Source organism: Barbatula barbatula (assembly GCF_947034865.1).
Source record: "Barbatula barbatula genome assembly, chromosome: 13".
In the NCBI taxonomy this organism is placed as follows: domain Eukaryota; kingdom Metazoa; phylum Chordata; class Actinopteri; order Cypriniformes; family Nemacheilidae; genus Barbatula; species Barbatula barbatula.
The window spans coordinates 19,702,998-19,840,681 of NC_136776.1; the positions used below are offsets into that span (position 1 = coordinate 19,702,998).

The 137,684-nt window shown below is 39.8% G+C and overlaps 7 protein-coding genes across 13 annotated transcripts; 3 read left to right on the plus strand and 4 right to left on the minus strand.

The window, feature by feature from the left end:
• The first annotated feature begins 20,222 nt into the window (after positions 1-20,222).
• On the plus strand, positions 20,223-22,955 carry s1pr1 (sphingosine-1-phosphate receptor 1). The gene is made up of 2 exons (XM_079470743.1): positions 20,223-20,360; positions 20,814-22,955. The coding sequence occupies exon 2, from the start codon at positions 21,016-21,018 to the stop codon at positions 22,102-22,104; it is 1,089 nt and encodes a 362-aa protein (XP_079326869.1). The 5' UTR covers positions 20,223-20,360; positions 20,814-21,015; the 3' UTR covers positions 22,105-22,955.
• A 1,649-nt stretch (positions 22,956-24,604) lies between these two features.
• zbtb37 (zinc finger and BTB domain containing 37) lies at positions 24,605-29,383 on the plus strand. 2 transcript variants are annotated; one of them, XM_079472167.1, is made up of 4 exons: positions 24,605-25,126; positions 26,472-27,448; positions 27,930-28,029; positions 28,626-29,383. In XM_079472167.1, exons 2-4 carry the CDS (start codon positions 26,502-26,504, stop codon positions 29,145-29,147), a joined length of 1,569 nt encoding a protein of 522 aa, XP_079328293.1. In that variant the 5' UTR covers positions 24,605-25,126; positions 26,472-26,501; the 3' UTR covers positions 29,148-29,383. The 2 variants fall into 2 exon arrangements, with proteins under 2 accessions (XP_079328293.1, XP_079328294.1); XM_079472168.1 differs by lacking the exon at positions 24,605-25,126 and adding an exon at positions 25,434-25,595.
• Positions 29,384-32,641: 3,258 nt separating this feature from the next.
• Positions 32,642-37,065, minus strand: serpinc1 (serpin peptidase inhibitor, clade C (antithrombin), member 1). Its single transcript, XM_079472169.1, has 9 exons — positions 36,938-37,065; positions 36,309-36,433; positions 35,224-35,587; positions 34,938-35,153; positions 34,724-34,861; positions 34,434-34,652; positions 34,178-34,352; positions 34,034-34,098; positions 32,642-33,931 (listed from the first exon to the last, which is right to left on the minus strand). The coding sequence occupies exons 3-9, from the start codon at positions 35,584-35,586 to the stop codon at positions 33,752-33,754; spliced, it is 1,356 nt and encodes a 451-aa protein (XP_079328295.1). The 5' UTR covers position 35,587; positions 36,309-36,433; positions 36,938-37,065; the 3' UTR covers positions 32,642-33,751.
• Positions 36,625-52,342, minus strand: rc3h1a (ring finger and CCCH-type domains 1a). Its single transcript, XM_079472166.1, has 20 exons — positions 52,205-52,342; positions 47,912-48,342; positions 46,296-46,416; positions 45,892-46,131; positions 45,636-45,811; positions 45,329-45,529; positions 44,791-44,923; positions 44,584-44,702; positions 44,396-44,508; positions 44,036-44,314; positions 43,800-43,966; positions 43,359-43,714; positions 43,117-43,278; positions 42,892-43,029; positions 42,197-42,398; positions 42,016-42,100; positions 41,831-41,930; positions 41,204-41,317; positions 40,877-40,968; positions 36,625-40,711 (listed from the first exon to the last, which is right to left on the minus strand). Exons 2-20 carry the CDS (start codon positions 48,140-48,142, stop codon positions 40,561-40,563), a joined length of 3,180 nt encoding a protein of 1,059 aa, XP_079328292.1. The 5' UTR covers positions 48,143-48,342; positions 52,205-52,342; the 3' UTR covers positions 36,625-40,560.
• Positions 52,343-52,579: 237 nt separating this feature from the next.
• On the minus strand, positions 52,580-60,518 carry stil (STIL centriolar assembly protein). Its single transcript, XM_079472170.1, has 17 exons — positions 60,219-60,518; positions 59,901-59,987; positions 59,704-59,811; positions 59,511-59,626; positions 58,827-59,008; positions 58,237-58,478; positions 58,049-58,132; positions 57,820-57,906; positions 57,155-57,302; positions 56,678-56,787; positions 56,386-56,515; positions 55,253-56,266; positions 55,052-55,175; positions 54,778-54,967; positions 54,542-54,680; positions 54,036-54,322; positions 52,580-53,952 (listed from the first exon to the last, which is right to left on the minus strand). Exons 2-17 carry the CDS (start codon positions 59,984-59,986, stop codon positions 53,229-53,231), a joined length of 3,771 nt encoding a protein of 1,256 aa, XP_079328296.1. The 5' UTR covers position 59,987; positions 60,219-60,518; the 3' UTR covers positions 52,580-53,228.
• A 1,016-nt stretch (positions 60,519-61,534) lies between these two features.
• Positions 61,535-77,923, plus strand: eps15l1a (epidermal growth factor receptor pathway substrate 15-like 1a). 6 transcript variants are annotated; one of them, XM_079471299.1, is made up of 28 exons: positions 61,696-61,739; positions 62,723-62,764; positions 62,915-63,004; positions 63,087-63,134; positions 63,217-63,312; positions 63,396-63,461; positions 63,556-63,681; positions 63,752-63,811; positions 64,175-64,417; positions 64,625-64,782; positions 64,891-65,047; positions 65,434-65,496; positions 65,779-65,799; positions 66,077-66,162; positions 66,630-66,662; positions 66,793-66,865; positions 67,154-67,315; positions 67,414-67,611; positions 68,036-68,200; positions 68,709-68,814; positions 68,909-68,959; positions 69,895-70,031; positions 70,106-70,166; positions 70,919-71,001; positions 71,150-71,240; positions 73,433-73,591; positions 76,307-76,323; positions 76,982-77,923. In XM_079471299.1, exons 1-28 carry the CDS (start codon positions 61,713-61,715, stop codon positions 77,126-77,128), a joined length of 2,766 nt encoding a protein of 921 aa, XP_079327425.1. In that variant the 5' UTR covers positions 61,696-61,712; the 3' UTR covers positions 77,129-77,923. The 6 variants fall into 6 exon arrangements, with proteins under 6 accessions (XP_079327426.1, XP_079327424.1, XP_079327428.1 ...); XM_079471300.1 differs by lacking the exon at positions 65,779-65,799 and having other exon boundaries at positions 61,535-61,739; XM_079471297.1 differs by lacking the exon at positions 76,307-76,323 and having other exon boundaries at positions 73,433-73,638.
• A 5,274-nt stretch (positions 77,924-83,197) lies between these two features.
• klf2a (Kruppel like factor 2a) lies at positions 83,198-85,624 on the minus strand. Its single transcript, XM_079471323.1, has 3 exons — positions 85,224-85,624; positions 84,180-85,086; positions 83,198-84,073 (listed from the first exon to the last, which is right to left on the minus strand). Exons 1-3 carry the CDS (start codon positions 85,293-85,295, stop codon positions 83,898-83,900), a joined length of 1,155 nt encoding a protein of 384 aa, XP_079327449.1. The 5' UTR covers positions 85,296-85,624; the 3' UTR covers positions 83,198-83,897.
• Positions 85,625-137,684: the final 52,060 nt, after the last annotated feature.

A 137,684-nucleotide genomic window follows, 5' to 3' on the forward strand; every position in this document is an offset into this window, starting at 1 on the left:
AAATAATATATAAAATGCTGCTCATGCCCAATTGGGGAACAGCTCGTCTTCCTTATAAGCATTCACACTTTTCATCAATGAATCCAACTGATTTAAAAAATGAAAGATTATGTAATGTCCCGTGTATGAGGGGCATTCAGCTCTCCACTCGCTAAGGAACAATGCCAGCTTCCACCGGGATCCCCCCTTTGTGCCCCGACCCTCTTTTCCCCAGTTTTGTTTTAGCCCAGTCAGCCAGTAGCAAATTGTCCCAGCATCGAGAGCCAATCTGGTCAGACCCGCAGCGGGAGAGAAAGACCCTACAGCAAAATGAACTGTTTATCGCTGCCAGGATCCTCTTTAGCACCTTTGCACCCGTTCAGAGCATCTGGCGCTGGAGGAGAAGTAGAGGAGAGGTTGAGCGTGTAGGGGTGGGAAGGGGACTTCTTTTGGACCAATAAACAAGAGCATTGCTGTGACTCTTATAAAGGTCTTGGTAGACGCTAACTGGGAAAATGTCATGAAAACCTGTTCGGGTCATATTTCACCTCATAAACAAAAACAAACATAATGGCATTATTTTTATGACAAGTAACCCCCCAAAAATTCTTATTATTAATTATCAATAGTCTAAAATAACTGTTAAACAGTTATTTTGTGCTTAATTATACATTTACAAAGAATAATAAAATAATAATAATGAAATAATAATAATGATAACCGTAATAAGAATAGGAATTTGCAATATTAATTTAATAAAATAATAATAAAACATATAATGATACTTTAATTGTAGCAAAATTAATGGTCCTTATTTGTTTAATAATAATTATAAATTTCAGTTGACTAAAATTAATATTAATACAATTATTTCATAAAGTAATTTTATATGGTATGCAAAGTATTTACTTATTTTGATTTTGTGGTGAATTATTATTCATAACAATTTTTTCCACAGGTTTGTAAAATAGTTTTTATAATTTTATAATATCTATTTTAATCTAATGACCTTAATAATAATCATAAATTAAGTTAATTTTCTTATTTCTTGTTTAGAAATCATATGTTTTCTAGGTTATTATGTTTAAACCAATACAGACTCACTTTATTAAGCCCCCTTCCCATATAAACAACAGCACAAACAATAAATATCTGATAAATGTCAAGATCAGTTAAAATAAACCAACAACAGGAAGGCCGCCCCACGTTTCCTATTCTTGTGCTTTGGGTATGAATGTTTCCCCGGTGACCCCCGGCTTGTCCCACAATTCTCTGTGGGAAGTCTCTGGTTTCTTGCATACATTGTCGCTGCGAGACAGATGTGTCAGGGGAATATTGAAGAATGTCTTTTCTGGGAGTCTGTTATGTTTTCAATCCCCACCTTTTGGATTCTCCTAGGTTTTGCATAGTTGACAGCATTGAGCTCTTAATAGCCCTAATAGCCAGTGGGATCAAAATACCAGGAAATTACAGGAAGTGAAAAATTGTAGTATACTTTACAATGGTTGTAAACATGCACGGGTGTTGTGTGTAGGTCATGTGACATGACACGTTTAGGTCAAGCGTTGCTGGGATTTCGAAGTTGTAATTTCGATATGGTGCGTGTTAAAGTAATTCTGATTGGAAAACATACGATCGCAATTTCATGTAACTTTGAGTTTTTTTTATTCCACTAGGGGTGTCACTATATACCAAAGATTAACAATAACAACAAATGTGAATCATATCGAAACTCTTGAACAAGTACTAAGCACGCATTAGGAAAATTCTCAAAGTATAAACAATATAAGGGCACACTGGAAAACGGCAAACTTGAGGTGACCAGGAAAAGCATTTCAGAATGCCGTCTGCTTCCAGTCAAGAGATGCACCAGACAGAATTAGTCACTTCCCCAGTCGACCTTTGTCCCGCCAAACGTGACCTACGAATGCCAATGATATCAACACATCCTTTCAGCAAAACCCAGAAGATTGGAAGCAAAAGTGAGTTGGCTGATGTTTCGGATGTGCGAAGGCATTAAAACAATCTAAACAACAAAGAGACACCTTCATTACCAGGCCAAGTGTATACTTGAGCTGTCAGGTGCAGAATGCTGGTTCAGCATTATTGGAAAGTCCCACGGCACAGTTTTTCGCACTGAATTCTCGGAGGAAATAGCGAATGGGGTACATTTGCATCTTTTATTTTGGAAGTGACGGTAAAACAAATCCCAAAATGCCATTGAGAAACGGGACTTAGCGGCACCACAGCTACGCTATGAATGTGTGTGTATGTGTGACTATGCGTGTTTCCTGGCACTGAGGACTCCTCTTAACATTCTGTGTAGTCTTCGTTTCCCATGCAAAGCCCTAGTGTTCGCGTCCATGCCTCCTGAATGAGCTCCTTTTGTGCTGTAATTGGAGATCGTTCTGTGCGGTTAACAAAGAGTTGCTGGGCCTCTCTCGTCTCTCTTCTCTTCTCTGCCCAGCTTTCTCTCTGGTCTCCTCATTACGCCCCGGTCTCTTATCTTTTGTGTAACGCGCTGTATGAAGATATGCATGTGTGCGAGTTCAAAGTGGGGCGTTTTGTGTTTTCAAGAAGCGATTTTCGAGCATTGATCCGTTTTTGTGGCATTGATTTCCTTTGCTTTAATCGATGGGCTTCTACTATTTCAATTGAAGCGCCTACCATCCCAGAATTCCAGCTGGCTAAACACTGGGATGTAGAAGAATCTGGTTCGAATCATACTCAGGTTCCTCTCGAACCCACATTGTGTTTGTGTTACGGACCTCATGTGGAGGTGAAGCGGGGTAGCAGACGTTGAGGTTTCTATCATGACAATATGTCGCCGTTTCGGTTCTGATTGGAATTCGCAAAATACTCTCTAAAGATTTGTTTAAATATATAAACGCACGATGTGATAGCTGAGGACGTACGAGCAATGACGTGAGACTTTAAGTCAGGACTATAATGTAAACACAACGAAGCTGCATAAATCATGTAAACAAACAATGCATCTTATAAAATTATTATTTTGGATCTTTATCAGATCATAATGATCGGAAAAAGCATTGAAAGTAAAAAATGGCATCCTTTATTGGCATAGTTCATATAATATCTAGTATACATACACACACACACATTTTATTATACATTTATTATACATTTTATTAGTATATATTTTATATTATTTATTTACTTTTTAATAGCATAACATCGTTTTTTGTATCACTAGATTTTATCTATTAAATTATTATAATAGAACTATTTTCTAAATAGTATTATTATTATATATGATTTTGTTAATATTGTAAATAACATTATATTATTTTATTAGTTGTATTATATTGTGATATAATGTATAGTGATTACATGAGTTATTCACTTGTTAATAGCATAACATTTATAAATTATTTTATAATATTTTAAATTATTTTATAATATTTTAAATTAGATTATAATATATATTATTATGTATTAATACTTTTATTAATAATTATATGTTTAGCATAATATGTTTTGTAACATTTACTAACACAAATTATTATTATTATTATTTCATAATATTGTCCATTTTAATTGTTTTATTAACATTTTTAACGAAAAGTGAAAAGTGGATCAGGATCTCACAAAGGCTATTCAAGGTGAATGAACAAGACGATGACGTCACAGTTTCAGTTTTGATCTGATACTCTGCATTCCTCTTAGTCACAGATGCTCGAATCATTAACCCAGACCAGCGACCATCTCACAACCCCTCTGAACCTTTACAATGACTCATTACAGTGAGTCATTTAAGAATCGAGCCTCTCACAGTAACATACTGTTCCTCTTGATCAGTATACGGGGCAGTTACCCCGGCATGCTGCTTTGTCTTCAAAAGTGCCACCTGTTGCCATGCTGCTTGTGTTTGGCCACATATTTTTCGTCCTTGTCTGTGCAGATAACATCACAGCAACGTAGAAAAGTCTCAGCGAAACTGATAAGTGACTGCTACCGTCAGACTTTATCATCAAACCGTACAAAAATGTCACCGCTAGATACATAATGATTAAAAATGATTGTTTATTTATTCGTAGTGTATTGAAACAATATGATTTATTTTGAGCATGTTCTTCTTTATAACTGTTTTGTTTGTTTGTTTGCTTTTGTGTGGGAGGTCAGAGTACCAGGCGTCCTAAATGACTCCAGGGTTTCCTGAATTTCAGCACAATCTGCTCAAAGGAAATAAGAAAAGTGCATTGCAAACAAACATGTATGCCTCAAATACGTTGTATACTTCATATTGCAGTATGCTTTAAAATGTCATTTTCTCTCTCTCGCTCGCTCTCTCTCTCTCTCCATTGTGTTTCTAGACTTATGATTTATATTACATAAAGCACAAAATGACATCTGACCCGTCTGTGATTCGGTCTTGGGTGTGCTGCTGATATGCAGTCTGGGGTCACTGCCACCCCACCCTAACACAAACACTTACACACGGCTGATGTCTGCTACAGCTAACTGTGAATAATAAATGATGCATTACTGCAATCTTAAAATCCCACAGAGCTCACAGTATCACTGAGTTAATGCTTCTTCGTGTGTAGCATGATACAGCTTATTATGCACTTAAAGGAGCGGGGGGCTTCTAATGTCCTGTCTGGTACTGTGTAGCTTATGTTGGGACTTGGGGAACCAGGAAACCCACCACAGTGAGTGAGCACACATCGGTGCTCGACAAATATCTGCACGTCTCCATCTTATTTGTGTTTGATGGGACACCAACCACCAACCCGATGACCGATAGTTAACAAAGGCAAAGGGCAATTTCCTTAAAAATACATCTATTCCAAAAAAGAAATACAACATTGATTATGGACACAACAATGGATTATGACATTAATGTGTTGACTCAACAGAGCATTAAAGGAAGCCAACATGATAGCATGTAGAATGTTCTAGACTTGACATTTGTTTATACCACCAGTCAAGTGTCAGGTTTTTTTCACTTCAAAGACTTTTCGTTATGACTTAGAATCATATTTTAACGTAATGCATTTTTATTTATGACTTAAACAACTTTAATGTAGAGTCTGCTTGTATTGACTGAGTGTACATTGTATGCTAAAAAAGAGAACATGTTACAGGAAATGATAATACGCCAAACTATGCTTTGAAGTTTTTATCTGATGTACAGAATAGCGGCCCATTCTAAATATCTTCACTTTTCTCAAAGCACTTCATAAAAAGCCACCATTCGACCTACCCAAACCAAACCCAAGTTCTTAAAGAAACAGTTCACCCCAAAAATACTCAGTATCTATTCACCCTTATGTTGTGCAAAACCTGTGCTTTTCTTTCTTTGCACAACACGAAAGAAGATATTTTAAAGAGTGTTGGTACCCAAACAACATCCAACCCATTGACTTCCATTGTATGGACACAAAACCACAGACACATTCCTCAAAATATCTTCTTATGTGTTACAGAACAAAAAGCCATAAATAGGTTTTCAACAATGTGAGGGTGAATAAATCACAACTCTCTGAGAGTTTTTATTGTACATACACAACGGATCTCACTTGATAGCATATTCTCCTGTTCTGGTTTCAAAGTCTTGTCAGCTCTGTCAATTTATGTCGCATCTGGGATGGACACGGTTCTGTTTTATAAATTATAAGTGTTAAGTGCTTCATGTTACAAACCTCTTTTGCTGTCTCATCATTTCGTGATTTTTAAAGTGGAACATGAGCACTATTACAAGAGTACTCCAAGTGACCATGCTCCCCCACTATGAATAACACATTAAAGCATATACATTAGCGGATTTCAACAGACCACGGTCAGCAAAGTAGACTTGCATCAACTGTTCCATAATGCACATATACTGTAATTGTCTTGCAACTTCAAGGTGTTGTGAATAATATCAAGTATATAAAATCTTGCTTGTTAAATTAAATGAGATTTATAAACCATTTGCAAATTATTTTGATACTTGTCCAGTGTCGTTCAATATCTGGGGCATTATAAGAAAACAGCGTTTCCTTATTTGACCTTAACGTCCGGTCTGTAGAGCAAGGCACTTACGCTTTGTTTAAGTACAGTTTCGCTCTCTTTTGTGTTTGTTTGTCTGAGAGATTGCACAAACTCCAGGCAGTCTAACATAAACACAAAGATTCACACACATAGACATCGGATGGACATATCCAAACTGATACACACAAAGCATAATTCAATTCACTTTCGAGTCCTTGGTCCTGGTTTGTTTTATGTTTTCCTTTTAAATTTCTCCTTTTCCAGAAGCCGCAACAGTCACTTATATGGGGAATCCCATCTTGGAATAGCTTTCCAATTACATTCTTTTACTTCATCGTTTCTCAAGAATTCTGATACTGCGGTTTAGCTTATGACTATTTTTTGATCATTGGTTAAACGCGATATATAAAATGTTGAATTCAGCGACATTCTCTATAGTGTTTATTTAAGGAGACCCTGTTTAATGTGGCATGCAAGAAAAAATTAAAGATAAAATCTCTTCCTGAAACATTAATGACTCGGCTTAAATTGCCTGATTGTTTCCCCCTCACAATTCCTCAGTTTGGGAGAAAACACTTTATTATTTATTTTCACTCTCCAAATACAGTGTCATTGGTTCACCTTAAGTTAATAATTTTTTTCTATAATAATAAATTAAATTAACAATTTTTTATTTTATTGAAGGATCAACTCAAATGTTTCTCTAAAAATTGCTTAGGAGAAATATAAATAGAAGCAAAGGTGACAATTCTTTAAAAAGTGTAGAGGTATAATCTTGATTTGGGTCCATTTGATGAGAAATGTTTGAGTTCATATGGAGATCTTCAATAATATCGATTTTTGTTTTCAGACTTTCATATTTGAGAGATTCTGTCTCTTTTTCTAAGGACAAATATATGTCTGATGCCAAGACTCAAGCAAAATTTCAAAACCTCATTGATGTCTATGAGAAATAATTGAGATCTGTGATTTTTCATTCCTAAGGAAATTCACAGCTAATATAAACTGCGATAAAAAAAGGAAACACACTTCAAAAAACGTAAACCAAAATGACACTCTATAGTCCATCTAAATAGCTTAAAATCAAAGACATTGGCCAGAGATTTTTATCTGAATGAAATTACCCTGATAAAATGAGTTCATAACTATATGATCTCAATGGAATAACCCTGATAAAATGAATTAATAATAATCATATACCGAACAATGGTGGTTTTGTGACATAATGGACTTAAAACCATGAGTCAGAGTTCCTGACACGATCACATGGTCTTTTGAAGTGATACTTGTACTTGGAAGTGAGATTACCGTCTTGAAGAAAAACAAGCGTATGACATCAGATGCTAAAGAGGCATTTCAACCTAATGCTGTACTCAAAGTCTCTCACGCTCACTCACTGTCTATGAGCTCTCAAAAGTCCACATTCTTAACGCACTCTTTGGAGTGGCCTGTGTGTGAGGCCAACAGGAAATGACCATATACGGCCATAACTACAGCCAAGTCATTTTTCCTCAGTTAACCGGGACCCATTCCACTGACTATCTATAGATGACTTCAGACCCGAGACGCACGTCAGGACTCGTCCTTCAATGCTTGTGCCTACAAGGCACATACATGTACCGCCTGCCAAACCTGAACCCATGAATCAAATTCCCAGGAAAAGACATCCCTGCTGTGAACGATCTCTTCTGCATTACGATTACCAGATGCCAACCCTCTCGTACCCGTGCGGACAGCTCAGCTTATTAGTAAATTACAGGCTGTGGATCTGAGCGGGGAGGGAGTCTACTCCCGACGGGTGTGCTTTGCTCCCTCCAAAAATCTCATTCTTTCAGCACGCTTGGTTGGATCGCTTAGAACGCCACCCAGTAACAACACCCCCATAACCGCACACCCTCAGTTTTCCATAAAGGAGCCTCAATCCAAGCACCCTGTTACTAACAATACAAGTTACAGTGACTACATCACTGTTTGGTTATCTCTAAAGTTAACATCCGTTTGTTTTTGGCGAGGTAGAACAGCTTTGGTTTTGAACGCAGATAAAGCACACATTCACATGCATGCACACTTGGAAAGACGGAGGGCACGGAACGAAGTTCAGAATCCCATCTTCCCTTTTTTTACTTTCTTTCTCTCTGTTTGTTCCCCCCTAGAGAATATGAGCTGTATTAATAGACCCGCTGGCTGTTGTGTTATACAGCTGCAGGACTACTCAACGACATAAGGGTTTGAAGCCAACTTAAAGAGACAGTTCACCTAAAAATGAAAATTCGTCCTCCTTTACTCATCATCATGCCAAACCAGTACGACTTTCTTCCTTCTGCAGAACACAAAAGAAGATATTTTGAAGAATGTTGGTAACCACACAACGTTGGCCCCCATTGACTTCCATTGTATAGACACAAAACTACAAAGACGGTTCTCAAAATATTTTCTTTTGTGTTGCACAAATCTTTAAAGCAAGCTTCGATGGTCGGATCAGACTGTCAATGTGCACCGAAGATGACAGACTGCTGGGATTCAGTGATGTTGGTACAGATGACGGTATTATACATCTGGCCGTCTGCCTGCTTCCATTTGCAGTCTGGCTGATTCGATTTAACCATCATTGATTAATCAGTGATTTAATTTATATTTATAATGAACCCAAATAGCTTTGTGAGGGACGGGCTGGAAGTAAACAAATATGTTTGTTTAGTGGTCAGATTTGAAATGATGAGGTCTGGGAAAAAGAATGTTTTTAATTGTTTAGCACGAAACAGATAAGTTTGCAAGAACATAAATTGATCAAATGTTAAAGTTGCTGTATAATGCCTCAGCTGGGTTTCTTTGTTTACAAAACGCCGAGATTCTCCTATGTGCTCCCCTGGAGCACCCTCCGTTCGCCCTGTACCAAAACACGACTTGTTCTCTTTTTCCATCAGATCTAAATGAAAGGTTGATGGCTGTATAGATGATTTATGCTCCCTTCATAGGCAGCATATGTGTTTTGTAAACCCTGACATATTTGCTTCGAGTTAAAGCGTTTTGTGACGAGTTCGGTCTTTCATATTATAATTCGCTTTCCCTTCAAACGAATGTCAAAAATATGCAAATGGTCTCAGCTATAAATGAGTATTATGGGTCGAGAGGTACTGTATCGTTGCCCACCGGCATCCGATTCATTACGTACACATTTATCAAAACATGACGTTTGTGAGGTAATTAAGATTGGACGCCGTTTTATTTATCAAGAGACAGAAAATGTTAGGAAATGGTCTCTGTTTATGCTTGATCGCAAATATAAATGGAAATGATTCAATACAAACTGGAAAATGTTTTCATTCTGCGGTTCAGTGAAGGGAACCCAAACGGTTTTGGTTTCATAAGCGTTTCATTAGAGAAACGGGGAGATTTATAGAGCCAACACAATGGGCTTTGTGCACACTGGGGTGAAAAATCACCCGTGTTCCTCTTTTTACTGCTGGTTGATGGGACACCAGGTGGCAGATGCTTCCCCAAAAATTAAGCCATGTGGAATAAATTTACCTGGACTGTCCTTACAAAAAGAAGCTCATTCAGGCGTGCTACTTAAAAATTAAATGCAGATTTCTTTTCTCCTGTTTATGCACTTCTCCAAATAGACTCAATCTGTCCTTAACCCAACGCATCTCATTGTCTATACATTTCTACTTTTAACTCAACCTTGTGTTATCCCTTTTGTTAATATATCACAAAATAAACACAAAATGGTCATGATTTGTTAGAAAAACACATTATATGTTCAAATTAGGGCTGTCAAACGCATTTTTTATTTGTTTACATAATATATGTCTTTGCACTGTGCGTATTCATTTTGTATTTATAAACATTTACCATTAATTAAAATGATTTATAAATGGTTATACATTTTTATAATTTTCTTAAATATCGAATGTTTGTGTTTTGTAAATGCTATATTAATATACACAGTACACACATATTATGTAAACATAAACTTTTATTCTGGATGCGATTAATCGCGATTAAAGTGCCATATAAAAGTGTTATTTTTTACACTCTCTTTTCAAAGTGTACTCTTTTAAGTAGGCTAAAGTAGGCTTTTAAGTAGTTGATCAAAAGATGAAGTACTTGTAGATGCGTTTATATAAAAATAAGTACTAATAAATAAATTTTCACTACTTTCACTAGCTTTCTAAGTGTATACTTTAAAGTGTACTTTAATTTGCTAAGATCTATTATAAAGCTGGAGTACAAACAAAAAACTGGTTTAGTTTATTGCTGTTATAGTAAACTTTTATAAACTGAAAAAGAGTTACAACGTACATTGATATTATTATACTTGCTACACAAAGTATACTTTAAATTATACTTGCACTCTACATAAAGCATACTTAATAAAATGACTTTGAAGTGTACTTATTTTTGTACGGGTACTGCTCCCATCAACGTTTATCAACAATATTGACATTACGCAATTACTTAAAAAAAAAATTCTTTTCAGCATCTCAACTAAAATTGGATGCTGTAGAGCATGGTCAAAGGTTCGAATCCCAAGAAAAACACAAATGTGTGCACTATAACTTGCCAAACTAGCCACAATTTTGTTGATTCTCTAAATATACTAAAAACATACGCATCTTATGCGTATATAATTTTCAGCAGCTTCTAGTTAGAGGAGTTTTCTTATGTGAACGCTACTCCTCCTTGTATACAGTAGCACAAGCCACATGATTACAGGTCACACCCCAGGGGCTGATGGGATTGTCTTTTGTGTTAGACATGCGCTCCTCTCAGCCTGCATGTACCAAAGGAACCAAGTGTAGGAAATGGGATCGGAAAATACGAGCGAATCCCTCAACAAGACAGTCATTACTGCTGTGAGTAATAATGCAGTGATCTACTCACATCCTGGAACGTGAAACCTTTAATGTGCGAAACTCAGGAATTCGGTTTTGTTGGATAATGGCGTTTTAGTATATAAATGGACGTTGATGATGTAAAGTCTGTTTTTGACCAATGTTAAATTAGATTAGGAAGTGTATCAGTATAACAGTGTAAATGGAGATGTGACTAAAGGAACGCAGGAGGCTTATTATCTGAGCAGTATATATGCCGGAGGAAATTAGACAATTGGTTGGAATTGTGCCTTTTTTGGCCTTTAAGCTTTTATGAGTTTTATAAACAGTATAAATTTAATCACGTTTTTTTACCCAATAGATCAGAGATTTGGGGATTACGAGATTTTACAGCTGGATACAATGATAACTCGAACTCAAACTCGTCCGACAGGAGACGTAATGTTTCCCAGCTTCCTTTTGGCAGCCTTGACAACTCAATGTGAATCAGAGCTAGTGATAGATTGGACGTTTTTGTTTGTACTATCTCCTGCAATATCGACATCGAGGCAGATAATTGTGAGAATTTAGTCAGTGGAAAGGGAAACGGTGGAAGCAGCATGGGACCTTCGGAAGATTACTGTAAAGCTTGTGTGTGTGCGGAAGGGGCGTGTTTTACACGTTGTCATATGGATTACATTTCTGAAACTTGTGTTGGCAAACAGGGTGGGCTGTGTGAAGCACCACTGAACATGAAGCACCACACCAAAACACACTCTGAACGCTTGAGCAACCGCATGGCAACGTTCTGGCAACCATAGATTGTTTATATATAGATTCCTCATTAGTGTCTGTGTTACTGTGGGCTGCTATACGTAAGTCGTCCACCAATGCCAACGTTTTTACCGTAAGTGATGACGACAACTGAAATGTCAATAAGTTTCATGTTGTGCCATTAAATGTAGCGTCTGTGTGAACATATTATTGATTGTGACAAGCAAAAACACACATTGATTTTGCACTCTTAAGACCCACTGGTATTTTCGTCTGAAATCATCAAATGATTCAGTTCTATGCAGTCAAACTATATAAAGACACCCAAAAACCAGTGACTCCATCTTTTGAGGAACCATAGGAGATCTCAGAAAGAAGCAGGAAAGAATAGAGTGTATTGTAGACTTCGCATACTTCTCCCTGCGCCATGGCAACCAGTCTATAGACTACAGCGCTGAGATCTCTGAGCTCCACTGTGCGTCTCTGTGTCATCCTGACCCCATCGATCCCAGAGGGGATACTTTAAGGATACGGCTGTTCACCTATATGCCGGTTCCAGAACAGCATTTTCGGAATCACCGCTGGTATCTACAAAAAGCCGTATTGCATTATAGGAAATGTCATGACACACATACCGTAATGCTGGTACAATCAAATCCCTCATTTGCCTTCTGCATTTACAATACGTTCACTTTTTGTTTGCTTGGTATTATCGTCAACCGCATTGGAAGCAGTCATTGTGAATGAAGGGTTTTGTCAGCTGTCTTGAAAGCCATTTTGAGATTAGCTAAAGTCACTTCTGATTGTCATCAAACTATTTAGCTCTGTTTACAATTTAGCTTAGCATTTGCTTTGATAAAAGGTTGCAAGATGTTTTACGAAAAGATGCACCACAGCTGTCACGTACATAGTTCTGACAATAATTTATGTTTTTTCGGCAACCAAACATTTTTGGCAACTTTTTAAAATGGCATCCACCTAAAATATGAACATTCTCATAAAATGTCCCTTTAAAGCATACGAAGAGTCAAAGAAAAAAATCATGTTTTTGTATTGTCCAATTAATATCGATTAAACTGCAGTTGGTTTGATTTGACTTGAGCCATAATAACACAAGAAAACACGATAACAATAAAAATCATTATTATTGAAAGAGTTTTCTCATTCTGGAACCTAACTCTTCGTATATAATATGCAAATAGTATTGTAATATGAAAACATGCAACATAGTTAAAGTATATCAAACAACATTTTCTCAAAACAATTTAAATAAGACTCATAACTTTATGTTTTTTGTTTGTATTGGAGATAGGAAATGAAAGAAATACATGATTATAAAGATGCACTTAAAATCCAGAGTTGTCTTTCAGTATCACTGTCAAAACAGTCATAATCAGAATGGGTCTTTTTTTCGACTGTTGACATGGTTGTCCTTGGTTTAATAACATGTCTTGTTGAGAAACTGAACTGAGATCAGTTTTGAAACTTAAGATGACGATGAAAACCACTCTATGTGGCTTTTTTACTGTACAGTGACTGTGGTCCAATATCTCCTTATATAACATTTGCCGAATCATGTGTGTGTGTGTGTGTTGTGTGCTGTGTATAAAACACAAAGTCCATTGTTCTGATATCTGCAAAGCTTTTCTAATAAACAGGACCGGCAAAAGGCTTATGCTGAGCTGAGTCATGCTGGGGTTGGATTTAGCCTGAACAACAAAGACTAGGCGGGTGTCTCTAGACTCCGGTCGCCACGCTTGTTTCACTTTTTCCCCGGCCCACATTGCTACGGATGTGTTTGGGTGATAGCCATGAAGCGACACAAGTGTGATTTTACATGCTTTTCATCCCTGAGGTTTCAATGGAGCCATAAGATATATATATATTTCCAGATATTTTCTTCAGTTTGATTTTAGAATTATGTGGATGACATTGCCGGAAACACGTCCATCTCGCTTTTAACCTACATTTCTTTTTTGTGTTAATTCTCATTGAATTCTCATTAATTATAGGAATATAATTGTTTTAATATTAATAGTAGCAGTAATTTTTGTGATGTATAAAATTGAAAATATGCATGCATTGTTTTTTCTATATTTTAAACGTTATTACTTATTTATTTATTTTTATTTATTTATTGTTCAATTAATTATTATAATTTACATCTTTATGTTAATGTTTTTTTAGTGTTACAGAAATAAGTATGGGGCAAAATTCTATTTTATTATTTTATTTATTGCATTTATTAATCATTTTATCTATGTAAAATTAATAATTTTACCATAGAATGCTTGATTCTGATTGGCCAGTCGCGAGATTTGCAGGTTTCATTATTCCCACATAACAACCTCTCAAAACTATAACACACTGTGACCCAGATGCAGCAAATCATTTGACAGTTTTTTGGACAATTTAAATATAAATGTGTCTTTGAATATTACATATGACTTATTATTTACAAATGATTGAACCAAATTGTCTGTTCATGACGTCCTTTCTTACCTTAAACCCGAAGGTAAACGGCATTTCCTCGCCAAAGGTTGGCATTCTGTAAAAATTAGCCATCAAAATATTTCTAATTCACATTTCATGTCCAGTTTTTTCTCATGTGGCAATAAGCGGATAATGTACAAGCAACCGGCATTTATAGTGAAATATCTGCCGGTTCGGGTCGGATCTTACCCTGTCAGGGCTTATTTCTGTGATAACAACCGGCTGCCTGTACATTATCCCCTACATGTTTAAGTTTATAAACTGTCGTGAACGTGGAGGGAGAACCCAAGTGCAGGCAGACACGGGGATGAAGGGGTTAAACAGGTTTTAATAAATAAACACAAAGCAAACACCCGCGATGGGGGGAAAACACTGACAAACTAAAATCCAACACTGAAAACAAATACTTCCCACATGGGGGGCAAAAACAAACTACTAGAAAAACAAACTACTAGAAATACAAACAAGGAACTTGAACTAAACATACACGATACAGAAACCAGGAACTTGAACTACACACACTAGCAGGGACCATGTACAGGGATTACAAGTATACAGGTACAATCAACCAGCACAAGACAATGGACAAGAGGGTATTATATAGGGAGACTAACAAAGGAGATAACGATGGGCAGGAGTGGGTAATGCGACACAGGAGGAAAGCTATACTAGGAACGAGAGGGGCGGGGCCAAATGACGAGACAGGAGAGAACGCATATTATGTCCTGATTGACAATAATATGTTTCTCTCCACATAAAACACGTGGGTCTGTCATGATTCTGCCCCTAGACCAGAAAATCAAGACAAGAGCAGGCAGAATCATGACAGAACCCCCCCCCTTAATGAACGCCCCCTGGCGTTCACCAAGGGAGCAGACTAACGAGACAAGACCGACTGGGAAACAGACAACATCCAACAAAACATGGTAAACACAATTAGGGGCATACAAGAATACATGATAAAAGGGTTAGGGTGACATACTAAAAATAACAAACAAGGGAGGGGGGGAGGGGGAACAACAAAGTTCATGGGGGGAACACATGAGTCCATGGGGGGAAGTCCAAAGGGGTTGGGATAAGGGGGAACAGTTTTTGTCCCTGGCGCTCGGAAGCGCGGAGTCCCAGGGGACTTGGGGGACACCCTGGGGGGCGGCGCTCGAGAGCGCGAAGTCCCAGGGGCTCTAGGAGTCCCCGGCTGAGGAACATAGCTTGAGGCCGGCTGGAAGGCCGGCTGAGGAACATGGCTTGAGGCCGGCTGGAAAGCCGGCTGAGGAACATGGCTTGAGGCCGGCCGGAAGGCCGGCTGAGGAACAGGGCTTGAGGCCGGCCGGAAGGCCGGCTGAGGAACAGGGCTTGAGGCCGGCAGGAAGGCCGGCTGAGGAACAGGGCTTGAGGCCGGCAGGAAGGCCGGCTGAGGAACAGGACTTGAGGCCGGCTGGAAGGCCGGCTGAGGAACAGGACTTGAGGCCGGCTGGAAGGCCGGCTGAGGAACAGGACTGGGCGCCTGCGGGACCACCGGACACGACGGGACCACCGGACACGACGGGACCACCGGACACGACGGGACCACCGGACACGACGGGACCACCGGACTTGACGGGACCACCGGACTTGACGGGACCACCGGACTTGACGGGACCACCGGACTTGGGACCGCCCTCCGTTGCCTCTTCTTCTTCAGCCGAGCCACCCGTCTGGTGGGCGGCTGAAGGAATGACGAGAAGGGCACGGGCGGCTCGGGATTGGAGGCCTCGGACGAGGACCCCCAGGATTCCCGTCTCCCACGCTTGCCACCAAAGCTGACTGCGGGTGAGGAGGCTGTAGGTGGTGGAGCAGATGGTGTGGTGATGCCCATAACCCCGATCTGCAGGGCACGACCCTCTGGAACTGCGGCCAGCGGAGATGAATAGCCAAGTTGGCCTGAGATCCTGAGCTCAGAGCGTGCGACGGCGCACCTCCACACATCCTCAAACTCCAACGGCTTCAGCGATCTCATCTCCCCTGGCGAAAGAGGGTCCCTCAGACCGGCGTTAAAAAGCACCGCCAGCTCCTCCTCACCACGGACCATCTCCTCTGCGACATCCAGGAACCTGCCCAAATAACTTTCCAAGTCAGTATTCCCTTGTTGGACGCCGCAGAGAAGACGAGGCTTCCGGGCCCGTGTGGTCATTGCTGCCTGCTGGGTTCAGTAATGGCTGGTTGATTCTGTCGTGAACGTGGAGGGAGAACCCAAGTGCAGGCAGACACGGGGATGAAGGGGTTAAACAGGTTTTAATAAATAAACACAAAGCAAACACCCGCGATGGGGGGAAAACACTGACAAACTAAAATCCAACACTGAAAACAAATACTTCCCACATGGGGGGCAAAAACAAACTACTAGAAAAACAAACTACTAGAAATACAAACAAGGAACTTGAACTAAACATACACGATACAGAAACCAGGAACTTGAACTACACACACTAGCAGGGACCATGTACAGGGATTACAAGTATACAGGTACAATCAACCAGCACAAGACAATGGACAAGAGGGTATTATATAGGGAGACTAACAAAGGAGATAACGATGGGCAGGAGTGGGTAATGCGACACAGGAGGAAAGCTATACTAGGAACGAGAGGGGCGGGGCCAAATGACGAGACAGGAGAGAACGCATATTATGTCCTGATTGACAATAATATGTTTCTCTCCACATAAAACACGTGGGTCTGTCATGATTCTGCCCCTAGACCAGAAAATCAAGACAAGAGCAGGCAGAATCATGACAATAAACAACATAACAGTTCGCACTTCACCTGACACCCATTAAACATCATTCATTCTACAAATATCTTGTCACCTAGTAATTGTTTTTAAAAAGGCCATTACCTGTCATCTTGTCAATGACCCTCAACGACATCAAATAAGAAATGTCATTATTTGGGGAAAGTATCGTCAAATTCCATTGCTGGTCCAGCTGGGCATGTGGAACTATTTACAGTGGAGGAATTTACACAGCAAGTGAAACCAAGAACATGTGTTCAGTGTCAGAGAGCATGTATGACTTGCTGTAGCAGTAGTGCTAACGTTATTACTGCCGTCTTCCTGTCTGAGGCTTAATGGATGGAACCTGAGGTTCATTTGGCGCCGGCGAAGCAAACAATCACGTCCAGCAGTCAAATATCGACTGCTGTTCATTGACTGCTGATGACTTAATAATGGAAGTGGATGAATGGACATTACGTTGGTATTGCATGTGCTAACATTGTTTACGCCAATATGCTAGCTAGTTTGATGGTGGGATCAATTTGTACTAACCCAAAAGGTCTCAAGATTTTGTGAAGCTGTTTTATTTCTCCTTCTGTCAGGAACATCATATCTCTTTACCAGTCTCTTTGTTGTATTCAATCATATAAGCCCACGGTATGTAAACCCCAGGACCACCTTGTAAAATCCGCAGCGCGTCACGTGTTGTAGGCTGTCAAAAAACGTGTTGTTGCCTTCCTGAGATCGTTTTCCCGAGCAAAGATTTACGAGGGCAGTTTAATGTAGTGAGGGGCATTTTTATAACTCTCGTCTGAAGGTACACCAGATCTTTACACTTTTTATATATTTTATATGTCTTTATAAAGTTTTGCAAGTGGCTTAGCCTACACCTGGGTTCAATGAATGATCTTGCCATTTATTGTGTGCTGTTGGAGAAATTGACTTTAGTAATCTAACAAAAGTAATCGTGCTGGTAGAAACGTTTGGAACATTTCTGATATCTGTCAGGTCAAACATTCTTTAGATGCAAATGTCATCTGGCACCAATTGTAAAGCTTTGTGAAAAAAGACAAACCAAATGCACAGCTGTAGGAAACTTCATGTGAAATACCTCACACAAATTTACAAATTTAGTGTCGATTGACTTGAGAGCGAATCGTGCAGGATGTTTTGGAAGTTTTCCACCGCTTGTTTCCCTAATAGTCTGTTTTATTGCCTGAAAATCATCCCGGGTTTTGTTGGCATGGGAACGAATGGGCTGAAGAGTTGAGAGGAAACACATGGCACGTTACTGTAGGTGCGGGCTGGGAAATGGAAGGAACGTGAGAGAAAGAACGCCTGGCATGACACAAAAGTCACGACCTCGACGTGAAACATTGTGTAACCTCAATGCAAACATCACATTTTATGCAAATGCCTCGATATTTACGCTTTGCGGAACTGTATTTTGAAAAACTTGCCTAGAAGACACAGAAATGTTTTGCCCCTATGGGAATATCGCCTTTCCAGAGCTGTAAAACTGTAACATAGGTGAGATTGTTTCAAATACTGTGGCATGTTCAACTTTGTCCCCCTTGTCCCCGTCAACTTTGCCTCAAAACACAAATATATGCATCTGCCGGGTTTCTCACACTCGCCCCTCGGAGCGCGGGGTGTGTGACCTTTGACCATTGCAACCTTGACCTCTAATTCAGACCTTTGAAGAAGTGAATCCGATATTAGTGGCTTTTGTGGAAAGGCCGCATTTCTTTCTTTTTGCAGAAAAACTGATCTCTGACTGAAAGTCAGGAAGAATGTGATAATAGGACCATCAAGAACACCCTAACAACCATAAGGGGACACCCTAGCAACCGACCAGAATATCAAAGCATGACATACGAAGATCAAACTCCCTGAATATGTTGGAAAATGCTAAAAATCAAGTTATGCTCGTGAGGTTCCAATTTGTGGTTTTTATTTTCTTAACCTCTGTTTGGACTGCCACACATTTGACCGACTGCTGTAAAGCAAGTGAGAGTGAACGGAGGGTTTTATGGATGGATGGACCACTTCAAAGTAGTGAGGGTCAAAAAAGATACAACAAACAAGAACCAAAACATCAGCCAAAATAGAGGCCGTTTAATACACAAATGTTTTTCTTGAAAAGCATCTTTGAAAGTTGACTACAACTCTTTAGAACATTTTTTTTGAGGCCACCTTATGTTCAAAATATTGACATCATAGATCCCTTATGTATCTAGGAGCACAGACACAGGGACATCTACAATTTCACCATATTCCTGGTGGGGGACACGGGATCATGTTTGCCCTCTGAACCTGCTATAAGGGTTTAGGGGTCTGGTCCATTGAGGCCAGCAGACCTGAACAGAGTGAATAGCATATGTGATTAATGCTGGAGAGAAATTAGGGCAAATGGGGGGTAGAGGAGCGGTCATGCTTGCCCTGCCCACCCAGTTCAGGATGTAGTGTTTGGGGTGAGTCTGCAGCTGGGACATTCCCACAGGAAAAGACAAAGGAAACGGGATTATGGGGTTAATCTGAATTGAACATAATGTGATTTGACATAGTACAAATTCTACATTTGTAACAATATCAATGGTGATTATTATTCTTTTTTATTCGATATATTATTTAAACGTTCACTTCTGTTCAAAAGTTTAGCCTCACGTGACTGAAAAAGCTTTCGGAAGTCATGTGGCTGATTGTTTGAAACAAGCCAACCTTTATTTCATTTATTACAAATCCAAACATATATATTCATTTTATTGAGCTTTTCATATGCGTAATACAAATTATAGATACGGAAATGGATTTAAATACTTTTAAGTATTATCATTTATGCATTTTTTTACTTACTTTGATTTAATGACATTGAAGTTTTTATTTATTTTGGATTCGTCTTAATCACAATATAATTCTCATTGTTACATTTGTGTCTTTTCATAGTTTTGATAGTAAAAAAAACTATTCAATATAAAAAAGTATTATTCTAAAATAACAAAACATGAATAATTAGTAAAATGACTAAAGTGCTGAGCAGTGGTGTTTATCAATTCTAACCTATGATATTACATATATGTTATTCATATTTAATATTTTGTTTGATAATTTGTATATGTGTATATAATAAATATTCTTGTTTGTTATAATGACAATCCCTTAAAAAAGTGTTGTGTGTTGTGTGTTACTTGTAGTACATACATCTGTAGGCTATATAATGAACAGCATATTCATTGTGTGTGGGAAACGTCAAAACTCTGATCTGTGTCCACCACATTGTTTCGGAATGTCTTGGATGCTGTGGAATAATAAGAGGATAACGAGAGTGTGTAAAGGGGAAGGGCTATCAAATTGGGGGGCTGAACTGAACAGGGGGGGAATTGGCCAGGCTCGATCTCTCTAGTCTCTCTACAGTCAGAGAAAAATTACCCTACAATCCGAGACACGAGACTCGAGCGGGATGTGATAAATACTACACCTTTGATATATATCCACACAGCAGCAATATCGAGGGATTATACGTTTAAGACGCGATAACCGGAGTTTAAAGGTAAGAGCGACTCTTGTTCTCCGATTTTTGTAAGTTTCCGTATGTCAAGCGTCAGTGATCTTGACCGCTGTGAGTGCAAGTTTAACTTTTTATTTATCAAAATCACATTTATCACAAGTACTTGTTAAAATATTGATCATATTTTTGGCATGTCCTTTAAAATTGTAGTGGTGAAATTCATATTGATAAAATTCATATTTATCGGCGTGTGACGTTATTATTTAACTTACATTTAACTTTTTTTATTGTAAACGTTTTTAATATAGCTCCCTGTTTCTTTATATTACATATTTTGTGTTATTCATATTTTTTTTCAATACTGTATCGTGTTTGTTGGTACGGTTAAACTAGTTTCAAACGCTTAAATAATCCCTGTTCCTTATTTTCAGATCAAACCATTGCAAATCTGACGTTAACTTTCGCTCATTGATGTTTTTATTTTGTTTATTCTAGTGTTTTCATGATGCAGTTATCGGATTCTCTCACAGCATTCATCCTCAGCAAGGATTTTTACCTGACTTGAGAAAACGTTGGTTGAATGACATCATACTAAACGGAGAACTGGATACTCACCTCCTCAAGCCCACCAGCATCCCCCTGTGGCCTTGTGGTGGATTGCACGTTGGATTAAAAACTTCCCAAGACGGTGTGAACCATGGATGACCTAATAGCCAGACACTACAACTTCACCGGGAAATTTCGCAAGGTCGTCGGCGACCGCGGCCTCCGAGCCGACTCCGTCGTGTTCATCATCGTGTGCTGCTTCATCATTCTGGAAAACGTTTTGGTCCTCCTCACCATCTGGAGGACCAAGAAGTTTCACAAGCCCATGTATTACTTCATTGGGAACTTGGCTTTGTCAGATCTGCTAGCCGGTGTGGTTTACACGGCAAACATCTTGCTGTCAGGAGCCAACACTTATAAACTCACCCCCAACCAGTGGTTCTCCCGAGAAGGAAGTATGTTTGTGGCTTTGGCCGCTTCGGTGTTCAGTCTTTTGGCCATCGCTATCGAGCGACACCTGACCATGCTAAAAATGAAGCTTCACAATAATGGCAAAACGTGCCGTGTGTTCATGCTCATCAGCACCGTGTGGTTCATCGCCGCCATCCTGGGCGGCCTTCCCATCATGGGCTGGAACTGCATCGACAGCATGAACAACTGCTCCACGGTGTTGCCTCTTTATCACAAGACCTACATCCTCTTCTGCACCACCGTGTTCAGCGTCATCCTCATGGCCATCGTCATCTTGTACGCCCGCATCTACGCCCTGGTTCGCACGCGGAGCCGCAAGCTGGTCTTCCGCAAGGTGGCCAATGGCCGCGGCTGCAACAAGAGCTCGGAGAAGTCCTTGGCGCTTTTGAAGACCGTCATCATCGTGCTCAGCTGTTTCATAGCGTGTTGGGCGCCGCTCTTCATCTTATTGCTGCTCGACGTGGCCTGTCAGATCCGCACCTGCCCCATACTCTACAAAGCCGAGTGGTTCCTGGCATTGGCCGTGCTCAACTCTGCAATGAATCCTCTTATTTACACCCTGACCAGCAACGAGATGCGCCGGGCGTTCATCAAAATGCTCAACTGCGGGATCTGCAGTCAACCGGCCGGGAAGTTTTCAAGGCCCATCATGGGCGCCGAATTCAGCCGGAGCAAGTCTGACAACTCATCCCATCCCAATAAAGAAGAGCCTGAATATTCGCCCAGGGAAACCATAGTGTCCACGGGGAATATCACTTCTTCTTCATAAAACCAAGAGACTTTAGAGGAACTACTGTGTATTTTTTCGTCTTGATTCACAGCGAATGTGCGTGTGGACGGTTGTGTTAGTATTCAAGATTTCATCACACTTTTACCCTTCAGTATCAGAACAAACATAGGGAAGCACTTAACTAATAATTATTCAGTGTTATTCGTCCATTTTGTATCCCTGTCGAGTGGAAACGATCAGTTTAGAGCACTTTTTGTGGACTTCCTAAAACGGATTGAAGTGAAACATACTAGTTCGTCGTGGTCCATACTACGTTGTCGAAATTAAGAAATACGATTGCGAGGTACTTGTGTTACTTCGACTTAACACTACGGTATTAGGATGATCTTTTGCCCCTGAGAATGTCATTTGTAAACGTATTCCTTCGTCTTTCAACAAATAAACTGTTGTAGAAGCTCAGCGTGCATGTACATTAGCTGTCAATATTAATTTATCTTGGAAGCAGTTCAAATACATTTGAAACTTGGAGAGGAATGGAGAAAATTGTAAATATGTTATTATTTTACTTTTACAATAGCGTGTCATGTATTATACAGCAATATAGACTTTACATTTAATTACTGTCAGGGGCAGGTTTGTCTCTACGCTGTAGCGTGATGGCTCGCATCTATCAAAGTTAATGTCAGTGCATGGGATCTGAGATTATGCATCACGCATTTCAAAACACACAATAATGCTGATCTGGTTTATCAAGTTGTGTTTTATCTTCCATGTTCTTTAGAAATTCAGTTCAATCATGAGCCAGTTTTGTTCTTCTTCACTGTTGCACATTGTAACATCTAGTCTGTGTTTTGTTGTTTTAGTTGTTAATAAATATCAATGATAAATCTATCAAACGTGTCATTAATAACATATTTTGTTGTTGCTCTTTCAGTGGCCTTGAAGCGAATGCTACATTATTTTTATCTGATAATATAGACCATCAACGTCATATGTATAATACTGTACTCATGGACGTATCCCATTTTTGTCCAATACAATGCTAGAATAAGAATGTTCCCGCTCCTAAAACTACCTCATGTAGTAAAATTCAAAAGAATATACTAGTAATATTATACAATGTAAGATGGCACATCATGGATTTGATAAGATGTGGTGTAACCTAAATGCTATTGGCCAAAAAGGACATATCTTTCCAATAAAAATACATCATATTTATTATATACATATGTTGTGTTACTTAATGTTACAATAAATGTACCTGTCAATTCTAATTAAATACCTTACTTATAATGACACTACAAGACTATTTAATAATACCTCTGAAGAGCACGCAGGACAATGAAACTATTTGGATTCATTCGCACTTGGAAAATAGTGTCCTCATATATGCTCCGAGAGCACTACCTAGTGGACAACTCCTGCAATTGCGTCTTTCTGAGTGTCACTTTACTGAGTGATGTTTAACATGTAAACAAATAAATATCTACGCAGTATGAAATGCAGAACATTATTTCTTCTTAAGAACACATTTAACACAACGATTAAGACCGTGTGGAAAAAAGACGGACATAAAGTGAATACAAATAATAATAATTAGGCAAATGTAAAATGATCACAAAATAGGATTATACAAATACAAGTGGATTTGCATCGAATAGGGAAAAGCAGTAGGGTTAATATTGAAACAAACAAAAATAAAACATTCATATATTTAAATAGGGGATGTGACACTTCAAAATTCTGACGCACATTAAATGCTTCATTTATCTTTTAACGTGCCATTTGCTTGGGAAATATAGGGAAGCTTACATTGTTGCATAATCATTTTTTTACATACAAAAGGTACATCACGTACAATATATTCTATATTATCACTAAGACAAAAGAACCCGAACCTGTTTTTGTTTAAACATCCCTGGGCGTGAACCAACTCCTCAATGTCTGAAATACAAGAACACAATTAAAACGATGCAAGGTGCAAGAAAACAACGTTTCACAATTGCTGAAATTTTAATTGATTTATTTTTATTCAAAACATTATTATTCAAACGTTATATTAAGCGTGACCGTAAAGCAAATCTCTCCAACGATATGAATAACGCATCACTATGCAAATCAAGATTTTGCTTTATTTAAGACACGTGACTAATGATGTATATTCTTCACGGGTTCAGTGGGTTCATTTTATTGATGTCACGGTATGCACCCTGCGACAAGACTTTACACAAAACGCCCGTTTCTTGTACATTTCCGTTTATTTTGTATGAAAAGTGAAGCCTGTTCGTGTTTACGGTGTCGCAAAGTCGATATTTGTCACTGTGGCGTCGTCTTGCGGTCCCTACCGACTCGCACGAACACAACAGTAGGCGAAACTGTTACCAAAATATGCAACCAAACTCTTCACCCACTTTCACGGCGATGGCGCGCGCAATGCATCACGGGAACGCGAGTCCCGTTTGCCAAAGCTCCGTATCGCCATTCGTTCCCTCTGCGACGCCGCGGCACTACAACTCCCACAATTCCGAGCGTTTTCTGTACATTGGCTCATGTTATACATGGGGGAATATGAGAGCTGCGGAGGAACCGAAAGCGACAGCGGCAGCCCTGGCGATAAGTATAACGACAAATGGTCACCGTGGAACGGTTGACGTTTAATGCCAAACCACGTAAAACAGGCTGTCGTTTATGATAGGATAACGGTGTTTTGGCGTTGTAGTTTTTTCATATACATTTGGCGTGAACGGGGGTAAGGCACCTCCCTGCCTGCGCCGCGCCGGGGTGCGTGTGCGCGTTTTTCGGTAGGCTTTATCGCATCACCGCGCCGTGGTGCGTTACTGTAACCGACCCGAGGCGCCACGCCGCCGGTTACAGTTGCCGTTACAGTCGGCCGATACTATGTCAGAAACACAGAGAGGCGAAGTAAAACCGCGAATATGTCCCGCTGAGCTATGCAATGAAAAAATGGCAACTTTGGTCTCCAACAGCTGCGCTTTGTAGCCATAAAGTGCAAGCGTGCCTAGAACTGTAGTGGGGCGGTTTCTGTGCCTGTTATTCGAAGGTGAGCAAATGTTGAACATTTCACTTCAATGTAACTTTATTAAAACGCTGTGAATAGTTTTTGACCTGCATGTACGTGTGACATTGTTGTGGTTGAGTTGTATCAATATCGAACGCTGTTTATTCAAGAATTCATATTAAGTACACACGTATTATCGTTGTGCAATTTACCCTGTTGTTATTGTACGACATGTTTTATGTATGTAAGTCGTACAACGTTTAAATGACATTTAAAAGCCGCCTTTTCCCCTTTCGAGGTGAAGTTTGTGTCACCGAAGCGAGTGTCAATAACTGTTTCTGTCTGACAGGTTTCCGAAACTCTCATTCCGTCTCCCATTGGTAGAAAACGTATAGCCACGCCCACAGACGAATGCCATTGGTTTAGACAGTTGAGGCTTGTCAAGAGCTTTGATAGCATTTGATGCTGCGTTATGTACACCTCGGATTTAGGATGTTTCCCAACTAAACCCGTAAGTATTGTATGGAACTGCGCTCTTTTAACTATATACTTGTAATGTTATTAAAGAAGTAGTTGTTCGCTTTAAAATAAGCTCGTCGACTTTCAATAGTCAATAGAGGCTTATTTTGAACTGTTCCTTTAAATCGAGACGTTATTTCCGGGTTTGAAGTGGGAAGTATCTTAAATCCGAGGATGATAACTTGTAAATAATTATGGAATTACGCTCTTTTAATGAATACTTTTAATGTTAGTAAAATAAATCTGAGGTCATAACTTGGAAATAACCTACGGAACTGCCCTCTTTTAATGTTACTAAATACGTTTAATGTTACTAAATTGAAACATTATTTCTGGGTTTCTGGGAGATATCGTAATTCTGAGGTGATAACTTGGAAATAATTTATGGAACTTCGCGCTTTCAATATTATTATGCAAAATACCTTAAATGTTAGTAAATCGATATGTTATTTGCGAGTTAAAAAGTGCAAAATGTCTTAAATCTGAGGTGATTACTTAATTGATCAAAATGTATGTAACTACACTCTTTTAATGTTACTAAATACTTTAAATGTTATTGCCGGGTTTAAATTGGGAAATCCCCTAAATCTGAGGTGTCTGGAGCGCAGCACTATTTAGAGCAAGTTAACTTGTATACTTTATTGCAGTTGGTTTCATTTTCAAGATGTATAGGAAAATGTGTTTACCCACTTTGGTATGTCCATGCTAATTTTAAATGTTATTTCTTTACCTTACATTTACACTTCTGCATTTGGCAGATGCTTTTATCCAAAACGACTTTCATTGCATTATCCTATACATTTGTTTCTAAGTATGTGCAATCCCCTGGGATTGTGTCATAACAGGTGTTCATTGTTTTTTCCAACAGCTTTGAACTGCAACGAAATAGGCCGCCCCCATGGAACGAGCAGGAAGCATCCAACTCGATATTCCGGACTTCAGCAACTCTGTTCTGTCGCACCTGAACCAGCTACGCATACAGGGCCGCCTGTGTGACATTGTGGTCAACGTTCAAGGCCACAGCTTTCGCGCCCACAAGGTGGTCCTCGCCGCCAGCTCCCCATACTTCAGGGACCACATGTCGCTGAGCGAGATGAGCACCGTTTCCATCTCGGTGATCCGCAATCCGTCCGTGTTCGAGCAGCTCCTTTCGTTCTGCTACACAGGCCGCTTGTGCCTGCAGCTCGCCGACATCATCAGCTACCTGACGGCCGCCAGCTTCCTCCAAATGCAGCACATTATCGACCGCTGCACCCAGATTTTAGAGGGGATCCACTTTAAGATCAACCTGTCCGATGTCGAGGAGGAGCTGGGAAGCGGAGCGCACCGGACGGCCAGCCACACCATTGAGTCGGGTAGGACTGGATCGGCACTGGGGGGGTCCCGCTCTATAAGTCCCAGACACGGAGGCGCGAGGTTGATCGGCAACACTGGAGGAGTGATCAACATCCGTGACGTCAGGGAGGTGCGAGAGATTAGTCCACCGGGGGAGTCCATGAGCCCGCAGATAGTGGAGCACAGTGGAATTGGGTCTGAAGAGGTGGGGTCTGGGAAAGAGCCCATTCTGCGTATCAACCGAGCCGGTCAGTGGTACGTGGAGACGGGGACTGAGGCGGAGAGGGGCAGAGATGAAGCAGTGCGTGTCGTGGATGGGTTTCGGATTAAGACGGAAAGGATGGAAGAGTGGATGGGGGCCGAGACTCCGGCATCAGCGGAGGAGGGAAGTGGGGCAGAGGAGGGGCCGATGGTCATGATTGACACATCGGGCCGTAGCACGCTGGTGCAGGAGGGGGCACGAGGATCAAAAAGTTCACAGCCTTCCAGTAGCTTCAGTGAGACAGACAGGTGTGTAGAATCAATATAATTTTAAAGGGACAGCGCACACAAAAAATGTTGTCATTAACTCCCCCCATCAATCATATCTTCCTTTCACTTTATATCTTCTGTGGAGCACAAAAGATAAAATAATTTATAGCTGGTTGGGTGGGTTCAAAACAATAATGCCAGTACATTATGAGTCACTTTAACGGTCACTATAACATCCAACCCAGTGTCAGCAAAAAAGTATATGAAGCTCTGATTACTTTCTACAAACTTGGATCAGGTTCTTAAAAACAATCTGATATGTATGCAGTTTCACAGTAAAGTTGTGCTGGCGTCATGATATTATTGAAAATAAAATGATTTTTAATATAGTGACATTTCTCCTTTAAGAGGAATTTAATGGTGCATGTTATTACAAAGAATATAATGTTTACTCTAAGTGTGCCTGTTTTGCCTCGTAAACCCTTTTGTAGTATAGAAGATTTTTGCTTTTTTCCATCAGGTTTAGTCCAACAGGAAGTGTGGTTGTGATGGCTGATCGACAGAGAGCCAAGAGTGAGTCTCCAGGAAGAGTGGATGACCAGAGACACCCCACCTCACAGGTATCCATTCCAAGACATGAATGGCCTGGTTTAGCGGATCCTAAAATGTTAAACTTGAGTATTGTGATGTTTTAACATGAATATGAACTTGTTTTCTTTGCGGTATTCAAGATCTGCAAACATTGCATCTTTCGTTTGGACCGGTCACATTTCAATGTTCTGCAGAAAAATGGATATCAAAAACAAATATTTATTAGAAATTTGGTAGAAATGTTAACAGAATAGTTTACACGGAGAAACAAAAATAAATGGTACATTCAGAAAAACAGAAAATATTTATTTTCCTCATCTATATATATAATTAATTCCATTTTTATTCTTACGTTATTATTTGAAATATTGTTATTTTGATCGATAGCCATGTGTTTTGCTCGCTGATAGTGCTCACGGTGACCCAAGTCCTTTACCGAACCCGCTCCCCTATCTCTACCCATTTATTTCCTGTCCCAACAAAGGTGTAAAAGTATCTGAAATATATCTTAAAAAATGTATTGCAATTTCGTGATCATTTTAGAATTGCTTTATTATAAAAGATTATAAGAAAGATTGGTTTTAATCATGAACGCAGATTGTAACCTGTCAATTTTGCTCAACAGAGAGAAGAACAGGCTGTGTTTGACATGGGAGGATACGAAGAGTACCTTCGAGAACAGGTAGGAGATAGATGGTTCCGCTACAACCCCAGACTGACCTGCATCTACTGCTGCAAGTCCTTTAACCAGAAAGGCAGCTTAGATCGCCACATGAGGCTGCACATGGGCATCACTCCTTTTGTGTGCCGAATTTGCGGCAAAAAATACACTCGCAAGGACCAGCTCGAGTACCACATCCGAAAGCACACGGGCAACAAGCCCTTCCATTGCCACGTGTGCGGCAAGAGCTTCCCCTTCCAAGCCATCCTCAACCAGCACTTCCGCAAGAACCATCCAGGCTGCGCCCCGCAGGAGGTTTCACACAGCGCCTCACCCGAGACCACCACGGTCACCTCCCGTGGAGGCCAAAACGAAGACGAGTCGCCCACTCAGGAAGAGTCTGAGGCAAATGGCGGAGCGGGAGGTGCCGGTTCGTCATTCGGAGAAGGGGTTCAACCCTCGGTCTCCACCACTGGGCCCGATTGAAAAGCTCATAGTTGGAAAACATAAAGAGTTTGTGGAGGCAGAGAACATCGGGGTCCAACATGATTCTCTGTTCTTTGACTCCCAACATCAGAAACTGAGATAACTTGGAAAGCCAGCAGGAGTTTTTTCAGCTGCAGTCAATAAAGAACGGATAAGAAGGGAGATTCTACTAGGATGAAGATCTTCTATATTTTAGTTTTTTGGAAGTTAGGATAATAAAAATGCAACAAACAGTTCGCTAGGACTAGTATTCTTTTGGGATTTATAAATGGTATTTCCGCTTTAAACCGCATCTACCTTCACCGTACAAACTGAACAGGACATCATCAAATGAAGACAAGCCACACTCCGACAACCTCACACTCGATGCAGTGATCTTTTGTTTTGTTTTAAGCCTCTCCTGTCTTTTATATACTTTACGTTTTTTATATTTTTGTACTACTACAAATCTTCGGAATTCAGGACGAGCAAAAGAGAAGCTCTAGCTACGATTTGGTCAGATTGCGTCGGAATTGCCAAACTTTTCTGTGCCAGAATTCTAAAATGAGGACGTCGATGTCCCTCGCTATTCTGCCTTGAGACAATCTTAAGAAATTAATCTGGGGTGGACGTCGTACTCCCCGGCTATGGCAAGCTTAGAAAAACGGGTTCGTTTTTTATTAGGGACCCTCAGGTCTGACCCAACATCAGATTTGATTTTGTTTCATTTCTTGTGCAGTGCCGTTTCGGCCTGCCGTAACATCAAAACGCATTACTCATTTAACTTACAGGCCTCAAAGAAAACGCAAAGAAATTCTAGTCGTAGAATCGGTGGTAAAGGTTCTACAAATGGAAAAGTTGATAAGTTTAACACTCACATGGATTTATGTTTTCACGTCGGTCATTATACTGTGATATAGGCACGCTGGGGGAAAAGCGGTAGAATACGATAGAATATAGCAATGGTATACGTAATGCGTTTTCTTTTCCGGCAAAGCCTTCGTATATCTCCCTACACACAACCCCAGCTGCTGATTGTTGATGAAACATAAAAAACAGGAAATTCTTCAACCTCAGATAAGCTACAATACCGCTCAGTTACCTCTCTCACACATCACTACGCAATACCGATCTGTGGCACACAGATACGTGGATGCACTCAACTGTATTTTACGTTCAGTGTTTATTTTAAAGTTTTTTTTAAGTCGGTCGTTGAGATTCTCAATTCTTTTTACTGGTCTGACAATGTTTTGTCTGTAGAATGTGTTAGCACAGTGGTCCCTTGAAGGGCAGTATCCATGACATGGACTTGAAAAGGTCGTCTGAGCTGTTTTCGTAGGAAACAGAAACCGTATGTCTGGGATGAACGTGAAGCAACGAAATGCCACAGAGTGATTTCCATTCATCTGATGGGAGGCACTTTAACCTCACGGGGTCAAGTGCCTTGACACGTGGCTTTTGAACAGATGTTTTCAGCTGGTGCTATGACGTGAATTTACTGAAGTTCTCAGTAACCAAAGGAGCCGAAAAATATTGTGAAACCCTTTGATTTGGAGGAAAGCAAGAGATTTGATCAGGCACTTATCGAAAGGGTATGGGATGGTTTTTGTTTTAAAGATTAACTGTTTATCTATATACATGTGTCACTTATGCATATTTAGACCAATTTATACTCATAATAAACTACACAGAGGCAGTTTTTAAAGAACGATCTACAAAGGAAAAAGTTTAAGGTGGTGAAACTGTAATCATTTTCTACAAGGCTGTGAATCACACTACGTGTGACCGTTTTTTAGGAAAAAGGTTTGTTGCATATTATAAAAAATAAAACCGCTACTGATATTTCCAATCTTCCACCTCACCTCGTTTTAACATAGCTAAAACCTTTTACCAACGTTTGCCGTTTATCACAATCGTGAACACAGGTCAGCAGGTAAACACTTCTTGCAAATATCAGGAACTCACTGTTTACTTTTCATGTTTACCTTTTAGGTTCGTACCAAGCCGTTCCTCTTACTCGGAAGTCAGGCTCTGGGTAACTCGGGTCGCCATATTTCACAAGAGCAGCAAAAAAAAAACAACACAGTTGAGCATTTCCTCTTAAATGTAAATAACCCATGCCTCAGTCGCAGGGAAATACAATCCTGAAATTGTGTCATTTGTACTCGGTTGTACAAAAACCGGGGGGCCAGCATGTTGATACTGCTTTTATTCGTTACGGTGTAACCTCACGAGAAAGGGTTTTGTCAGTAAACAGCATAATCATTAGAATATATCAAGAAGGTTATAAAACTGGTTCTTGTTTTTTGCCTTTTGTTTTAATTTTAGATTTGGGGCATGGGCCTGTTTGTGTGTATGCCAATCATATTATCTCTATGTGAATGCATTGCAACTTAATAACAAGGGATTTGTATCTATAATCATGCATTCCAACAGTCGAAATTTGGTCGTATTGATTTGGGTTTTAGGGCTAATGCAAATTTAAGCATGTTTTCCCACGTGACCTTTGATGGTCAACCAACCTGCCTGTTCTTCGTTTTCGTTGATCTTAAAGGATACTATCACTTCAAATATTACGTGTTTTGCTTTTGTATTTGTTTTTTAAGCTTTAACAGGGGAGGATATATGTGTCGCTACAGTGTATATACTAGGCTGTAATGTATAATATTTCTATATGAAAACACATCCACTGCAGTGTTGACCTAACAAGTCATGTCTAACCAAATGACATCAGCTCATTACACAGTGTTACAAAATGTGTATGGAACTACCTAGGAAGCAATATTTCAGCCGTTTCCGAAATCTCTTCGTTGCGTTCGAAATGACTAACTAATGTGGGGTTAGTAATCATAATAATGATTGTGTGTGAACAATATTGATCAAACCTTTACCCAAAACGACAAATTGACCTTTAATCTGATTAAATGGAAAGAAAATGTCCCTTTTGAAAGAATTTAAAGCAACTGGGTAGTTGACAAATATACCGTACCCTATGTGTCCTATGGTGTGACATAATGAACATGTACAAAACGAAATATTAACAATTTATTACTTTGTATCAACAGGGGGCCCCCCAGCTGACTTTTAAGGGGTCTCAAGGCGACTAATATTTTTAAATGAGACAAAAGGAGTATTGAAAAACATTAGAAATATTTATTATTTGCCCAACTTTTTTTTTGTAATTCCAAGCTTTCAAAGTAACTCCTTTGGAGTAAAAAAGGTTGAGAACCCCTGTTATAAATTATTAATATTTATAAAATAAAATGGCAGGAGAGAGATTTATCCTTGCTGTAAGTTTTTTTCTAACTTTTTGCTGTCAGACCATAGGACACCTATTCAATATATTATATATAATACAACAACTATCCAATTGTGCTTTTTGGCAAATTTGATCAAATGATATCCTGATTCAATTCCCCTCCTATTTTCATGTCATGTTTAAGCTTGTGAAAGGTGGTGAAAAATGCATGTCTCTACTTGTTTTTGGGAACACCTTATAATAATCCCAAGTCATATCTCATTAATTAATTTTATTGCATCGGAGAGACAGTGTGCAGATATTTTGTACAAGCAATGTTTTCTGCTGTACATAGTTTCTAAATATATTAACTTTAGTCTGAATAAGCAAGCAAACGTGAAACTTCATCAAAAAAAGTTGTTTTGTTACCTCAAAAAGTCTTAGTACAAGGAATCAAGAGATTGCTTTTCTACTGTCCATCGGCAGAATTACTTTACTTGCATGTTGTCTTTATCTTTTGTAATGGCCAAACGTAAAGAGATTTCTAGGCATCAGAATTTGCACCAAGTAAAGCCAAAAGTTTGACTTTTACAGCTTGTCTTGCGATATTGTTTCTTTTGCAAAAAGCAATATAGTCTGTTCTTTTCATGTGTCTTATGAAATGTTAATCAGTTTAATTTAAATCATGATAAAAATACTTTAGCATATGATAAAACAAAATAGAGATATTTCATTCTTGGAAGTGGGTCCAAATTCCAAACATGACAGTATCTTATTTACGCAAATTTTAATAGCAATCCAATATATTTATTGAAATAGTCAATATATTGTAAAAAATCTTATAACTTTTACAACCTATGAATAAAATGTCTAATTAGTTATTTGAAGTTAATCAAGAGTTTATGATTAGTCTAAATTTAAGAGAAGATCGTCTTAATGTGAAAAGGTACAGGAAACAAAACTGTTCAAATTATCAAAATGAATAATGTGAATGCCATTTTTAACCATAACCACTATGTTTTTCTGTCAAGTCCATTCTTCAAATAGAAATAAAGCACTTTAAGTGTAACTGTGAAGGTTTTTTCATTATGTTCTTTAATGTATTACTATGTACGCCCAGATTGTGTGATACTGCTAAACCCAAATTTCTAATATGAAAAAATAAACCTGTTTTATCCTAATTACTTGCTTGTACATATATTGTTTGCTCTATTTTTTCAAACCCTAAAGATGCTCCTGATATGCGTGTTTCCGTTACTTGCTTGTTCAAGAACCAAACAGTTATGACAAATTTTAAAGTTAATTTATAACCAATAATAAAGAAACAATGCAGTTCGTTGAAGTTTACAATGAACCGCAAGGTTGAGCAATAAGCATCATCGCAGAATTAGCTGTTCCCACAAGGGTTTGCCACTCGACCGGTGAAGAGCAATGTGTTGATCCTGGACTCTCGGATCAGCAGAAGGAATGGTCTGTTTGCTATGAATGACTCCTGGAAGAGGTTTAAGGAACGTCCTTTGGCTACCACGGCTGTGGCGGCGGCAGCCTCGCTGCCTTCTTCATTAACCTAAAGGAGAAATTAGAGAGAAATGCTAGCTGACAGGGTTTGGACTGTCTTGTAATGCAGTTCCACCTATTATGCAAAAAACACATTTTGAAGGCATCTTACCTCAAGGAAGGCTTTGTGGTAGGCGTCAGAGATGTACAGGTTAGGTCCATCCTCATTAACCATACCTGGGACGAAATAACAGTAAAACATTCAGAATTCAGCAGTAGGAAGTTTTGTGTCGGGCTTGTCAAACGCGAGCCCTACCTTGAAGACTTGCGTGCGTTGCACTAAAAAGATCCTTGAGACCCATTTTCTCCAGCTCCTCTCTGAGACTAAAGCTGTCCTCGATACGAAAGCGAGGGATCTGCATGGTCACTGTGGTCTCTTTCATTTTATTAAGCCAACCAACAAGTGTCTTGAGGTTCATGTTAACCAAAACCTTCATTGAACAGAGTTAGGCAAGTGTTACGTGTCACAACATTAGATGATTTTAGGAAGAACATTTTTCTAAATGACTTACTTCTGACAGAGATGTGCCTTCATTGGGTAAAATCAGTACCATTGTGATGTCACCACCATTATAGGGCAACTCGAGTATCTTGACCTTGTCGTCGGGTATGGAAGCATACTGGAACTTCCTCTCTTGGTACATCATGGGTACCATACAGCTGTTTGTTTCGTTAACGTGAAAGTCTACTTTCATGACATCTTGCTTATCAAACTTTTGCATCCATTGACCCTAGAAAGCAACAATTAGAGGAAGCTGATATAAGTTTTATTAAGCTTATACTTTTCTGCATTCTCGCTTACTTTGAAGTAAATAGCGTTGACCAAGACTAATATGGTGTCGGAATCTATTGAACCTTCTGGCAGGGTGTCTTTTATTCTGTTCTCTGTTTTGTTGGCAATCCATTCGTTGATCACCATCCTTGAATCATCAGGATTTTCCTGCAAGACATAACTCTTGTTTGGCACAACCACAAGGTTTGGATGCCCTTCTGGGAAATGAAGGAAATGAACTGACCTTAAAATCGAGAGGCATCATTTTGGCCCCATACACCATCTCGCTGATGTGCTGGTAGTTCTTGTTGAAAATCGTAGATTTGTCTCCAAACAACCTGTTGGCAGAGATCAACTCCGTCGTCTCATGCTTTCGCCGATAAAGGCGACAGTTCAGCTTGGCAAAGAAGAAATGAACCTGATCTGACGTCTTTTCCTTTATCGAGTCAAACTGAAACACCTGTTTAATAAAAAAGATTTTAGCTTCCATTTACTCTCATCTTATGCGTGTGCCCTAGTTGAAATCTTACTTTCATGAGCTGCTCCAGTGTTCGGTTGCAAGCTCCTAGCTTTGTCATGGCAAAAGCAGTTGAGATGCTAAGTGGTGATAGAAATACGTTTTCATTGCTGGACTTTCTCTCGGAGAGCTGCTTGAAAAGTGTGAGGGCGAAACGGCTGTTGGCTTTGGATAGTTCAAGTAGTCGGGGGTTAATGCCAACAGGGATCTTCTCAGGTGCTTCAGTTGGTTCTACGGAGATGTCTGGATTGCGGTAGACACACATTGGCTTCAAAGGCAGGTCTCTGGGCCTTGCGTTGCAGATATTATCTTTGGCTTCGTAGACTGAACAGAGGGCAAACGTCCAGAGGATCCACGTACGTTTTAAAAGCTTCATTCTGCCCAAAGTGGAATGAGAGGTGAGTCCAGAAGTCGGCTATTTTGGACATTTGCACATGTACATTTCCAATTTTAAGTTAAACAGTGTGTTGTTTATTTGATGGTAACCATTAATTGGATTAGTAACAGTGTGGGCAACACTTTTTAAGCTATTTTGGAATGCCTTATACACACGGGTAGTTGACTTTGTGCACACTTTGCTATTCTAAAGCTGTTTATAGTTGTTGCTTGTCAAACAGGTTCAACCTGATTCCGCCATTATTGTCCAACTGTAATGCATTTTATAACGAACACGCACAAGAAGATTCGTCTCGAGTTTTATGTCATAGGTTGTTGAAGAAGCTGGACTACGTTTCGCAAGTTCTGACTCTGACAGACATTTGTCGGAGGAAATCACAGTGGTCATAGCTATTTAGCGAAATTACAGAAATTAGCCAAAGATTATAAGAATCTATTCAATCTTATATATACAGATTTACGTAAAATCTCAAACCTAATTATGCATAATCTGAACTGACATCAGGTCTTCACGTCAAAGATTTATGTAGGACTAACAGTATTAATAGTTTCTTAGGTTCTAACTAAATACATTATCAGTTAATCACAAAAGTTAATGTAAGAGTGACCAAGAAACCCCGAAATATCCAAACTTTTCAACCGTGCTTTTTTCTGATCAGGTAGCCTATATCATTGAATTAATAGTTTTTATCTTCCACTTACCTGAGGTATTTCTGTTCTTAAAGACCTGCGTTGAGGCTGTGTTCTACAACACTGATCTCTGGCCAGGTCAGTTCACTGGAGAAAAGTTACTTAAGCCAACCTTTGAGCTATTGATTATTGTGTTTCTGTTAGTAACAGCAAGGGAGATGTTGTTAATATATGTGTGACATATAAAAGGACATTTTTTTGGTCAATTTCAATCCAAAACAGACGTAAATATTTGTCTTAACTAAAGGTCATTTATGGCCTTTACTTGTACTATTGATAAGTGTTGATGTGCAAACGTATGCCTAACTGAGACAAACCAGAAGCACGTGGTTTACAATATCATTTATTCATAATCCATGCCAGAATCACTGCCGCACATAGAATACATTTCTTATTAAATAATTTCAAGTGTTTCAATATCTAATTCAAAAATCCAGTTGGTAATACCCCCTGCCCTCTTACAGAAGAAAAGCAATTGTATTATACAAAAATGCAATCCGAAATTTCACACAGTGAATTCTTGTACAAAAAGAAGAAAGGTATTACGACTACATCCACATTGGAGAAATATAATTCTAAACATTCCTTAATGGAGTATAATATACAAACATGTATTTTCTTATGTCAAAGTTAAAGTGTACCTTAATTTAAGAAGCCTATCATGAAATAACAAGAGAAACCGTCAAAATAAATCAGGTTTCCCGATGTTATGAATCATGGAGAATAGAACACAACGCAACACCCCATATCACAAAAAGTCAATATGTGTGCAAGCGACAAGTATGCTTCGGTGGGAACAAACAATACAGAAATGAGGTGGACAGCACTCCCATTGGACACACCGGAACGCACACACATGCACAATCGATCATTCGTTTCAAAACTACATACTACAGCTATACGCTAAAACACTAAAGCTTGTGCACAACCCTCGTTTTCAAGTAACATTGCAAATCCTCTACTACCGAAAAATCCTCTTACGTATGTTTGGTGCAATGTTTACGTTCCCCTGGAGACCAGGGAACCATATGTACCATAAATCATTTCTTTGTGGGAACTTTGTGGGAATTTTACCCATTCTTGTATTAAATCTTTGCAGGTTTACAACGTTTTACATATTAACGCTACATTCAAATTTTAAGAGCCAGAACGATCAGAACAGTTAAGAATTACAATAAATAAATGTCAAAAACTTGTTTTTTGTTTGGACATCGATCATAAAAAAAAACACTTCATGTCAGCATTTGAGGGGTGAATCTTACAAAACGAAAATATATTTAGCAAAAAAGTTAATTTTGCATTGCAACATTTTTGTGATAAATATATCCCCATCCAATGTGCATTTTCCACATTACAGTAATAAAAACTAAGGCTTTGTTTTCTTTTTTGCTAAATCTATTTCTATATTTTCTTTGCTTAATTTCAAGGTATAGCACGATTTCTAAGTTTCGTAAGATTTACCCGTTTTGGTATCCTTTTTCGAATTGAAGGTGATTCCCGTCGGTTCACGGGGAGATTGTGTAAATGTTGCTTTGCAACAGTATGTTAAAAGTGGTTGTACGTTTTCAAATGGCTGACATCACTCATTCCAACACCACAATAAATCAAGCCCTTTTGCGAGATTAATATCTAAGTTTCGTTCGAGGAAACATTGAAAAACGGTCTCGCTTGGGTGCAAAAGAACAGTCCACGTATATACCTGTATCATACCTCCTATGTTAAATATGACATTAAATATTCCATGATACTCAATTAAAAAACATCAAACAATGACGAAATACACAAACAGTTTCCCTCGTTTGCTGTTTTCCTATTTCAGGCCTTAACATCCAAAATGATGGAACGAACACCATCACGCCAAGAAACACGCTTAAATACTCAAATCCACTTGCACAAAATGGCTACACAAACATGACCTGGCAATAATGGTCCTTTATCTCTGAAAAGATAGGCAGTTTTCAGTCGGCGGTATGAAAGCCGGCAGATTCGAAGAGATCATTTAATATAAATGCGAAATAGAAAACTGCGAAGATTTGGAAATATTATAAATAAAGATGGTTTGGCTACATTTATATACTCGACACGTTAATATAAAGGCACAGTCTTGATGTCTTCAAGTCCTTGACAGAGGTTCATTCCTGACGGATGCGTGCGGGCCGGGATAATGACCTTTACGCCCAAATATACTGAAAATCAACCCTGAGATAAAGACAGAGGTGGATTTTATTCTAACTCTATTGTGAACCAAAATTCTTAAAAGCTCAGCCACAAAGTTTTGAACGTAAAGATTCATATCCATTTTGGGGGGCCAAACCAACAACAAATTTGCTTCTGCTTTCCTTTCAAAAATCTGGGAAAGAAAAATCCTGCGATCCCTAAATTCCACTGTGCCACAGATCTGTCATCTAAATAAAACCGTAATATCCAATCTTGACGATTGCTTTAATGTAAAAAAAACAGACCAAAGCCACAGTAACACCATATATATGATAATGAAAGAATGTACGTAAAAACATCTGCATGTTCCACCAAAATAGGTGCTTTTAAGATTTTGGTCTGATGTCTCAAGAGACTATTATATACCGGCAGAAATAAACAAAACTATAACACAACTTCGAGTTTCGTACGTAATGAGATCTAACCACTAAGGAAAAAGTCTACGTGGAAAAATGCACGTTTTGAGATTTACAGCGCAAGCATTTAGTACATTTTGTAAAATCTTGCATGTGTAGCTGCGTGTCTATGTAATATTTTGGCTAGGTTGATAATGCTTTACTGATAAAAGTAGATCTCCCTGCTCCGATAAGCTTCACCATGTGCAGATTTTGAAAGATTTTCCTCCAAAATCAGCAAGAAAAAGTCGGAATTCTGTCAGATCAGACTCAATGAGTGTTAGTGATAATATTACAACCTGTTTTTTCCTTATATGTGTAAAAAGAATTTACTAAATATAACAGCCAACATTCGAGTTAAAAATACAGTTTGACACAACACAATGCATATTTTTGTCAAATTTGAGTGTTTGTTCAAGAATGAAAAGACCTGTATGGGAATTCGATTGAACCTGGCCATCAAACAACAAGTTCTTTAAACTTTAATGGTCTCAAGAACACATGAGAATGGAGGAGTCTTATGGTGGCTACCAACAGGATCAACATCTTATCCTTCGGATGGAATATAAACATGCCACATCTTTCAAGAAACTGGTTACCTTTAAGAAACGGCGCATAAAAACGTTCAAACTATCGGCTACAAAAAGCACCGGGCTTTCTGAAGAGCATACATGTCACTAACAAAGTGAAGAGCGGTTATTACAAACGCATTCTTAAAACAGAATGTATCTTTGCTTTCGTAACGGTCCTGTTTCCATCCTCAGGATTGAAAAATCTAATAAAGGAATTATAATTGGGGTATATGTGATATGTGGCAACCCTCTTTCTTTCACTTAAAGCAACCAAAGACTCAACATCCATCTTTTGTTGTACTTTACCATGAAGTTTGACTTGTATATACTGTATTTTTATATTTAAAACTATTAATTACTCGGGGGGGGAGCCAGAAAAGAAATAATCCCTGAGGATGATAGCAAAGAGTATCTTCTTGTGGAAGGTTCAATCGAAGTCCCGCAGGAACTGAATAAAGGTTGATTTAGTGAACACTTGGGTTTACAAACAACAAATCTGTTATTTAGCAAAATATTGATATGTAAATATGATACACAGTTGTGATCATCATCATTATAAATCTGATTTAGTGGCTGTTGAATGAATATGGGGCCGGTTTGTGGTTACTGTAAAAATAAACCTTAAATCGAATTGAATGCTGTAAACTGTGACAAGTGTAAACGTGACACCGAGATATAAAGCAACTACCAAAAAGTAGCACATTAGGATAAAAAGTTGAAGAAAATGTTTTGAAACCCAAAATCGTGGTCTTCCAATTAAAAAACCAACTGAAATCTTTATCACTGTCGACACGCAAACATTTAAGACTGAGTATATCCACTGGTTTACAAGGCAATGTGAAAGGCTTGTCTCACAAAAGGTGATGCAAGTCATTTAAAAAATGTCGAAAGCACTCAACAGCAGATACTGCTGCCAAGAGATTCAGGAAAGGACATTGGGGAGCTTACGCACAGCGATTCCTGCTGAACTCCGTTGTCAAATAAAACTGAAGTGCAACTGATGACATGGCATGGGAAAACCTGGGATAGAATAGCCTGTCGGTGATGGTGGAAGGAGAGGGCTGAGGTAGAAAGAGCAGTCTAGGAGTGTCCGTTCTTGGGCAGGTCTGGGCTGCTGGCCACCTGCTCCGAGGACAAACTGAGAGATGATGTCTTGCTGGTCAGCGAGGACATGCTGCTGCTCATGAGACTGCGGCCTTGTGCCAGACCCATGGAGCCGTTGGAGCTCTCGCTGCAAACCAGAGAAAAGATTGCAAAGTATTTTTTTAAAACTGTTTATTTGGGTCTTGGTCATAGTTCACACCAGATTTAAAATAATGCATTTACATAAAGTACTAGACATTTTTTTTACACAAAATGAATTGTCTCATAAATAGTCGCAGTTTCGACATTTCACCTGAGAGTCAGCTGGTGCTCGTCTCGCTTCAGAGCGCGTTCGTCTTTGCCGTTCTCAACTGAGACCAGCTTGTACTTGCCGTCGTGGTTCTCCTGGAGGCAAAATAAATCAAGTTTAAGCACAGGAATGTAAATCACACTGGACGTGGGGTCCGTCCCCGAACGGAAGTATTCACCTATTCAAACCCATTCCAAGTAAACAATTCCTAGAAATGCCCTTGGTTAGAAATTGATTTCTGCCCATGAATTATTGAATCATTCACCAGTGACAGATTATATTAATTGTGAATAATTAATGTGAGCACTATAAATTGCTAGTATCACTGACCATGGCCCTCTCATGTGTCCTCTTGCCGATCTCGCGCTCAACCTGGTGAAGCTCGAGACTCAGCTGCTCGCTTGACAGACTCCCAGAGGACCAGTCCGCTCGAGAGCTTGAGATCTGGAGAGAGAGATTACATTTGACCACTTCACTACTCAAGTCTACATTGATAGTAATAAAACATACATGGCTGTTTGGATGTCTAATGCTAATTTTAGTATGCAAAATCTAAACCTTAGCATTAAAGGGATAGTTCACCCATAAATGAAAAATCTGACATCATTAACTCAGCTTCAGGTTTGTTCTGCTAAAAACAAAGGAAGATATTTGGAAGAATGTCAGTAACCGAACAGATCTCATCCCCCATTGACTCCCATTGTATTTATTTTCCCTGCTATGAGAGTCAATGGTGGCCAAGAACTGTTTGGTTATAAGCATTCTTCTAAATATCTTTCTCTGTGTTTATCACAATGCAGACATTTAAACCGAGTGAGATGAGAACATTTGAAAGTGTAACAATGCTGTGCAAATGCCTTCTCAAACCAGATGCTAAATATTGTGATGACAAGTTGTTAAGACAGAAATGTTTCATAAACTGGTAATGTTACGAATGGGCTTGTAACAAGGTTTTACCTCCATGCGACTCTGCGTCTGTTGGTTGATCTGCTGGTTGACCTGCTGAAGCTCCATCCTCAGCTGCTCTCTCGCCTGCACCGCTGGGGACAGACCCGACCTGCGGGTCAACATCAAAATGTTACTTTTCGAAACATTTACAGTACAAAACCAACCTGAAAAAACAATATTCTGTCCCAACATACCGCTCACTAATGTGCCCCTGCGACATTTGGTGATGTTGGTAGGAGTCGCCGCTCCACCCACTGTGGTTTCCATAGTTGTAGTCAGCTAAACAACAAACAACATTAAAACAAAAAAATTTATTTGTATGTGTCTTAGCTAAGCTCGAGACCAAACACAGTCATATAAGCTTTGGGAGTTTACCAGCAGATGGATGCTTTGCAGAAGTTGGTATTTGGTTGTTGGGCGGGTAGCCTGGTTTAGACGTGCGCGAGATGGCTCCGAACCGGGACACGGTCGGCAGCGAGCCAAAGGGAATTATGGGGTCGTCGTCTTTGACGTCTCCCGCTCTGCGCTGAAGCTCCAACCCGTGAGGTCTCAGACCTTTGCCCTTGTCTGAGTTTGGCTGGGAGAGTTTCAGACACGTGGGAAAATTTAGCGAATGTAGTTTCACTAAATGGAATAACATCTGGATATACATCATAATATTTCTTCATTTGTTTATTTATTTATGAAACTCTTATCCAACTATATTCACTCATTATTTCTAACACATTTGGCCTTTGGTTTGTCAAAAGTGTGATTACATCACATGGAAGGAATCGACTCTGACAACATATAGTTTTGGAGTGGCCATTGAAAACGTGTAGAATAAACTGGAACAAATGTCCTTGTAATGTAGAAGCTTTCAGTTTAAAGTTCTGGTTAAAATGAACAAAAATCTGTTAAAATAAGAGAAAAGGGTCTCCTTTGCTTATCCTGATTCACAACGATAAGCTCATTATAATGACTTAACCTGAGCTTTCAGAAACAATTTAGCTAGACAGGCTAATAAACGTTCTTTGTCTGAAACAGAGAATATGTTTTATAGGTTATAAACCTGCAGAACATGAACTTACTTCCATTGAACCCCCTTTGGACTTCATATCTTTGCTGCCAATGCAAGACCCGAAGGTGTCGCACGACCAAGGAGAATATGAAGTGGTGTACTCTGGCTCACGGAAATGTCCAAAAGAGTGCGAGTTCTCCTCCATGTACTGCAAAAGATTTGACCCGATTGTTACTTTGGGCAGATTTTATCTTGTCAAACAATTATCCAATATTCTTACATGACTTTGTCTTACATGACTTTGTCCCCTCGTGTCCGGAGGATAGCTGGGGTCGTATGAGGGCGTGGAGCCGAACGGTGTAGGAGAGCCGACTTTCCTCTGCTCCAGCTGAGCCATGATCTCCTGTCTGCGGCCCAGCAGGTAGTCGAGCGAGGGTTGTGGACGAGTGTAGGCACTCTGTGGACAGACAGACATATTTTTGGAACTGGTTTTCTAAATGACAACATAAGCCAAAATAAACCGTTCGTCTTTCTTACCCTGTGATAATTCCTGGAGTGGTTATAGTTCTCGGAGACGTATCTCTCCTGAGCCGATTCTGGAAGGTACGAGGTGCTGGCGTTTTGGGACTGTAGGGGTGGGACGTCCATGGGAACTGGACTCCTCCGGCCAAACTCTTCTCGTGGAGGGAATGCTTGGGGATGGCCGTGGCTTGGGTACGGGGGGTGCCGGCGTCCGTCGTGGTGAGAAGGGTACCCGTAATGGGAAGAATACTGACGTTCTGAGGTGTAAGAGCTGGAATACGAGTCTGGGTAAGGTGGCATGCCCGGATCCGGAGGTGGAGCGGGGTGGCGGGTGTAACGTTGGTGGGCGTGGTGGTGGGGGTAAGAATTTGCTGTCAAATTGAAAAATAAACATTATAACTGATCTCCGTAGTGTAGAGCGTAATGTATGCATTTAAACAACAATGACATTTTTACCTGTGGAATACTGAGGGGATTCATATTGGGTGGATGGTGCTCTGGCTTCAGGGTAGTACAGGTCAGACGGTTGTGATGGATACATGTGAGGAATGTGCTTCTGTCCATCGTTTGCCATCCTGGAGTGGGAATTTAGGGACATTGTTGCTTTTGGAATAGATTCCAATCTACAAGAAAAGAAATGGTATTAGCTATGCATGCAGGTTCAAATTCACATTGTGTCATCATTAACTCACGAGTCAGGAGGTGATCCCGGGGCACTAAGACTTCCCGAGTCTGCACGAGCTTTGTGGGATGGGTCGTAAGACGGGTCTGCTCCTCTTGACACGAGATGGGTTATATTAGAGCCAGGGCCTGCCGCTAGAATGCCGTTGCTGATGGAGGCAGACTTGCGCGGAAGCCCCTCTATCACCGGAATGTCCTCGGGTAACAAACCCATGTCAATCTCATTCAGCTGGGTTAGAGATTGGCTGAGCTGACGGCGCAGTCCCAGACGTTTATTCATTTTACGGTACCTGCCATCAAAGAACAGAAGATAAGGCTGATGCTAATGCTAATATGGAATTGTGGTTTATGTTTGGCCGTAAGACGCTCACTTTTCCAGTTCGTCCTGAGAGTGGGCGAAAGTACAGCTTGCGCCGCGTGGACAGCCTCCCTTCTGTTTCATGTCTCGGCACATGTAGGTCTTGTACTTGCTGTGTTGGGGTGGCTGTGGAGACACGAGAGATATTCATGCTCATGGTTCTATTTGAGTTTATGAGGAGGAGGGGATGTGGATACTGACCTGCTGCTGATCTCCTCCTTTCTTGCTGTGGTTCTGAATGAAGTCAACCAGACCGTGAACCACCGTACGCACCGCTTCCAACCCTTTGGAAAGCTGCTCCCATGTCGGTGCAGGAGCATCTGTTAATAAAAACACACAATACATTTGTAAAATACATTTATGAAAACATGATTCACGATTGGTTTGTGAATAAACAAGTTGGCAGACCTGGACTGGGGTCAATATCAGCCAGCCTCTCCAGGTGAGGTCTGAGGTGGTTGAGATTGGCTGGATCTCCCGTTCTCTGCAGGGCTATTGTGAGCTCCTGTACGCTTTGAGCGAAGGACGCCGGCGTCTGTAACTGAAAGTGTAGAAGAGAGAAAGACGTTAGATGGCGCCATAGTTTTATTTTTCACAGATCTAACTTGGAAAAACTGGTACCATCCAGTGAGATTTTAAAATAAAACCCATTAAGCAATCTGAACAGTATCTGTATTATACAAACAAAGAAAACTATTAGATAATTACCAAAATGTTATGACTCATCTCCTAAAATGTGTCTCTTTTGTTTCGCGTTTATGTAATGGAATAATTTATTATGTAATAATTCACATGAACAGTTGAGTTTACTTTCTGGCAAATCAAAGCGCACAGGAAAAAAAACAATAAATTGAGTTTATTTTATAATCTTATCTTATCAAAAATGACCTTCATTCTTAAATTTTTAATTGAACGAAGCTCTCAAATTCAACCTATCCCGTCATACCTTATCTATAATAGACTGCATATGGGATTTATGGGACTGGTCCCCATACAGCAGCGAGGACCACTGGTCAGGTGCGATACGCAGTCCCCCCTCCATAGCGATCTGTACGATCTGGGAGTCGTGCTCTCTCCGGAGTGCCTCGTAGGTACGAAACTCCTCCTTAAGCTGCATTAAAGAGGAGTCCTCATCACGCTTTGTCACCTTGAAAAGAAAAACATACACACTAAGGAATGGATAGATAGAACATAGATAGAAACAAATAACCGCAAATCAACCATAACTGTAAGAACAGAAACATCGGAGGCACCTTGAAGCAGGAGGCCCTGTAGAGGAGCTGCACTACGTGGCCGATGCTAGTTTTTGAGGCTTGAGGAAAGCGAGGTTCGAGTCTTTGGACCACAAACAGGACCAGAACCTTCCGTGAGAGGGCGGAACCGTCCTCCAAAGCCAGCAGAACAAGCTTCAACGCTTCTTCCTGCATAGCTGTGGAGCACCCAAAAATGTTAAGTACCCACAAATACATGTATATCCACCAGCGTACAACCACAGATAGAAAGTATTACCGGGGCCAAGAAACTGGCATCCCCTGGCTCTCACGGCTGCCCACAGATTAGACGAAAGCTGCTGAGGGTTCTGGTGCTGGAGTATGAGCTCAGTGACGGTACGCTCGCCCAGGGACCGGGCGGCCCGCATGGCTCGGATTCGTCCCTCTTCCTCCACGAGCTGGCAGTGAACCAGCGTTACCAGCTTCCTCTGCATGGGTCTGCTAAGCACACTCTGAGCGACACCATTCACTGCTGCACCTGCACAGATGAAACAGAATGAAGCATTCACAGTGTGTCTCTGTGCAATGTCCCATGCCACCAAATCTGTTTACACAGTCGTGTTTTATGAAGACTCACTTCTGTCTCATGACTAAATGTAAATGTGTTATTTGCTATTTTGAAACGTGAAAAGCTGGAGATACCTCTGGTGTTGCTCAGGGGTTTAAGGTAGAGGGCAAGGTCCTCCACACACGTCCGAGACTCTTCATAGTTCTTGATGTCCTCTTCATCTGTCAGTAAGGTAACTGGTTGGGGTTTCAAAACCTGCAGGGAATAAATACAGGGTACTTCCTTTAATATATCTTTGAGCACAAATGTATTCTTGCGTGACTTGCAGGTGAACGTATCTGTATTCTGAAAAACAAACCATCCCCATTTCATTGAAGGAATTTCTCCCCCCAAAAAGAATCTGAGGAATACTCAATAATACCTAATGTTCAATATATCGCCCAGCCAAAAGATTGTTCTTGCACAGCTTAAAAAAGGTTCTTATATTTTATGATTGTTTTTGTTTAGCTAAAGATAAGCTGAATTTCCATTACCCTCCAAATTGCGCTAACTGAATTTCTTTATATACACACGATGGAAACATCACTTTCACTGAAACTCAATTATTTGGAAAAAATTACTCTTGCATGACGTGGTTTTATGTTTGGCAAAACTGCAATGGAAACAATGTTTACTGCCATTTACAGATCACCTGGTGTACATAAAAATGACTTTATCATTCTTTAAAGATCTGAAATTGTGTACTATATTGTTCAGTTCCCTGCCATTAAAGCTTGGATAGGCCTACTTTAAATAGCTTTAGGTGTGTGTAAACAATCTGTTGTTGTAAAAATCAATGTGCTCCTAAAAACATCTCTCGTAAAAACCAAAGGCAGTTCTCATACACCTAAAGATAGTCCCTGTACGGCTACAAATAATTATTGTACATGCTGCCTTGTTTGCATTCCTCACATTGCTGGGCAGAACAGAAAAGCTTTTCATGGGGCCATCCACATTCTTTGATGTGTTCCTATACATCCAAAACACGTTCCCACAAATACTCTGCATCATGCTGAGAAGCGGTTCTCGTGCGAACATATATTTCAATAAAAACAGAGGAACAACTGCAGCATAATGCTGATTCAACATATTTCTTCCTTCCCTTCGTGAGTTAAGAACCATGTGTAGGTGTGTTCATTTATACTGGATGAATTAGGTTCCTCTATTCAGGATGCGATAAATCAGCTGAGAGCTGCATCGAGATGGACATGCATGCAAAATCGGACACAAGTCAGCAGTCATGCAATCATACGCTTTAGTGCGTCACATCACGGCAGCAATCCAACCAGACAGGAATGACCACAAGCTGATATTTATAAACCCGACGCCCTGTGACCTACTGAATAGTGACTCCACCTGTCTTTTACATTCTGCATTGAACTGCTATGATGCACATTAACAAACATGCTGCTCCTTCACTGCGACCGATGCATGCGTGACCAAATCTTGATACTTTTAGCATTTGCTTTAAGTTGTGATAATCGTAACTGGTTGGAAAGGAAACTAAGTGCATTGTTTAAATGGCGAAGAACTGCTTTACTTCTACTTCCTTGGTTGAGTCGTTTGATGGTTTTGAATGCAGGTTGGAGCGACAGTTAAAAAAATGCATGGCATCCATTTAAGGAAAACAAAGTTTATAAAAACAAACACGTTCCGGTCTCTTGCCGTGTCTCGGTTTGAGGCTGATTTGGGGTGGGCGCATGTTACTCACCTGTCCACTGACTAGCTGTAGCAGTGCGGTGTTGACGGGTAACTGCTCGATGTCAGTGTTGATGGCGGTCTGGTCGAAGGGGCAGGCCTTGCGATGCAGTTTGTTCAGGCACATTTTGCACACGGTGTGGCCGCATCCCAGACTGATGGGCTTGCGATGGCTCTCCTCGAACGTTTGTGTGCAGATGTCGCACAACAAAAATTCGGTCCATTGCGGGGCTTGCACAGGCATTGTAACGATGAGCAGTTGGTGATGCTCCGGTCCCCAAGTTTTCTGCTTATTGCTGCATTTGATTTTAGATTTGTTTTTTGCAAAACGATACAGTAAGTCCTGGAGGTTCCACTGGAACCGGTAATGCTCTTCCAAAGACGATGATTCTCAAATATTTTCTGGCATTGTGAGCATTCAGCACATAGTGTGAAAAACATAACCTACGAGACAAAAAAAGAAATGTTAACAATAACGCAGTCAAGCTTCTCTTAAAATAATTTACATTTATTCCTTTGGCAGGTCAAAGAAATGTTTTCTGCCCTTTATGGCGTCAGTGGCATAACATTTGTTTTTGTGTGCAGACCGTTAGGTTTATTTGAAGGGATAGTTTACCAAAAAAATTTTTTTTATTGTTTACTTATGAAAGTGAAATTTCGATGTATGACTTTCTTCAGCAAGACACAAAAGAGGATATTTTGAAGAATGTTGGTAACCAAACAACTTTGGTAACTGCCATCGTATAAACATAAAACCTTAACATAAGATAGTTTTGTGTTCCACTGAAGAAAGTCATGTATATATAAGTTTTAAATGACATGAGGTTGAGAAAACGAAGACAAACTTTTCTATTTTGGGTAAACTGTCCCTTTAATGAAAAACAAAAAAAAAATGCCTTTCGTGTATCATTGGTGTGCATTCATGCAATTTAAATTGAGAAATTGTGCTTAGCTTTTAGATAATCTGTCAACTTGAATTAAGATCAAATACTCATGATTCAAAAATGTAAAGTATTTATAACAAATAAAAAGGAAAATATCAATATTTAATTATTCATTCAATAAAATAACAAAGAACATGAAACCAAAATGAATATTATAAAGGAGACATTTTATAAATGTGACACATTGTGAGCCGGACCAATATGGGTTTTTGGGGGCCGATACGATATTAGGGAGTAAAAACAGTCCGATATCGATATTTTGCCCGATATTCTTTATGTGTATTTTATGGTATAGTACCATTCAAAAGATTGATAATTTTTATTTACTGTATAGCATTCCGTCTTTACAACTAGGTAACAACTTTTTTTTGCTGTTTCCCACAAGTACAATGACATATGCTTATATTAAACACAGACCTTACAAAACGAATAACCAATGCACACACTATGCAAAAAATAAGAAAAGAATATAAAAAACCGTCATGTCATATAAAGGACCTTATTGGTTGCCTTTAACAAAACGAATAATCACAACGCACATCAAGCAAAAAATAAATAATGAATATACATTTATTTAGAGTCATTGCATATTTATTTTATACAGTGAAGAGTGTTTTTTTATTCATCATTCAGTTTTCATCTTGAATGCTACTTGAAACATTCAATTGTTGTGAAGAATGTAATTGTTCATTTGTGGGATTATATAACCAAAGCATTTTTCAGTAATACAGTGTAAAAATAAAATGGTGTAATATTAATTATAAATAAAATATGCATTAAAGCATATTTTTTCTAATAATTTATTTTGGGGCTTGTTATAAATCACCTATTTTGATGTGGTACTGATTTAACAGGTATTAGATTATGGTACCGTAATGAGGCCAAAAATTTGGAATCGAGCAAACACTAGCCACAGGCTCATTTCAGCCAATAAAAATCGGCAAACCGGCTCTACATTTTTCCATCAAAAACTGTCGCTGACCCAAGTACGACTGGAACTATTTCCAATAGTTATACCACACAATCCTGGCCACGCAGGGCTTTTCGTCAAGCTTTTAGCCTGACGATATCACTCCAGTCACAACTACATGACCCACACATAACATTCAGTCCCGGGAAATCCAGAACAGCAATAATAACCTGACTGATCATTTATTACAGCTTAGCTTGCTAACCGAACCTTACTGTATCTCACTACAGTCATAATAACCAAAACATAGGGGATTTCGAATGACTAATAGCACAAAGCGGTTAGACCGTTCCACCGGGAGACATCACAAGGAAGCATTTGAGTACAAAAACAGGTGTTGTGACCGACAACGTGACTCATCTGAAAAACATCAAAGTCGCGTTAACGCTCCAGCAGCATACAAATTTAAACCCGTAGGGAACAGAAAGACTCACCTCAAATAACAGACTTTCTATCACATGCATCACGTGTCTTCGCTGTCAAAGCAGCTATGAGATACTACGAAACTCAAAACTTTGCTTTTTGAGTGAAATAAAAAAGAAATGCAGCAAAAAAGCAAGCACTGCCACAATCGAACCGTTCTCGAGAAATTCTGCAGAATTTCAGCTCGAGCTTGTCGTGCGCAGGTGTGAAAATCACACCCTTCACTGCAAACAACTTTAATAGGCGATAAAATAACATTAAAAGAAGTGTTCGAGGGCTTTATAACCTCATTTTACCTAATAAGCCCATGCTATCATGACATTCAAATCCATTCTTAGCTGCCGCATATACAACCAAGAAACTTCCTCTTGGGTTTTAAGTGGGCGCACCCACCCTCTGCACCGTAGGCCTTCCAGATAACAATGAGGTGGGTGATTTTTTGTTAAACCAAAAGGGAATCTTTATGGTGATACTGGTGTCAACTTGAGCTCCAGGAAGCAGACCAATCGAGACTCATAACCGTGTAATATTTAACCTGTATTTCCCATGTAGGAAATAATAACAAAATGTCAAGTAATCATGACTGGGCGCCAGTCCAATTTATCTACTAGATATGACTTATTCAAAGGCAAACAAACGTCTTAGATTATAGCTTGTCATTCTTCAGATCACAATTCATGTCAACTGTTTATTTGATGCTAAATATTTTGAGACCCTCCCTTGCCACTGTAGTCATGGAAAATCGACCACATTCGAAAGCACGCTGAGACTTATTTTTGCTATTTCCTTTACTGGAAAGCCCCTAAGGTTATTGAACAAAGAGTGTATGGTTATATATACGGATCAATCACGGTTTTATGAAACCACAACCTATGACAAGAAATAAACAGGCAATAAGCACGTGCGCATCTCCACGTTCCCTAAATGTGAAGTCTAGTCGAACAAAGCAAATGCATTATTAATACCATACTCTTTCATTGGACTCTTTATTAAACACTCTTGTGAAATTAAAATGGATTTGTTTATAATATCCATTTATACACGACTGACAACGATCCCTTCAGAAACGAAGACAAAGACAATTGACTGCAGCGGAGCTTCAATAATACGATTTAATGTCGCACAAACCCACACAATTCTCAAATAATTTATTTATTTCCTATCTACGTGTTTGTTATTAAAACATGCCACACGTTCATGCATATTACTTATTTAAAGCGACTTTTCATTTTCAGATAAAACTGGTATGCTAGTCAGCTAGCAGGTTGACAAACAAATAGCCATTTATTTAAACGAATCATATACTACAGAAACTCTGATTACTAGTGTTGACTTCACATGTTGTTTTTCCTCATAAAACCGATTGAAAATGTTAGCGACGTAATATTCCCGACGTAAATGTAAGTTTGCACCGTTCAAAGCCTTCTGAAATTTGAATATTAAACAACAGCTAACGTTAGCCGGTGTGCTAACAAAACAAAGCTTTCGGCTAAACGTCATTTAATAAGTTACATCGGCTACATCATAGATCTTCTGATATCAGTGGCAATATAATTTCTGAATACACTTATTTTAAAAAACGATATACTAAATAATAACCGACAATGACATGTATTTTACGTGAATGCTGTGATCGTAACCATTAGCATTCATGCTAACGTTGCGCCGGTCGACGCATCTTAGCCAAAACGTATGTTGCACGGGGTGAACCTTTTTAATTTAAACAGTTCAAACATTTTAATCAAAACATATAGTCGTTTTATTTATTACGATGATCCTTTTTGGAAAATAGCTTACAGACTTTATGGTTTAATGAGCACACATATCATTACCTTAGTCTATGTATTGTGGTTTTAACGATTTAGTTCCTTAACAATATTTTAGCTTTTATATGCATCGTAACACAATAAACGCAATTCAACGGGCAGTAAAACAGATCAAAGGTATATAAACATTGTTTTGTACTCACAATATTTGGTCTTCACAGAAGAAGGCAGAGAGTCGCCTGCTGCTGTAATGAAACTTTCTTTTGACTGAGTCTCGCAGCTCAAGTGAAGGGACTAAACCTTCAGGATTGCGCAATCATCCACACATCTCCATCACACCCTACACAGACCAACCTAGACTGCATATTTTAAGCCTTAAGGTTGGATGACTACATGTACAGCTCACTTGGTTTTGAAACCGTCTATTATTCAAGCTGCGTGACCTTCATTTTATATGGAAATAGAAAATAATTTAGCATTACAATCTTACAAGTGATATATATATATAAACATTTGGGTAAAAATTCATGACTGGTAGCGCAAGCTAAAAGCCTATGCAAGAAACTTATTTTTTTTTAAGAAACTTTGAGATTAATGGTCATGAGCAATAGATGGTTATTGTCTTAATGTTCTTTGTCTGGGAAATGTTGTAATATGGACACCTGAGCTTTACATTTATATAAAAAAATTAGACGAAAAAACTCATGTTTAGCAAAACAAGTTTTACAAACACAATACACCATTTGATTTAATTAGAGACAAACAGATACATGTATATAAAAGGCATTTAAAAACTAAACACAAAAATGGTTAAAAACAAAGTGTAGCATCTTTACCATTTCATCACTTCCTGAATTTTCAGGTAGTGTCTACAATATTCATCCAACGACAACTTTACAACCAATTGTGAGACTGCCCATCATACAAAGACATCATAAAACTTTATAAAAGGTGCTTCACTCAATGATGGTACATGACACAAAGGTTTCGTGAGGTTATCATGTTAAACAGTAAGACACCTTTGAGCTGGACAAAACATTAATGTAACGAACCATAAAAATGTAATTACTATAAACTAAAAATTGTTTATATATTTAAAATAATAAAAATCAGACCATGGAAGACAAACAAAGGAGGTATTGCTGAGGTTATTAACATCGGATTCCTTTTCTACAAAAAATCAATTTCGACAAAGGGAACCCTTTGGGAAGAGCCCCCTGGTTTATTTCAGAAGAGCTTGGGCAGCTGCCGTAACCTACTTAAATCCAGAAAATTTCCCACCGACCCCTGGGGCTCCACAACTTCTTGTGTCCTCTGGTTTTCAGACAGCGATGACCGGCGCGGAGGCAGAATATTCTTTACTTCATTCTCCTTCTCGAAGTTTGCATTCCCCCTCGCAAGAAGCTGCATTTTGGGACGCAAATCTCGAATCAACCGTTCTTGAGAGTGAAAATGAGACGTTGTAGGATCGTCAATTTGTTGAAGAGGCTTGTTTATAATGTTTTTGAGAACCACACTTTCTTCATGTTCTTGCTGAAAGCTCACGTTCTTTGAAGTCTCATGCTGTAAAGAACGTCCAATAGCAGAGTCCACCTGGACGGCGGCGTCTTGTTCGTCCTCGCTGCTGTCTCTTTCGATTAGTCCATACTTCTTCATATATTTACAGGTAGCTAGAGACATATTGCTAGGAGACAATATACTAAGTCCGACACTACTCTTTTCGGCAGCATGTTTTCTCAAGAGTATTGCGTTTGGATCCACTAGCGGGCCGCTGGACAGACCGCCTAAGGACAATCTAGATAGTTGTGTGTCGCTCAAGTACTTAAGTGCAATAGCATTGGCCTCGAGACTGAGGTCGGCACTTCCACTAGGACCCCAAATGCTGCTACCCACTGGTTCAGACAGAGCTAGTCTTGAAATCACTGCTTCAGGGTTTATGAAAGCAAGGGTGCTGAGGACAAGAATTATGACAGATGTAAGAAATAAGATTTAAATAATGAATGCTTTAATAAAATGACATGTTATTGTTGATACCTGGCACTTTCCACAGTTGACCGGATGGTCCTTTCTTGCGTTGAGTCTAGCTCCATATTCACCCCAAACTGTTGGAGTTGTCTAAGGGTGGCACTTAAGACTCGGTCTTGATTTTGAGGACTGGTTTTCTGCTTTACGGTCAGAGATTGTGGTGCAGAAGGGGTGGATGGTGAATTTCTTGACTGACATCCCACAGGAGACAAACTTTGTCTGTTATGGACAAGGTGTTGGTCCTGGTCCACCTTATTCTCTGCACCAGAGTCTTGGAGACGACTTCTAACCTGACCCTAAAAATGTGATCGTAAAAGAACGCACTTATTTATAATAATTGCAATGTTTAATAAAGCTCTATTATTCTTATTAAAGGAATAGTCATAATTTATTCACCCTTTTGTGTATGTAAAAGGGTGTATGTAAATAATGATTTTCATTTTGGGGGATGAACTATTACTTTAAATAAAACGAACTGAAGGCTTGTACCCAAAGGCATAAAAACGTTGCCATACCAGTAGCTCCTGATAAAATCTTGGGTCATCAATTTCTCTGCTTTCAGAAAGATCTTTCGACTGCGAATGATAATACATGCTAGCGCTTTCTCCCAGCACTGGACTCTGAAATGAATGGGCTCCAAAGCCAGATGATGTACTGCAAAAAAAAAAAAAATGTAATCCACAATATAACCATACAATGGTCCAAATTACAAAAACGAATCAATGAAAATAAAATAAAAAGGTCTTCTTACTCATGGAGTGGAGATGTTGGCTGTAGAGGAGAGTCCGACCTGGGCTCTTCTAAGTACTGACATGTGTTTTCAGTTCTGATTGTACCGTCATTTTGACCTCCAGACTTTGGCTCTGACTCCGTTTGCCATGGCAGACTTGAGACCACATGTGTGGAAGCATCCGGGGGCCCGTTCCAAAACAAACTGGCACCTAAATAGTCAATAATAGTTAAGACATCAGAAGGATAGACCACAGAAAATAAACTAGCGACTATCTATTTTTTATTTAGAGTACCTGTTCCTACAGCCACACTGACACTTTTGGGTGGTTCTGAAGATGTTGCAGTCTCATTAGACCCCTCCTGCTGCCAATCTTGCTCTGGAGGTGTCTTGCTCTGAGACTCAAGGAGTTTCTGAATCTGATTAAAATGCAACAATAAATCAGATAAAGGTAAGCTACAACAGATCATTTTGAACATTTGTGACCAATACAAACCTGCAGTTGCAGTAACTTCAGCTGGCGCTCTTGATCCTTAAGCATCTTGTAGGCATCAGCAGGGAGCATACCAACAGAATCACTCAGGGTGTCCGAACATGCTGGATGGTTAGATTGGACCTGGCAGCACTGGGCTTGATAGGAAGTGGCTATTTGCTCAGAACCTCTGGCTGCAGGAAGACAATGACCATTTGATTGAGAACAATGGAACGGAACATTTCCATGGCAAACAGGACTTCTTGTTGGGGACATATGACATGCCAAAGATGGCCGAGAAGGGGACAAGTAGCTTTCTCCATGTGGAACACTCTCAGTGCCACAATAAGGTCCACTACTATTGGTGCCCAAGTGCACATTTGTGGGACAAGCTGAAATCCCTTGCCAGGTGTTGTTTTGATTCATGGGCATGTGGCCTGGTGTCAATTGGTTGGTGCAACAGCTACATGGGTTGGAGGCTGGGGTACTGTGGAAGAGTCTGTGTTGAGAAGGATGATGGATGGGGGTCTTTCTAGAGCTGCTGTGACCTGAAGATGGAGGTCCCTGATAGTTGGCTGGTTGAGGTTTGTATGGGAGAATTTGCAAATGTGGCCTATGTTGATGAAATGAGTCATTGGGCGAAGAGCCGTTTTTTGGTGAGGAAGACGATGAGGATGAGACAGATGATGCTGAGGAACCATCCCTTGATTTTCTATTCACAGAGGGCAGAGATTTCCGACTCATGATGGTTTTTGGTGTTTGCTGTCCTGAATTGGACTGTAATTTGTGTTTTGGCTGCGAGAGGGAAGGAGTTAGTGGTCTTCGGATAGGGGGCGGACCAGTAATGCTATTTTGATCTGGAGGTCTCAGCTCTGATTGGACTTGCTGGGTGGGTTTTATGCTTCTTCTCTGACCACCCGATGAACTCGATCTACTATGGAGAGGAGTTGAGTCATGCACATGTACAGCACTCGTATCTGAAAAGCTGCCTTCTAATACCATAGAAAGCTCTGGTACTGAAGGATGTACTCTTTTTGTCTGAAAGAAAACATTTAGGATATTCGCAAATTGATCAATACAACTTAGATAATGCATTAATAAGAGATAAATAAATGGGTCAAAGCATTGCACAAAATATTGCTCACGAGCTTACAAACCTGTTGACTGACAGGGTGGGGGTTTGGAGATGGCCGAGGAGAGAGGTCTTCGTCTTCTACACCCGAGTCATGATCACTGATGATGGACAATTTATTCTGAGAGGCAGCAGAGGATGCAACAAGAGCCCCCCTGACATGCAAAGCAGAAATAATGTCTTGTATAGCTTCTTATATCAATAACATGAAATTCTGCTTATTTCAATCAAAGCCAAACACACACTAAACCTCTAATATTAATACAATTCGAAATGTGGAAAACCACAAATGATAAAGAAAAACAAATGAGCGATACCCTGGTAACACAGTCCGAGAAAGCACTTCCTCAAATAGCAGTGTTTCCTGATTCTGGTTCTCTGCACTAAGTTCAAACTGTAATGGTCGACCCTCCAAAGGCTCTACATTCTATAGATTGAGGGATAAAAATCATGGAGTTTAAATGCAGCTCCCCAGAAAAACGTTTACGTTGCAATGGTCTCATGCAAGGTCTCCAAAAGCAAAATCTTATGTAATCACATTTAATTGGAAAACACAATTATACCCAATTGTGCACTTAATCTGGTACATAGAGATCATTACAGAACAAGTTATATATGAGTGAACTAAAACAATGAGTTGAAGTTGGTAACAGGAAGTAATGAGGTTTTCCTCTAAAAAGCAACAGATGTAAACAACATGCAACGACAACCTTCTATTTTTATTAAAGTTGGATAGTCCCATCTTAAATTTCATTGACTGTTTGTAACCTGGTTTTCTTGGTGGACACACTGACCTTGTAGAGTGTGATTGACTCTGTGCTGGTCAGCAGCTGAAAAGTCATTTGCTGCTGTCCGGCGCATGGTTTACACTGGTAAAACTCTGGAGCCCGATGCGTTAGAGAATACAGAACCACCAGGAAAGCCCCTCTCTCTGACATCACTCTGAAAATATAAACAAACTGGTTCAGGTGCAGACATGCTTTCCACAGTTGAAAGATTTTAATCACACAAGGACGAAACTACTACTGCTATTCTACACCCGGACGTCTCCATATATTTCATGTATAGAAAGATTTTTTTTATGCATGGCAAAATGGTGATGAGACTTTACGATAACATAAAGTGGCCCTTGCATTTTCCAATATTTGCAATATTCAGTGAAACAACATTTGGAAGGACGGAATTTAATTGATCAGGTATAAATTAATCTTTTATTTTATAATTTTTTTTAAGGTACATACACAACAGAAAACACGCTTAAGAGACAGAAAGACCGAATAAAATGACGTGATCAGTTTGAAAATCTTTGTTCTTCAAAACAACAAAAAAAGATCGACTGTGAACCATAAAATCAGGACTGTAAACGGGATCAATTTTGTCATCAGTATTCTTGTAAATTAAGAATATTTTAAAGCTAAATGATGGACCCATAGGAGCAACGAACAGATGGGACACTTACTTGTCCTGGAGGGCGGAGCTGAACAGGTACCTCAGACACCACGCCCACACCAGGGGATTATGGATGTGCGCAACACCACTCAGCCATCTGCCAAAGAGAAGTACTGTTACACACCTATTCTGAACATATTGCAGGATTCTAAGCATGTAATTAATGGGGCTGGACTACAGCACTAGCCAACAGAATAAAGTTGTAAACAGTCACCTTTTCTAAACAATAAGCTACTTACATTCCTACTAGTGGAAGAGTATAAGCCTTCGGATCAGATTCAAGTATGAGGAGAAGTTTGCGGGTCTGATCCATGGTAAGAAATCTAAGATGTGATATTTTACACATTTTTAAACATGCAAAGCCGATTCAGAGCTCTCACAGACAAAACATGTATGGCCATGCAAGCAAATGGAAATTTTTCCTTACCCACGTTTCCTGCTGTTCTGAGCCACACCTGCCGAGCTGCTGAGGTTCCGGGCAAGAGCAGTCGGTATAACAGGCACTGCCCGGATGGGGACTGCATCCAGCGTGCACGCCACAGTGACCCCTGCCCAGGACAGGTCAAAGGTGAGCCTGTCCATGTTTTCGGAGCAGCTGAGACGGGCACGCAAGATATGGAGTTTGGATAACTCGAGCGTCTCCTTACTGCAGCAACAGTGTTGGAGCATCTAGGAGGAAATTAAAAGGCAAGTAATGCTTTCAGATTAATTCATAATGTACAAAATGACAGAAATAGGCACTTGACTGATCTTGATAGTCATGAGGTTTTTACAAAAAAAAACAAAGCAAATTATGAAACCAAGAAAACCACGACAGATGGGAACAACGCAATTCACTCTATAATCACATGTCTCCAAGGGAAAACGTCAGACTCAGGGCATCTGTTACTAGCAGGTAACAACGTGCTGTTAACTACAGTTACGCCTCAACCGTTGCCCTAGCAACAGGAGGCAAGAGCTCCATTAACAGCCGTTGGATCCTAAAGACGTGCTGCCCATTTTATTCAGATCAGCTACCTTAAAAGTGATGTTAAAGCCCTCTCCCGTGTGCACTGTCCTGCCAGTAGCATGCTGGGATTCAAACACACATGGCACGAGGGTGTCTCCTGGAAGGAGGGCGGTTGGTGCTTTCCCAGGGCATCCCGTCTGCTCTCTGCCTGGATCAAAACGATCCAGAGTAATCGTCACACCTTCCTCATCTAGGAAAATGAAATATTTGTAATTACAGGAAATATGGAGGGATAGTCCACCCATAAAAATGAACATTTTGTCATGATTTACTCACCCTAAAGTTGTTCAAAACCTGTATAAATGTATTTGTTCTGTTGAAGACAACTATAGATATTTAAAAGAATTTAAGCAACTGAGATTTCTGGAGTTGTAAAAATAATGGAAGTCCAAGGTGCCCTAGAACTATCTGTTTTCCTAAACTCTTAAAAATATCTCATTTTGTTTTCGATAGAACAAGGAAATATATGATATATCTTTTACTATGGTAGTCCATGGTGCCCCAGATACATCAGTTGCTAACATTCATCCAAATATTTGTCTATGTGTTTAACAGAACAAAGAAATGTATAACGGTTTAACTATTATTGGAACCACTTGAGGATGAGTAATTCATGACAGAAATTTCATTTTTGGGTGGACTATGCCTTTAAATATGAACATAGGGTGTCCAAGCCCAGACAGCATACTCACCGCTGTCTACCACCAAGGTCCCTAGCAGAAAACAGGAAAACGTTGGCTTGTTGCTTTGTCTGGCATGGCGGTGAGCTAATCGTAATGCTTTCTCAGCGAATAGCAGTCTCGGATTTCTGAAATACAGCAAATGTTATTCAAACAAACCATAGAAATAATACACTAATACCAAATGCATGATAACTTGATTTACCTGTAATAGGACAAATGCAAACTCACAACATCACCATTGGGAGTGGAATCCCAAAGAGAGACTTTCGATTTTGGGAATGTCAAAGGAGTGAGGACACTGTCCGAGGATCTACAAGCATCATGCAAAAACATGTGATCAATTGTTACTTATATAAATACAATTAAAGAGATATGACGTAAGAAATATCATGTAGATACCTGAGATTCTGCAGTGTTTCGGTTCGGACGCTATTCTCTAATATATGGGGTGGCAACCCTTTAAAATCCACTTGAACACGATTCATCCTGTTTTACAAAAAAATGTGGATTAAAATAATAAACACTTGTCCTGCGAATATAAACTAGACTATAATAACAACGTGCACATATTTTGCTTTCTTAACGTTATATGTTTGCTAACACGTTAGGCGGATTTAGCTTACATGCTAACGTGCCTTTTACTAATTATACAATACATACAAACAAACAAACACATAATACATCATAATAACACATGCAAAATGTTTATTGTCTTACCTCGAGGTTGTCTAAACTCCTTTAACATGCCTTCGTCGCGTTTAAAGCGAAATACTCCAACTTCAGCTGCGGATGCGTGAGTTTGCGTGCACCTATAGACGCAAAATGTGTTAAATCTGGCCGCGCAGCCTTTCGAGCGGTACTAAACGCGCCAAGACGCGTCTAACCAACCCGAGTTAACGATTAAACTCAATCGGCGTGCAGGTGAACGGAGAAATACCAGTTGTTGCCAATAAACAAGACATACGAGACGAACGCATTCAACAAATGCAACTACTCGAAAATAAATTGTGGCGCTGTTTCTAGGTTCCAATGGCGGGGCGAAGCAGAAGGGCGGCTCGGCCAATAGGAATCGTCCCCGAGACGCGCTCGGCCAATCAACACTCTTGTTGGATGAGCGTTTTTGAATGGTTCTTTAATGAATTTGACAGCCCGTGATACCATCTTAATATCGACATCGTTTATCGGGGTCATAAATGATATATAATAGCATTTTTTCCTTGTTTATTTTATTTTGCACACTATATATTTACTTTATCGTGTATCGTTTATTCTTAATATTTGACTAGGTTTTTTTAAAATGGAAACAGAATGGATAATATAAGAGTTAAAACTGTAAAAAAAAAACGTGTTTCGTTAAAATATTAGCCCGAAGCTTTGAAATGCAACTACTTGAAAATAAATTGTGGCGCTGTTTCTAGGTTCCAATGGCGGGGCGAAGCGGAAGGGCGGCGCGGCCAATAGGAATCGTCCCCGAGACGCGCTCGGCCAATCAACACTCTTGTTGGATGAGCGTTTTTGAATGGATCTCTAATGGATTTGACAGCCTGTGATACCATCTTAATATCGACATCGTTTATCGGGGTCATAAATTATATATAAAAGCATTTTTTCCTTGTTTATTTTATTTTGCACACTGCTTATTTACGTTATTGCGTGTCGTTTATTGTTAATATTTTACCAGTTATTTTTTTAAAGGAATCTGCTTAAACTTTTCGACTTTAAACAGAATGGACGAAATAAGAGTCAAAGCTAGAAAATAATCGTTAATTTCGTTAAAATATCATCCCGAACCTTTGAATGAATGAGACTCGTTAAGTCTCGGGGGATAGTTCGGCCACAAATAATTTATGCACCATGTAGTGAAACCCAAAAACTGTATTTCTTCAGGCTAACACAACAGAATATAGCCTGAGAAAATGTGACTTTTGTGTGGTCTCATACACAAAAAAGAAAGCCATACAGGTTTGAAATGACGTGATGGTGAGGGAATGATGAAAGCGTTTCCATTTTTGTCTGAACTATCCCTTTAAAGCGACTTGGCCTCGCGATTATAAATTAATACACACGCAAATGTTGTGTCTGCTTTTCTGGATTAGGACTGACAGATATTTAGCATTAGAAAACCACACCTGACCCGCTTGGTCGTGTAGCGTTATGTGATGAACATTCCGCTTTTCCCCCTCCCTCCGTTTCCGCAGCAACAGGGAAAAGATGGCAGCGCTCGCGACCCTCACTCAGGTAAAAACAGATAAAACATCCATTTTACGAGACGCTTTGAGGCAAACACAGACATGCAGAGAACGAGTCTGTGGACGAGTGATTCCTTGATCCCGTTATCGATGTTACCGGTCAGCTTTAACGTCGTTTAACTGTAAAATGTCACGGGCCTCGTTAATCGGGTGCAGTTTGCTAGCCGACTAGCGGGCTTTTTATCTCTTACCTGACGTCATATATGAGGAAAATAACATGCATTTTAATGATATTTTTGATACAATGTTCGTCAAATAAACCTATAAAGATATCAGGAAGTTACGTGAACGAGAAATACATCTAGCGGGGTTTAACTGATGTCACAAGCTAGCCGCAATACAGTTTATATGCCGAAAACTGTTTTTTTACGCTGTATGTAGAAGTTCACATTCAGAATATGTTCATAATTTTTAATGGAATAAGGAAACCTATAAAACGGCAATGGAGAACATTGTAACATTTAATAACAGTTATTATCTGACGTAGACGGGTGTTGAACCGCTAGTTTAGCTTAGCAGTAATGGGAATTAACGTCAGTAAGCATTAGAAGGCTTTCAATGAAGCACTTAATACAAGTGTAATGGATATAAAACGCGTTTACTTTTATTTATGGGACTTTTTAAGTGTAGGATTATAGATTTGCAACTAAATTTGCATGATGGATTTCATAAAGCGGCTGTGCAGTTCTCTGACCGTTCAGTTAGATAAATGGACTCGACGTGCATTACCAGCAGGAGGTCTCAAACGTCAAACTGAATTTATAATATATGCATAATATACAACATGTATGTTTGTATTGTACATAATTGTGTGTATTCAATGTATTTTTGATATTGATTAATAATTGTGTCAAATATTAATTTGCAAAAGGTTCCTGTAGCTCAGCTGGAGGAGCATTGCATTAGCAATGCAAAAGTTGTGGGTTCGCTTGATGCTCTGTTTTCTCATACCTCTCTTCCCGTTCACCCTAGCTGTCAAGCGGGAACCCTGTATATGAAAATTATTACAGACAGGTAATGTCAAATGAATGTATGCCGACCGGATGTTATTTGTAACTGGATGCATTATGGTTCAATGTACTGTGGTCACATAGACAAATCAGATTTCATCTCTGAAACTCTTCATTGTGAAGTCAATATTTACTTTTCTGTTTGGTTTTGAAGGTGGACCCGGGAAACACTGGTAGGGTTGGACCCACGGAGGCTGCACTGTTCTTGAAGAAATCGGGTCTGCCAGACATCACTTTAGGGAAGGTAGGTGTTTTGGTAAAATGTTAATATTTTCTTTAGTGGTGAGCATTGTATTTCAAGAATGGCCGTTTGATTTGTTTCTCAGATCTGGGATTTAGCCGATCCGGATGGCAAAGGTTTCTTGGATAAACAGGTACACTTCTGTATATCTTGGATCATCTACATTCTGAAAATGATTGAAATATTGATATCTTTTTCTTGTGGTTTGTTATAAGGGATTCTATGTTGCACTGAGACTCGTGGCTTGCGCACAGAGTGGCCACGACATCAGTCTTAACTGCTTAAACCTCTCCGTTCCCCCTCCTAAATTCGTGAGTCTCCTTTTACCCTTCTGTTGATGAGTGTTTGCCATTCTAATGTCAAGAATATTAAGGTTTCATTATTTATTTTCTAGAAGGATCACAGCAGCCCATCGCTAAGTTCTGTAACATCGTCCAATGAAAGTCATTGGGCTGTGCGGGTACGCAAATTTGAACGTAGATTTTTTAGCTTTTTGGCATATGGGATTATTATGAATCTTAGTTCACGAAGCTTTATTTCAATTTATATTTCAGCCTGAGGAAAAGAGCAAGTTTGATGGTATTTTTGAAAGTCTTGCTCCAGTAAATGGACTACTGTCGGGTGAGAAGGTCAAACCAGTCTTGATAAACTCCAAACTACCTGTGGATGTTCTTGGAAAGGTAGAAATTCACGCAAAGCACTTTTTCTATAAACTGTAGACAGACTGTAATGAATCTCTCGTGTGATCAGGTATGGGATTTGAGTGACATAGACAAAGATGGACACTTGGACAGAGATGAGTTTGCAGTGGTGAGTGATTATTATTTGTAATATAATAAACATAGCAAACAATGGCTATTTTCACAATGGCTAGTTTCAAAATGAAAAGCATAGAAAATCAGTTTTTCTGTTACTACCGTATGACCGTTGTGCGCAAGTATGCAGATTTTGCATGAAAGGCCTGGATGACTGACAATATTTGCCTAAACAAACAGAGCATGCTGTGCAGGGTACTGTACAGTGGCTGATAACAATAACATAATAAGATATCCCACAATATAGCGCGCGTGACTTGATTGTGTATTTTTAGTGGGACTGTTATATGGAAGTAATATCAGCTAGAATTTGAAGAAACCAAGATGGATAAAACTGTCTAAATTCTTCTTTGTCGAGGCTATGCATCTGGTGTACCGCACCCTGGAGAAGGAGCCTGTGCCCTCTGTTCTGCCCTCCTCCCTTATCCCTCCATCCAAACGAAAGAAATCATCAGGTTCTCTGTCGGGCATGGTACCAGTGTTGCCAGGCAGCCCCCCACCTCCAAAGGACAGTCTGCGGTCCACTCCTTCTCACGGCAGCATGAACTCCCTAAACAGTGCCGGGAGTTTGTCTCCAAAACACACCATTAAATCATCACAGGTTAACACATTTATTGCCTGTCTAGTGTCTTAAAAGTCTGAATTTAGAAGATGGTTTCAATGCTGAATTGTCTGAATGGAATTGCAAATATTTGCAGAAAATTTGCATCTCAACTAATACAGCAGTTACTTCACATGATACTTTTTGTGATAATGGTGTTGTACGTAAGAAGAATGCCCAATTTGTTATTCTTACTCCCCTCATCAGCATTCTATAATCTGGGTGGTGCCGGTCACAGACAGGAGCCGCTATGACGACATCTTCCTCAAAACAGACACAGACCTCGACGGGTTCGTCAGCGGCCAAGAAGTCATTGAAATCTTCTTGCACTCCGGGCTTCCTCAAAATACCCTGGCACATATCTGGTACTTTCGAGCAGTGGCTTTTTTCCTCACATAGGCTGTTTTCACAAATAGTGTTTTTCCTCCCACTTCCTGTTTAGCCACGTCATGACTTCTTTTTACTTCTTTCAGGGCTTTGGCGGACACCAGACAAATGGGCAAACTCACGCGTGAGCAGTTCTCTCTAGCCATGCATCTGATTCAGCTGAAAGTTAGCAAAGGCTTGGACCCACCACAGGCTCTGACTCCGGATATGATACCGCCATCGGAACGTGGCACGCCAGGGCCTGTGAGTTAAGCTTATTGGATTCAAATCAAATAAATTCTTATTAATAAAGGAATGGAAACAATCTTGTCTTATTTTTGTATTGTAAATATTTCAAGTGTAAAATATTATATGTAAAAGGTTATTATATGTAAAGTATTGTAAACTGCGGTTAATAACTTCTGTTTATAACACAAAGTTTCAGGTGATATAATGTACTTAGTTTGAAGTCAAATGGCATCAAGTTAACTTATTTTGCAAAATCGTACCCATCAGCTCAACTGTTTTGTACTAAAAGATGATACAGACAGCTGTAGACAGCTATAAAAATCAGCATAAAGTAAACACAACCCATATTTCACTTGTAAATCACTTGTCAATATTCAGCACTTTGCATTCTCTCTTTTCAGAGTCTATCGGGATATATGACACCAGTTGGCTCTGAGATGGCTGCGTTGTCCGAGATGCGCAGGGTAAAAATCTCTTTCTGCCTATCATGTGTATTCATTTTTGTACGGATGTCAGTTTCTCATTGGTAGCTTAGAGCGATGAGCAAACCCTTGATGTTAAGTAGATTCAAATTGTATTTATTGTGTTTTAAATAGACAGCAAGAGAGCCACTAACATTGGTAAAATATCGTATTTTTTGTAAAGTCCGGCATTAGAATATAGAATATATTATATAATGTTGTTTTCCTCTCTATCCATATTTTAACGCTGCTGATGTTTATGCCTTTATCACTGGCTAAATTCAGGCAATAATGTTCAAGTTATGGGTAGGTAAATTAGAAAAAACAAAAGACAAAACAAATGCTTTCGGTGGGCTGTTAGCAAAGACGTGGAGTCGGAAAGCATTTGTGACAGGTCCAGTGCTGTGAATGCTGCCGTTTCTTGACTTCCCCTTGTATTGATCGTAGAGGTGGAGGACGTCTCATTCTGCTCCTGTGTGGTGGCTTCTTGATGTTCCTCTACCCTTCCGTGTGTGTTTTTGGTGTTGTGGTATCATGTGTCCGATGAAAGCCGCAGTATTGACCGTTTTCTCCCGTCACACAGGACAGCTCCAGCTCTGTGGGTTCTGGCGAATTCACTGGGATCAAAGAACTGGACGATATAAGTCAAGAGATCGCACAGCTGCAGAGGTAATACAACACGCTGGGTTTCAGAGTCGACTGGGAACTGTACAAACAATGTACATTTTTTATATCATATTCTATTTATAATTCTCATAATTGACTCAACTTCCCGTTTTCAGCTGAACACAGTTGGAGTTACATTAAATAATATTCTGGCTCTCTGCAGCTTTTGTAGCTTTAGTTTTTTTAAATGCCCAAGTTGTTTAAATCTCGCATCGCTATTTATTATTATCTTCCATTTTTGTCATCCACCCACCCCATCAAACCCAGTGAATCTGTCGTTTCTGAACATTTACCTCAATAGATTTTAACATGCAAACTTCAAAGGCAGAGAGGAGAGGTACCAGAAAGTTCTTGGTGGTGGACGTGTTTCCTCTCTCTGATCATCACCCCTTGCTCCTCCATGTGTGTCCGTTTAACACATTTTTACAAACTTTTTTTTTTTTCATTGCTTGTTCTTCATGCTGCATAAGTACTCTTGCTTTCACACACTGGGAGACGCTCAGGTAAAGCCCTCTTATGGCTGTCACGGTTCTTTTTCGTGTGTGATGGTGTCTGTGAAGGAGGCGGGTACGAGTGATTTTCTGTGTGGTATGGTCGCTAAAGGTTGTTGTGTCTTTTTTATTTTTCCCACAGAGAGAAATACACTTTGGAACAGGACATCAGAGAAACAGAAGAGGCCATCAGACACAAAACCACAGAAGTTCAGGTAAGTTTAAAAACGGAAAGGAATTGTGTAGTGGTTAAAGCAATATGGGTTTAGAGAGTGATGTTCAATTTAATTTACTCAAAATGAACATTTATCCATATATTCTGAAAGTTGACACAAGGGGGCGCTCAGACTTTTTTTTAAATGAGAAATTTTTGAAAAGTGTTATTGAAGGTATTGAACTCCTGTGGAAGGTACATGCTAGGCAAAATGTCACGATCAGTCTCAATTCATTTTCAGTGTGTTAGAAAATAAATGTAAAGTGTCTTTGCAATGTGTTTTTAACAGGACATGCAGAACGATCTGGACCGAGAGACGTCCACCCTTCAAGAACTTGAGGCCCAGAAACAGGACGCCCAGGACCGGCTGGAGGAGATGGACCAGCAGAAGGCAAAGCTGGAGGACATGCTCAACGACGTACGACAGAAGTGCCAGGAAGAGTCGCAAATGGTGAGCATCAATCCATCTTGTATTGCTAGAAGATCAGAACAAAGAAAATTGAGTTGAGTTGATTGATTTAACTTCACCGATCCTCTCTGTGTTTTTAGATCACGTCCCTACAGAGTCAGATTCACTCGCAGGAGTCAGACCTGCAGAGTCAAGAGGAGGAACTGGGCCGGGCCAAGGCCGATCTGAACCGTCTGCAGCATGAGGAGGCTCAGCTGGAGCAGAGCTTACAAGCTGGCAGGATTCAGCTAGAAACTATTATCAAGTCCCTCAAAGCCACGCAAGATGAGATCAACCAGGTTCAGTTCACTTACAATAAATATCTGTAAATCTTGTTATTATTGGCTCACTAGTTGTTATACTATAATAGTATATATTACTATAACTATTGCCATTACAAATAGTGGAGATGTTTGACTTGTGTGTTTATCTAAGTGTTTATTTTAATAGACACTAGAATCTTACATTTTAATCTGAAGGCTATAAATCTTACATTTTAGTCCTCATACAAAGCTGCTGTATGTCTCCAAAAGAGACAGAGTGCATTGCGTCATGTGTTAGCTAGGGGGTGACAAATGTCAGAAAAACTTTATCACTTCCACCATGCAAATACATTTACCAATGAAGTCAAACACAACTGTTTTTAACAACTTTCAGAACCAAAAGTGTTGTTTATTTAAGCATTCATCCCTAAAAACTGTGTATCTGTAATGTGCGTCACAGGCTCGGAGCAAACTGTCTCAGATTCAGGACAGCCAGCACGAGATCAGCAAGAATATTGAGCAGTACAGCAGCACTCTGAACGGCACCCACGGGGGCAGCATGACCAACCTGGCCGACATGAGCGAGGGGTTCCCTGAGAAGGAGAACGGAGGATTTGGGGCTATGGTGAGACTTATTTTGTGATGTACACAATTCTGACTATACAGATTTGTTTGTTCAGTTTCTTTATGACCACGTTACAGAATCATACACGGTGTCACTTTGATATTGTTCAAAGGCTTCATACAAGACTGAGCGTTTCTAAACAATCATTAACTGCAGTGTCTGCATACTATGAAAAGAAATTGTGACAAATTCTCTTTGACATTCTTTGGTTTCTGGAGGTTATGCCTCGCATGCAAAGGTGCAATTTGGAAACCCAACACTTTCAACAGAGCTTTTTGTGTTGCGGCTGCTATTTGGAACAGCTGAGTAGTTGAAAAACTGCACAAATTGTTGAAATACACTCAAAGATTCCTATAACATGTCGGTGGCCTGTTTCTTGTGCATTTTGTGTTAAAAGTGTGTTGTTCATTATGACGGCTGGTAAGGCTGTTGTCATGCTAAAGTATAAAACATATGAGACAAGAATTCTGCCTTTAAGGTAAAGATCATATGTTTTATCTGGTTGCAGGAAGACCCTTTCAAGGTGAAGACGGCTGCGTTCAACAGCACTCCTCAGGAGATGCACACGGACCCATTCCAGTCTGAGGACCCTTTTAAAACAGACCCATTCAAAGGTGATGACCCATGTCCTGTTTCATTCGGATTACCCTACTGGCTATGGCGATGTCTAACTTGCTCATCTCCATCTTTATTTCTGTTCTGTTATAGGTGATCCTTTCCAGAATGACCCTTTCTCAAAGCAGCCCTCAACAGTGGCAGGTATTTGGTACTTCTGAATGCATTGCAAATATTTAAGATCATGCGTGCAACTGGTACCTTATGAGAAAGTTTTTTATGTGTTTTATTAAATCGTGCATTGCACCCCAATTTGGGCACAATGTTTCACAAAAGTGTTCAGATACCTTTGCACAGTTCCCCCTCAGTAATAAAAGACTCTTGAAACGTGAGTATATCATGTAAATGATGATATTTAAATGTCCTTCACATGTTTTTTAAACTGTCCTAGTCCTAGAGAAATGAGGATCTAAATGTGGCTTCATGAGAAAACTGTTAAAATGGACACATTTTCAGTCATCAAAAACTAAATGTGAGAATTTTTTTTAACAATCTGTCACTTCGCTACTTTTAAAGAGGAATGTTTGAAACTAGAAATGTATCCTTTTTTCTTTCTATTAAAACAACTGCACTAAACATAATCATTTTAGTGTCCTTTTGGGACTGACTAACTGTCAAAAATAAGGCACATTAACTAGCTCTGAATATTTCATTTATGAGATTCTATATTTCTTTGAGTTCTAGGTAAATTTTAGGGATGTTGTTAATTGTGGACCAATCACAGATGATGTGAGGAATCGCTCCGTTTGTTATAATCTTGATGAAGATGCTCGAAAACTGATGAAAGTTTGCTTACATGTCAAATGTGGTGAAAATTTACATCTGATCAGCTTGCTGGTATCATAAATATTATTGTGGGTTTCAATAGATGATAGAAGGATGTTAGTTTGTTAGAATGTTAACCATTCATTGGTGGTATTTCATACGTTTTTTAACATCACTCCAGATGTTGGTCTTGCTTCTGTAAAAATAGAAAAACAATTGAGCAGGGGACCTCTGGTTGAGTTGATATGGAATGACCCACATAGACAAATAAGCAACGTTAAAAATTTTAACCAAAACGATGGGAATTCTTGCAGATCCTTTCGGAGGAGATCCTTTCAAAGAGGCCGACCCCTTTAGGACCTCCTCTGAAGATTTCTTTAAGAAGCCTTCCAAGCCGGACCCGTTCAGCCAATCCGATCCTTTTAGCAAAAGCGCCACCCTTCCCTCAAAGGTAGAAAGTCATCTAAAAAATTCTTGTTTGAATTTGTAATGTTTCAATTCTCATCTCCTTTCTTCTGATTGTAGAGTCATCACTTCCCAAGCAACGACCCGTTCATCTCCACCAGCCCAAAACCGAAAGGCCAAGGTAGTCTTTTTGCTGAATCACTTTGTTTTCTTTTAAAGATCAGCCTCTTCTCACGTTCGAACGGATCTGGCATCAGCTAGAAACAGCAAAAGCTGTTTTCGCTCAGGGTGAATTACACGCTCGAGCAGGCTGATCATTTCACACCTCGTGCCCAGTTACAACGCTCTTTTTTTTCTGAAGACCACTGAGAGCTCTGTGAGAGAATACATGTGAAGAAGCTGTCAAGATGGTTCCCATGCAGCAGCGAACAGGGGCTGTGACATTCTTCTGCTTTTTCTTCTGCAGATCTGCATTTGACAATGAGGCAGTGCCAGGAAACGCTTGACTTTTTTTTTCCAAACATGTGGGTCGTACAAAAAACAAAAACAAAGTTGCTTTGAATTCATGAAGTGGAAAAAAAGATGCTTGTATCTGATTGGTTCAGGCTGCTTCTTTTATTTTATTTTTTGTGGCTTCAAATATCACATGGGTTCTAACTGCAATGCCACAAATGTAAACTGGATGTTTTGATCCCTTCATACACACACTTGACGTGTTTTCGCCCAAAGCAATTACAGTTTTTCATTCCTTTTAAATAAAGGGCGAGTATAATGTAAAGTAATCATAGACTATGTCAAAACTGCAAACCTTATTTGTGACACAATATTACAGGCTATTTAAAAACTAGCTGACTAGAATTAGACTGTGTGTATTGTTGGTTTGGCCACATTTGTTCGGATGCACTGAGAGTTTGTTTACCGTGTCATTTCCAGATTACTTTGGAACATTGGACCCGTTCGGAAGCAGTTCGTTCGGCGGTAACAGTGGATTTGCCGACTTCAGCCAAATGTCAAAGGTAGAGAGCAAATTTATCAATTAACTTTCTCTCGCACATGCAGTGTATTATTCGTTAGATGTGGTTTCGATTGTGCCTTTTTTATTTGCGGCATTTGCAACATGTGGCTGATGGCATGAAACTTCTTGCTGCTGTGGTTAAATTGTAGGGCTTTGTAGATGACCCCTTCAGCCGGAAGCAAGACATGCCAGCCCTCCCGCCCAAGAAAAGCATACCGCCACGGCCCAAACCACCCAGCGGTGAGCATTTCAACTTTCTCTACTGTCCCATAAAGAAACCCTTTTATAAACTTGCATTTATGGCTATTTAAGACATCTATATAGTGAGCTTAAGAAAGCCTCAAAATTAATCATTGCAAATAAACAATCTGGGGCAGTAGACAGCACAACAAGAGACACTGCTGACAATATGAAGGTGAAGAGTTCTTTTGTATAGCTTTCTATTTGTTCTTGGTATTAAGATTCAAGATACAAATCAGCATAGTACAGGAATATTGATCTCCACCGGTGTTGTGAAACATTTTTGCAAAAATATGTCAACATCAGCTCACACGTCTTATAGTTAACAAACAAAAACATTCTGAGAAACTGGTACTACAGGTAAAGCAAGAGTTTTGATTGTCCACATTGATATTTCATACATCCTGGTTCATCTTCCCTTAGATGTCAACAGGATATTGTGGTTGAGATAAAAATGGACAAGATGTTAAGCTAAGCATGTTTCTAAAAAATGTGCTATAGTTTGATCTCGGGCATAATTCTTAACCCCTGAATGGAAGACACCAGCACGGTTTACTCTCTGCAGTCTTTAGTCGGAGGCGAATCTGTGCAGCTCACTTTTTCACAGTCTTTCGTTTCATCCTAGAAAACAGGGGAGTGTTTTCCTGATGTGACAGAGATTAAAGTTGGTTATGGAGGTTAGAGAAGAAGGTTAGCTCGGTGTGTTTAGGGTGGTATATCTAACACGCTTGGATGATGTGCGGTTAGCCTGCACTTGCCAGCGCGATGCGCTCATATACACACCCCGCACCACTTCCTGTGTGTGTTTGCACACTTAAGTGGGTTGTGTGGCCTAGCTGCCACAACCGAGTGTTTTGTTTTACCTTTGTGCTAATTATTATTTTTATTTATTTGTATGTCAATAAAAATTAAAACAAGTACAATCAAGCCCAAAAGACCATACCATACACATTTTAAAAACTGTTGAGGATAGAATACACAAAAAAGCCAAAGGCTTATTTCCATTGTGGTCCTCAGTATTCAAAAATGGACGAGCAGGTCATAATGGGAGTGAAATCAATAACACACATCAGCATATCGCATAATAACTTCTAAAAACGTAGTTAAAAAGGCATTTCTTAACTTCTCTTCTGAAAGAACCTTCTTCTTGAATTTGTTTCAAACAATCAGTCAATGCATTCCAACCAACAGCGCTAGAATACAAAAATAAACCGACACAAGTATATATTATTGATCCTTGCCATCATTATCAATGTCGTTTCATTGAAGAGCACTGCTTGTTTTTGACCGGTTCCCCCCCCCCCGCAGGGTGGGGTTTTATCGCGGTTTACAATTCCGTTTACTGATAGAGAAAAACTGATTGCTGGTCTGGTATAAATAACAGCCATATTGACTATGCGGTTAACACCTTAAGAGGAACCAGCAACCAGTTCACAGTTCTCACGAGCAAGAGAATGCCAGACTTTGCAAACAGTGCAGAGAGGAAAAAAAGTACACATATGTGTCTTTTGTTTTAGCTGAACGGCCTCGCCAGCTTTCTGTATGATGGCGTTGTCAGCACAAATGTGTAAATTAGTTTTGACGATTTTTTCCTGCAAGATAAGTGAAATCTTTGAACTGTATGGGTGTGTGTGGATAAGAAAGTGATGTGTTCTTTCGCTTTAGTAAAGATAGTTACCGCATCACACAAGCTTCAACCACCAGTGAGTTTTTAGGTTGAGCTTGTGGAGAAATGAGATCAGATTACATCCACAGGTTTCCAAGGTTTATGTAATTTTATGGTTTATCATTTTGACAGAATCGAGACCGAAGAGAAGTACGTAAAGTGACCTGCTGTTTCAAACGGAGATGTCAATAGAGAGGCTAGTTTCAGCGGGTTTAAATGTTTTTGTACATTTGTTATATGAATCAATCTTAGGGGTGAGAATCGTGGGAACGTTGCACTTCTCGTGTTTTTTTTTCAAGATGCAGGGGTGGTGTGGCCGTTGTGGTTAAAGATCTGGGATGAGAACCGAAAGATTGTAAGTTCAAATGGGCGACGTTATGTAACATCTTCATTGTGCCCTCAGGGATTTAGGGACCGCACCTGTCACTTTACACTTCACTTTACACAGCGTTAACTATTTTATTTTGTATTTTATCAACCTCACTTTGACCAATAAAAGTCATTTACTTATTTCTCAATCTTTCAGGCAAGAGCACTCCAGTAAACATGCCCAGCTCCGCGGATTCTCCCAAGACGACGGATCCTTTCCAGCCTTTCAGCGCCGACCCGGCCGATCCGTTTCAGAGTAAAAAAGGGCCGGGAGACCCGTTTAGTGGCAAAGACCCATTCGGTCCACCTGCTTCAAGTAAAGCCTCTAAAGACTCTACATTGGGTTTTGCAGACTTCAGCTCTGTAAGTTGAGCATAGTGATACTCTTCTCTTGTCCAAACCACATGTTACTTTCCAAAAAGGCCAAATCAACCAAGAAATTCATAAATTTAAAAAGGGCGGGGTGTTGTAGGCCAGACCGCTCCATTGGCTTCTGTTTGATCGAGTCTGTCGCCTTGTGCCGGCTACTCATTTATTTCCTCCATGTCTTGCTATCTGTGATTAACTCTCACCAACACACAGAACGTTTGGATGATGAGCCCTAATTCAAGCAGCCAGACATCACCTCTGGGTTGTTTGTGACACACATGGCTATGATGTCATCTGTCGTATTGCTCAGCTCTTGCATGGGCTTGCGGGAAGACGAGTAGTCACACTTGGGGATTCCAAGCGCTCTTGGCTATAAGCTAATTCGGCTTCCTGCTGTTTTTCTGTCTTGTTTGTTTTTGTTTTTATGCAATTGTGTTTGTTTTCTAAAAACAAAAAAGCACTTTTAAAAGCTAACAAGTGAATGCTTTTTATATCAGTATTTGATTGTAAATGGTAACTGTGAGTGTTTATAGTAGGATCTGTGTGCTGATGTCAGCATTTTGCTTTACGACATTTTGTGGCCGATTTGGCTAATTTGAAACATTTGAGGAGATTCCTTGAAGTTTCCTTCTTTCCTTCCTCACTCTCTTTTTTAAATTCACCTCTCCCTCCGTTTCTGTTTCTCTTACCCTTACTTTTTAATTTCATGCCTCTCACTTTTCTTTCTTTATTTCGCTGTGCGATTCAGGGAACATTTCAGTATTTACCCTGCTGGAAGGAAACGAAAAAAACATTACAGATTGTTTCCATTAAAACCATTACAAAATTCCTATTTTTATTGTGTTTTGGGCGTTATTCAAATAGGATTTACTGTTGTTCTATTGGTTCCCAACTACCAGATTACATCACACCAATAGAATACAAATACCAGTGGACACTATTACAGTTTCCATTAAAATAAATACAACTCCCATTATAACCCTTGAATTCATAAAATGTTCTATTGTGTTAGTGAATTATTAATATAGTACATAGGCTACATATGCAGGTTTATTCATATTTGGGATTTAAAAACAAGTAGAAAATTAGCTTGGTTTAATTTCATCCAAGTAAAATTAGCAAAACAGTTAGATAGAATTAACATTAGTTTGAAACGCGGAGCCAGGCATGAGTTGACACAGCATGTGCGTCAAGTCTCGTCCATATTGCCAGATGCGCTTGGACTCAAGTACTATAAACGAGCATTAAGAAAAGGCTGTGTGAGTTTAAATGGCTCCTCTGGGAGACGCGCCGCATGCGATAGAGATGCACGAGTATGACAGGCTTTGTGTGTGCGCGTTAGTATAAACGGCTCGTCCGCAAGACTCTTTCCTTGTCCCAGTCTCTCTTGCTTTTTTGGTTATCTACCTTCAACCCTTTATTTTATTCCTCTTTCTTTCCCTCCCTCTTCTTTTCCTGCAACCTCCTTCACTCTTTTTCTTTTGTTCTTTCTTTTTCTCTCTGCCTTTCTTTATTTGTTTTTCATTTTCTTTCCATCCTTGCAACCCTAGCTCTTTCTTTCCCTGCAAATCTTATCTTCATTCCTTCCTTACTTTATTTTGACGTCTGTGGATCATTTCAGGAGGATGCTCCATCTATCTATCCCTCATTATTTTTTCAAGTGCTCTCTCAACACTCGTGCGGTTTTCACAGATCTATTATTAGTCACAAGTTTCCACTTGTTGTACTGTGGACAGCTTGTGTTTTGGTGTGGTCACACATCCACAGAAAAAAACCTTATTGGTATTATAAATACATTTTCAAAAGTATTGTTCAAAAAGGCCGATTAGGGGCGATGGATTGACATGGGAAACGACAGTATCACTACTCAGCGTACAGGCTGGGATTGATGTCAGCATGGGTTCGGTTCAGTCTTTAGCTCCAGTGTTAAAATGCAAAGCCGCTTGGTCCTAGAGTCACCGTGTTTGCTGTAGCAGCATCATCATCATCATTCAGCCTGCCCTCTGTGCTTCGCATCGCTGTGCTTGACTCGGGCAATGGACCTGCTAAACCATCTCTGATTCGTTATCATTTCTTTGTATAAAACTTTTACAACTTACATCAAATGTTTAGTAAAATTTTTTAAATGTGGCTTTTTTGTCCCAATTTTCTATGAAGAAAAAAGTCTGACTAATACTCCAAAAATATAAAACAAAAACATTTGTCTTCATAGGAAAATGTAAAAAAAGATTTATATAGTTCAGCTGAATTCTTTTATGCTCTTTTAGGAAAACTGATCGAGACATGATGTACATTTTAATTTTTTCCAGGATGGTTTAGCATTGCTTCCATTCACTCATGGTCAACTCTTGTTTGCATGATGTATTGCATATGTTAGAAGCCTATGGCATTGTACACAATTTATAGCTATCAATGAAAAGCTTTGTAATGTCTTTTCCTTCTGTCATTGTCTTTCTGCACGAGATCAATGCATGTTCATTCTCCTGTCCATGACATAATCGCTTTTAGCGACCAATTAAAAAAGGTCCATCATGAGTCCTCGGTGGTAGTGGTCTGTTGGTGTCCAATCAGCATCTGTGTACGTGGGTGTGGTTACAGTTGGGTGGATGGTGGTTTGGTGTAAATATCTTTTGTTTTTTTGTAATTCATTCCTCTCTTGCAGGAACTGAGCGAATCAAGGTAAGAAATGTGTGAAAAATGTGTGAATCTAAAATGTTCTAGTATTGAAACCGAAGGACACCAAATAGTGTGACACGTAGCTTTAAATATCAACAGTGCATGCTTTCTTACACAGTGTACATTATTAACCATGTTTACATACACATGATTTTCCAATTGCCATCCATATTTGTTAATTATTATTAAGATAATTATCATACAATTCTGTACAAAAGAACAATGAATTGGACAATGTGCCTGTGATGCGGCAGTCATGTGGATGTAAATGGGGTCTGTGATGTCTTGCAAATATTCAATGATTAAGTCATTGTCGTGGACCCCACAATTTAATTCGCCCTTAAAATGAAATTCTGCACAGATCATTGCGGTCAAGTTTCATTTACGCGCCATAGTCAAACATTTAAAATGACAAATACTCCAGATGAAAACATGACATAGCTTATTTGTTGTATATACTTGTGTATATTTAATATTTGTTTTGACTGTTCATTTTGTAATTTTAGAAACCGTTTTATTGCACAGCACCGCAAATGTAGTTTCACACCTTAATGTCGTCAATTCAGATCCCAACACAGATCCATGCGATGCACACCACTTTTCAAACCCAAACAGGGTACCGACAAGCGTTAATGTGCCGTATTCCTGTTTTCCGGCTCAGTTTGGGAATGAAGCCCAGCAGATGGAGTGGGCGAAGCGAGAAAGCGAGCGGGCGGAGCGAGAGCGGCTGAAGAGACTTCGGCAACAGGAGCAGGAAGATCTGGAGCTGGCAATCGCTCTCAGCAAAGCCGAGATGTCCAACGCTTGACTCCGCCCACCACTTCCCCTCTGATCCACCCTCTCTGTACACTACAGCATCGAGTGTGTGTGTGTGCGTGCGTGCGTGCGTGCGTGCGTGTGTGTGTGAATATTCCAAGATAGACTCAATGCAAGTGGGCAGGGTCCCTGACAGTAAAACCTCTATCCTTTAGTGTTTGTGTATCAGCTCATTCATTCTACATGCACTGCGTTAAGAGTTTATTTAAAGCATGTTTGGGTGAGTGGGAATGTAATCAGAGCAATGGATGTTTAAAGCCATTGTGGGTCTACACAGGCCATTATCGGCACCAATTGGTGGATAAAAGACCACTAAAAAGGCCTGTGAGGTTTAAATCCCAGGACTTGAATTTCCATGACAACACTCCTTACCATCATTGAAGAAAGGCACTTAATTCCAACTCAATTGCAGTATACGGTACGTTGATAAAGACGGTCTGCGTAAATAATAAGTTACTGACTCCTGCTATAGTCTGTACCGGTACACACTGGAATTAGAGCAGCGCCTGGCAGACTAAACGTCTGAAGGTGACGTGAAACTGAATAACCCGCATTGTGAATTTCTGTTATATGTAAGTGTCGTACGAAGCAGCGTTTGATTCAGATCGAAACCAACTTATCAATTTACCGAATCAACTGTTACACCTTTGTTTTTCTGAGTGTCTCAGATACCTTACTTTACTAAGCAGAAACCAGACTTTATTTGTTTGCTATTTACATTAGTTTCTGTTTAGATTTGCAATTTCGTTATTAGGATTCGGTAGGTTCAAACGTGTTGCTTTTGCTAGTGGGCCCAAGCGGGATGTGTAGGCCTTTTCGCATTTGCGGTGCTTTATAAGGGAAGTTCTGTAAATTGACATATGATCAAATGTTAAACTTGCAGTGGTAGCAGTAAGCACAATCAAATTAGAAAAATATTTATTCAACGCACACGTAGTTGGAACGGGACGTGTTGTACTTCGTGAGCGATGGCGAACATTCAACGGGGTATGCAAGTTAAATAGGAAGTTACTGTTATTTTGTGATTTGCAGTCAGCTCACACATACTTTATATACATGTATACAAACAAACTAGCTGATTAATCGAAACCAACCTCGGTTCTATTTAAGTATTATGAGTAATGCGATGTAGTCAGTCATCGCGGGCACAATTGTTTTATTTTAGGCCCGAGTGATGTTTGGCGCTTTGAACTGTGAGTGAATTCTTAAAATGAACAACTGTGACTGTACACTGGTAACTTTTTTGCAGTCACCTTTTTTTCTGTTTTCTGTTCCTCTTTTTATTACATTACAGTTTGCTAGTGTTATTTTGCCCACCGTCATTTTAGTGTTACGTTAAACAGTGTTATTGTGTCTTATTTAAAATATGAAAAATGTGTACCTGGGACCTAGTTTACACTGAAAGACTAGTGTGGTGGTTTTCTACAAAGATAGACCCAACCTAGCTTACTTGATTTTAGTAGTACACTCATTTAAAATCAAGAAAGTCAGCTGGAAATTCAAACAAACGTTTTTTTACCCATGTTAGAGTTCTTCTTATGCTGTGTTTGTACTTTATACCTCCATTGTGCAATAGTTTGTATATTTTATTTCTTGTAATACCTGTAAATTCATTTCATATTGTTTTATTCCCCAAGTGTTTTATTTTTTTTAATAATTGTTACTGTCATAATATGTATGTCCTGCTAAACTCAAGCTGAATGCATTCCTTATCGGCCTGCCTTTAACCCTCACCTGTGTAGATATTAACCTGATACATATGCATACAAAGTATACAGAAACCATGTATATTGCGTGTTATATTCGTCCTATGAAACATGAGTAACTGCACACGTGTAACCGGAGACATTTTAAGGATTTCATGCTTAGATTTCTTGGGAAATGTTCACGCTTGGTATGCTGTCCCATGGTTTCGCGGAATAAAGAAAAGATAACATTTCAGATACATGGAGCTCTTGTATTGAATCCATATGTGTGTTCATCAAGAAGCCCAAATACTGACAAAGAAAATCTTTAAATTATATGGCATTTATTGCGGTGTCCTCAGAAGGTCATTTGCAATCAGAAACCACACTGTATCAATAACAGTGCAGTATTTAAGTTTCGGGTTTATTTGTCATATGCACAATATGTCTATGACAGCTGTAAAAATAAAACAGTAATTTAAAGTACTGTTTACAGTAAAGTATATATAAACATAAAATTAGTATGTGTGTATTTGAAGTACATATGCTCATTTTACCTGAATTTAAAGTCCCAGTAAAATAAAAATATGAATGCCTATTTTTTCATGGAATATTACAGCGTTTATTATAAATAGTTGATCAATGTGGGTCATTATCTTTTTTTAAATTCGTTTGCCCTCATAATCTTTAGTTAAAATCTGAAAATGCACCTCCTTCCTGTAATGACTATCCTTCTAAAATGACGTAGGTTAGACGGCCTGGGCGGAGCATCCGTTAACCCCTCCCTTTCAACTGTCAGTCTGCTGCCAGTTCCATGTCAAAATGCAACGGCTGTTTATACATCCAATCAAATCGCAGAGAAACACGAAAGCCAAGTTCACTACTTTTCTCATTCGAAATTTCACTCGGAAATGCGTCAACAAACAGAAGTAAAAACGATCGCAACTTGCGGTTCACTGGGCCCGAGCGCCAAAACGATATTTATTATTTGAAATCATTGCTAAATTTACAAAAAAAAGCTAATTTCGTGCTGTAGGCCCTACTCGTTTTTACCTTTTTACACAATGTAACATCAGCTCAGCGCTAATCTCAATGACTGGAAGCATTTCGGGCGTGTCGTCACACCTCGGATTAGTCATATTTCCCCTTTTTAAACTGGGAAATATCTGGATTTAGTCATATTAAAAGTATTTAATAACACCAAAACAATAATGTCACTTATGTAGTTACCATTTAAACATCAAATGTATTCATTAACAATAAAAGCGCGGGCCATTCCAGAAATTATTTTCAGGTTGAGGTGGGAATACCCTAAATCTGCAAGTGCATGTTTCCGCAAACTGTAGAAAGTTGTCACGTCAGTGAACGAACAGGACAACTTTAATGCTTTTAATAAATGAAATATAGTAGGCCTGACAATAATATATGAATACAAAATATTTAGCTAAATATATGAACAAAATGCCTTTTTTGTTTTGCTATTGTATTCTGTGTCCACAGTATAACAAGCTCAACAATGTAGCCTATATATAATATAAAATGAATCAAATGAACAAGCCATTCTTCAAGTTGAACCATCATAAGATCAACACAAAAAAAGTTTGTTAGGTTTCATAATGTATAACAATTGATGAATACAAATATATTTCTGGTTGTCAAACATTACAGGAAACTCTCTCAATTAGCCCATAGGCCTAATCTAATCAACCTATTCTGCAGGGTCGAGTGCATGGGGAATTAATAAGTATGCACTCTTATGACCTTGAGTTCACTTGCATTCAAGTCTTTTTAAAAGAGGGAAGTTCGTTCTGAGAAATGGTCAAGCATCATTCGTTTGCAGGTGGCGTTTGATTTGATCATTTAATGCAATGACACCGCTAAGTATCCAAATGGGCTGTTTTGGGGTCCGTTTGCTTTGCAGGAGATTGAATGCTCACTTTACTTGAATAGCGTCCTGTAAATACCGACAACAAAACGGAACGTGCACGTGGAATGTTTATACCCTCTTTGCGAGGATGTTGAGAATCAAACCAGTGACTACAAACCCACGTAGACGGATTCTGGCCTTTCGAATCGTACAAATGTTTACGCACGCCTTCGTTATTTAAAACGCTTGGCTGTCACGAGTGGAAAAACAAAGTCGTTTTGGTGTTAATGTTTGATATTTGGCTGTCACGAATGAAAAAACAAACTCGTTTTGATGTGAATGTTTGATATTTCTTATTACCAAAAGTGCGAAAAACACCTTTAACCCCGGCAATTATATAAAGCACATTACGCGCGCTACACGTGCGGGGAATTTCTGCGAAAAGGACGTCAAACGAGCTCAGGTTTTCCAATAATATTATATGTTGTTAAATGTGACACACGTGTGCTTCGGAAGGGTCTCGAATAGGTCATTAGCTCTCATTTCGGTAATAAGATCTGCCGCGCGCGCTCTCTTTGGATGATTGAAAACCCGGCGCGCGCTCGAACGAGTATTGATTTAAATCAGAGCGTTGAGTAATCTGCGCGCGAGGAGCTCCAGACCCGAGCTGGTTTTGTGTATTTAATCAGCTGGGCCTGGTTCGGGAAACAAGGGCCCTATGCCGAGTGCGCTGCCCTGGGGACGTTGCCGTGTACTTATGGACACCAGGACCGTCAACGGAGGTATGCTGGGAAATGTAAGCCAGATGGCCGCTTTCCATTACGTTAGAATAAATGCGGTTTCCCGTCATCCGTTGGGATTATCGTCTCGCAAACTGTGTTTTGATGAGTGCAGAGGTGATTTTTGGGGGGTTGACGTGATGTGTTATCGTGTTTGTGTGGGGAATGTTGGATTGGAGGGGGGTTTCGATGGTTTGGCGCAACCTGGCGCAAAAGCGACGTCACGCGTCATAGTGCACTGCAGGCGGTTTTCGTTAGATTAAACAGTCAGCTTTGAATGTAGTAGTTCACGTTTTTTTTGTTCATCCTCACGTCAAACGCGTTTGACTCTATTAACACAAAATAAGATATTTTGAGAAACGTTCTACATACAATGGAAGTCAATGGGACCCATTGTTGTTTGGTTACCAACGTTCTTCAAAATGTCATCTTGAGTTCTGCAGAAGAAAGAAAGTCATACAAGTTTGGAATGGAATGGGGTTGAGTAAATAAATGATCCCTAAAATTATTCCTAGGCAAGTCCAGCAGGTGGCAAACTCTTCCCATGACATTCCAATGCTTTCCAACGGAATCCGCTCCAAAGGTTCACGTGAAATACGTGAATCTAAGATGATCTTCATTACATACATTCAATTGTTAACTCAGTCCCTTTGTTTGTATTTGTTTTCGTTTATAAAATGTTTTCAGGTCTCAGGACAGATTGGGATGAAATTGAAATATGACTAATATCATTGCACTACAGCTCACACTTCCAAGAATGTCAAGGATTTCTTGACTTCATCCTGCATGAAATCTGAGGTCTTGCCTGGTTCGATGCCAGGTAAACACAATGCTTAAATGGTGTGATATTCATTTCGTATGTAGGTTAAAAGCATTTGCTTATTGAATAGTGTCAGGTCTCAGTCTCTCATTTTGCAGGTTCGTCTGAGGATTAGGGAATTGTTGGGAACCCAAATGACATATTTACCAGGCTAATTTATCAACTATACAAGAGCTCAGAAAAGTGATCTGAGATTAAGCTGAAAGTGATATGAAACGTTTTTCTTACTCTACAAAGTAAGCCATCCAATGACACCGTTTTGGTTCTTGTTTTTCTCAAAATAGACCAGATGGTGAATACCCTTCGAATAAGTGAAAGGTGTAATATTTCCATGATATTGCAAAGGGCACAGAAAACACGATATTGAGATGATCTCTGTTTTTGTTGTTAAAGGACGAGGAGGAGTATGAAGGTTTCTTGGGTTTTTAACACCCAGAATATATAGCCTTTTGTTTCATGAAGACTATCTCGTATTAAACTAACATTTACGTGAAAGTTGTTGCCAAGAACCCATTAAACTCTTAATGTTTACAGTGATCTTACAACTTGTGTACACTTTAAAGGTTAATTCTCAGTTTTGTAAAGAGATTCAAAGCCAAACTCTCGCCACCTTTGATGTCCCCCGTCTTCCGTTGTTTTTCCAAAAGAGACGTGGTCTCTTAAACTGTGGCGTAGCCCTTTACCCAGACATGGCTATATTCAGTCTCAACAATTATGTAAATGTAATGTTTGTATTTATAGTCCCAGCCACAACTCTCTGGCAACAGGAACGTTGCAGCTGGGAAAGATTGTATTTTCCCTCAAGTCACATAACATTTCTTAATACCTCTGGGTGCTTACCGCAAGGTCTCGTCCCAAAAGAATATTCCTGGATAAAACATCTTAAACAGAATGCACCACACCGTACACAAATGTTTATATCTCAATTAAGTTTAATATATACATAAAATACAATATGTACAGTGTATAAATTATGTACAAGTCATAAAAAGTTTTCTCCAGAGGAACTCACATATAGCCCTTATGTCGTCTAAGATGCACTTTTAAAAACATGAATTGTAAGAATACGTTAAAAAAGGAACAAAACAACCGCAAGACCCTGATTTGTAAATGTTTACATAGATAAATGCACAAATGACTTCAAACATTCAGTTTACGGCCGCTTTGAGGCCAACTTAAGGCAGTTTTGAAATAGTAAAACGTTGTCTCGTAAGCTTATTTAGTTTTGTCAAATATTAGCATACATTTTAAAAGATGCCAAGAGGGCACTCATGAGATGTATACAACAAGGCACTATCGTGATGCTCAGCACATCATGTTAAGAAGAAACACATTTTATTATATGGTTCCAGTTGCGTCTGAGGTTCAGGTCCAGCCTAAAGTGAGTTGAACTTGTTTGGCATTTGTAAAGCTCTTTGGCAACAATATATTTGGTTGTATCTTTTCGTTAAAAAACAAATGAAGTGTAGAGCCAGCTACATAATGTGTGACTACAGGTCAAGTCAGTTCACGATTCTTCTCGGACGCGTTAAATAGAAAATGCTTGCGTTGAACATCTTCCGCGATGTTCATTGTTCAGTGCTTTTAGTCCAAATGTACGAGTCATGTTCCTACATGTGACGCTTCATATGGAGAGCCAGATGGTCGGACCTGGAGAAGGCGCGCTCGCACAGGTGACACTGGAAGGGTCGGTGTCCGGTGTGCTTGCGGAAGTGGCGGGTGAGCTCGTCGGAACGGGCGAACTTCCACCCGCAACCCTCCCAGCTGCAATGATAGGGCTTCTCGCCTACAAAAAAGAGAGATGATTTGTTAAAACGCATGCGTAAATCACACTAAATGTAATTGACGAATAGGTAGCGCCAATGTATCGGCATGACGCAACGCGTATTTACCTGTGTGCGTTCTGTGATGCGCCTTCAGGTGGGAACTCTTCGTGTACGTCTTGCCGCATCCCGAAAAAGTACACGTGTGAGTCGCCGTCCTCTTCCTCGGCCACGTGCGTCTACCCCTCTTCGGTTTGGCGTCCATCTCCAGCGGGGATGACGGAGGGGTCAGCAGCACTCTTTGGTTGGCGTTGGGCATCCCGAGTCCGTCGTCACACACGCTGAAGTGATGAGCGCTCGGGTACGCCAGCTGCATCTGCGGAGGCGCGGCGTGGGGGAACCCCGCGTTGCCTTGGTAACCCTGCGTGAACGTCATGGCGTGGCACAGCTGCGTCTGACAGTCCGTGTTGATGAGCTCCGCGGGGCTTTGCGGAGGGGTCATGCTCCCCGCGCCCTGCGGAGAGTTGGCAAGCCTGGGCTGCTCGTACGATCTCATGCACGCTCCGCTTCCCTCCTGTTTGACTTTGGGAACCATTCCCATTACGGGCCCGTAAGTGTCCATGCACGGCTCCGTTTTGATACACTCCGAAATGTCCCGAGTGGGGAAGGCAGACCTGACCAGAAACCGTCCCTGGATGTTGGTGGGCACAGGTGGCTGGCAGTAGGTGTCGATATCAGATTGCAGAAGCTCAGCCATCAGGCTGGTACTGTACGATGGCGGTGAAGTGTTCATCTCGGGCACCGCGTACTGGGTGCCGGGAGCTTGTGAGTTGTACATGTTGCGGGACTCTTGCATTCTGTAGTCGCCTCCCAAACCCACCCCGAGATCTGAACAGGCGGTGTTGGCCAGAATAAACTCCAGATCCAAATATTTGCTCAGATCTTCGTCGTCTGTTGATCTGCAGAGGTTGTCCATGTTCGATATGTCAGCCAGGCAGCTGGGATGCACGGACCTGTCTATTTCATCCTTCCATCTCTGTAACAAAATTAGGTTTTTTTTAAAACGTGAACTTAATCAAGCAGAACCAACCTATAACCTAAAGTGCATCTCGTAAAATCTTTTTACGCAACGTGTTTTACGCACGCATTTAAAACATACTAAAAAGTACTCACGTTTTCCCAGCATTTCTCCTTCTGTGCTGAAAATGTGGAAATCGAGGGTAAAATCGTCCCACTTAAAGCCATTTCCAGTCGTCCCAGTAGAAAACACAAATCTTAAGTTAAGGGACCAGTCGCAATACCTCCAAGAAACGTTGGTTGCAGTGAACTACAACTCGGTTTCTGCTCCTACACACGTTTCAAACTCATGTAGCAAGTACGAGTAAGAGCAAGACCTTATCTTATAAATATCACGCAGTGGACGCTGGACCAATTGTACGAAGCGGAGGAAATACGCACTACCCGTCCCTAATTTTAGCCCCGGTATATATCTGCTGTTGCTCTTCGGCTTGTGCGCTTTTCGTCTTGTGTTGGATGGTGAGAGCACACCAGCTCTCCTTTAAATCAGCTAAAGCAACCACTCCCCCTTCAAAACGAGTTAAACGAGTACAGCATGGTGCGAGAGACCTCCTCTCTCTCTCTCTCTCTCTCTCTCTCTCTCTCTCTCTCTCTCTCTCTCTCTCTCTCTCTCTCGCGCGCTATTAGGTGCAGAAATGAAAAGCATGAAAGAAAAACACACACCATTAACACGTTGTATAAATATGTCAATTGTCGATACCCGTTGCGCACACCGACTTGATACCTATTAACAAAGCAGGGATCAGTGCTTGGACCATTCATGCATTTAACATAATACAACAGTCGCTGAAGTAAACAGTGTTTCCTACATTCGAGAGTTTTATATAATTGAAGCACCCGGATAAAGCGATCCACGTTATAGCTTATGCATTGCCCATTGGTGAAGAATTCACCCACGGTTTGGAATTATTATTACTGCTTCGTTTTATATACAACTGCTACATAAATATAACAAACAGTGAAAATGAAATGTAAATAATACAAATACCATCATGCAAATAATTTTAATAGTGTTAATGCGTTGATAATAACGAGATGATGATGTCCGTCTGTGCATTACGCGGTATCTTTAAACGAGATTACGCAGCCCCTGGCACCTGCAGCCAGAGCATTTACGCATCGAATTTGCATGTCATCAGAGCGAAACAAAAACACGAGCCATCGCAGCCACCAGGCGCCAAATCTACTGCCAGTATCAAGCGCTTTACAAAGCATGTGCCATTAAGCCCCTAAAACCGCTTTCATTTGCAAATACAGCTAAAGGGGGTGACCCACCCCCCAGCGGCAGGTATCAGGTCAATAAATCGTAATGCTGAAATACAGAGAGGCTTATGTAGTCATTTTAAGGCCTGGTCACCCAACATCCAGTGCAAAAAACAAAGCGTCAGTTTGTGCGAATAACATCACTTCTCTATTTTAGTGTCCAAAGTAACACGCAAATGATGAGAAAGTTCTACGTGAGAGGTCAAGTTAAGTGCCAGCGGGGTATGCTGTGAACCGATCCAACCAGAAATGTTCCCTAGGTGAATGCCAGCTACTTGAAGAATCCAACATGACGTTGAACAACAGCCGTGACTTCGAAATTTCGCTTTGATCCGTTTTTCTTTGAGCCATTCCAAGAACCGAATGATACAACTCAATAGCTCGTTTTCACAGTACTGTATTTTATTTGGGTTGCGTAAACGGCAGAATACATCCGGAGAATGTTGATGAGCCTTAAGAATGTAAGGAAAAAGGGTGTAGTTATATTGTACAGTACTGCTCGTTCTCCCCTTAGGGCTTCACAGAGCACATATTAATCTGTTCGTTTCTAATGGTGTCAGCAACACGTGTGTTTAGAGGTTTCCGACACGCCCTTTACATTCAACCTGTTAAGGCCTAGGTGAACAGGCAGGCCTATGTGTTGTACAGGCTTTGCCTGGTGACATGAGTTTGAGTTGTTTTCGTAACGTTATGTATAGCGTTGGTTATGAGTTAGTCTATGTAGATCAAGTTCACACAGGTGACTTCCCAGCATGCACTGCATCACACATAACGGAGATGCCTCATCTCATTTCAGTTGTTTTCTCGCTGGGTTGTTCGTCATGCTTATTCAAAGCTCAGATTTGTAACTTAAGTTGCTATTTTTTTAGATTGTCAACATAATTGCGGTTTGTGCCTCAGGTGGATACCTTTATGACAGGCTGGCCTATAGCTGCGAGGAAAAAGAATCAAGATGAGAAACGTGTAAGGGACCAAGGAGTTACATTTTGAAAGAAGTTCACTTACAAAGTTTGGTGAAAGGAAGGAAGTATTTAACTCAAAACGGCACCGCTTAAAAAGATAGTTCACCCATAAATGAAAATTCTGTCATCATTTACTCTCCCTCATGTCATTTCAAACTTGTATGACTTTCTTTCTTCAGCAAAAGGAGTTATTGTAACAGTATTTGTGTTGGTCTCCACACCACATTGCGTTTTGCAACCTTTTCAATTCTTTGGACCTTTCCAACGTGTCTTTCCTCCTTATCAATCTCTTACGCGATTGCCAACGAATAATAAAAGCTGTGCCCTCAAGTTCCTTCATGGTACACCAACCAAGTACTTGCCCTTTCACTCGTAGTCAATTCACTTTTTCATTCAAACGTTCTGTCATTTGTGGAAAATGTATTACTTTTTGTGTGTGAACTGAGCTCAGGTCGTGCATTTATTACCAAAAAAGAGAAAACATTGGTTATTCAACGCAACGCTGCATATTTTGCCGCTTTACTCCAACGCTGGGAAACACCTGCTCTTTCTTCACAGCGGGACGGCATCGCTGCCTGCTTTCGAGAGAGAAGGAAGCAAGGGTCTTGCCAGAAAGTGAGCGAGAGAGAGTTTGAGACGAAACGGGATTCTGTGCAGGACTTTATATACGGCCCTATTTTTAGCCCACTCCCCCTCGCCTATCACACGGCTTCCTCTCTCAAGCACTCAGGAAGCACAGCCTGGCTCGCTTTCCTGCCTGCACGCTGGGCCGTTCCGAGCCAATCGGGGAAGGAGAGTGATGACCAGGCACTGACTCAAAGGGAAAAAGTGTCAAAATCATGCCACATATTTGTACGATTACATTTCGGCGGAGCGAGTGATTTTCCCAAAGGGAGTTCGATGGGCACCATGAACCTGGGAACATAAAATCAAATGTAAAGGATTGAAAAGTCACGCGGGAGTCTTTGTAATGGGGTTAAAGGGACAGTTTCATGAGTTCAAAGAAGATATTTTGAAGAACCTTGGTAAACAACAACATTGAACCCCAATGACTTCTATTGTATGGACACAAAACATTTCTCTAAATATCTTTTGTGTTCCACAGAAGAAAGTCCTATACAGGTTTTAAATGACATGACGGTGAATAAATGATAAGAGAATTAGTATTTGGATTAACTGGAAATAAGCTAAAATGCTTTTTCAAAAACGTCTGTATATTCTGAGGTCAAAATCAACAAGGAGTTTCAAAAACATCTCGCAGTAGACTCATCTTCTCTTGGACGGCCTTCGACGACAGCACAAGACTGATCGTATTCCGTGGGGGAGTTTTGAGTTGTGCATTTTACGTCTGTTCGTGTGGATTTAATTGGTTCTGTAATTCTCCTGGGAGCCGGTCAGTTTATAGACTGTTAACACTTGACACGGTGCGGGTCGTGCGTTGGAAGCACTTTCTGATGTTGATGATAAACGCCGTAATTACGGTTAAGATTTACAGCAATTCATCAAGAAACCATTTTTCTCTGGTTTATAAGGTCCAGATGATGTGCCGAAGGGCCAATTTTTTTAGGTCCACGTTGGACCTGGAGTCATGATGACAAACACGTCAGTTGCTTCTGGGTAGCGTGCTCTTCATTTTCTGTATGTTTACGAGATACGGTGTTGATTCCTTGTCCCTCGGAGACGACAAATCAGATCTCGAATGTTGGGACATTTCAAATTGGCGTAAATGGATAACAACAAACCGAAGTCATGTGAGATTTGAATCGTAATCACAGAACAACTCTCGGCTAAAGTGATACCATGAGAAAATTGTGAGCGATAAATTCATAGACAACGGATTGGGAAATTATAAGCTCGGGTTGAAATGTTTTGCAGTTCAACCTGGCAGCGTTCGCGTAGTTTCAACATATCTCTGTTTGGCGGGTTTGAAGTCTCAAAGCCACAGGAATTGCAATGGTGCTCTGCCAAACTCAAATTTCTTTTCATGCAGGAGTAGGAATTATGGACAAAGAGAGTTACAATGGTGAGTTGAGTCTCTAAAACCAGGCAGTTTTTTTATGCGCCAGCCTGACCACAAACGTGTCCGTGTTTCCTTAAATCTTGCCAGCTGCATAAATACACAAGCCCGCACTAACACACAAGTCTCTTTCTATTCCGTCTTTGAACTCTCCTGGCTACGTCGTGCCTGCAATGTCGTGTATACATCCAAAATGGATGGCCCTGACCACAAATTCGCCAGACATTCCTGAGCATAACATCGAGGGAATTTTTTATATAGAAGGCCTCACGGAGGAGGCCTCCTTTATATCTCGATTGTTTCTACTGTAGACGGCAATGAGATTACATGGAGAGTGAATGGGAATTTGGGTTTAAAACTACGAAATTAATGTAGATTGAAAAGGGACAGTTCACCCCAATCTAAAGATTTGTTCATTATTTACTCACCCACAGGTCATTGTGGACTTTCGTTCATCTGCAGAACACAATGGAAGATATTTTGAAGAACGCTGGTAGCCAAACAACATTGAGCACCATTGAATTCCATTGTGTGGACACAAAACCACAGGGACGTTTTTCAAAATATCTTCTTTTTTGAAGACAAGTTCTTAAAATAGAAGCCATCCCTTGACAAATGTATATTAACATGTCAATTGAATCCAAGCTATGAACCTAAACACCAGGCTGTTGTTTTTTAACATTGGCGCCTCCTGTGCCGTGATTAAGTTCAATCAAAGAAGTGGGTGTGACAAACTCTGTTTCTAAGAAAGCTTATTATCATTAAGGAATGTAGCATGGTATGTCTCTACCTCATGTCACGGTGTGCTAGTGACACACATTCATCTCACATGATTTATAGCTCTCAGGTAACACAAACTCCTTGTAAACAGTCGAGCGCTAGGGAACGGTTCGTGAGTTCTGCACTTTTTCTCGGAGGGCATCGGTGATGCTTTTCCAGGATTATTGTTGAGGCACGTTCCTTTTGAAATTTGACACGTCATCGTTTGCTATTTTAAAACATGCTTTTGATTGACTGACCGTCTTGGAGAAATGTGAAAAAGCCAAGTTCCTTGGTTTAGTAGTATTAGCTAAAGGTACTAGGGGTAGTTTACACAAAAATAAATATTTGTTCCTTTACTTATTGGTTGTTCAAAACCTGTATATAATTCTTTCTTCTGTGGAGCACAAATCAAGATATTTCGAGAAATGTCTCATTGGTTTTGTGTCCATACGGTGGAAGTCAATGGGGGGCAGTGTCGTTTGGTTACCAACATTCTTCAAAATATCTTCTTTTGTGTTCTGCAGCAGAAAGAAAGTCATACGGAAGCTAGGTACATACTTAATGCAACAACCTGAAGCTAACGTTCATAGACAAGTTGTGGCTCTTAGAAAGGTGATTTCCAGAATTCGCTTTCCATAAACCCAATGCACATCTTTTGCATTCCTATCTGTCAGATGCTCTGTCATTAGCAAACGCTAGTGTTTGTGTGCCCTCAAACAACCTTTATTTGTAAAAGCGTAGGCACAGCGGCGTACGAAATCTGTTTGTTTACATTTACAGTGCCCTCCACTATTAATACCACCCTTGGCAAATATGATCAAAGAAAGCTGTAAAACTAATTCTGCATTGTTTCTCCTTTTGATCTTTTATTCAAAGAATTGACTTTGTTAAAACAATTTGAAGTGGGGGAAATATCACAAAATTCTCTTATACACCCTGGTCACAATTATTGGCACCCTTAGAAACTCTTATGAGTAAAATATCTCCCAACTATATTCCAATTGATATTGACATTTTCTTAGAACACCAAGGTGACTAGAAACATGATGTTGTCCATTCATGACTTCTTGTTGCACAGGAGAATAAATATAAGTAACACAAAGCCCAATGATATCCTTAATCATTTATCACAATGGATCAAACCAAATAATATAGTTCTGATTTGCAATATAGTTCTGTTGAGCTACACAAAATGGTTTTAAGGAAATAGTTAAAACAATAATTTCCAACATCAGGGCAAATGAAAATCAGCTTGAAACAGGATGTGTGTCTATATTTGCTCAATGCACAGCAAAGAGAATAATGTGAGTGGCCAATAAAAGAAATACAAATACAAATAAAGAAAAACTGCACAAGTTGTTTGGGAATCAAGAAAAAATCTTCTGCTCTCATGCAAAACCAAACTCCACCATCTTAATCTGCCATACTTGAACTTCAACCAGGACTTGGTTCTGTTGCCATATGAAACGAAAAATAGTTTTTTTGGCAGCAATAACACAAGGTTTGGTGCACACAGGGATTAAAAAAATGCTGTTGAACATGTCGCCAGATCTTTATTGTTGTGGACCTTCTTTTTTACCAGAGGTCTTGGACATCTTGTTTAGATATATGGCATCATGTTTTATATCAAATACCAACATATTAAAATATCACAAGCTGACTTGCTCTGCTAGAAATATTGTAATGGGTCGTGGTTAGACATTCCATCAGTACACTGGTTCAAAATAAACATCAAAATCAACAAAAAATGTGTCACTGAACACAAAATCAAGATCCTGTCAAAGCCATCCCAGTTACCTGATCTGAACAGTATAGAAAATGAGTGGGATGAACTGAAGATAAGAGAGCAACACTTGAAGGATTTTAAGAGATTCTGTATGAATGAATGACTTGCCATATATTCTCAAACCTCGTCAGACATAAAAGAAAAGACTCAGAGCTGTTGCAAGCAAATGGAGGTTGCAGAAAGTTTTGAATACAATGGTGCCAGTTTTTGTGGTCAGGGTTTTTTATAGAAAAAAATCATAATGTGATATCGGCCTCACTTCAAATTGTTTTACTTTCATGAAATGTTGGAAAATAAATAAATCTGCATTGTTTCTTACGGCCTTCTTTGCTCATATTTACCAAGGGTGCCAATAATAGTGGAGGGCACTGTATTTATTTAGCAGAGATTTATTTATTTGGGTGAACTATAGTGCAAATTCCCATGTTCAAACCTCAAAACCAAACCATGACATGGCATTTACTGTGGTGCATCGGTTCTATAAGGTTACCAAAATCACCTTCTGCGTTCCTTTGACTCATGTTTTGTTGTGTGGATTCGGTTGGATAAGGCCCCACGGCGTAGCACATGTGTGACAGTTTGATTTGCTTGAGCTTCTGTAAAGCTGTGTTTTTCATTTTTAGTGTGAGCCAGATATACCTTTTGCGGTTTTGCACGCTGTACGATCAGATAGACGAGGCTCCCTGTGCTTTGTGCTATTGGTTTATACTTTAGCTCTGGATGCATTGTGTATGTGTGAGTGAGAGTATCGCAGCGTGCAGCTACAGGATGTGTGGTCTGTTAAACCGCACCACAGTTTCGGTGCAGACCAGCTCTTGCAACCGTGTGCTCCACACCCAAAGCTGCAACATGCTAATGCTGATGGTTGTCACCTTTGTAAGACAATGAAAATGTGATGCTGCTTTTTAACATCACATTGTGTCAATAAACTGATTTCGGTTAGCTTGTGGGCTTCTCTACAAAGGTGCGTGTTGCAAAATGCACGACCCTGTGATCTCCCACCCCTAAGCGGACCTCCAGTTCTGCGTATAACAGGCCAAACACTTTTCAAAGGCGCTCATGTAAACATACATGACTTGTAACTTAGGCCAATCTTTCGGACCGAGTGTAATAAATAACTGGGACGAGGAATACAATAAGCACTTCCCCTGTGGTTTGCATAAAGGACCGATGCGCTTTTGTGTTCGTTGAGTTTACTTCTGTCCTCGTTGCACGACAGAGCACGGGTAACCATAGCGTTGAACGTAATATTTACAGTAATAAATCTTCAATAGATTGCTGATGATATTGGTCCAAGCCACAAACCCTGAAGGCGGAAACAGCGCAGGGAATTGGCCCCGAGTTTGAAAACAAACGGGTTGCAAAAATGGAGTGCAAAAAGTCATGCGTTACAAAAAAGGAGATTTTTAGACCAATTGAATAATGCTGGAAAAGAACAAGCAACAATTTGATGTTACTCTTATTTTACAACTTTCAGAAACATCCATAAAACGTCATAATAAACAAACATTGCGTAAACGTTTTGGTTATGGTTTTATCACGTTGTTTGTCTTGTGACGTCAGATCTCATCAGATCTCTCAAGATGTTCATGTGATATGAAAGGTTTAGGACTAGCACTTTGCTATTCATTTTATGTATTCTTGTATCGAAAACATGTGATAAAACATGGCACTTAAGCTAATTCATCTTTGTCTTAAGTCATTCAAACTAAATAGATAACAGCAACAACAGGTTGTATGTTTCTTCAAGAAATTTATTTAAACTATTAAAGCTGCGAACTGTAACTTTTGTCTCTATATCGCCATCTCTGTTTGAAACATTAAATTGCAGGTCACTGTACATTTGATCTATATTCAAAGACGTCAAACCGACATTTAACATAAACCTACAGTGGTAAATTGGGGTAAGGAAACAGATTTTTTTACGTTCTTCCTTTACATCAGATTTTTGTATGTACATATTGTTTTATACATTTTTCTAACCAAAAAAGCAGATTTAGGCAAATCACTTGATGTCTTTTTAATGTAATTATTATTTTAAAAGATCTACATATATTTGTCAATAGAATATGAAGCACTACCACAAATGACAGTAGATTACAGCACACGTTGCAGCTGACTGCACCACGGATCCTGATCTCAAACGCAGAAGATGCTCGATCTGGGTGTTCCACGTGCGACCACCAGGCAGCAATGTGTCTTTAAACCAGGCGGCTGTTTTATTAGAGCAATAATTACACGTCAGCTAGATGGGGGGTCGGTCGGCGCTGCAACAACAGAGGAACCTCAAAGTTCTTGCAGCCACTTATTACCACTCAGATCAGTGTCTCGATATAATGGTCCCCGACTGCTAACGTGGGGGTTTTGGCTTTGAATAAGCAAGTCCCACTTATCCGGGGTTTGACACTGTCTTCCTGCCCTGAGCCTGCCGTCCCCGCATCTCAGATTGCCGTGTAATTAGACGTCTGCCTGACGGGACATCAAAAAAGAACACTGTATATTTTTTAAGGGTATTGTCCACATAAGAGCTGAAGAAAAATTGGATGTTGTGAAATGGAGAAATTGGTGTATATATGCAAAGAGAGGGCCAATGTTTGCTAAAGGTCGCACAGTCGACGGTTATTCGATTTTTACCTTAACTCACTGATTCTTTTAACTGAAGCTGTGACTATGACTCACAATATCACACCTTTTATATGACTCAGCAATATTAAAAACTAAAAACTCACTCTTTCGTTGCAAAGAACGATACACTGTCGGAAACGGGCAACTTTCAGAACCTGTAACCATTTCCTTTACATGAAACTGAGTAACTGTCTTGTGGAAAAAGCAAAATTGATATTATTCATTCAATTATTTTCTTCTCTTTTTATGTCAAATTTTGCTTTAAAAACGTATGTTGCTTCATCTCCCCACTAGCTTGCATTATGTTGTTAACATAACACATTTAAACCGTTTGCCTCCCACTCAAAGCGTTTATACAGGATCATATGCTTTCCACCAGGTCCTCTTACATCAGATGTCTCTTATTCGTTCTGTAATTATGTCATCGTCCAATTGCCTTGATGATGTAATGATACGTGGGATGTTTTCAGCTTTACAAAGTTGCTGCTTGGCGACAACACTTCGAAGACTGATGTTGTTTTAGTTGCGTCAAGAAAATGCGTCGTCCGGCAAACGCACAAAATGTCTCGCTCACCGAAAAGAACACAAGCGTGCAAAACTTTCCCAAGGTCCCAGTTGCAGTATAACTAAAATATGCATGTATTCATACGCTGAACTGAAGCCAAGATGAATTCCTTCACAATGTTATCTTAGAAGACACATCTGCAGAACTTTGGAAATCATAAAAATTGGATCGTCACGACTTGGGATGAAATTCCCCAGAATGAGGTGGACAGCGTGACCATTTATACAGATTTGGGAGGTTAAGCAACTGGCCTATAATAATCAGGCCTGTTTATCTTTAAAAACATATTAATCATAACATCCAAGTGTAGTCACGAAGTATAAAGTAAGAAAGCACCAATAAACATACTTAACATCAACTTCTTGGTATTTACAATATTTGAATTGAGAATTGAATTGCTTGTGACAGAATAACAATTACAGGTTGATTTTTAAATTAAAACTGGACGTTATGGCTTTTCCTGTTTTTATTAAATCCCTTTTCGTTTATGTTTGCTCTGGCTCCGGATTTAAAGACAGTCGTATGGCTGTGCTGCCGTGGTTCAGATTTCAACCAATGATAAGACTTTGTTTTCATTTAAAATCTAAGTGAAAGCAGGTGTGTGCGAGTGTTTTCCTTCTGAATCGTAACCACTTCCTTTTCGTTTTACGTCTGTAGGTTGTATCTGAAGTCCGTTCATCTTCCGAGCGTCTCTTGCACTCTCTGTAACCAGCAGCTTGCTGAACCTACATGGACGGAAGCACACATTTCAGTCATAGTACATCAAAATCATTTCACTTATTCTCTAACGGACTGTAAAAATGTGCCGTATTCATATAGAGGCTTTCTGTGATAACATTCAGTACGGATCACATGTTATGCATAATAATAAAAACTTTCGAATTCTACTTCTAAATCCATCTGCTACCACAGATGGACAAAATTGAACATTATCTGTTTTCTTCGGGGCTTTTGTTTTGGTGGCTCGCCTATGCGTGGACAAACATTATTATGGAAGGAAGCATGCAGATGTTGATGTCTCCCTGGAAGCGAGCGCTGACGCTCCAGATCTCCGCTGCGGTGAAATCTCAATCCACAGTTATGCAGAAAAACAAGCATGTTTCAAGGCGGTTCTGCCTGAACCCAATTCGCTAACAGCTAAACCACGCTTCACCGCAAAGCGTCACACATTTTTAGTGCTGAACACATTTCGTTGCATCAGCATTGCGATCTTTAGCAGTCATGTTTTCAAGTATTGATAAACATCGTAAACTGCCAAGAAAGTTTTCTTCATCGTAAGCACATGTACAAAACTACCACACAGGGGCTTTTTCTGTTGATGTGAATGCTGGAAGACTTTATTGCAGAGTGCTGATTAGTGGTTTCTTTCAGCCTGGAGCACCTGCTGTTTTTTGTGACGTCCCCGTCGAGTGGAAGTTCATTCGATGTAGACCCTCAATTATGGTGTGTTGTCTGACCGCTGAAAGCCGAGGAGAAATATTTGGGAAATGTGACAATGAAATAAACATTTTAGCAGGCCTAGGTTAAAGTTTAGCTAAAATAAACGCTCTTAAAATGCTGGGGGGTTTGGTTTTGGGGTTTTCACGATGTCAGATATTCAAAACACGACTATCTTGGGTGAAAAAGATTTGCGATACCGACATTATCGTGATATCTGTAATATTAATTGAAACTTACTTTCTAAATTTTGCTTTAAGTCAAATTCATCTTTAATTTTTTGTTTTTTCTCTTTTTGGACCGAGGTTATCGTGGCCAACAGAATTCACGGTATTATGGTGATATCGACAATATTTATAGAAATATTCACCTTTTTAATAAATAAAAACTAATAATATAAAAACTAAGCATTTATCTCTTTTTGGCCAATCACACTTAAAGTACAAGTGTAGGGAGGTAGAGACAGTTTGTAATCATTGTGGATCTATAGGCAGAACTATAAATGGATGTCGAATTGTTTACAATATGTAAATTGACAATGTTGTGTAGAATGAACACAACATTGATATTCATGGTTTTGATACCACAGTTATCATCAATACCGGTATATTGTACACTGATCTCAACACACTATTGGGTAAAATATGCCCAAAAAACTAACTTTGGGTTGAGATTAATTTATGCTGGGTTGTGTCAACCCATGGTTTGGTCAAATAAGGACTTCATCTAGGTTAACCTTAACCGAATCTTAACAGGTTTGTTTGTTAAAACAACCAAACTTATTTTAGCGTGTAAAATAAATGACAATTTTTATTCTTGTATTTAATGGGAATGTTTGTTATTTTAAAATACTTTCTTATCAACAGTTATTTACCTCTGCACGAGCATGGATGGATCATTATTGGTAACAGCTGGAGGTTTTGCAACAGGAGTCTAACACTAGCTGGTACCAGCTCTCCGTGTTCTGGCAGTCCTGGTTGAAGCGTTTTCTTTGAGACAGTCCATCTGGGTAAACCGAGCACTGTTCAGCCTCAGCCCACCACCATGATGCAGATAAATTCTGATTTGTTTGGCGGAGCAAGAGAACACACATGGAACCTTGCATTTTTTTGTTCACGGAATGTTGGCATATTGCTTCACGTACAGTATACTGTATGTGCGTCTCTGTCACACTCTATTAAATGCATGCATTTCAAATTATATGATTGAACGCGCAAGAGAAGGCCTGCTCAGGGGAGTATTGTCAAAACGTTGCCAATTTGATAAAATAGTTTGAGAAGTATCTTGCTCGTAACTGAGAATTCTTGCACGTTCCCAAGAATTCCGAGATGTTCCTAGCATTAGCCCGCACGCATCATTCTCCTAAGGGGAAGATGAAGAGGGGGGGGGGGGGTTGTTGGTGAAGGAGGGTAGGGGGGATTGCTCCATCCAGCGCTGTCAAAGATCTGCCAACTCCTGTTGGCCACACATCTGCAGTGCATTAAGCCCTGGACTCTGGTGATGAAACCCAGCCTTGGCTCGCAGGGGGAAAGCCTGTGATTGGAGCATCGGCGCTCTGTCGACTTCAGGGCCCTGAGCCCAACGCAGCCCCTACAGCTGGGTGGGTTTCCCCCTCTGTTGCCATGGTTTTCTTCTAAACAAGAAAAGCAGGCGCCTCGCAAAAGCATCTGGGCCCCCTTTCCACGGCTCGGTGTTACATCATACGAGCTCTGAGCTCAATCCCTGTTCTCGTCGGATTCCAGCTCTTTATCATCATCTGGTTGCCGTCCATCCCCCATTGCGTCCTACTCTGTTTTGATTGTTCAAGTTCTGCTACTATGAACAACCGAGAGTGTCCCTGACTAAGCAAACATTTGTGGACATTATGGAAATTGACATTTATTAATTTGGCAGACGATTTATCCAAAGTCACTTTTATGTTTTTTTGGTGTCGCTCTACAAGCTACAGGAACACCTTAAAGAAGCCCAAACCGAAGGACATCATTTCATAAAGCAACAATAGCGGATGATTCTGCATTGCATGTACATACACCTAGAAGTGAAAAACACAAGTGAAAAACTCGTTCCTGTGGTTTGATTCTCAGAACGCCTCATGCACCTCGAGTAGAAATTGTGCGAAAGGTACATGTGCCACCGCTCAAGGGTTCATGCAGCTGCGCACACCACTTTGGTATCCCACACCTGCCACGGTGTACAAGAATCGGGTCACTCGTAGCTGCAAGCACAGTTGCGGTTTTAGCAGAAGTGCTAACACGAACCTGTGTGTTTGTGGCAACCCCCTCAAAAAACAAAACAACATGCATCTGTGCACAATGCAGACTTTTTCTAAAGATTGTCCACATTAGGGTCCAGAACCTCAGCGGTCAAGGGGAACCTGTGATTCGCAACCTATTTGTTATCGAGATTAAGTCATTCGATATAGAGTTTGATATCAAACCTCTTGTGTGGTTTCAACCTCGACAATCGTGTTGATTTAGCGGTGCTCACAGGGAAGTGGTTCTTTGTTCTTCCTTTTAGGTTTTTGATGACAAACACTCTTATCACTTCCCTTTCCAAGGAACTCAGAGGGTTCCTGACTGATGGTAAATTACGGGATGTGGACGACGGTGATGGTTTTAGCATGGACATTTGTGCTGATGTGTAATCCTGCATTTGGTTGTATCCCAAGGAAAATATTATTATTCACTTTTTGCATGTACATGTACTCGCCTTCCCTGTATTAACTGTAAAGTTACTTTTGTACAATATAAAATTGTGAGCTTATACTTCGAGTATATCTCCATCAAAAGATACATACAAGTATAGGTCAAAAATACTTTTCAGCCAGCAAAAGTCAATATTTAAGTTACATTTTAAGTATACTGTATGTCTGAGAAGTATATGAAGTCTAGGCCTTTGTCTAACACGGACGTAATTTTTCTTATTTAAACTATATTTCTTACTTACAATTTTTAAGGAAGTATACTACACGAAAAGTGCCGATTTGAATTATTCAGCAAGTACATAAACTGGACATTTTTGTCTATTTAATGCTCTCCTTCCCTAAACACTAACATAAGGCTTTAAAATCTTATGAGGTGATATGATGTGTTGCACAATTAAATAATGCAATCCATAATTTCAAATGATTGACAGCCACACTGACAGCAATTCAATGAATGTTTCAATGAAACACATGAGTGTAATCTAGCACATGACGCAACCGCACATCTACAAGCAGGGCGTCTTTAAAAGATCACAGGTGTTAAATCCCTCATAAAAACCTCAGGTTGATCTCTTGACCTTCCCCGCCCCCAACAACAAAACAGGTGGAACGAACCTCACAGCTTCTTTAAACAGGTGTACACCAATGACACAACAGGAAAGAATTGGCTAAAGCAGTAAACAGATTTTAAGAGAGAGAGGAGGGGTTGAGATTGGCAAATAAACGGCTGTGATCCCAGAACGACGCTGATGGAATCGCACAAATAACTTTAAAGACGAATTCCCGTCGGGCTCGTTCCCATGAGCACTGCCTGCATGTTCCACATCAAAATGATCTTATTTACTGTAGGACTTTTTCCAAACACCATCAGCTTTTGATGTGTTCCTCGCTATGGAAAAGTTGACGCATTGCTATTCATTTCTGAGTTTAACTTTTGGACGTTAGCACGTTCCCGAAGGCCTGTGAACAATGACGGGATTTAATCAATCATGATTCGACTTAACAGAGTGTTAACTCATAAAGTAGTTTGTTTGACGTGATGTAACTGTTTTGTCATTTCCGTAGCCCTGGCAGGGTGTTCGGCACTGTCAAGGATCACTTTCACTTTAGCTTTCTGTAAATTAAGGCTTCGAACATATCGCAATGTTAATATAGTTTACTAATAAAAACTAATGAAGCATTTATGTTCATTAAAATAAACAATATTTATGCCTATATTTTATTTTGAAACTTCGAAAATTTGTAATATATAATTGAAATAAGTTGAGGAACCAAAATTAATAACTGGGAATGAATACTTCATAATAATCATGATAAAGACTGTTATTATTATTATTATTAAAACGTAATAATAATAACTTAAATTTAACCTGTATAGAAACATAAAAATATTTTTTACAAACGATTAATAGATATATGATAATCTCAAACACATAATTTCTATAAAAACAGCTAACTGTAAGCAACCATCTAGCAATACCCTAATATCCATCCACAGCTTAGCAACAACCTGCTTAACACTACAAACACCTTAGCAACCACATAAAAACAACCTGATCATTGTGATGTCAACCCCGATGAAAATGAACCACAATGTTACTACATTACCCATAATCCCACCATGGTATTTGTAGTAAAACCTCAGAAACCACACATTTAAGTGACGCATCAAAGAATATTGTTTATTATCTGGCATGGAAACCAAAGCATAGAAACGCTCATATCTGTATTGTACACGTTTTGCATCAATGTGTCTCAATGCTAGTGACCCAGCTCAACAGGCTAAGCTGAAGCTAAGCCAGGCTAGTTAAAATTCCAGAGTGCAGGTGTGCAGTAGTAAAGTAAAGGGCAACGCTTTTTCCCCTCCGCTGTTTTTCCACTACGCCAAACCAAGCGTCAATCTCGCCGCTATCCGTGACTCACACGACGCTCTCAGACAACACTGTAACGTTTCAGTCTAATCCACAGGAACAGGTGTCACGGGAGCCTGAGAAATAATGTATGTCATTCCATCTCGGTAACCGCCAGCTTGCAAAACACATTGCAACTCATCAGTATGACCAAATGAGTCCTTTCAAGTGTTTTAATCACAGCAACACAAGTTTATAATAATGGCTGTGTAAGATATCCAAGCCGTACGCCCACCAACACGTGACACGTTTAATGAAGAACCCTTTTTCCAAACAGGATAATTGAGCCAACACGCCCGGCGCGTTTCATAGACTTCAGACTTTATATGAGAAACGCTTACATTGTCCCCAACAAGTTTCTTCAGAGTTAATAGACTGCGACTGTTTGTTTTACATTTAGCTGGGTATAAATTCGGTACAAAAAACAACAAGGGGCACCAAGCCAATGGGGCCCACTGCAAAAGTGCAGATTGCTCTTATTGTGGCAACACACGTTGATATTGTTTCAACAAGTTTTATGGCTTTCTCTCTTTGCCTCTGAGTGTTTTTAGCGGGCTTTGGAACGGAGTAAAAAATGTGATAAGACAACGGCTGTATTTCCCGGCACTGATAATGTGTCCTGTCGTAATCGTGACTCCCATGACTTGCTAATGTTGAGATTTTAAAGCTCATTTCTCTGTGTTGTAATTGTAATCACTCTCTTGTTGAAAGCCCTCGAGTATACACAATGCACTGTGACGCCTTGAGTTTTTTTAAGCGCCCTTTGATGCACAGCAAAGTCTTCTCCTCGCTCTCCCTACTTCCCAATAAAAACATTTGTGGTGCCACTGGTTGTGTCATTGGATGAAAAGCTGTTATAATTTGGGCAACAATGTGAACTGAAAAAGGCCGTTGAAAAAATGTACTCGTAGCTTTTACACAAGTTTGTGTTTTTACACAAAAAGGTGATAAAGGAATAGTTCACCCTAAAATCTAAAATCTTTCTTAATTTATTCACCCTCGTGTCATTCTAAACCTGAATGACTTTCTTCTGCAGAACACAAAAGAAGATATTTTGAAGAACGTTGGTAACCAAACAACATTGGCCCCCATTGACTTCCATTGTATATACCCAATACAACATAGAGTTCTCAAAATATCTTCTTTTGTGGTCCACGGAAGAAAGAGTCAGGTTCTGAATCACATGAGAGTGAATAATGACCATTGTTATTTTTGGGTGAACTATCCCTTCCACAATTTAACGCTCAACATGTTTAGGTTGAGAGCAAATTTAAGTTCTCATTTCATTGCATATTACACAAGTCTTGGGCAACACTCTGATTTTCCGTTTCTTCGTAAGCGAAGCATTTCTCAGTTCTCAACTGAGCAGGAAACTCCTTTACCAACTACCTCATACGAGCTCTGACTGACCGAACGCTCGGCTCTCCGCTTATATAGCCTCTCCCAAAATAGTTGCGTTCCCATTGGTCGAAAAAAAAAGGTTCTCACTGAATCACGTTGGGCCAATTAGAGAGTAGCACTTCCTGTTCTGTGAAAGATGTTTCCTGTTGATAGCCGGGCGCCGAGGGACGAGACGTTGCACGCCGGCCGGGTTTTGGTGACCTTTGAGAGGTCTGTAGAAACACTGGGGTTGATAACGGAGGGCCGCGCGCAGGAACACATGGCCCCGCCAGCTGCGTGACAGCCAATGTTTGGGTCCGACTGTAAACACACGCGCTGATGAGGTGCCTCGACTGCAAGCACATGTGTCTACGCTGGGTTCAAGTGGCTCCACGTGACTCTAATCATACATCAACGTGTTTTAGCAAAGTTCAGGTTTATAAAGGACCAAACAGCATTTGATTGAATGATTTGTTTTCTGCTACTATAATAGAATTGGAAGCGCTCGCTCTCATTTTCCAAATCGAGAGTTTAAGCTGCCTAGCGCTGTAATTGTGCTCATCTGATGAATTTATTGTTTATGGAAATTTAGCTTTTGAAAATAAAGCTTTACATAATTCAATAGCACTTTGTTCGTCCACAACATGAAATTGAGAAATGATTTTCCAAACTGGCAACCTGGAACACCTTGTACTTGGAGTCCCTTTGGGTAAAAGTCTGCAGTCAACTATTTTGTTTGAGTTTCAATTTGAAAACTATTTCAAATTTATCCGCAGCCAAGCACAAGACGTCCAAGTTTCAGGAAGCAGAGCCGTATCCTGAGACCGATCTCGCTCGTGTGAAAACATTTCCTTGTTTCTAAAACAGATAACCGAGCGCTTAAGCGCACAATGCAGTCAAGGAGACTAATGGTTACTTTCACAGTATTTCTTAAGGGAAACTGTCACTTACGCAGTGTACTTCACACATACGTCTAATGCACTGTATTACTCTTTAAAACCCAAGACATTGGGTTTATAGACCAATGCCAAGCCCATTAAATGATTATTCTTTTTAGCCTAAAAGCATTTAACACCATAATAGCCACAGGTTTTTATTAGTTATTATTTAATGATGTGGATGATGCGTGTTTATGCCGCCATCGTTGAGTTCTTGGTTCTGATTTGTTGACATTCCAAGGTGTTGATTTTGGCTTTATAATTGCACGGTTCTGATGTGGTTCCAGGCTTGTTGATTGTGATGCAGTTCAGAATCACTCTGCCAAATATCTTCATAATTGTTGAGAAGCAAATTAACGTAAAGTCAAAGCGCCATTAAGTCTGCAATAGAAAACTCAACGACAACCAAAAGAATAAACCCTTGGCAAGAATCAATTATAAAATTACAATTAAATAATAATTATCATTAAAAAACAGTCATTAAAAATAATTAAAATAACTATAGAGAGCCTACAAATATAGAGCAGCTAGCACAACCCAAGACAAAAGGTACCAAGTGATTTAGGATAATAAAAAAATAAATGATACATGGAACAACCAAATGAAACTCTTGTCAAGAAAAAATATATACTGTATATAAACAAATAATAATAATCATTATTATTAATAACAATGTATATTAAATAATACTAAAAAATAACTATGGAAGGCATACGAATGTAGAGTACCTAACACAACCCAAAACAAAAGTAACTGTGCACCACTATAATACAAAAAAGTCGCATAAAAGTAAATTTTTACATGCCCATTAGTGATTTAGGATAAAAATCTACAATATGCTTTGGAAACAAACGTTACCATGGTGATCGGAACAACGTACCATTGAATAAACGGTCCGTCGTCATTCATTCCTTTTATGCGATGTGCCTTTTAATTCTTAACTAAACTAAACAAGAACTGAGAAACTACTGCAACTACAACACGGATTTACCCTGGTTACACGATCAACATCAATGATACTAATAAACTCATGCTATTAATTATTCATTCTTCTGTGGGACTTCCGTGGTCATATTGAACTCTCTTTGATCTTACGAATTCTTTACATCAATATTTCCGAGAACTTGCACAGACACAGATACATACTGTTCCTGTGCTTAAAACTATCATCGCACAAGTATGCATGCCATTTGCCCTGGTTTCAACTTTATTATTGGGCTACATAAATGACTGATGCGGATCTGTTTCTGTTAGTTGCACGACAAAAATGTGGGTTATTACAAAACCCTCACGTCATTCCAAACCTACACGACGTTCTATCATCTGCAGAACACAAAAGAATGTATTTTGAAGAATGTTGGTAACCTAAAAACATTGGCCCCCCATTGACTTCCACTGTATGAACCCAAAACATAAACTAGCAAACAAAACAGCCTCCTATTTTATATTCACGTTAACGCCGGATCGTGCAAAATCATGATGTGCTTTCTTTGTGCGGCAGGATCTGTTCGGATATAAAGCTTCGGTAACGTTAGCCATTGAAGAAAGCCGAGTAATCACAAAAAATGTACGCACAGCACAATGGCCTTTCCTTTTTTCATGTTCACAGGAATTACACGCAGAGCCTTTTTTACCCCTAAACAATGGCTGATTGCTAGCAGGGCCTTGGCTGGACGTTCTCACATTGTGTGGATGTTTCAGTGTGTATCGGTGGTGAGGTAATATCCTCCGTACGGCAGCACGTTTGATGTCTCATTCATTGTAACATTTACATCATGCGGCTAACTTTGGCCCGCGCAATTGTTCTTAATGTCGTAATATCAGATAACCGTAACATCTCTTTGGAAATGAACTCGCGTTGGCGCTTGCAAGAGACTGTACACAACAGCACAAGGCTACTAAAAGTGACAGATGGCAGATTGTGCAGTTGATCTTTAGGAATGAAGGATTGCTATATTGTAAACATACCTTTAGTGTTGGCCCACACTAAATAAAGCCACTTTGAACATACACGTGATCCATAAAGGAGCTCTTTGTATCCGAAACAAAAGCTTCAATGATTCTTGCACCTTTCCTAAAGTTGTGGAGCAATTTGGAAAGATTAATGACTATGAGTACATGGTTGCGTTAAACCGGGTTGTGTTTTGCTTCATGGTGAAAAACGCTGTATTTAAAGAAGCGTGTGTTCTGTAGTGCCAACTTCTTAGAATGGAAAGAATAATATTTTTCCCACACAGGTTTTATACAAATATCTGAGATGCAGGCGACTCAAGCAAAAGTTTCAAAAGTAAATTCGCCCAATGCTTATCCGCATGTTTTAAGTGTCATTTAGCCAGTGGGCATTTAGCACATTTAGTGCATACTAACTGGCATCCTTTAATGAGGTTAACACACACTGTAAAGGATTCCAAGTATTATAGGTACACCATCTTCATTACACAACCAGAATACATTCGTGGTTAAATGTTTGTTCTAATAATGTGGCTTACTTGGCAGATCTGTGTTATGTGCCTAAGGCATCTCTTTAACGTGTGAAAATACCACGAAGGAATGATCAAATGAATCCAGTTCAACCAGGTACGGCAAAAAGCCGTCAAGAAAATGCTCCAACCGAGGCCTACAGCCCAACCTGAACGGCAGTCCATTGTAAGAAAAACTTTACAAGTGCCCGTTGTTCCTGGATCAGTTATAAAGCCATTAAAGTCCGTCTGTCAATATAACAATCAAAATTCAATCAATGCTGCCAACGCTGTATCAGGTTTTTAATATCTAACGTGTTGCCGTGCGACGTCTCTGTTTGTTTTGGTTTTGATCAATAAGAGGAAGAAAATGAGTGATTTGGGCCTGGAAACGCGTTTCGCCATCCTTGCCGCATTCCTTCGGATCGTTTGATGGGGAGAAAAAAGGGCTTGTTGCGAGTGTGTAGAGTGAGTCATTCACGGTGTGGGTACATATTTGTTAAATGCTTCAGAATGACAACAGTGCTGGTGGCAGGATGAACAGGAAGCTAGAGGGAACCTTTGTACGGACGGAGACCTGGCACAAAGCATTTGGTGCGTCGGGTTGGTGAAGATTCTGGTAACGCGTTCTGTAGAGGAGTTTGTCTGTTAAGGGGTACTGTACAAACAACATGGCGAATTCCATGTGAGGGGACTTGTGGTGTATGTAGATGGAAATATCTCATTCTAAGATAATAAAAACATAACACTTCATGTCTTTATACATTGCTGAAGACATTTATGTATTATATTACATTTCTGTCAATCCTCCAAACAATTACACACTGGACCTTTAAAACATAATGAACTAACATGAACGATTGTATTGACATATTAACAAAGACTAATAAATACTGAAAAACGATATTGATCATTGTTAGTTCATGTTAGGTCATAAACAAGTGTACTTAGCACCAATGCATTTACTAATACAAATACAAATCTTATTGTAAAGTGTTACGGATTTCCTTCTCATGCTGAAATAACTCAGGTCAACGTGGTTTGAACAAACTTGAAGTTCATGCCAAGTGCATCTGAAACAAAAGAGACATACCAAACACAATTTTGCTAAAATCTTCAATAAAACTGGATTGAATTAGAAAAGAATGCCGAATAAAAGCATTTTTACACTTGGTCTCAGACTCCCCCGGGAAAAAATTTAAGCAACTCATCGCCTTTAAAGACAAATGGCTGTTTTGTCATGAGCTTTGAAAACATGAAAAATGAAAAACAACATTCCACATCAAACATCCTGGGATTCATTTATAACAAATTCACCATTGCTTAAAAATTGCCCGTGTGACTACGTCTCAGAAAGTAGCTCATGTGTGTGAAGGTCACGGTGAGGTTAAGAGGCAACGGTGGGCCACGTGTTTGCCTACTCATCAAAACGACAAAAGACGACCGTCGCGAGTCCAACCGTGCATGTGCTCGAGTCGGTTTAATGGGGTATGCAAAGGATGCGCTTTTGTCTGACTACAGCCGTCATTAACTGTAAACGCTGTTTTGCTCCCAAATTACAGCGTTTGGCTCTCACCGAGTCAACAATTTTCGAGACAGTCGCTGCGCGGGGCCTTTGAGGTACAGTTATGGGTCGTAAAACACAAGACGCAGTGAGGTTTATTGTGATGGAGCTGAAATAGTTATTCCTTTTGTGCACTAACACTGGCTTTCGACATCGAGGGTGTGTAGAATTTCTGTTCGTTTAATAGAACATACATTTCTGTTTATCACGTACACGACCGCTCTCTGCCTGTTTTTGTAATCTGTTATATTTATAAGAACCCGGAGAAAGTCTTCTAAAAGCTTTAATGGACCGAGCGTGTTTACATTGTCGTCATACATCAACAGATGGGGCGCTCGTGTGCAACGCTCCGGTCGGGCACAGGCCAATCCTGCTTCCCTGAAATTGATAAAGTGATAGTAGATCAACTCAATGGATGACGTTGAGGGTCTTATCAAGTAGACGGATGTCTGGAGCACATACTAGTTGAATATTTATGGAAGAAGCCTCTGCGACTCGAGTGTCTCCGGAGTGCAGCCCTGCAGTTAATCTTTGTTTAACCTAGACGGAGTTTCAACGATCTGCTCGGCATCATCATAAAAACGGCTTTGTCCCAGAAGTTTAATAGCACTGTGGAAAATCCATGGCGTACCTGTAAATTTGATAGCCCACAAGATGAAAAGAAGCGATTGGAAATTAGCCCAAAGTTACAGTTAATCGCGCCATAAAAGACTACTGTTAACCGCTTTACAGGTTTGAGATGTAAAACGCAGGGTCTTCCAGGAGTTTGGAATGGAATTCAAAGGGTGTTATGTGCCTGAATTTGCTGTGTAAATAATTGAACGCTCTGTGAGTGGATTATGGTACACCGATTTACACAAAACCAGGTCACCATTGTGAACAATGATGTTTGAATGATGCATAAGTACAAAATAAAGATATTAGAAGGATGGGATCGTACACACGCTATTTGGATCAAATTATGTAGTTTGATGCAGATATAGTTATATAGTTTAATGCAGTTTTTAGATTAGAAGGTCGTTGCAGCAACACTTTCAGATGGCTGAGATCAGACCACCAACACTTTACTAGATTCCCTCTCAGACACACATGACAGGTCCTCAGCATCTGGTAAACCTCTTTGCTTTAATCATCAAACTGTGCTTAACCGCATTTAAAGGTTTAACGGTTGGTAGAGAAACGCATGCACACGCAAAGCAAAATGAAGGTTCTCTATATAAGAGATACTGGCAAAGGGCTTAAGGTTGATAGATTTGACAAGAACCCAACCTCTAGGAAAGAGGGATATTCTTCCAAGCTAAAATATATACAGTATTCAATCAAATAAATCATAAAACAAGGTAGTAATAAATATTGATAATAAATAGTACACATAAATATTAATATGATATTTTAAATAAATACTTTTTTAAACTATACTAAACTATTTAGTATTTTAAATAGTCTCCACCACACCTATAAGTATTTATACACAAGTGTATCTCTGTATCTGTAAAAAACACAAATAATACAAATGTAGGCACAATGCAATACGTATACTCTTCACACTCTCACTGTTTATTAACTTTTTAACTTTTGAAGAAACATCTGAGACAATGTTAATAATTGACTCTGAATGAAGCCTCCAGAGCTTTAAAAGGGCAACTATGAAAAAAGCCATAAAAGTGTCCTCGCAAGGAAGCGGGAGCGTGCACACTTGGACATCACAGTTGATGTTGCTTCATAAGGGGAAGCCCAAAGTTTGTGTGCATTCTCGATCAAAATAGCACAAAGCGAATACATTTCTGAAGAACCTGGAGTCATTTGACTCTTTATCAGGCTGCTGTGAAAATCTCATCGGGTTTCGCTAATAGTACCTATTTCACACTCTGTCCTCCGTGTGCCTAGCTAGAGTAAACAGAAAAATGTGTCAGAGGCCGTGCGGGTAAACAAAATTATTCAAACGTCAAAAAGAGATCCAACAGCGTGTTAGATACCGAGCGCAAGGGTTTGGTTTGTTTACCCTCCAACAAGACTCTGTTTGCCTTGGTCACTTAAGAACGATATCGCGTCGAGCAAATATGGTTCGACTAATTACATTTTCAAGTTTCAATGAATGCGATGTCAAGCAAAGTTCAGAGCGTAGCTATGAGCTACATATCTCTAAACTGTCTATTTAAAACCAGCTAAAAGAGACAAAGAGTACTGTAGGAATTTACAATGTTTACTTTTTCCTGTCAAAGGTAATGTTTGCCATTTACAGTTTTTCTTTAAGCCGCTTGACATTTTTGAAGGTTAAATTCACGAGCACCACAATTACGCCCGTTTTGTTGTCCGAACTACAGGCAAAGCAAACATTTCCAATCGATTGATCTGATGCGACGCATTCTGTCAGGATGTTTTACTTCTTGCAACTTTGGTGGGCTCGAGCCCACTTGCGCACTCACACAAACGCGCACACGCTCGCAGTGTCCTTTCTTTCAAGTCAGGTGTAGACTTGTAATTATGCGCTTCATTTGGTTTAAAGTTACAGAGCTCGCGATGTGCCTTTAATACAGGCCTAATTTTCAGAGTCAAAATTGAAGTGGATTTCCCCGTTTGCATCTAAATACTGATCAAAGGGGAGAAGAAACATCATGTTACGTGACAGACAATGCGATGTGATTGGACGACCTTTGATCTCTTGTTACCAGATAGTACAGGTACGTCTGTAAGATGTCTGCTAAAGATCTGGAATACATGGAGTGTTAAAATATCTGATAAACGTCTTAGAAAAGACAGTTTTACATACATTCTAAGAAATAAACATCTTGCTAGATGACTAAATGTAAACTGCACGGGAGACCGGTTTTCGAATCCGGAGTCGAGGTCCTTTCCCAATCCTGCTTCCCACTCTCTCCCTACACTTTCCTGTCCATCTCTACTGTCCTGTCTACAAAAAGCATACAAAACGTTATTTAACCTTCTTTATGATTATACATTGCTTAAAGTCGACCCTGAGGGTAAAAGACTTAACCGGGAACACAGCGATCCTTCTGCACATCGAGTCCTTGGTTTTGTGCTGAATGATGAAAAATACGCCGGCGCTGTTAAGAATACAAACTAATTTTACAATGTAATGAGTAGTACGTTTAAGGAAATGCCGGTAGAAAGTTCATAAGGAGGCATCAAAGATAGTCGCGTCTTGTCGAGCGTAAGGTTCACACACCTGCTTTCGCCCTGAGCGGTGGTGCGAGGGTGTACCTGACTAGTGTAATTATAACTATTAGCATTTGTAAATGCACATTAAAAGGCAACGGGCTTGTTGCGTCAACAAGGCAGAAAATGTCCAGAATATTAAACCGTTTTCCATTTCGTTTCGGCGGCGGTTGTTGTAGCTTTTGTCACACGTGAGAACACGTTTTTGTAGATAAACATCATCCCCGAGATGAAAAAGATGAGAGAATATTTCATATTTATGTGCGTTGCAAATGATATTGACACATTCATGAGGACCTTCCTGTGCTAACCATTAGCATTCGCATCTCCTGTTCGGTCACACGACCGCTCCTCTGCTCCCACGATATGGTTACGATTACCAAGTTTATGATCTTTCGACGGCACCTGGGGGCCGATATCTACCTTGGAGCGTCTCCCAATGCCCACCTGCACTCACAAGGCAATGTTTTGCTTATGGGAATAACAAAGCTCCCCGAGCTTCTCCATTTCTGCCCCCGTAGATTTTGGTTAGAACGCTAGCGCAAAGCCTGCAGAGAACAGAGAGAGAGATGGGTCGGTGTTGCATGTTCAGGTTAAGACAATAAACTGCAGAGAGAGAAGGAGCAGGCAGTGCATTCCTGCTGCTGTAAGATTCAGGACTTTCCCACAGGCTCCCACCGAAATGCTGCAGAGGGGGAAAATATTTAGCTTGGAGATTCACACGGCTGCTAGGGCAGGCCAAGTTAAACCGCACGTATGATGACTACGGTCGGGAAGGTGGAGGCGGAGATGACAGCGAACGGTACTAGAGAAAGTCTAGGGCCTAAACCGACATACCGGATACGTTGTCAGCATGCAGGCTGGTGTAACATTATAACGTACGCTGAAATTCTAGCATGCCAGGTTTCCGCTCAGAAAACGTTATTGGAAGTGGGTTAGTTGACCAGATCGGAGCTGTTACAGGAAAACTAAGGTCAGGAGAGTGAGTCAGGGGAATATCGCTATTCCCACGTGAATCTGCTTTGCGCCCTGACAGCTGTTCGCAGGAAGCATAGTGTTACGGCAATGAGTTTTTGGCTACTGTACGAGGGCCGAACACTTAAAAATCGTAGGTCGGGGAGTCAATACACATTCTTAAATGGAGTCAACAAGTTCAACTCACCAGCGATGGTGAATCATATTTCAAAACCATCAGATGCCTGTGGTTCTTCTATTAGATGTTAAGGGAGAACCTGTGAGAATGAAAAATAAAATTTGAAACTTTTGACAGTTCTGTCAAATGAGATTAAATGGAGAACAATTTGAGTCTTTTTGAGAGACTTAAAAGCCCACGTCTGCCAAGATTCCCAAGTCGATTTAAAACTTATCATAAATCTGAATATGATCTCATAACATACAATAAATTTGATAGCTCTTCAAGCTTAGGCCGGTATAAATCATCCTTTAAACACAAACAAAATGTTAATGGATTCATTTAAAGCGTTCAAATGTAGCACAACGCCGCGATAATACTGTATACCGTCATAAAATAAGTAGCAATTATCATGAGATGACAATTCAATATCGTAACGTATCTAACGTCTGCAATTTCATTTCATCTTAATTTGTCTTCAAACATGTTTAGGAGAAACATCCGAGAGATCACTCAAGCTGAAATGGCTTGTGAGCGTACTTGAAAACACAGCTAAAGGTTCAACTTCAAGTCAGCGAAGTCTATACTCCAAACTCCCCCTCTAGAAATAAATCAGGGTTCATGTCAATCCGGAGCTTTTCAAAGCGTCTGGAGTCTTAATGGAGATTAGCAAGCGTGAGTTTGACCCGTTTAATTAGCCTTCCAACTACTACAGGTATAAATGCACCCCCCTCCCACTCTCCGCCCCCTGAATGCCTTGATAACATCTTCCCATGCGGGCGACCCTCAGTCAAACCCCTCGGCCAAAGTACCTCAGAGCCACGCTTTAACATTGTGGCCTTCAAGAGCTGCTTCCACGGAGGAGGCATTCAGACTGACTGGAGACAGTGCTCACTAAAACTGCCTCCATTGAGCTGAAGGCGTCTTTTATTAAGCTAATTAGCCCACATGGAATAAGGGGGCTGTGTGGTGGAAAATGCACCCAGCTGGTAATAAAATCTGGGCCCTGTCATCTTTCCTCAGCAAAACATAGTCGCACAGTTTAATTTATGGTACAGTAATGAAAGAAAAGAAGTAATAAAACTTAGAAATGAGAGCGTGAGTGATCACGTAGACCTTGTTTTGTGTTCGTTTTTCAATGTTAATATATTATTTACAAAAAAGAGCAATTCTCACTTTTCTGTCCAGCATCGTTTACCCTTCAGTCTGTAACCGTTCAATGTCCGTGCACTGACTCCTCTGGGAAATGTCCATGATCTCTTCCCTTCTCCACTTTAGCTCCATTCCTTAAATTCCCTCTCCTCAACCAAAAATCTGCATGGCCTGTCTTTATCATCTCTCAAGAATAAAAGTTTGTGTTTACATTATATATGTCTGTGTACTGTGCATGTTCACCTTTTTACTAATAAAAACATATACATGCATATATTTAATAAAAATACAAATCTTAACAATAAATATACATTTATAAATCATTTTAATTATTGGTAAACATAAGAAAATCCAATTAATATGTCCAGTTGTGTATTACGGGATGCGCGTGTGAGGAATTCATTCCCTGTGGACGCTGAGCTCCAAATGCAGGTGCTTCACAGCTGCTACAATGAAATTCCATCGTCTCACAATGAATCTTATTTTAATCACGGACAAATAAAATCGCTACTTTTAGCTCTGACCTATTGAGCTTAAAATGCAACCTCCAGTTCCCATGTAGCTGAAAAGACATCCCTTTGTTTTCTACTTTGCTATTTGAATAGACCTTTCTTTAAGACCGAGCTGCTGGCTCTCAGCCAGCTCCATTGTTTTACATTTTACATTCAATATTTCTTCACGTCGTCTTGGATTTCGCTCTGGACGACGCTTGCGCTCTGTCTTCCAGCGACGGGGGTCAAACTGTCAAAGCTGTTTTGAAAATTGAGTCGTTGGTGGTAATGGACTTGAATATTCCATCAATTTTAATAAGAGCATCACTGGTCCCTATCCTGAAGAGGCAACACGAGCTTGTGTGGCAGAGCGCCGTCAGGCGTGGTTGAAGCCATTACAACAACTTTCCTGATGTTGACACTCGTGTTAGTCAATTCCAAAGTGTTTTGGCAGTCCGATGGTCTCAGGTTGCACTTATTTGCTGTGTGAGGTCTGCAGATGGGATTGAAACGCTGCCCGAAACCTCCCCCGCTCAAAAACAGAGATATTATGCTAGAACGACGCAGTTAAGCCTGTTTCTTTACGTCTGGAGATGTTGCGTCAGCGTTTCTCTTGGGGATTGTCTGGCTTTACTACTAAATTCCATGGCAAAATACTTAATGAGAAGGATTTTGTCAACCTCAAGCGACAGCGTTGAACATGGCTAAATTGTTAAAGGAAAACAATTGTCTTGACATATTTGAGTCATCTGGCTTATATTACTGGTGTACGCAGTTTTGTACACCAGTATTTACTCATTGTGAGATGTTACGCAGTAATGCAGATCATTTATTTGTCAAATTTGGGATTTTGAACCACTGTATTGTATTTTTTCACATTTTGTCATCTCTATTGTAGTGTTGTTGTAAATAAATCATCATAAGCCAGTCTAAATTGACTTTTTTAGCAAGGGTTTATTAAAATGTTGTACTCCATTAAGCCTTGATGCTTGTTAAGTTCAAGTTCATTGCAGTTACCATTTACCAGCTTAAAAAAGGCGCGTCTATAGTCCAGAGTCATCTTTTGACATGACTTGATGTGATTTCCTGGATATCACGGCCTACAGGAACTGACTTAGTCCACCGTAAGTGTTTGCCATTTCCGCCCATGTACTGTCTGGCCTCGGGGTCTTGGTCAGCGAGCGGGCTGTCAACACAGGATGTGTGTGATCAGCTGATAGAGATCCATCAGAAGAACTTTACCTTCAGACTAGAGGAGAGATTGTACCTGGAATGCTGGAACCCAAACAAATGTCACAGGAGATGAATGCTGACGAATGTTGATCACGTGAAGGTTAAAGTTTCTCTGCTTTGCTTTAAAAGGAAAACTGAATTGGTCATACGAATTGGCCTTATGGAGTTCTCGGTTATGCTTTTTAGACCTTATAATAAAGAAAAATCAATACGAATATGGAGCTATGCGATTATTGTGGGTGGGATAATTTTATTACATTTTTAAAGAATTTGATAAAAAATAAGTTCATACTGGATTCAAATCTTAGCTTTGACTCTTTAGTAAGGACTTACAGATCTTTACAATTCTGCATTTGACTGCAAACTAATTGACATAATATTCGATTTGATTCCCTTTCATTCACTTTCCTAGTTTCAAATTTTACACTCCGGAAAAGTGTTGAGTCAAACAGGGATGAACTCAACCTTTGGGATATTTGAACTCATTGTTGGGTCTAATATAAACATTATTAATATATAAACCTATTAATTAATGTAACCCAACGTCAGGGTTCATCCCTTTTTGACCCAATGCTGGGTTAAAAATTCACATTTTCGGTGTATATTTAACTATGAACATTTTCTATTGTATTGTTTAATTTTGTTTTAAATCATTTTAAAAGGAAAATATTGTTGTTTTATATATTAGTTTGATCTAAACCTAAGATTTATCTTACACTGATCACTGGGTTATTTTCAACCCAGTGTTGGGTTAAAAAGGATCGAAGGTTGTAAATTCACCAATGCTGGGTTATTTTAAACCATTGTTGGGTCAAATATGAATCATTTTCTGGGTTAATTTAGCCCAACAGCTTGAAAATAACCCAGCATTTTTTTAATGTATTATTTAAATATATTTCATATTTCAGATGTTAACCGCATATACATCTGTACGAAAACATATTTGAATAAAATACTCAGAAGTTTGATAAACTTGTGAAATAGACACACTATTGTGAAACTGTGAATTCAACATTCTTGGCTTTTAATTACAAGCAGCGAACATATTGCACACGTTCCCCCCGTGCCCCTTCTTATAGTCTTGGGTGCTTTAGACGAAAGAGGAAAACAAGCTTGTTTCACGGTTGCCAGGGAGAGGAGAGCCAAAACAAAGGACTCTGTGATTTGACACCCTCTTCTTTTCTCCCGTTCTCATGTCCCTCCTCAACAGGGGCGCCCTCACGAGCGGCCTTTTTGCGTGGGACAGGCGTGTCTGTGACTCTCTTCCAGGGTATTTTCCAGTCACCATATTGACTTGGCCCTGTGACAGCGGAGCCGACAGCAAATGGATTTAGAGCTCGCTCTAAGCCAGCAATAATCACCGGCATGTTCGGATTTCTGTCTCCTGAACCGCAGAGAAAACACTCGGGCCGATCTAGAAAGAAAACGGGGAGAGGAATCCCGCCTGACGGACGTCAGCGATGGCGTAACCTTGGCACCCTTCTTCGAGTGTCGTCAAAACGACTGAGGCTCGACTGGAGACGGGCCAACCTTGACACACGGCTCCAAACTGAGAGAGCCTGCCAGGCGTATAGCTCGGTGGGAACGGGAACGTGTTTGCATGAGTGTTGGCTGATTTGGACGACGACCACACCAGAAGGTTACCGAGGTCCACCTGCAGGCACTACGGGCACCTCCGTTGTCTTTTGGGGGTGGGATCGAGTAGTCCAATGGGGGTCACAACAGGCAGCAGAATGTCGTAATGAAGCCCATATGCGGTGAACACCGCAAGCATCTTGATCAAATTGGCAGCTATCCTCATATTCTCTCTCTTTTTGGCTCTCTCTCCGCTTCCCTACCATTTCTCTCGGCCTGCTGAGAGTAATTATCTCTCCATACAAGAGTTATCTCAGGTTAGCCTGCCAGAGACATCACTTCTTGTAATCTCAGTACCTTCATGGTACAGCAGTATAAGCAATGATGTGAAGTTGACCGATGGCGACCACAGTTGGCAATCAGCATCTCATTATTTCCATCCAAACTAATGTGCTCTTCGGTGGCTTCAAATCCCTATCCAAGCTCAACTCGTTCACCTCAAACCCTGCACCGTGAAGAATCAACTCGGTAAACAGATCTCGTGCGCAGCATTCAGACGTTTCCAAAAGTCGACAATGAAAAACATTGTGAATGTTTTGAAACCGAACCGTGCTCCAAGATCTTAAAAAACTCCACGTACGGCGGACCTGGCGAAGCGGATCCACGCAGCTCGTTCATTTCGTAATTGACGTAAACCTCCCCCGTCTCTTACCAGGCGCCCTTCCAGGAATACAATCATAAGTTCTTCAGGAGGAATCGCTCGTTTCTTTCTCTGGAATGTATCGTTCCTGAATACGGGTCCTGGGGGAGTAATGGAAAAATATGGGCATATTTCAATAAACAATTGCAGCAGATGCGGACCGCTGGGCCAGCTTTACTCCGGCCCCTTGTTTCATGGATGGCGTGAAGCATTAATAAAAGACAGGCACAGTCGACCAAGTCCACCGTTCTGAATTGTTTTCAGGTGGTCTGTTTGGGCACTTAACCTTTAAATGTTATTGTAATGTTCTGTCCGTTGCTCAGCAATTGCTGTACAAAATCCCCGCAATAGAGCTGCGGTAATAAAAGTCACTACGGCCGAAGTGACGTGATGTGCATGATTATTTTAATGCTTCTGTCATTTTAATGTAAGAAATCATTTCCTAAGTGGCCAGAGGGAAAGCAAATAAATCGCAAATGTGATCTGCTTCACACATCGGTTCTCACAGAGATGACTGAGATGAAATGGAGAACAAACAGATGCTTTTAGTCGAGTCTTCAACCATTTCTCAGATTCTTCTCTTCAGAGAAACACATTTAGATCTATCCATCTATCCATCTATCCATCTATCCATCTATCCATCTATCCATCTATCCATCTATCATCTATCATCTATCATCTATCATCTATCATCTATCATCTATCATCTATCATCTATCATCTATCATCTATCATCTATCATCTATCATCTATCATCTATCATCTATCATCTATCATCTATCATCTATCATCTATCATCTATCATCTATCATCTATCATCTATCATATCTAGTTTTGACTCTCATGTATAAATAAATATAAATACACATTTTAAATATAATATTAATACTAATTCTAATGATTAATAATAAGTATCATAATAATTGTTTGTTGTTATTTATAATAATTATAATAAACAACATACAGTAATAATATTGTTGTTGTTGTTGTTGTTTATCTTTTAATTATAATTAATGAAAAATATACATACAATTATAATCACAAAGTCGTAAAACTTTATAAACTATTAATTCAATAAAGTAAAACAAGTAAATACACTATTTGGAGAGTGAATATATGTCTAGTTTTTGAGATGTTTAAGGATGTGGCTTACAGCTCAAAAGTTGTCTAAGGTTTAAACTAAAGTGATGGTTCAAACCTGTATGACTTTCTTTCTTCGGCAGACAAAAGAAGATCATCTGAACAATGTCAGTAACCAAACAACATTAAATTCTATTGTATGGACACAAAACCAATGCAAGACAAGAGGTATTTTCATTTTGGGGTGAACCATCCCTTCAAACCAAGCATGAGATGACCTAGCAATACAGATTTAACAAGTGCCTTTGCACCGTGTTAAACTAGTATATGCAGCACCTGTGCCGCCTCTGCAACTATTCCACTGTAAGTCCCAAACGTGTCGTAAAGCAACAAGTATTACATCTGTTTGTATTAATTGACAAGCTGTCTACTTTGTGTAACTCCTTCGACTGCAACCAGAGTGTTTAAATTACAGCTTGAGTCTTTGGCCCCGAAACGCAGTGCAGACACGAATATCAAGATTTTTCAAATAGTGCTTTCAATAAAAAAGACAAAACTTAATTATATCTTTTGAACCAAACACAGAAACGTTCATCTGTTCTCCGAGGCCGTTTTTCTCATAACCCCGTCACAAAGCATCTTCTCAAAACAAGGGAGAACAGGACAGACATGTGCACTTCATTTTCAAGTTTACCACTAAGTAAACAGACAATGTAATCTTCATTGTGTTATGTACAGGCTGGGAGGTGTGGTTGCATAACGTATACGCAGGTAAAGCCTGACGTTATAGCGAACTCGGTGAACTTTTAGCGTGACGCCCTCAAACAGTTCAATATGTTATGCGACGTACTGAATGAATTTGAGCTTTTTTTAAGACAGAATACGTATTCTCTTCATACATTTTACGCAAACAGATGTGAGACAGGACCCAGTTGCTGTGCGATGCATTAACAGCTTTAGGAGACCCGTGCCAAAATCTGCATTCTGCATGAGGTTCTGTGCGAGTCTTTGCGTGCAAGCGCTTGCAAAGCTGCACTTTTTGTCCTTTTTTTAAGTCGGACTACAAAATAACATGAATGCGTAGTATGACACACTGATTTGATTTTCATGGCTTCTGAGTATTCGAGCATGTGGATCAGAAAATGCATTGTAGAGGTTATTTTACAACGTAATGGAAACAATTCCATATTTTTGACAGACAGATAAGTGATTGTAAAATAAGAAAACTATGTCTTGTAATAGCTGTCGCTAAGTGTGAACGTGTATCTTAGGGAACATGTCATGCATGAGGGTGTGACGATGTAATGTTGACAGATGTGATGTTGACAGACATTTTGTTGTCTTTTCACTCGGGCTGTCCTCATTCAACACATATCATTGCATAAGTAGATCTGCAGGCAACACATTTTACATTAACAGTAATAGGCCTGATCATTTATACTCAATTACATCGCTGACAAGTCTGCATTCAAAATCCCATGAAAGAACATGAAACGACAATGAACGACAAAACCACCTCAAGAGAGCCGATTGTTTACTTCTGAACTCATCTTTCAGATTTAAACGTGTCGATTACAGTGAGTAACGATTTTCTCACGGTACTTGTTACGAAACAAATCTAAACAAAGCATTGTGTCACAGACAGACAGATTCACAATTTGTATTTCAACAAACTTGCTGACACACATTCCCGGTCTGGCCTTTTTACTACTGCCAGCAACAGGGGGCCGGCAAGGTGCATTCGGGCGCGCTGATGTCTTACCGGAGATAATGCATAGCAAAAGGCACGCGGGACAAATAATTAGGACTCCCACAATCCCCTGCCGAGCGCCTGTCTCAGGTGTGTGTTTGGGGATAAACAAACAGTCTTTGTTTCAGAATACATGTTTATCAGGTTGAATCAAAGCCTGGACGTGCATAACAATGCCGGCAATCAATTTGGTTTCAGCAAAAACTACGAGAATTCAAAATGACACTTGAAATGGGGGCATCTGACGCTCTGGAAGTTTACATAATGTGATACTGAACTGGCGAAGAGAAATTTAGCTTTACATACAGTATGTGTTAGAAATAGATTTGTGCATATAGACGCGTAGTTTATTTTAGCCAGTACTATGGTAATGTATTTTTTGCTTTATTTATTTCCTGGAAAAAAGGGAAAATGAATTGGTGTGGTGGCTATAGACCACTTCTCAAGATGTAAACACTGGTCTAGCGGCATTTCTGGTTTGATTTTGTTTTTATCTTACATAGATAATTCAGTCTTAAAGATATTCGCTTATGATTCAGTAATAAATGTTCTGCTGGTTGTATTTTGTTTAAACGTTTGTGTAGTGTTCAAAAACTGAAACAGTGCTGTTTACATAATATCTAATATCTAATGTCTATGGGTAAAACTAAAGAGTTTTTAATTATTAGAAATATTTATCAAGAAAAGTAATTTAATTAGAAAATAAGACAAATAAACAAAATCATTTAATTATGTTCATTAAAAGTTTTCGAAGTACAGTAATGTCTTTATGGAATTCAAGACACTGAAAAAGTTAAAATCTTTTGAATAAAAGCACTTCCTGTTTATCTACTAGTTTTATTGAAACCTGGCAATGTGATACTAGTATAACTGTAGCTCTTCTTCAAATCATTTCTAAATTGCTTTGGATTAACGTTCTGCTAGAGAAACAAGTAAGCGTAGCCTTGAAGCATCTTCCTCTACGCCAATCTTTGAATCTCTAGATATCTGAAAATTACCCCAAACTATGTTTGATTAAAGCGGTCGGACTATCGGACCACCATCGTCTTCAGATGAATCTCTAGCGTCGACCCTCGGGACGTAAATCTCCCTGAACCGCCTCACATTTTCCTGAAGTATGAAGCAGTTACTGTTACCCTTTGCAGAATGGATGGCTTCAACGTTTCAGTTTGATTTACTCTCTCGTGATGCAATGTTTTGCAATTGTTAAAGGTTAAAATCTGCGCCAATCATGTAAAAGGTAACTGCTCATGTGGGACTCGCTCGTTGTAAAAAAACACCCGTTTGATAAAGGCGGCTGGCAGGGCAAGGTGAGTTATACCGGCGCTTATGCTTAGCGAGCGTTGCGTAAAATCATCAGAGTTTGGAAAGGAGTGTTTCTTGGCTGCGTCGATTCAAAATGAGATGATCACCTAACATTTGTAAAAAAAAAACATTACACGAATCATTAACCATGGGTAAAAAAGCCATCTGCTCTCGACCTGCTTTAAACCCATCGTTTGAATGGTGATTTCTCAAAACACTTAATTCTTACCTCGCTGCGTCCCTTAAACCGTAACCGTGACGTCATCCGGCCTTTTCATTTCAGCCTAGCGCAGCACAGCACGTGTGTCATTTTCCTTCAAATTGCAGACTCTGTCAGCACGTCAATGGCGAGTTACTTACCTAAAATGACATGCTTGGCTCAAATAGTATAATTACATGATTGGAGGGTTCACATGTGCTGTTTAATGCGACTGTGACTTAATGGGGGATGCGGGGTGGGCAGCGGTCAGCCCGAGTCGACATGTGGCGCTCGAACGTAACCGGGGAACATCTGCCGTGGCCTGGCGGAGAGGGAGCTTGCGTCGAAACCCTAATTCGCTCCCACGTGTCCTGCTCGAGAGGAACCTTAAGCTGGCCGGTATGAGTCGCTCTGGAAGGAATGCAGGTATGGCACCTTCGTCTAGACTGCCTGTTCCGCTGATCCCACGTCTGTAACATTCCCAAGGTCTCCCTCAAAGCCTCCTCCACTTGGTCCTGCGAGGTGCAGACAGGTGCTTTATGGGTAGACAGAAAAAACATTGTAATCTAATCTAGGATTTGGGGAAATATGCATGCAACTCTTGACACGTTGTTGTAATGTTTCTTTGCGTAATGCTGAATTAAAGAAAGGAATGATGAAAAGACTGTGAGGATTACATGAACGGGGCAAACTCGTGCATATAGCGGTTGTCATCTCGTAACTAATAAGAACAAGCTGCGTGACTGTAAGAATTGTTAGAGGTTATTTAACATGCAGATGCGGGTTTTCTAGAATAAACAACTTTACTTTAAATTGCTGAATAAATAATATTAATCACTTTAATTGTTTACCTGTGAATAATGGCACACAGGTCATCCATTATTTATATTCCCATGCCTTCAGTAACCTGACGATAAAAGAAAGAATACAGAATAATAAAAAATTGGTCTGTCAAACGATTATAAATACTAAATTCATTGTGATTAAACACATACACATATATGCTTATATTTAAGAATGTATATAAAAATGTATATATAATTTAAACTATTGTTATATATAAATACATACATGCAAATATTTCCTAAATATGAATACATGTTTGTTTTCGTGTTTATAAATACAAAATGAATATGCACAGTATACCTTCATATATTATGTAAACACAAAGTTTCTGGATGCGATTCATCGCCATTAATCATTTGACAGTCCTAATATATGTATATCAAGTGTTTATAAGCACATTTGAAGGCGGACGTCAATACAAATCTGATAACTTTTGATGACCGATCATGCATGTAACCAGATCATATCTGTGCCACACGTCTAAAAAAAAGCATGTCTGGTTGAGACTATATATGCGGTCCAAAATCTGATTGTGACATCTGTGCTTATCTTCCAGATGTGAGTAAAGGTTGCGCAATATTTGGAGTTTTGATGTGCAACGTGTTAAAAATACTTCTCGGATCAAATGAACACGTTCACTTGTGGTCAAGGTAACATTCTTGGAGGTTTGCCAGGCCAGGTGTTTGACGTACGGTTAATAGCGTGACAAAGGCCAACACGAAAACCAAACAACTGCATCTATATGAATATCTGTGAGTGCATTGCTTGGTCTGCGTCCCATGTGACGAATGTACACTTTCACTAGGCCGACGGGAAGAAGTGCAAACAAACACAACAGGTTCTCATGGGAAACCTTAACGGCGTGAAATGTTCTGTGGACGTTACAAACATAAAACAAGACTTTAATTTTTATGAGTTGAATCACGGTTATTGTGCTGAGGGAATTTTCTGTTATTTCAATGATGTAACGCTAGGCATTTTCTCCCTCAAGCATACCGGCCCGGTACACTTTTGTCACACAGGCTTTCTTTGAAACTGCCAATGTTTGGAGGAGAAAATCAAACAGGCTTGGAATGCTCCTCTCCGGGCGATGTTGTTTTTCGACGTTCTGAGCACGAGCTCACGCGTAGATCAAACTGGAATGAATCTGAGCTTCAGATCGCGGCGCAATTTGAAAAAACAAACAGCGTGTTTGTGGCCCCTCGTGCCCACCGCTATATTCCTGGTAGCGGGTCAAATAATCACCCGGAGCTGTTGGATCTTAAGGGTTTCGTGTTGATCCTGTAACTGTGTAACTTGTAGGAGGACATTGTGTTACAATTTAATACCGGTTTCCAAAATACAGGTGCCAGGTGTCTTCTTTCTTTCTTTCTTTAACGTTGATTCTTTAACTGCTATTAGAGGACGTGTTTGCTGGATTACTGGAAGTCGAAGTGGTTTTGTCTTTTTTCGACGATTGAGATTGATTGTGCCAAATAAAAAGAACGCATTCTTCATTGACTCGCAGACATATGGTAAACAAAACAAGCTACACTAATCCGGGGCATAATATACAAGGCACACATTAGTAAATCAGAAACAAAAAGGTGGAAACCAAATGAAAGAACGGAATCTTGTAGAAATCTTCACTAAATCACGCACAGAGTATGTGTGTATGAAGTACATTACTGGTACGTGCTATGACAAGCATCAATATAAGACTTGACTGTATCTCGTAGGTAGGAATTGAAGAGGTATTAACGGTTCTGCATGTAACCTCACATTGTTTGGCCTGTCAAGGAGAGGCGTGCTATTGCCTGAATCATCTGGCGAATGATGAAATGGATGAAAAAGGAAGGAGGGACCCGAATTGTATCTACGGTCCATAACGTCATATCACGGAAATAAACTATAGCAACCATCTAAAACAGCCAGTGAAATCCTTTTTAGCCTTAAAACGTTTCATTGCACCCTAAAAACGCAGCAACGCATGGTTTGAATACCTTTAAAACTTTTCTATCCACGTTTGCCATTCCCATACAACCTGCAAATATCTCTGTAATAAACCGTGAGAGCGTTGTCCTGAGAATTCAGGTCGATCTTGTTTTGTGCACCTTACTGCTTTGACAGCTGCTTGCCCGGAGGAGGAGGAGAACCTGCTTTCATCCCTGGACATTCACCTGAACCTTTCTAATGTAATAAAGGCCTGCGATGTTTACAGTATTGGTTTTACTTTAGAGAGTCCTAAAAATTTGTCTTCCAAGCGGGAGGTTCTACTCTTGACCTCATATAAGCTAACACGCCATGATTGGTTACACATGTTTTCTATTGCAACAAAGGACAGAGCGACTGTAAGTTCAAAGTATATTATTATCAAAGAATATTAATAGTATCTGTTAAACAGCTTAAGATCCCATTTTCTTTATGTACCTTTATAGTTTTCAATCTTTCGAAAAAGACGTTCCCTTGCTTTCCGAAACACATGAAACAAAGCAGGTTTGAATTAAAACAGGTTGTATGTGTTTTGGTCAAAACATATTACGCTATCACACCTTACTGTATCTGTTAACTTGCATTAAAATAAATGTGGGCCTAGGGGAAGATGTTATTGTTCTTTGGCGGCCCCGTTTAGTAGGAAATGCAGAGAGAAAAGCTGTTAATCCTTGCCAAAGGCTGGTGTTTAACCGAGATTCACCTGTTGTAAAGCTGGTAAAAGTGTAGAGCAATCAGGCTTACTTTAGTGACTCTTAAAGGAACAGTACACCCAAAAATGAAAAGTGTCGTATTTCATAATAAATAAATGTATTTACTTACCCTCGAGTTGTTCCGGATGTTTTTATACAGTGGCAGTTCTCCATAATACACGAGTTCTGTATAACTCCAAAGACACAACAAAAGTGCTATAAAGTATATGTATGCAAAATGTATATGTAGTATAGTATAGTATAGTATAGTGTGCAAGTAAACAGTCATTTTTGTTTGTTTGTCAACAAAAAAACAACAAAAGCAACGATCACAACTGTGGTCACTATAAAGTTGTTAATAATAAGTTCATACATGGAGCACCATGAGGTTCCTTAAAAAATATTTATGCGAATACTGCATAAGTCTTACTTGCCACATTAAGATTTTTACTAAACCCATCAAAACCATGAAACGTAAATGTGGGAATTATGTTGTTGTGACTTAAAACATTCAAAACAAATGAATTCTATGTTATATTTTAGCAACTAGAATTGGCAAAATTGTGCACTTGGCATTTTATCATCCAGTTTGTGAGATCTTAACCTGCAAAGCATTTTACACTGTATTGAATACATTTCAGTCTATTCTGGCCTCTTATTGGCTGCTTTTAATTCATAACTTGGTCCATTTAAAAGATTGAAACATACACCTTCAGATTAAAAGATTTTTTAAATGATGAGAATCCCAAACTTTTGACCAGTAGTGCAGATTGTTTATTTATTTTCTCTTGGTTGGTATCCTTCTGAATCTGCGTTTGATTTTAGCTACCATGAAGCAACCGACTGTCCATCTGCGTACTTTGTTTTCAATTGAAAAGCACAAAGCTTTCACTCACGGCCAACCGCACGCTTTCTTGTCTTTGTTCCCAGCCCTTTTAAACTTGTTTGGCGAGAGACAGAGTTAAGATTAGAAAAGGACTTGGCACGGCTGCGACGATTACCTGTCTCAGGTAAGAACTGTCTGTACACAGGATCCACGAGGCCCTGCGGCGCCTCGACCTTGCATGATCTCTGCTTAAAAAACGCGAAGCGCACGGAACAGGATGTCCCTGCTTTCTTGGAGCTGGTATACGCATGATTGAACATGTCATATTTTATGTGGACAAGTTTGAGTGCTCTGATCTGTAGTCGGCAAATTTGGGAGCTTATGAGCTGGATTCACGACACGACTTTTCAGCGATAGTGTAGCGGAAACACCTGTGTTTTATACTAACCCCACACTGGTCCAGCTTCAATACTGGGCTGTATTTACATAAAACTTTTATCTTATACGTGCCTACTTTAATTCAACTTTCCACTGCAATGCTATGCTGAGTCCATATACCATATGCCAGTACACTAAATTTTTATATTATGTTTGGACACTTCATTGAGTGTTAAACACGCTTTATGGTAGTGCGTCGGATGTGAAACAATGTCTTCCTTTTAAAAGAACCATAAAGATTAATGATTAGTAGTTTGGTGGAAAGCAACCCCACGTGTTCCTTACTATTATCTCCAAATCCCCTACTTGGCGTATAGCTTAGATAAGACATGTTCCCTCCTAAGAATATCGATTAAATGCTTTGTTACTTTGTTTAAGGAATGAGTCACTCGTCGCAAGACAAATGTTTAAAGCGAGAACAATGTCAACACGCAAGGCAGCGTTTGACTTGAACGTGAGATACCAGCATCCTGAAAGGATTAATCGATGAACAATTCCTAATTTAATATAAGTTTATCATGAGCGGTGATCGCTAAGGCAAGCATTGGAATTATTATTCATATTTAAAGAGATCTCAATACAAAAAGCTAATCGTACGTGTTAAACTTAAGTAACCCCATGCAACAGACATCCCTCAGAGCTCATTGAAAAAGAGACACGTATTTGAGATCCCAAAAAACGAAATAATCGTTTGTTTTACTTTTTTATATACATGAATGATCATTTTGCTAAAACAATTTTGGCACTTTCTATTTTCACTCTCCTATGCTTCACCGCGATATTTATAGACATGCAAACATGTCACGTTTAATTGAGCATGTCGTTCCACGCATGCATATTCAGTCCAAACACTCACGACAGAACTTCAACATATACGTGCGCTTTCCATTCGACATGCTAAACCGTCAGTTTATATACGTGCTATTTTGGGGGTGTCTTTATGTGGGATGTGTTATATTTAACTTCTTTCATTTAAAAGAAAAAACCTCCCCCCCTGCACTTCACTCATCTTGGGCCTTTTCTTGTGTTGAGCGCAGCCTCTTATTTAAAGGGAATAATCTGTAAATTGCATGCTGGTTTAAGCTTAATCATAACAACTCAGAGTAAATAGGTCACAATGAGTGCTTCTTTTTGACTCTACCACCCCCCTCATCTCCTCGAGTCAAATGGAAAGCACATGTGTCTCCAGGGTTTATTTTTATTCCCCTTTAAGGCAGTATGGTGGGCTAGAAACCACTTCATGGCTTCAGAGAGTGGTCGCGGCACGGAGGGGACGAAATTACGGGACACGTGTCGCCCTGGCGGTTTTCCTGCATTCCGACGCGGGAAGTTGTATTAAAGAGCCGGATAGGGATGCGGGTCGAGAAGGACGTGTGGGGGGGTTAGCAACCTCTTAAAAGATGAGCAAGTGGACTACCATGTTGAAAAAAACTCAGGTGGTCTTGTCTGGTGCCCAAAATCTTTTAAAACCTGCTGGTAGAACTGGCAAACCATTTAAGCTGTTTTCTATCATTGGTTTATGACCTTTTATCCTTGCCAAGCTCACTGTTAAATAAGTCCTGTAAAAAACACAATTCTGGTAGCTGGGGTGCCAGAAATATTCCGTAAAATACTTGTATTTCAAAAATAGACTGTAAAAAACGTATGATTATACAGCAGAAATATGCCATAAATTACAGTTTTTCCTGTAAAATTACATGTTTTTCCTGTATTGCATTTTTTATTGGTTTTTGGCCATGTTTCAATATGTGAAAATATGTTTTTACTGTACATTGTAGTTATCAAATACACAGCTCGAAACTGCTTTAGCTTCTATGAAACAAACATTAAACATTATCTCTATGAAGTATCCGCAGGCCTGGCGTACATCCGGTAAACAGCATTTGTTGTGTGATCCATCACATTATGTTCGCTAGACATTCCTTGCGTGCAATGACATTCACCTATTTGTGCCTATCGGCGCTCGCTGGCAAAGCTCTCAGGTCTTAAAACAAACCAGAAGTTCATCTGTTAGTGTGTGTTCACTCGAGGGCTTAGTGTGTGTGGGATTACACAAGACGTCAACTGATGATGAAATCCAGCGTAATGGGGGAGATTTCCAAATTTTAAGTACACCTGGGATAACAGATAAAAGCTGTAGTTAAACTAACAGATAGTTTAGCCAAAAATTTAAATGAATTTAATGTAATTCCAAACCTGTTTGACTTTCTTCTGCAGAACAGAAGATATTTTAAAGAGTGTTGGTAACCAAACAACATTGGGCCCCATTCACTTCCGTTGTATGAACACAAAACCTTTCTAAAAAATGTCTAAGAATATCTTCTTTTGTGTTTCACAGGAGAGTCTGAGACAGGTTTTGAATAGCATGAGGTGAATAAATGGGTGACAATTTTGATGTAGGTTGAACCATCCCTTTAAATAAGTTTCAACAAAAGATTTTAAAGGGACAGAACATGCAAAATGGCATATTTGCCCAAGGGTGATAATGGACGTTTGTTTTTTTATTTAAATTTTTTATCCGATTTTACATAATGTATCCCAAATCTGCTCCTATTATGTGTATTGGTACTTGAAAGGTTGTTTTAACAGTTTCTGGTAGAACAGTAGTCATCAAGACCAGTGGCGATCGCTGCCTCCTCTTCAAGGGAAGCAGGAATTCAAAATACGTGTTCAGCGCTTCACGTGAACCTATGTGCATCACGCATCATGTCAAAATACGCGCCTGCTGCAGACGCCTCGAAAGGGTTTATGATAAAAGAGACACAACGCTTTTTTGACATGATGCGCCACACGCATGACGGGCTAAATACATGTTTCCCCGAGCTTCGCATTACTGCTTCCCCTGAAGAGGAGTCACGGATCGCCACTGATCAACACTCACCTCCACATGCTTCATTTATTACAGGTGAAAAGGCCAAAGGTCAACACCCTGTCTGAGGGTTCAGAATGTATCATCATAGCAATAGGAGTTCAGCAGTCAAATGTCCTGGAGACACACATCAACATGCTGTCAGAATACCACTAAAAGTTCATACCTTGGCAGACATGTGATGCCCGAGGGCACAGCAAGCTTAGGACACGCAACGATATTTCCCAGTAACATGCTCCGGGGAGAAAGATTAGATTTCAGCTATCTTCATCACTGATGACTTCACATAACCTCAACATTGTTTATTGGGATTTAAAGGGGCTGTTTGCCCAAAAATGGGAATCAATGAAAAGATCTGACTTGAATGATGACGTTGGTTACTCAAGCCGAAGTGGGCCTATGTCTAGATGTTCAATGAATAATAACTTTAATTTCATTCATATGGTCTCAAGACTTTGAATATGGCATATATTCAAAGTCATATGGAGCATGTTAATGATGCTTTTACGCAGCTTGACAACACCGGTCCTTATTCGCATTAAATTAGCCTTTTGTGTTTCACAGAACAAAGGAAATCATTTGGGTCTGGAACCACATTAGAGTCAATCTCCAAATATTCATTTTGGGGTGTGTTATTCCTTTCTTTAATACATTTGCCTTTACAGAACGTTTCAAGTCACACGCATCTATGTCACGGATGAGGTATTCCAACTTTTCCGTCAATCCTCGCTCCATAAACCAAATCCTTCTATATGTACGTGGCTCCCGTCCAACGGTCCCACATCACTCAACGCTACTCAACAGTACGAGATCCTCGCCTGCGTTCCTTTGACGAACGGCTGCATGCTCACGTCACAGACCCAGGTGCGCTCACACGCAAGGGTTTCCCTGCAATCGCTAGGCAACGCCGTCAGAATAACAAACACCAGGACTCCCAAGCACGCAACACACCTTTCCAAAGCGAGAGGCACTCTGTGTCCTATGCAACTCGATATACGTAGGCATTAGATCACGTCAAAGACAAACATATGGACGTACGAATGCCAGAACACTCATAATTGATATTTTATGAGTCAAGGTTTTCAGTTTCCAAAACAAACCTATGTTTTCTGCAGGGGCGAGGTTACGTCGATAAGCCGGATAGCCCAAATGCACCGTTTGACCCGTATGGAGTAAAACAATGCAACTAAACCAATGAAAGCTGATAATTGTGAAGCTCGGGGGAATTACTGGAGAGTTCTCATTTGGGTTTCAATATCGCCTTTGGCGTTTCATATCCTCACGAGACATGAAAACAGAGACAGTAAATCATACAGAGTATCATGCAGTAAGCGGATACTGTAGTTTTGATTAATTCCAAGGACTTCATAAGAAATGAACTTATAATATAATATAACAATACCAAAAACGTATTTATTTGCAGACTATTCTGAACAATCTGTGCACAGTTCGAGACTTCTCTTTTGACACTTGAAGGGACACGTGAGATTATGGGAGTCTTTTCCTTTCAAGTCTCCATTGCAGTCTGGAAGACCCGAATGAGATGTAGTGCAATAAACTGCAATGAAATAACGAAATGCAACATAATGCAACTTTCAGTCACAATTACACTTGACACCTTCCAGAACAACAGAGAAGATATTTCAAACGGTGTGTGGGGAACGGCGCCCTCTACAGAATTGTGTTGGTTACGGCACCCAAACGACTCCATTCCAGATGTTTCTGTGCACAATGTGTCTTCGCAGGTATTTAAAACAACACAGACAAACCCCCAGGAAACATCAAATGAAACACGTCTGATATTCAAGTTGTGTGTTAGCGACAAACTCAAAACACTCGAAGCCTCCACACTTCGCAATTAATGCCGCAATTAACCCGTCTCACCGTAATACCCTCATTACCTCAGAGTATCAGACAAGGCGTTTACCAAAAGCCCTTCATCCTGTCTCTCGTGAAGAAATGCACTGCGCTTCAGCCGCATTGACCACAAGCACCTCGCATACCAAAGTGAGACGCACAGATTAGATAAACGGCACAATACTCAGGGGAAACGTCTGCTTGACAAAGTTCTCCTCAAACAAGCATAATACCAGTATCAGACCTGCAAACATGGGGGGGGGGGTCTTCGGTGGTCCTACGCAGGGAGGAATGCTGAAAGTTCACAATGTCAAGTGCCAACACAGCTACTTTTTCAGTAGTTCACCCCAGAATAAAAATCCACATTTTGTGCACAAAAATATATATTTAAAGAAGCATCACACACCTGTATTTCATACAAATGAAGTATATTATTTACAGTTATTACTTACTCTTATTTACATTTTAACCATTTGCAGATGCAGTTCACATTCAATATTAAAGCATCACTTTCATGATGCTCAGCATGTGGACAGCAATGTCTAAATTATTGTGTGCTCGCAGACAGTATACAGTAGCTCTAAACCACTTCCTTCACCACATTCCAGTGCTCCTGTACAATAACATGACACTACAGAGCGCAGGAGGTGACATCGACTCAATACTGCCCGCTGACCTCAGCTCCCGAAATAGCCAAACAAATGGTTTGCTGGAGGAAAAGCCCTTTGTTGACGGTTTCCCCCTTTAGACATTATGTATGATTTTTGCTAAACACTTGATTGATCTGAGTGTGTGAAAGAGACGTTTTGATGTTTGTGTACGGCCAAAAATGATGATGTGTTTTGTTTTTTCACGTCATGGCAGTTATATAGCCTCCAGTGTTGAAGAAATACAGAGATTTTAATTTTCTTAACGCATTGACAGACCCTCATTCTTTTGGTTTACTATTTCAGGCAAAATATTGCGACAAGCACAAGGGCTTGGTTGGGTTTGTGGGTTACCAATTCAATTTCCCCATTTGAATTAAGTGTCAGATTGATGTCAAAAATGGCAATCGTGGCTTTAAATCTAAGTTATTATTTTTACTTAAACTATTAAAATAATGATGTTAATTTGAAGTAAAATACAATATCGACCTAAATGTTTAGTAAACTAAAGCAAAATCAGAAATGTTGCCTCATAAACAGAAATTTCAGAAATCAAATCAGCGGTACAATAAAAGGATGAATTGACTTAGTTTAAACTAATACCAGAGTAAAATAATTAAACTTTTATGCAACATAAAAAATTTATAAAATAACAAGCCAAACATTGCTAAAGACAAAACTAAAATTAACATGAAAACTAAAAATATAAAAGTAAAAGCAAATACAATAAACTACAATAAAACTAAAAACAAGCCAATTAAATAAAAAAAATTATGCTTCAAATAAACACATATTGTACAATCTATGGTAAAACATCTTGAAATTTACCCAAAATTCTGCATTATAGTACAACCATCCAAAAAGTTATATATTAAAAAATCACTCATTTTACCAGCTTTGCAAGTATATATCTATATTTAGCACCATTTTGTGTTGCACGATCTAACAAAGTTCCATCTTTTCACCAACTTGCTATCCAAAGCGAGTTTGCCCGTAGAGACAAATATTTTCTTTGGGGGAAAATATGTGTTATGCCTAATCCACAGATCGTCTTAGATCTTGGCAAACCCTGCAAAAAGCCACTATGGCTGGCTAACCAATGCTTTTGGATGAATGTGGATTGTAGACACAGCGGAGGGAAGAATTGGGGAGAATCAGAGCATTATTTGGATCCAAAACGTATGTAAATAAGAAATTATCATTTACAGCACCTCATCAATGCCCGGAGCAACAGTAAATCAACCTGTGATTATGCCAAAACAAAACAAAGCCAAGCTGGAGCTAAGGACAGGCTATCCATCACAGTTAAACCCAAATTTAAGAGACACAATGTGTGAATCATTCAACATTTGTGTCGAATTTTGCTATAACGCTAAACTTCAACTATTTTCTTAAAAAAAGGCTGGTATATGCTGGTCTGCTCCTTTTCTTGCTGAATGAAAGAACAGCTGTATTGAGTTTCACTCTTTAACTCTGAGCCAAATCTTTATCTACAATGAGATCTGGGGGCGAGCGGTGGAGGTGAACCTGACGTCCGGCCCAGGCTCAAACAATAGGCTGTGTGCTTATGTTTGCTGTCGAATTTGTCTCAGCGAGACCGAACCAGCTGTTGGACGAGACCATATGGCTACACTATATCAAGTGTGCAAGCCCCGCTTTATAACAACAACAATGAAAGGTTGTCATTAGGTTTTTATTGGCGCTGCAGTGTGTGGAGGATTAAGTGTAAAGTGGGAAAAATGTTTGTTTTGAGAAAAGACCGTGGATAACTCATTCATTCGCGTCTATGACATTGCCATGGAATCGCATGCGAGTAAATACTATATGTTCAAAGGGTTACGTTGTACAATGAGGGGAAAAGTCCACTCCGTGTCCCAATGTGAAGGTTGCGAACTCAAAAGTTGCAGTTATTTTTTCTTCACAAACAGAAAATTTTATATTATAGTGCCATGGGAAAAGCAACGTACACAGCTATGGAAAGCTAGGGATGTTTACATAAAACTATGGAAAACAGACCTCATCTTTTCCATTCGCATATAACTGACGGATGGATGTATAGACTTTGTCTTTTGAGTAATGCATATAACAAAGATCGGTAAATAGACCTTTCCAATGCATTACTGTGAAGGATCTGAGTCATTTATTTATTGGATAATCAAGGATAAACATATCATGAAAATATGTTTTGAATTCACATGTTGTTATTGAATGGTGCAATGTTTTTTAACTTAAATTACTCTGAACCTCCTGTCTGGGGCCGTCGTGCTTGCTTTTAATCATTGTATTACTATTGTGCAAAATGCTTTACTAATAAATGCATTAAATGTCAAATGAAAAAACTAAACCAATGCACAGTTATGTGCCCCTCTCGTGATATGGTCAGCTGGGTTTGTCATGATTCTGCCGCATCATGTCATGTTTCTCTTGGTTTAGTGGCAGGATCATGACAGAATCTCATGTTTTGTGTGGAGAGAGGCAATTATTGTTCTTATGGCCTTCCATACTCTCTCTCCTGTCTCGTCTTTGTTCCCATCCTCTCGTTACCCTCGTTATTGATTAATGCCCTTCACCTGTTTCCCTCTTGATTTGCTCCCTTATTTAATGCCCTTGTGTCTTCTGTCTTGTGCTGGTTCATTGTGGTTTGTGTGGTGAGTTCCTGTGTTGTGTTAGTTTAGTTATTTGTAGTTTATGTCAAGAGTTTATTCAAGTCTTGTTTATGTGTAGTCAGTTTTAGTCCTGTTCTGTCTTGTCATAATATTCCCATGTTTTGTTATGTTACCCCCACGTGGGTCTTTGTTTTATTATTTATTAAATATATGTTAACCCCTTACCCGCTGTCTGCACCTGGGTCCTCTCTCCGTGTCTCACCACTCGAGAATCATGACAGGGTTGTGAGCCGAGTCAATGTATCGCCACCCAGCCGTGTCTGTGAGGGACTGGATTTCGGCTACACGTGTCCCTACAAGTACAATACCTTGTAGCGACAGGACTCAGATGTCAGCCAGTTCAGCACGGTGGTTGAGTCGGACCGGAGGGTGACTGTATGGATGTTAAGAGACAACTCGGTCTAGATCACTTTGGCTAACTGTGCTCTAGTCGGGCCTGCACTCAGAGATCTTGGATCAGAACCTAAGTCCGGCTGGTAAAGGGAATGATGCACCCCACCGGGTCACACTGGCAGGCCAAGGTCTCACGGTAGGCTCTAAGGGCTCGGTCAAGCAAATTATAGCCAAGGCTATCACTGAGACAATCCCACAGTAGGCCTAGAGTGGGTTCCTGTAGGTCTATGCTGGCTTTGGTCAACCACAGTTCATTGTTCAAGAAACCGATTCACACAGATTTCAATTTGATATGTATAGAAAGTACGTTCTTCTGTTTGACGGCTTCAGGTCGAAAAACCAATCTGTTGCTAACTGAGAGGCGGGTATTAGCGACATTAATGACGTGTCACAGTGCGATAATAGCGCTCTCATGTGACTTTCCATGGGTAGGTGTTCAGCTTCATGAAGCGTGGTTGTTTGTATTATTTTTGAATAAATGTGGACATTATTTGAGCTTATATTACTTATATTATTGTACTGTCAATAATGTTTTCTTCTTTAACACTTTTAAAGTTGTTTCAGAAAAAATACCTAAAACTTAGTTTTGAATCCTTAAGTTGACCATGTTAAATGTTAAGCCACAATATGTGAATTCTTTCTTTGTAAGCGTCTAGACAACAGGTCCAAATTGCTGTTTCCTCTTTCCCAAAGGATCTTCTGAAATGACTGTCTGCAGTGCTATCAAAACAATCTGGTTCCCGGAGGGGTTGCGAGACGAGAACATTAAAAAGGGTAAAAACAGGATGGTTTAGTATTCATGGGGTCCGTCGCTGTAATTGATAGATAAAGTTTAGCAACCTCAACTAGATGATGGAGCAAGGTTTGTAATTTGGCCGTGTACCACAGTCCCCCCAACCCAGTACAAAGCTATCTAGATATCTTAGTCCGTTTGATGTGTCCAATATTCTTGCAAGTATTTTGTATCATCTCGGGTGCAGTATCATACAATCGTTGGCTTAAATATAGCATCCAAGATCCAAGCAATTTCATAATTTATGCAAACAACTTTATGGAGAAATGGAAAAAGAAATCCAATAACATTTGGAAGGAGATTACAGCACCAAAATGCGACAATATCAACAAAGTGCAGCTGGCTATAGTATTATATCAGATTGTCTCTCGCTCTTAGGTGGAGTTTGGATGCTGTGAAAGTCACTTGGCAACATCTGAGAACATGTGGCAGCTGTCCTCGTTTTCATTGAATTAGTGCCGACGGTAAATTAAAAACAATTTCAACCATAAGCTGTTGTTTGATTTTTACATGTTTAACATCTTGGCCTTCAAACTATTGATGGAACTTCTTTGTTGTCCAGCATGTCAAGTTGGCGAATAATTGACAGTTTATGATCACATTTCCTTCATAACTCTTCCTGTCTTGCTTCAAATGTACAGCATCACTGTTTCAAACCTTAAGCAATAGCAGCGACCCTAAAGCGTAAAACTGTAATGTAAACATCTTGAGCACTAGTCGTGTTTTTTGGAATTCAACCAGGCAGCGCAATGTTCGTCATCAAGTGACCCGACGCCGTTCAGGTCAAAACTATTGGCAGACAGCTCCAGCTAGGCCTCCGTCTGTGCAAGCAGGTTCATATTATAACGCCCTTATTTCCCCCGAGCTCTCTACATTTGACTATTGTTTTCATCGCTAAATAGTTATTGGAAGAGATAACATCGACGTCTTGAGCAAGTTCATTTGGATCGCTGCGATACAGACCTGACCCCCAGCTCATGTCACAGGGTTAGCGTCAGCTCCGGTTCTAAATCATACCCATAATTCATCAGGACTTTCCACTCTGGTTGCTTAAATCAACTTTTATCAAGGTTGAACGCTTACAGGAATTCCACTGGGATTAGTTTACCGTCAAAAAAAGAGCAATAACAAGGGGGGACTTTTTGTTGTCAGCAATCCATCTAGTGTGCTGTCCTGTATAGCGTTATTGCAATGTTTGCATTTTTATCTTATTATAACAAATCATAAAGCTATATATTAAAGGCATTGTTCACATCATTCAACCTCATGTCATTACAATCCTGTGACTTTCTTTATTCAGCAGACCACAAAAGAAGATATTTTGAAGAATGTTGGTAACCAAATAACATTGGCCCCCATTGACTACCATTGTATGAACACAAAACCACTGAGAGATGTCTTCAAATATCTTCCATTTCGCGAAACACGGAAGAATGAGTCATATACAGGTTTTGAAAGACATGAAAGCTTATAATTGATGACAGAATTTAATTTTGAGGTGAACTATTTCTTTAGTACATTTAAATGACATGTATTGAATTTGAATATATAATGCAGCGCTGTAGACCCTTCTCTCATGGCTTCCAAAAACCTGCTGTTTTTTATTAAAACCCATATCTCAGTTACAGCACTTTCATTATGTCTGTGGGTTTCGAGCTCTGTGTTTAGCTCCTGTGGCTCGTGCAGCAGCACGCTCATGATTAGAGACCAGGCAGCGGTGCATCTTGGGTGATGAGTTTTGTGGGCTCACCAGAGGTTAAGATTAATCCTTCAATTTCTGTGATGGGGACAGCGTGTTAGTGTGCCCCTAACCCAAAGTGAAAAACTAAAATAGAGTACCAGCAAATACACTTTCTCTTAAAGGGAGGAAAATATTTTGGCAGTTTTGTGTCCATGCAATGGAAGTCAATGGGGCCAATGTTGTTTGGTCACCAACATTCTTCCAAATATCTTTTGTGTTCTACAGAAGAAAGTCAATCCGATTTGGAATGACATGGGGGCCAATAAATGATGAAGGAATAAAATATCTTACTATTGTCAATATTAATTCCATTTCAGCATTTTAGATCTCCACTTGATGTCCTTTTTTATTATTAGTGCACAGATTGTATACTTTTGGAATAATTTCTCAAGTATAAAGTATTGTTTAAGTATTTCATTTAATTGTAATGTGAAACATAAAAGCCACCCATTATTCAAATCATAAAGATAAGACGCAAGTATTTCATTGACATAGCGACTAAACCCTCTGAAGTCAGATAACATCAGCACTGTACCTGCCCATCAGAACCACATGTTAACATGATCCATGTCACCGATCCGAAGAATCCGCCCGGATCGCCATGGCAACGGTAATTTATTACTAACTTCTAACTAGGGTGCATTGTCTGGGG

What these genes read in the sequence shown, in the direction of transcription:
- s1pr1 (XM_079470743.1), top strand. Translation starts at nt 21,016, where the DNA reads ATGGATGACCTAATAGCCAGACACTACAACTTCACCGGGAAATTTCGC.
- zbtb37 (XM_079472167.1), top strand. Translation starts at nt 26,502, where the DNA reads ATGGAACGAGCAGGAAGCATCCAACTCGATATTCCGGACTTCAGCAAC. An exon ending in AGCTTCAGTGAGACAGACAG is followed by an intron (nt 27,449 to 27,929) that starts GTGTGTAGAATC and finishes TTTTTCCATCAG; the next exon opens with GTTTAGTCCAACAGGAAGTG. An exon ending in AGAGACACCCCACCTCACAG is followed by an intron (nt 28,030 to 28,625) that starts GTATCCATTCCA and finishes TTTGCTCAACAG; the next exon opens with AGAGAAGAACAGGCTGTGTT.
- serpinc1 (XM_079472169.1), bottom strand. Translation starts at nt 35,586, where the DNA reads ATGAAGCTTTTAAAACGTACGTGGATCCTCTGGACGTTTGCCCTCTGT. An exon ending in AAGGCACATCTCTGTCAGAA is followed by an intron (nt 34,353 to 34,433) that starts GTAAGTCATTTA and finishes TGTTCAATGAAG; the next exon opens with GTTTTGGTTAACATGAACCT. An exon ending in AACGCACGCAAGTCTTCAAG is followed by an intron (nt 34,099 to 34,177) that starts GTAGGGCTCGCG and finishes ATTTCGTCCCAG; the next exon opens with GTATGGTTAATGAGGATGGA.
- rc3h1a (XM_079472166.1), bottom strand. Translation starts at nt 48,142, where the DNA reads ATGCCTGTGCAAGCCCCGCAATGGACCGAATTTTTGTTGTGCGACATC. An exon ending in TGATATTGACCCCAGTCCAG is followed by an intron (nt 44,703 to 44,790) that starts GTCTGCCAACTT and finishes TTTTATTAACAG; the next exon opens with ATGCTCCTGCACCGACATGG. An exon ending in AGACGCAGAGTCGCATGGAG is followed by an intron (nt 41,318 to 41,830) that starts GTAAAACCTTGT and finishes CTCTCTCTCCAG; the next exon opens with ATCTCAAGCTCTCGAGCGGA.
- stil (XM_079472170.1), bottom strand. Translation starts at nt 59,986, where the DNA reads ATGAATCGTGTTCAAGTGGATTTTAAAGGGTTGCCACCCCATATATTA. An exon ending in AGTCAATCACACTCTACAAG is followed by an intron (nt 56,788 to 57,154) that starts GTCAGTGTGTCC and finishes CTCAATCTATAG; the next exon opens with AATGTAGAGCCTTTGGAGGG. An exon ending in CAGTGTGGCTGTAGGAACAG is followed by an intron (nt 54,968 to 55,051) that starts GTACTCTAAATA and finishes TTGACTATTTAG; the next exon opens with GTGCCAGTTTGTTTTGGAAC.
- eps15l1a (XM_079471297.1), top strand. Translation starts at nt 61,713, where the DNA reads ATGGCAGCGCTCGCGACCCTCACTCAG. An exon ending in ACGGAGGATTTGGGGCTATG is followed by an intron (nt 68,201 to 68,708) that starts GTGAGACTTATT and finishes ATCTGGTTGCAG; the next exon opens with GAAGACCCTTTCAAGGTGAA. An exon ending in GTTTTGCAGACTTCAGCTCT is followed by an intron (nt 73,639 to 76,981) that starts GTAAGTTGAGCA and finishes TTTCCGGCTCAG; the next exon opens with TTTGGGAATGAAGCCCAGCA.
- klf2a (XM_079471323.1), bottom strand. Translation starts at nt 85,295, where the DNA reads ATGGCTTTAAGTGGGACGATTTTACCCTCGATTTCCACATTTTCAGCA. An exon ending in AGGAGAAATGCTGGGAAAAC is followed by an intron (nt 85,087 to 85,223) that starts GTGAGTACTTTT and finishes ATTTTGTTACAG; the next exon opens with AGATGGAAGGATGAAATAGA. An exon ending in GCATCACAGAACGCACACAG is followed by an intron (nt 84,074 to 84,179) that starts GTAAATACGCGT and finishes TCTTTTTTGTAG; the next exon opens with GCGAGAAGCCCTATCATTGC.